Source organism: Haliotis rubra, unplaced genomic scaffold (genome assembly GCF_003918875.1).
Source record: "Haliotis rubra isolate DU_JTF1 unplaced genomic scaffold, ASM391887v1 Scf185, whole genome shotgun sequence".
NCBI lineage: Eukaryota > Metazoa > Mollusca > Gastropoda > Lepetellida > Haliotidae > Haliotis > Haliotis rubra.
The window spans coordinates 460,659-604,837 of NW_025765836.1; the positions used below are offsets into that span (position 1 = coordinate 460,659).

A 144,179-nucleotide genomic window follows, 5' to 3' on the forward strand; every position below is an offset into this window, starting at 1 on the left:
TTTATTGATGTTGAAGATGTGCAGTCACATCCCGCTCTAATCATTTACGCTTTCTTCATGAACCATTAGGACGACGAGCTGACAACGACGCTGGCAAGCGTCAAGAAAGATTTACACGGCGTGTGTGTAACACGTGACCTACATGAACTACCTATTACACACGTCTTACATAGACTCTATGTACCGTACATGGATGACCTTACATCGACTATCTGTGACACTTGTACCTTACATCGACTATCTGTGACACTTGTACCTTACATTGACTATCTGTAACGCCTGTCCCTTGCATTTACTATCTGTGACACTTGTACCTTATATCGACTGCTTGGGATACGTGTGTATTGACTATGTGTGACACGTGTACCTTGCATCGACTATCTGTGACACGCTCACTCACTCCATCGACCGTATAAACGTTCTTGTAGTACTCCATCTTTCATGTTGCTTTAGTAAATTCACTATGTCATAGGAAGTCTTACGTCGCCTGCCTAATCGTCGGAGAAACCAGTTTTGATTCAACTCACCAGAAATGTTGTAACTCTATCAAGACAGAAGCAGGAGAACTATTCCTTCATAACAGGTGAGCTACAGGGTGCCGTTGTACAAAGCGATCGTAGCGCTAAGGTGACCGTAACTACCATACCCATAGGCTTAAGGTAGATTAGCGCTAAGGATGTTTCGTACAACAGCACCCAGAACTACAGCTCTCCATTTTATCATACTGGATAGAAAAACTGATTGTGTAAAAAGGTTTCCGGAATGGCCACAGGTGCTAAAGGTTGACTCGTGTCGAGTTAAACTTCCATCACTTCAAAACTGAAGCATATGTAAGGAAACGCTCTTATGATACAGTTACTTGTAACAGGTATTTGCACTGTCGACATGCGCACACATGGTTCAGGAAATGGATATGCAAACATGAAAGTACGCTGACAGGCGTGTAGGATAAGAGATAGCATGTTGTGCGTTCTGATGGTTGGAATGTATAATGTCAATTTTCTGGCCATGTTTCAGCTAACACACTTAGTTTCACAAACAGTTCTTGACAGGCAATTGTGAAGGAATTTACCCTTGTACATTATACAGAATCATTTTTGTCGATACGCTTTGAAGTATACATAAACAATGAAGCACATGCTGCTTTAATGGCGGTATCATTTGTCGTGGGAGTGCGTGAGTGGGTTGTACACAGCAGTCGGCAATGTTAGCAATTCCTCCTTCCAAGCGCGGCAATCACGTCCGCCTGGGCCCCCTTTCTCAAAGCACTAAGGTAACCTTAGTCCAATGTTAAAGAATGGGCGTTAAGGTAAACCTTAGTACAGGTTGCTTCGTGAAAGGAGCCCCTGGTTCCTGGTCACTCAGTGTCGGAGCGTAAGCGCAGGCGCAACAGACCCAGGGAACCAGACTGGAATGCAATCACGTTCGGAGTAACCGGAAGTAGTGAGTGAGTTTAGTTTAACGCCTCTTTTCAGCAAAACTCCAGCAATATCACGGCGGGGACACCAGAAATAGGCTTCACACATTGTATCCATGTGGGGAATCGAACCCGGGTCTTCAGCATGACGAGCGAACGCTTTAACCACTAGGCTACCCCACCGCCCCTAACCGGAAGTAAATCAAAAGAACCATTAATAATAACAGAATATATAGGACAATACCTGTTTGGTCTTCAGTGGGAGGGTGGATGTTGCAGCACGTATATGATAGATCGAGTCTGGACCAGTGAAGCCAACGCCTGGAAACACTGGACTCAATCCATGCGGTAGGCGACAAGAACCGCCATGTCAGGGTATGAATCAGTTTAGTCGTCTGTTTCAACAATAAAGTGTTGGAGAACTAGCTAGGTAAGCGCCCAGTAATGTTAATGGGTATAACACTGCTTTTTATCGCTGGTTTGTCCGTCCGTGTTGAGCACGTACGGCTGGGTATATATGTGGTCGAGTGTATCGACTATATGTGACAAAGGTGTAGTTATATATACAGACTCAGTAGCAGAAACATACCCTGATAAAGATGGATGATGAAAGAACAAGTGAACGACTGAATCTGTAACCATGTCACAATTGCAAGAACAGTTGCATAGTTACAGTTTGAAATACATGAAAATCAAACTGCAGAATAACTTGCGAAATCTTGATTACGAATCCTAAATGAAAGATATCCGACTCGAATCCACGCAAAATGATTTTGCATTCATAAAATCGTGGGACGTCTGGTCAACATGTACTGGGTCTTTCCTTCAGGTAAAAAACAAACCTGAAGAAGTTAAAATCACAAGACTTCATTTTGGACAGTTACGCAGTATTGCAGATGTCCGCAGTTACTGCAACGACAATGCTCCCGAATATTTAACTTTTTAGTCAGTAGTGAGTAACAAATGCGTAACAGTAAACTCGATTCTAATTACCACGTGGCCTGAATCACCAACCACTCCCATCCATGAAAAACGCTAAAAAAACAAAAACAAGAACCAGTTGCAAAAAAGAGGGGCCAAATTGGGTAGAAAAAAATCGTTTCGTCACAGTGCCTTAGACATATTAGATGGATTTGCAATTTTAGGACCAGTAGGTCCAAAGAGAGAACAATAAGCCCGATACAGTACGAACGTCATTTGTTTTGAAAATACAATGTATGTGCCAATTATGTTGCTGTAAAGAACTTGAACCTGTAACCTTCATACCAATATATCAAGATGGGTCACATGTACTTTCAAGTGTACACATTCTGGGCGTATTAGTCAGCCATGCATCTACATAATGACGGATTGTTTGGAACATCATCGACAACGTTTACATCCACTTCAACATTCTGGGAGACCGTACATTACCGAACCGTGTCAAGTAACGGCAGCGCACTAACTAGAGTACGCTTTGTCTCTGAATATATTTGATTGTAACAAATCAACTTGTTCAAATTGAAATTGAGATTCAGAACCTGGAGAAATCTAGACTTCATTTAGGGCTTTAGCATTGCAAGGAGGGCTAGGCTGTAGGTAGTCTGTCTCACAGTCCCTGAACCGCATTAATTTCCCGACTGCCAATCCCTCTCTGCAGTGCTAAAGCCCTAAATAAAGCAAGTCTAGATTTCCTCTGGTCACCCTGGGCCCCTTTTCAATTTAAATGAGCTTGTTTGTTACTATCAAAATTATATACTCAGAGACTAAGCATTAGTCTAGGTTGTAGGGGAGATGATGTGGTTCAGGGACTGTGAGACGGACGTCCTGTCGAGACAAATGTATTGTGTTCATACCTTGAGAAGAAACGTTGGTCTGGAAGCGGGAGATATATACGTTATCAGCTACTTCTACACCTGACACACAAGGCGGATCGGGGAGATTAGCAAGCAGGGCCATTTTACCCATCGCAACATTGTCAACATAAATGAGCGAGATTCACCATGTGTTTTTTTCGCATTAAGGGTCCTTCCTGTTGAATGTTGTCAATGCTTACGTCGACCTGGGATGTTATCGTGTTTCGAAAAAGATTTGTTTGTAAAGAAGGCGTATTTACACAACACAATGTGTTAAAAAAACTCGCTTGCTCTTTCGTGGCAAGAGATTTCCCCAGAAGCCGCTGGATACGATCGAATGGAAGATAGTGGAAGCTTGCGATATTCTACGAAAGGCGTAGTGATCATCGCTTCCTTTCACTCAAAACCTTGATTTTCGTAAGATCCGATGAAACATTCACTTGGCAGATCGTCTGTCGTCGTGCCCAAGTTCATGCTTTCAATCATTCGTTTTGCTTTGTACATTTCTTTGTTTGTTTGTTGCTAACGCCGCACTCCGCAATATTCCAGATATATGGCAGCGGTCTGTAAATAATCGAGCCTGGACCAGACAATCCAGTTTTCAGTTGTCACGCCGAAGACCATGGTTCGATTCCTCACATGGGTACAATGTGTGAAGCTCATTTCTGATGTCCTCTGTCGTAATATTGCTGGAATATTACTAAAAGCGGCGTAAAACCATACTCACTCAGTCACTCACTCAACGCTTGTCTTGAAATAATGCAACACATACATTTGGATCCAGATCATTTCCAAACTGGCAGAATAAAACCAGAAAGTGTGTCCAAGGGTTCTTTATGACAAGAGATTCAGACTCTACTCTCTGTTTAAATGTTATCTTTGAAAGGTTATTCAAAAGAACATTAATTGGCGTTTATCATGTTTCAAAGTGCCGTCAAATATCAAATTTCGGTCAGAGCTGTAAACCGGTTCCATAAACCATCAGCGAAAACTTTGAAATTGGTTGCAGTTAAAAGTTCTCACACTGCTCGAGGACAGACGCTATTCACAATATTTTCCCTAGAAACAAAACTCTGTAGAGCCATCCATCTCCGAAGCGTCAACATGCGCGAGCTTATCAGCAAAATGCTCGATAAGACTGCTTGCTGAATACTTCAGTGGCCTATGCATGCTTTTATCTGACCGGGTGCGAAACATCTATCAATCTTCGTGTCATCGGTGCGAGGCACATTTTAGGTTTCGTACTTTGGGGATATCTAAAACAACAAACTCCAAACTTGTTTCTTTATGGATGTGCTGTGAAGTTGGTTCCTACTTAATGACTGAACTGATAATTGAACTCAACTTTTAAAGTCTTTGAACGGCATTTAGAAGTGGTAAAAGGTGAGAATTTACGGATGTCAGGTTCTTTATTATGAGTGAGTGAGTTCAGATTTAACATCGCATCATCATATTATTTCAGCCTATAAAGACCATATTATCAGGAACACGACTCTCAAACGTCCTGTTTCTCGTAATAAAGAAGTTGACATCCAGAAATTCTCCCCTTTTAAACTTTTACTTTGATCGTTCAAATTGATGACAAAACAATATATATCTTTTGTGAGAACACGAATTGAAGGCTGTTTTGGCTCGTAACTGGCTCACCAAGATGGCACTTTATCTTATGCTCATACGTGTTCTAAAATTGGTCCAATGTGAAGGGCATACTGTAAAATATGAAAATATAAAATATATTTACATTCAGACTCCAATCCAATACTCCACACACCAAGACTCCACTCCATGTTTTACAGTATGCCAATGTGAAGTGCATACGTGCCATGGCACATGAAAAGCGTGAGGAGCACGTGTGAATGATCTACAACACAATACACGTGCATAACGTGGGGCGACTTGCATAGTGTTCTCCCAGTTGAACACCGACTTCTCGTATATATGTTTCAAGACGCTTGTCAAAACAATGACGTGTAAACATGTTTGGTATTTAGATCATGTAAATTTTGCCAAAGGTTTGAATCGGTTAAAGCACTGGGACTCCTGGTGTCGAAAAGGTTTAAATTCAAGCTCGGTGTACTTTAGAGATTGAGTCAGGAAACAATGCAAGTAAGTCGTCACGGAAAGAACATTTTCAACACAGATTTTGTTGGGTTGAGTTCACGTAAAGTAACGAGTCAATAATGCTTCGTTTGCTTACATGCCGTGTGTGTAAACTGTATGACGTCTGCAATGTGCATTGTGCAGTAGATGTGCTGATTACTATTTTGACACAACACGTCACAATTTAATTCTGGAAACCAAGTCCAGAAACTCTCCGCACTGTGACCAGTTACTGACAAAGGATTTTACAAAATTCAACATGCTTTTATCATAGATATATGCTAAGGATGAAAAACATTTCTGTAGAAAACTCAAAATTTAAACTACCTCCCATGGGCGAGAATATTTACGTTTGCTCAAAATTCATGTTTGGTGGTTGTAAATGAATGAAAGTATGTTTCAAGTGGCCCGAAATTCATCTCAACTTTATTAATTCGTTTAACTTAGCTAATTTAGGGCGTTATTTAAATGTCTCGCCCATGGTCGAAAACGTTTTACTCCCCTAACACCCTCATCATTTGCGAAAAGTCTCAAAATTTTAATCCATCGCAGACTCGCTTAAAACAATTACAAGACATGCTGTTAACCATATACTTTCGTTTACCTAACTGATTCATATATTGTGTAAGCATGCAAGGAAACACATTCCTATACGTATTAGTAAAAAGTTAACATCAAGCACACAATCTTGGTATATTTGAGAGAATCGTTTCATATATAGCGTCGAAAAAGAGATGAATCACAAAGTCTTACTTGTGTAGTAAAAGCCTCGAAGCCTTTAAAGGGCCCCTTTCTCCGACCCTTCGATCAGATAAGATAGAGGCCTTCTTTACTGAGTTCAAGCTAATTCTCTGAACCAATAAACGAGGCTTATGTCTTTCAGCATATCTGTGAGAACTGGCCCTACTTCAGACTAACGTTAAGTCTCTGGAAAGAGGAACCCCTTTGTCTTCCCCAGAGTCCCTGAACCACGTTATTTCTTCTTCCACCCAGCCCTCCCTGCGATGCTAAAGCCCTATATGAAGCAAGTCTAGATTTCTCCCCTCAACTCACTAGGGCTCCTTTTCAATTTAAATGGATTTATTTGTTACTATCAATATTATATATATTCAGGGACTAAGCGTTAGTCTATGGAACCCCTGTGAGATCTGAGTTTGTGTGAAACATAGACTTGCTTTATTTTCGGGCAGCAGTATTAGGGTGGAGGGAGTAATAATATGAAGAAGAAGTCTAGATTTCCTCAAAATGTCCATCTCACTGGGGCTCCATTTCAATTTAAATGGGTTTATTTGTTATTAAAATTATATATATTGAGAGACAAAGCGTTAGTCTAGGAATGAGATAGCGAGATCGGTTCATATTTGGGCTGAAGGGTATGAGAAGGAATTTTACGTTGTCGGCACGGTAGAGCTGTACTACAGATGTACCCCAAGTACCCCAGGTACCCTTGGACGATTCCATTCTGCATTGTGTAGTTTTCTTGATCGGACTGTCATACTGTTGTATTAGATGCATTTGACTGCGTTATATAAGAGCATACACAGAAACGAATAGTAGATCAAGACAGTTCTCAAGTATCTTGTCAGCCTCCTCCATTTCCATAACCATTTTTCGTCCGGAACAGCACAAGCTGGTCCCAAATGGATGCTCAGCTTTAATGTTGCACGTGAAATATAAGTGGCAAAACTCTTTCAACGTCCTTAAGATATACCTCTGCTAAAGGCAGAGTCTGTGGCACGAGTTCCACTATGACATGAACTTGTGTGTTTTAAATCACTTTTTGTTTAAGGCCGCCCTCAGCAATATTCAAGTTATGTAGCGGCGTCCTGAAAATAGTCGAGTCTGGACCAGACAATCCAGTGATCAACATCATAAGCATGGATCCACGCAATTGGTATTTAAATCACAATCAGATAGTGATGATACTAGTGACCAGCTCTCCAGCCAACCTTGTCCTTCAGTCGGGAAATTCTACATTTGAACTTGCCAAACATTTGGGAACATTGTAAGATGATGTACGAAAAATATTGAGCAGAAAGGGAGCACAATTTGTGTCCATGCTTTGCCAATGTGACCCATCTGTGGAAGCTCTTAAACCTGAACCGCCGTCATATAGCTGGAATATTGCTGAGTGCGGCGTAAAACTAAACTCACTCACTCACTCACTTAAACCGGAATGGTAGGCAATACCAAGGGCAATCATATGCAAGGTATTTTGTATGCGTCGCTCAAAACGGTGGCCACATTAGATGTTGATCTACACTCCCAGAATCAGTTTTACTTACCTATCGTCATTACACATTCACTATAATCGCTTCAGCTTTATCAACTTTACTCGTAAGTATATTTCCGATCAATCATAACGATGACACGACAATACTTGGTTTATCATGCACAAATATAGTAAGTATAGATGTAACACCATATAGTGTAAAATTAATATTCGCAATATACTTCATATCAAACCATCTGACCACGGTTGTCTTTAAATCATGGTAATGTTCGTATTCCGTTCTTTATTGTGAAATGCACACATGACACGTCCTTTAATTTTACCTAAATCATTTCGGAAATGTCCTCCCTTGTTTACCCTTTGGACAGTTTGATGTATTTACTCGCAATTACGTCGATACTGTCCATGCTGTTCATTGTTCATTTATCAATGTTTATGTTGGGTTGTGCAGACAAACACGACGTCTACGACTTCGGAAAATTTCTATCAATGTGGTTCATTGATTGTGTGTGTTATATTTGAATATTATTATTTATTTATTTAAATTATTTTTTATTTTTCCCCTGACAAGCGAGTGAACTCGATATCTGATTTGGTACAAAATATAATACTGGGAGTTTTCGGTGGATTTGTCTGTCATACATCTAGCAAATGTGGCAAGTCTAGATTTACACAGCTTGAAGAGTCTCAAGCCTCCTTTTCATTACGTATATATACTCAACCATAAAAGTTTAGCACGCTGCACTAAATTGTCCTTACAGATATAACCAATGTTCTCATTAGTCTGACCCTGATACCTGTAAACTTGTGACACCTGTGGAATTCCTGTGTGACGAGAGAATTGAATGTCACGTGCATTTGTCTGTGATTTTCGTGGAATTCACGTGAAACACATTTTTCATGTCTCAAAAACAATGAAAATCATCCCGTGGCCGATGCATTATTGCATACCCACTGAGACATTCTCCTGAAAGGATAACACATTTTTAAAGTTTGAAAATCAACCATGGGACGCAGAGGAGGCATGCCTGAAAATCAGAGACATGAAGCGATTGGGAGACTGAATGCTGGTCAAACAATTACAGACGTAGCGCGTCATTTCAACGTGCACAGGAGTAAAATTTCTCGTCTCCAGACACATGTACAGCAGACCGGTCATGTCAGAGATCGGCCACTCCGGGCAGACCGATTTTTGGTGACGTCATCACGACGTCACAGGTTTACAAGTGCTCCAAAGATGGCTAGACAGTTGCAACAGGCCACCGGCACGACTGTTCATCCCCAAACGGTAAGGAACCGTTTGCACACAGCCTGACTGTTTGCCCGACGTCCAGTGGTTGGAGTTCCATTGAGTCAACGTCACAGACAGGAACATTTGCAATGGGCACGTGCTCATCGGCGCTGGCGTCGTCAACAATGGAACCAGACATTATTCACTGATGAATCACGTTTCTGTGTGGAATTTGCAGATGGACGACGCAGAGTATGGCGTCGAGTGGGTGAACGTTTTGACGCCAATAACGTCATCGAACGTGACCGCTATGGAGGAGGCAGCATCATGGTTTGGGCTGGGATCCATGCAGGAGGAAAGACAGACTTGATTCTTGTCCCAGGAAACCTGAATGCTCAACGTTACTGCGACGAAATCATCAGACAAACTGTCATCCCATTCACGCAACAAAATCCCGGCTTTACGTTTCAACATGACAACGCTAGACCACACACAGCCATTCGAACAAGAGATCTTCTTCGGCAACACAACATTCAACCTCTACTTTGGCCAGCAAGATCCCCAGACCTCTCTCCCATAGAGCATGTGTGGGACATTCTCGGCAGGAGGGTCAGAGAACATCACCCCCTTATTGATAATTGTTGTGACCTTGAAAATGCCCTCATTCGTGAATGGGGTAACATTAACATTGGTGAGTTGAGAGCAGTTGTTAACAGCATGAGATGGCGATGTACAGCTGTAATTCAGGCCAATGGAGGTCACACACAATATTGACGTTTTTTGGAGCAATACCCCACTCTTGATTTTGGGGTCATAGTGGCGTTATGGAGAACAATGAACACAAGACTGAGTGATTTTAAAATGGAAAAATGAAATGTAAAACCAACATGATTTGGATATACAATATATTTTTGGTACCACATGATTTTTGTCATTTTTTATACCAACGTGCTAAACTGTTTGGGTTGAGTATATATTTTTTTACTATGAACTTTTTTCGGTAAAATATGTTCATTTCAGAGACTAGTTGTTAGTCCAGCTGTGGATCAGCGTTTGGGTTTCACCTAGAAAACATCCAGATAATGAAGACTGAATTGTCCAGAACACAACAAATGGATAACCCTTATTTTTCCTCATGAGGTGAGGTGAAATTGGGTTTAACGTCGTGCTTGAGAATATTTCGCTCATATGACGACGTGCAGGCGTGTGTATGTGTATGTGCGGCTGTTTGTACCAGCCCAGACTTAAGCTGGTTTTATAGTGCTAGCCCACTGAGATACCATGCCGCAGTGAAGCATGAATACCCCACTCAGACACATTATACTGACTCCGAGCCGACCAGTCCTTGTTGTACCCATCGATGCCGAGCGCCAAGCAGGGACCAGCAAGTACCATATCTTGGCGTCTTTTGGTATGACGCTTTTCCTCATGAAGGGACAGGAGTATACAAGACATGAAGGGACAGGAGCATACAAGAATGGGCAGAAACCATGAAGCATGCAATCATCACCACGATGTGAACATCATGCTTGTAATCCTGTGTCGTGACACAATCGTTGCATGTAAGAGGACACGGCAACATGTGCTACTGGTGATTGCAACAACAGTATACACCTTTGTTCCCTCCTTATCAAAGACATCGCGATCGTTGGACGACAGTGTCCGAAATAGCCATTGGCCCCACAGGGGTTCGAATCACTGTTTGGACAATAATTTTATAAAATACAAATCAAGTTTTTTCAACCGTATGTTGTTTTTATATGTTATGAGTAACTTATATTTCAAATTTGAACGAAATCGGTGAAGAAATGGATTTTTTTAGAAACTTTTCCCGCTACACTTATTACATGTTTATTTTATGTAATGAATGTAGCCTGAGAATTTTCTAAAATATGTATTTTATGTAATGAATACAAAACAATAGACGGTTGCAAAACTCTAGATTTTTATTTAAAAAAAAACATTGTCAAAACAGTGATTCGAACCCCTGTGACTGGCCCGCTGGTAAAAATCTAGTAAATGTGGCTAGTGAATTTTCACGGGGTCATTTTGTAAAAATATCACTCTGTCCTACATTTAATTTATTTGGGCATAAACAAAATATTTCAGAAATGTCTTTTCTTATTTGTTTTTTATGATATTTTACCCTTTTTTAATCTTTTCCTTGGTTTCTACATTCAAATTTCGGGCTAATGAAATATTTTGTGGGCTAGTAACTTTCAGGCATAACAACCCCGACAGACTACAAAAGTTGAAAACTATTTCGCACACTGGTTGACGATCGAGGAATTGGGAGCATACAGAGGCATGCTTGAAAGTGGATCAGCATAACGTGACGTTGCAAACGTCTTTACTGTAAGACCAAAGGCAATGAAAAAGACACAGACGCGATACCTGACGTTTGGAACAGCTACCCAGTAACATGCTGGTGGTCGACAGCGTTCCACCACACAACACATGCGTCTCAGACGGGGCAAAATATTGTTCATGATGCAAGTCTTTCGTCACGGTGGGCATACGTTCGCATCCCACTGAATGTATATGTCAGCCAGGTACGTTTGGGTGACACGGGGCGGTGGGGGGTAACCTAGTGGTTAAAGCGTTCGTTCGTCACCCCGAAGACCCGGGTTCGATTCCCCACATGGGTACAATGTGTAAAGCCCATTTGGTGGTGTCCCCGCCGTGATATTGCTGGAATATTGTAAAGCGGCGTAAAACCATGCTCATTCACTCACTCACTATGTTGTACCGGTATTACCTCAGGCTTTGTCTTCTCTTCTCACTCACTCATTCACAATATACATGTAAACATACAATATCGACGATATATCGACTTTGTTGCATGTGTAGGTCATGTTCGTGAAAAGCTTCATAACATTTGTTTTCTTGGGTTGAGATTTTGGGGTAGGGTAGCCTAGTGGTTCGCTCGTCACGCCGATGACCCGGGTTCAGGCCCCGATTTCTCGAAACAAACTTCAGTTTTTACTTTTTACATTTTTTAGTTTTTATTTCAAACTGAGTTTGACAATTTGAAACAGCTGAATTTTTAACTCAACGGCATTTATTAAATATAAAAGCCCAAACAATTTGAAGGTCACATGCAACCAAAAAATCAAACATAATTAAAACACAACTATCACTTATTCATGACATATAATATACATTGCTGGTTATGAAAAAACATATAAACAAAATTGTAAGCGTACAATCGCAAATCAAAAGTGCAATATTGTGTACTTGGGTCTACTTCCCAAGAAACGAAGCAGCCGGGATACCGAACCCAGTCAGAGCGGGTGGGTGTGCACTCAAGTGTAACGGCTGCCCTCCCGGCTCATTGTGTGTATATATAGAGATGTTGGGTTTTGTAAATACATGCTCATTTTTTGTGTATAACATTTTGCAATCAACAGACATCATAACATGTCATGTGTTCAAGTATCACACCTGCCTGTCTGTGTAATTACATAATGTGACAGAGACCGAACTCGGGCCATAAATCAATGCGTTTTGTTTATGGTGGATAGCCTGATTGGTGTTAAGTTCAAATTGAATGTGGTCAGTGATCGCAGTTGTGTATTGAATATTGTCATTAGCAGACAGGCAGGCAGACACAGGTGTCAATAAAACAAGACATTGAGTTTTGTCTGTGACAACGACATATCTATATCACAGTTAGAAATTCTGTCAACGCTAAATAATGACATTGCTTTTAAGTATCGAACTGAGAAAGTGACTCGGTAAGAAGAACGTGTGGTGAAATAGACAAATGAAATTATATAAACAGTTTATTTACTGTCATAACATATAAAAAGCTCGCGTGAGATATCAACAAAACATTAGGAAAATAGCTCTCACCAAAGCCTTCACCGAGTATTCACCGGACAGCCCGCTTCCAAGTTGCGCGAACCTACTTCACTGCGCACGTGCTATGAGCGCAGCCCAGCTGTTGAAACAAGTTTTCCCCCGAAAAGTCTGGGGAAAATTAGTGAATCGTTTGAACTCCGATTTCGCGCGGTTTTTTTCATCGCGTTATTTTTCAACTTTATAAGTTGAATTTGCATTTTTGATGATTTGTTTCGGTATGTCCATACCGAAAGGTATCAGAATCTGCAAAGTTGTGTTTTACGTTGCATGTGACCTTTAAGTAACCTATCCACCAAACTCAAATTGTCTGCTAAGTTTGAGTTTAATATCGATTTCAGTTCATTCTGGGAAATGCATTTTGCAGCGTTTTTTTCAAATTTGAGTAAAAACTATAACTTAAGTCAAAACTCAGACTTAAGTTGGTTTCGAGAAATCGGGGCCTGGTGTCCCCACCGTGTTATATATAAGATATTGCTAAAAGCGCTTAAAACTAAACTAAACTCACTCACTTAGTGTGAGCTAATTTTACACATTGCCTCACGTGTGTATGACGTCATGATGGTGTTTGCCTCAATGAGGTTATGTTTTAACCACGCGTTCTGAGGTATAATAAGGAGGAAGTTCGCTGGTCGGTCCGTATAATAACCTAAACATTTCTAGGGGCAAAAGTGACTAACTGGCTTCAGTCCTGGAATTCCAATAGCTTAACATGACCAAGTCAATGTTCCAGTCTCAATAAACTGCATGGGGGCAGTGGAGTAGCCAAGTGGTTAAAATGTCCGCTCGTCGCTTTCTTTGCTAGCCTTCCCTTTCATGTGAGTAACACCTGGTGTCATAGGTGTTTGTTGTGTAAAGCCACACTCAGCATTATTCCAGCCATATAACTGTAGTCTGTAAATAATTCAGTCTGGACCAGACAGTCCAGTGATTGACACAATGTGCATCAGACTACTCATTTGGAATACAGCGACATGTTGTCACCAAATTTCCAAGTTTGACTCACCCAATGCTGTTATTATTTCTTGCTTAATGGTTGAAGTGTCCGCTCTTCACGCTGAATGCCCGGGTTCGATTCCCACATGGTAACAATGTGTGAAGCCCATTCCTGGTGTTACCTTACGTGATATTGCTAGAATATTGCTAAAAGCGGCATAAAAATCAACTAACTCAAATTATTACGTAATCGCTGATAATGCAGAAGATGTGCAAAGCCCATTCCTGCTTCTGTAACTGTTGTATACTAATAAACATTAGGGACACTTAGATGTTTCATGCTCTGACTCTGGCAACAACTTTTTGATTTGCATACTTATGTTTATGTAACATACGCATCTGAAACCTTCAGTTTGAAATATCGAAAAACATCCGAATGACAACACATCATAGCATTCAATCATATTCAGAAAGTGAGGTAAGGTGAAATGGGCTTTAACGTCGAATATTTCGCAATGACGACGTGCATGCGTGTGTACGAGCATGGCTGCTCGTGGCTGCTTGTACCAGCCCAGACTTAAGCTGGTTTTATCGTGCTAGCCCACTGAGATACCATGCCGCAGTGAAGCATGAATACCCCACTCAGACACATTATACTGACTCCGAGCCGACCAGTCCTTGTTGTATCCATTAATGCCGAGCGCCAGGCAGGGACCAACAAGTACCATATTTTAAGTTCTTTTGGTATAACGCGGCCGGGGATCGAACCCGCGACCTTCCGCTCTCCGGGCAGACGCTCTAACCACTACACCAGGGAGGCGGTCCAGAAAGATAATAGTCTACTCACATATCAGTATGTCCTGATTATCAAGTATCAATAACTTACAGCATTTGTGCCGACTTCTGTTTCATGCTAGACAAGACCAGGGTGGATGATGTTTTAATGAAATCCACAATTGCGAAAGTTTGCAGAGAGAATGTCGTGACCATGTATGTCAGTGAGTGAGTGAGTGAGTTTAGTTTTACTCCGCAATCAGCTATATGGCAGCAGTCTATAAATAATCGAGTTTGGACCAGACAATCCTGTGATCAACAGCATGGGCATCGATCTACACAACTGGGACACGATGACATGTGTCAACCAAGTCAGCAAGCCTGACTACCCGATCCCGTTAGTTGCCTCTTACGACAATACTGAATACTGAATATCAACTCTAATCCGGATCTTCAGGGGTCCCTCGCGTCAATAGAACATGAATTATATGAACAGCTGGAGAAGACATTGTATTGTATAATAATCCCCGTGATAAATATGTGCATGTGGTTTATGCCCGTACTGTCGACAACAAGAAATAATCCGTCCAAATTACTTGTCAACAGTCCGGGAAAAGGGAGGTGATGTTCTGCATGAGTGACTTCACTCACAGTGTTCTCGAAATTAACAAACCAATTAAAACAGAGTGTGATATATATAGTAGACAATATATTTATTCAGTCAATATAACAACATGCATGTATCATGCATGTATCATATGTCACACAATATAACATATTTGTACATGTATATATATTTCATAAACTCACACAATATATTTGTGTGTGTTTTATATAAATAAGTGATTTATGCAGGTGTATAAGTAATAAATATATAAAAGATGAGTCCAGTTATTTCTTCTTGCCAAAAAACTCCTTTATATGTGCACTAAAGTAATCTGAATGTTCAGCCAAGATGAAGCAACTCTGACACATGGTCTGTGTAATTCAAATCAGTAAGTCTGTCGGCAAGAATGGTAATCCTTCCACTCGCATGACGTAAAATAATAGTCTGTTTTTGCAACCTTAATTCTCTTGCAAATTGTTAAAAAGACATTCTCTTTAATCAACTGAATTCATTTACTCATGATACGAGCATAGCTGTAGCCGCCATGGCCACTCGCAAACCACTAAGCAAACATTCTCTTTCATTAATTAACACCGTCACGGTATGTTGACCACGCGATGTCGACACTCCGGTTTTTTTTTGTTTTGTCGACGGTTAGGAACATCCTATTTTTCATTTGTCGACAGATCGGGCTGACCACGTGGTCGGTACATCTATTAGAACCAGAGACAACCATTACGCAATCTCAAACGCCCCTCCCTCCTGTTCCTTCCCTTTAAACCCTTACTGCAATACAGTCCCACAGTGAGAGATTACATAATATGCCCTCATGTTACATCGACGCGCAGTCTCTCTTTGTCTGCGACTGTAATGAACCACTTCCTTAAATTCCACCGCTCTTCAGAAGAAATATTAAGAAAAACACATTCTCAATTTTCAAACTTCAAGCTTTTATCCAAAGACAGCTTAGAACAGAAAACCCAAAGCCGGCGCGAGACATGTTATATGAGACTCCATAAACACCGCTTTGATAGAACGCGCGCGAGACGAACCGCTGCCCGAATGGAATAGGCCGAACGTTGAGGTGAAAGATACGCGAAGCGGCGAGCGCCCATAGTGCTAGCTACTTGTGAAGGTGTTGACATCGGAGAGACATAAAAATTTCCCCCAGGGATATATATTTACTGACTCCTGGACTTTGAAGGCAATATGTGAGTATGTGTTTAGGCATTTGTGGTTAGTTTAGTACAATTATTGTCAAGTCTATGTTCTACTGTGTAGGCGACAAATGTTTGATGAACATTGCATTCTCTACGCTTGATGTTCAACAGACAGTTGTTGTTCCGTTTGATCGATATGTTTTTGCGTGTGTGAACAGGTTTATGATTGGATTACTGACAGATATTAGAAGAAAATGAAGTTTAAAGCGATCTTTTTCAGGAAATGAAAACATATTCCTTTTATGCCCAAAAAATTATATCTGGTAAAAGACAGCTTTCTCATGCAGCCATTGAATCTTGAATGAAGATTAGCTTTATTTAGCTAATATTTAATACAGGACTGGTAGACTGAGGTTAAGGCCAGGTCCAAAACCCATTTTGACCTGATGATATCACCGAATTATGTATATTCATGACAAACTTCAGCAACACCTCTCCCTTGTCCTAATTCTACCAAAGAAAATTTAAACTTCCTTTTATGTTTGTGTTTTGTTTGATATATTTCTGCGCATTATTGTAAAGTTATAATACTGACATCGAATGGGGAAATAAATCATCACTTACTGATCAATCAGTAAATATTTGTATACAAGAAATATACAACTTGTATTGCCGAGATGGTTTACAAGAAATAGAGCTGTGAGTCACAAGCGGTTCTTGTCCATGAAGCCTTTCCAATCCATTCCCACACAGGCTGCCTGCTTGAGAACTAGTCACCTCAATTTGACTGGTAACATTTGATAAGATAAGGTTTAATGGCTATGGCCCATGGAATTCCAAGTTGTGTTTAGTGCTGCTGTTTGAACTCTCAGGGAAGAGTGTAACTGCCTGTTTTAGACCTTGCAGACTGGTAGACATCTTATCTTGTTTACAGAGTCTTAGGTTTTATATGTGGCTTAAAACTTATATATGCATAAATAAAAGTTGGAAGTATGTGTGTAAATGTTTAATCATCCTTAGATATGTACAAAAGAAAGTAAATATATTTTCTCAAGTTCTTGGCATGATGTTTTAAAAAAGTGTCGGTTGCTAGCACTTATAGTAGTTGTACAAAGATGTATAAGTAGGGACTGTTTTTCAGACAATGCTGGGTTTTTAGTGCTAGCCCAGATTGACATTTAGTCCCTGGAAAAAAGTATTGTATTATATAAATATAAAAATTGTCATTAAAACAAATCCTTTTACTTCTGGAGATGAGGCAACTTAGACAAACCAAATTATTCCAGACTTGTAGGAGGCCTATTTAGTTTATATTCTAGGGTGTGGGACACAGACTAGCGCTGGGGCAGGGAACATGGATACCCAATCAGGCAGAGTTCATTTACTCCAAGCTGAGCAGTCCATGATAAACCTACTCCCATAATGCCAAGCAGGTAGGGTACAATAGAACAGAATAATACTTATCACAAGCTAGGAACACATAAATTATATTGGTAAATACACGGTTCACACCCATAACCCCGACACTCTCATTTCACCTACACACCAGTTCACATTCACTTAATCAATGCTTTGCTTTGTATCTACCCTACTCACAAGTGGACTCACCCAATTAACAAACAAACTTGGCTCATTTCTGAAGTAACTTTGGACTTGATATGCTCAATAAGCAGAAGTTTGATTTCACGAAGACACAGGTTTATGGACATGTTTACAACATGAGTGCCTAAATGTTGGTGTTTCCTGAGCGAGATATATACCCTTATTTAAGTACAAGTGTCATAAACGTAGAATGATATGGGCATAAATACAATACTCTGTTTATTACCGAAGTCGTCAAATTGAGGAAAATAAACCCAAATCTACTTTCAAACATAGGCTGGCTATCTGCTTTTGCCGCACGTAGAACGCAATGTCACAGAAGAAACGTAACGTCATAGCATTGTTCATGATGACACATCACCATGACTAAGTGATAATATGCCCTAGGGCATCGTATGAAAAATATGAACCCCGATATTTTTTGTCCTCGTAAGTAATCATTTGACTTATTATATATCTCATTGATGTAGTTTATAGAATATTGTCACTGCTCCTACATGGAAAGTTTGCAAAATACAATATCTTGTATCTTGTATGGCACCTGTACATGTATTGTCATTTTGTTCAATACAGTTAATGAAAATCAGGGTTTTATGTGACACAGAAATATGCATTTTGCACTCTCAGATGTGTAGATTGGACCCTAAAATATGTATCGAGTACGCTGAAATGTACAAAACAGACAGTGGAAGTTTAGATACATTGTGTAATGCATCCTGAGGAGTGCCAATTAGTATTTTCGGTACCAAGGTCTCTACAAGAAATATGCGTGGTGGAATTGGGTTTAACGTCATGCTTGAGAATATTTCGCTCATATGACGACGTGCATGCGTGTGTATGTGTATGTGCGGCTGCTTGTACTAGCCCACACTTAAGCTGGTTCTATAGTGCTAGCCCACTGAGATACCATGCCCGCAGTGAAGCATGAATACCCCACTCAGACACATTATACTGACTCCGAGCCGACATGCCCTTGTTGTACCCATTAATGGCGAACGCCAGGCAGGGACCAACAAGTACCATATTTTAAGGTCTTTTGGTATGACGCGGTCGGGGATCGAACCCGCGACTTTCCGCTCTCCGGGCGGACGCTCTAACCACTAACTAACAAGAAATGTGCAGTTCCTGTGCTAAACACAAGTAATAGATGCTACAGTACAGGATCATGTATATTCTGTAAGGATCCTTGACATTAGTAATTTGGATCATGTCAAACCCTGGTGTTATGGGACAAGGTAGTGAACGAGTTTTGTTTTATGCCGCAATATGACAGCCGGGGACACCAGAAATTGGCTTCATTCATTGTACCCATGTCGGGAATCGAATCTAAGCTTTCCGGGTGATGAACGCACGCTTTAACCACTAGGCTACCCCCACCATCCCTATAGGAGAAGACCGCCTCCGTGGTGTAGTGGTTAGAGCGTCCGCCCGGAGAGCGGAAGGTCGCGGGTTCGATCCCCGACCGCGTCATACCAAAAGACGTTAAAATATGGTACTTGTTGGTCCCTGACTGGCGCTTGGCATTAATGGGTACAACAAGGACTGGTTGGCTTGGAGTCAGTATAATGTGTCTGAGTTGGGTATTCATGCTTCACTGTGGCATGGTATCTCAGTGGGTTAGCACTATAAAACCAGCTTAAGTCTGGGCTAGTACAAGCAGCCGCACATACACACGCATGCACGTCGTCATATGAGCGAAATATTCTCAAGCACGATGTTAAACCCAATTTCACCTCACCTCACCTATAGGACAAGGTAAACCCAAAGTTCTCCAAATTGGCATCCAGACCAAAATCTTTTCCAGTTTTCTTCAAATTATTGTTCATCCCAGCATACTTAATCAACAGGAAACTTTTCTCATCAGCATGCAAGCCACTAACAAATTGCTGTTTTACTGCATTAATAACCTGAGGAGAACATCATTATTCCTGGTTTCGTCTGGAGGAGGTAAAACAAGCATAAATACTCCTCAAGCGTAGGCACAGGGTAGGAACAGTCAGGTTGCCCCCCAAACCATCAAAGTGTTTTATTGAAATGGTCATGACACTTAACTCCAGGATTGGTGAGCCGTGACACAGAGTTCTTGGCTGGAAATAAAAGTAGCTGGGATTTGTAGCACTTCTAGCAGAAGTGTTCTTTTTTAATTACTGTTTGACAGATGTCCTAGTTGCCATGGAAACAGAAAACTAGAACTGTTGGTAGTAATATTTCTTTTTACAGTTTGTAAACATTTGTTAATTTGGCCTTACAAGTATATTTTCATTTTACAGATAAGCTGAATAGAGGTAACATTAACTTAAAGCAAATGTACAAAAGTGGATTTTTGAAAAGACATTTTTCAAATCTTGTCATTTGTACATCAGTAAAACTTTTGATATTTTTTAGAAATCATGTCAAAATCAAGTTAGTGAAGAATTTTATTATTATGTTGGAACTTTCGGGAATTTTGTTATAACATTATGGCTTGTATCGTAAAGGGTAGACTTACACAAGTCTCTAAGGTAAAAATTAATAGTTTAAGTAATAATTTAAAAAAATAATAATAATAAATAACAGACTGGGGTCCTTAGATACTGTCCGCTTATCTAGATTTGCCTGTTCGAATTATAGAATTACTATACATCCATAGACTCAGCGTTCAGTACAGCCTTGGAGCAAGGCTACCTAAAGTGCTGTAAGGATTCTTCAGGGATAGAAATGATGCAGTAGAATGCCATAGGCACAAGACAGGTAAACTTCGGTGTGCCTCTGTGAAAATACTCGTGAGCATACCTTTTGATGATCCAATTAAACCACAAACATTACAACAGTTATGTCAGTTCAATTTGTTGTTTAATGAATCTGTAAACTTGAGGGCTGGATTTCCTGACTACTTAATTATCCTACTCTGTAGCCATTATTAAGACAGACCCACAAAGCAGGTTATCATTCAAAACGAGATTCCTGTTATGCACACTGGCATTCAAAATGGCCATGCCCATGTTAAACTGTGGGGTTGAGAGTGCCACAGATAATCAGTTTGATGGGGTACCAAAAATAGGTATTAAATCATTTGAGTTGGTCAAATTTATCACATTTTCCTCCAAATGAATCATGGAGTATTATGTTTATGATTTTAGCCGTGCCGACAGGGCACATATTTCAGCCTTGCCATTTCAATATTTACTGTGCCATGGCATGTGAATTTAGCATTATTTCATTCCCTGTACTTACAGTTGTACTGTACATGAAACGTAATACAAAAATGTTAAATTTATGAGCATATGCTCCTTTTTGTCCTAATTTAAGTGTTTGTAGTGAAAAAGTTTAGTATTAATAGCAATGGGCGAAATAGTTTCCACATTTTGTTAGCCAGTCAGACTAGCTATGCCTGAAAGTTACTAGCCCACAAAATAATTCACTAGCCCGAAATTTGGATGTAAAAACTAAGGAAAATATTACAAAATTAGATGAGAATAAGATATTGTTGGCATTACACCAGGGTTTCATCATTAAGCTGTTAATATGATGAATATTTTTATGAGGCCATAATCTTGCATGTTTTAAGACTGTATCATAACTTAACAAGTCAGAGAGAGTGATATATTTACAAAATAATAATTCACTAGTAAGTCGGGCCAGAGACTGGAGATTTACTGGCCCAACTGGATTTTTACTAGCCACAGGCTAGAGGGCCATTGGCTATTTTGCACACTGTTAATAGTAGGCTTGAAAACCTTATGGCAGTTAAGCTGAATATTGCTTAAGAACCCTTGTACATACAATTATTATACAGTATTTTACAAGTCCTGTATATCGTGGATATTGAGTAGGTCCATGAAGAGTCCGGTATGAATAGGTCTTCAGTGACTCCTGCTTGTCATAAGAGGTGGCTAACAGGATCAGGTGGCAAGGCTTGCTCAGTTGGTTGATGCATGGCACCAATTCCATGCTTTTGATGCCAGTCACAAGATTGTCTGGTCCAGACTTGATTATTTACTGATCACCATCCTATTGCTGGAATATTTCTAAGTGTGGCATAACAAAACAAGCATACAAAGGTATGACATATCTCTTCCTAGTCTGTCACAGAGGCCCAGATAAGCCGCGTATCCGGGTAAAATATGCATAGAAAATTTCCAATTATGCATTGAAAAGATAATTATTGCGTACCAATTACGCATTTAAAATGTTAGATACGCAAAAAGTTTAAAACAAATGCGTACGGAATATATTTATAAAAATCGCTTGCGTAATGAAAAATACATCGATTGCTATCAAGTTGTACCGTTAGTTTAGGACTAGTGTTGTACTGTCAGTATAGGATGAGTGATTTTTTTATGAAATCATTTCCATTATATTTAAGTTGGTTTTGATTAGGTATGACATAAGGCAATACATACCTGCTTAATAAACTTACTCAATGACATAATACTTAGGTGAGTAATATGACTGAAATAGGCACATATTTGAAAGCAGTGGGTAACGGAAAATGAAATACCCACTCAATTCATAATACCCACTCCAAAAAAACACAGTGGGTACAGTACCCACATGAGCTAAATCTTATCTGGAGTTCTGTGTCATACAGACCCTGAAAAAAATATCCAAGAAAGCCCATACAACTTCATTTATTACAATTCTAGATTTCCAGTTTCTGAAAATGAAGAAATTCACAGGGCTCCTTTCCATTATATTTTATTTTTTTTATTATGAAATTTTATTTCTGTAAAATATGTTCATTTCAGAGAGTAGTTGCTAGTCTAGTCTCTTCCATACATGAATGATATGACCTAAGTATTCTAGAAATTCATGCTTGTCCATTAGCTGAAAACTAATGAAGAACAATACAATCATGGTAGACCTCACTGACTAGTAGAATTTGAAAGATTAAATTCTGGAACAATTGTAAATGCATAAAATTCAAACTAATTAAACTGACAGAAAGAAGAAAAAATATGTCACTGTTCAAGCACACGTTACAAACTTCTAGCGTCATGTTTGCTATAAATTGAAACTACAGTAGAATCTGTCAAATCCGGACAGTTAAAACTGACAGAACATGTAAACGAATAATGTTCACATTAAGTGCAGCAGCTTAACATACATACCGTATTTCCTCTAATAAGCGCCGGGTGTAAAGCAGCAGTTTAAGAAATAAGCCAGGCCTCTAATAAGCACCAGGTACTTTTTTTTATAAATGCATTCTCCCGGCCGCTTTTTAGAGGAAATACGGTACCTTTACCTTCTTCAAAGTAATTGACACACCACATTCCATATCTGAACCAAACACAAAATATTTATGTAATTGTGACGTCATTATAGTAATTACATTTACAAATACAAATAACAATTTTCAAATCTGATTAAATGCAGCTTCATACTTCAACTGAATTGTTGAACAAAATAACGCCCAGAAGATGAGACGAGGAGCTCAGATACAATTACCAGCAACAACGATGTTAACCCTGACATTAACCTGAAATCATCTTGACAGTTGCTGTAGCAGCTAGGTATGCTGGAACTCCCCTAGCTAATGTTCATTCTTTCCCGAGTTTATTAAAGTAATCAATCCCTGCCTCGACATGACTTTCTTCAACGAAGGTCTAATTGGTATATAATGACTTTTCATGTCACAGAAGTGGGCTGCTTCACAAAACCCTTGTTTTCATTACAAATAATTGAGATGCTTGCCGTTTTTTTTTCACAAATCTGGTAATCTTATTAACGTGGAAAAAATCTGGTGTTGTGGTGGTGTATCCATCTCATCCTGTGAACCCAGTTCCTGGAAACAGGAGGCAGGGGAGTGTAAAGGAAACCAATTCCGTCCTTCCAATGAACAACACATAAGCAAGGAGAGCACACTCAGTGCAATTTGTAATTAACTGTTAATTTTCCAACACCTCCATGTGTGACAAAGGCTGTTTGGTTGATAAATGTTCAGTTGTGCACCTGAAAAACGTTCAAGAACAGAGTCATATCCTTGTCAATTTCTAATGCTTGGTTACCTCTACAGATAATTAAATGTTTCTTTACAGATACCCCCACATTAAATGTCAGTTGCATTTTTGTCGAAGGCCAAGGTCACCTTTGAGGTAATTGTGGAAAATGTCAGTATCATACTTTGCAGGGGTGGAAATAACCCATTACCCGACGCCCGAGTCCAGTGTTTTTTTCTGTCGGGCAAGCAGATTTGCATATCACACTATACCGGTGTCCATTTGACTTTCCAATGTTAATTATGTTGTTTATTTAAAAAATCAACAAGAGAATCGGCCAGTATAGTGGAAAAATTATCAGGGCAAGTGATTTTACATGTGACACTGTACTGGAGTACACTAGCAATTTTAAAGTTATTTCCACCCCTGCTTTGTTTTGACTTTATTTCCAAGATTACTGGAAATAGAGAATATCTGACAATGGGCTCATTCCACATGGACCTATCAAATTCTTTTCGCATTGTCCTGAAGGTCAAGGTCATGAGGCAGGAAATTCTCACTGAAAGGTTTGCGGGCACACATCAAAAAGTATATAATGAAGCTATGGTGGCTTATTGATGCAAGTAGTACACTTAAAAATACCTCTAGGTTTGATATTTACTTATTAAAAGGATTTTGATGTTGAGTTGCCATGGTACTGAAGAGAAATATGGATTTTGCAGCTGGTGCCCTCAGTTCCAACTATTTTTCTAAGTACTGAATACCCAATTACACTAAATATTATAAAAGCTTATGTCTTCAATTAAAACTTTGAATGGTGGCCATCATGTTAAAAATTCCTTAAATCTATAATTTTTATCAAAGTGTAATATGAAAAACATTTATAGATATAATTTTGTCTGCATCTGTTGTCCATGACAGCTGTTTCTCAAAACAGAAACTGACGTGCATGGCAACTTACATAAACATTTTTGCAGTAAAATCATGTGTGTGTTTTAGTTTGAATTTGATATCAATGAACCAAACATGCCAAATAAACTGAAATACATGTACTTAACATATTCAAGCCAGAATCACATGCATGTGTCATTAGATAGAACAGTGTTATTTGATTTGAGCTATTTGATTCTCGTGATAATGTTAAATTTGTAAGCTTCATGCATTCACAACATAATTGAATGCAATGAGTTGAAGAAGTTTTTGCTTTAAACTTGTCTCATACCAGCATATGTCATATGTCCTCCCCATAAATCTTTTAAACTTAACATCACTATTCTAAGAAACTGTCTCTAAACATGTTAACAGAATATCTACATTTTTCTGTTAAAAAACAAGGAAAATGTCAAATTTGGTATCAATAGGAAGCAACATCAAACCAACAGCTGTGTCAAGTTCCCACAGGTATCTTCATCTTTCAGAAATAAGCTATCGCCCTATCCACATGTTAGGTGTGTTTGTGCTCACCGAAGAATGTTTGGATGCACCTAAGAATATGGGGAATTTTCCTGTTCAAGAAACATGGATTTTTCCCAAATTAGTTATTAGATTCTCAAAAATATATTGCTTTATTTTGTCTGAACATAATTAATTGATGTGGATATGCATCATTTGTGGTTACCTCCAGTGAGAAATGTTGCATTTTTTTTAAATGTCTAGTCTAAGAATGGATCATTTTAACTTTTTAACATAAACAAAACCTGTTTTGGCTTCAGGGCGGAAATCTTAATTTTGTTTATAGAAGTTGACCATAAATTTTTGCAATTTGTATGTGTGAATTTTTGTAATGTGATTTGTTGTATGAGGAAACGGAATGTGTCAAATTTGTTAATATTAAATGAATATTAATATATGTATATAATATTGTGCATAAAGAGAGATGACGTAGATTTCATCATCTTTAGCTTGTTTTGGTTTGCATAAACATATGACAGTTGTATTAAGGTTGTGTAAATGTTGCTTTAAAGTATTCTTTCCAATATTGTTATGTGTTAATTCCCAAGTTGCAACTAACATAAACATATTTGTTGAAAAAAAGGTTCATGAATTATATTTGTAAAATATTTAAAAAAGGAGCCAGGAGACATTTTTCATTTTCAGAAATTTAGACTTGCCACATATTCTAGACTTGCATGGGCTTTCTCCGATATATTTGTTTGAGGGTCTGTGACTACTGAGTATCAGTCTGTCAAAAGTGAGTGAGTTGCGTTTTATGCCACTTTTAGCAATATTCCAGTAATATCACGGCAGGGGACACCCGAAATGGGCTTCACTCCTTGTACCCATTTGGGGAATCGAACACGGGTGTTTGGTGTGATGGGTGAACACTTTAACACACACACACACACACACACACACACACACACACACACGGTCTGTAGAGGAACTGGGTATGAAGCAACAAACAAGATATGTGATGTAAATAAACATTGTATTCTAAAATTGACGAAGTTCACAAATCAATACAGATCAATACAATGTATTCTATGGCTGTACAATATTGTTTGGCAGTACAAATTCAGAGGTAATGTAATACAAGAGCAGTGGTTATAACAATAAAGACAATGGTGATAATATTCACCTGTTCTAGTAATCCATCTAGGACTAGGCAGGGAATGAGAATCACACACAATGCTGGTCTCCAGGTGACTTGAGATGTAATGGGAGATGAGAGGCAATAACCAGGGCCTAGATTTTCGAAGCTCTCTTAGCGCTAAGGCAGTTGTAAGTGCTATACATTAACATTAACTTACGACTATCTTAGCGCTAAGAGAGCTTCGAAATTCTAGGCCCAGCTACCCTGATATACCTCATGAAAAACTGCTAGAAAATTCAGTAAGGCATATGATTCTGGAATAAGCTCCTTGTAGCCCTTTCCAGATCACTCTGCCTAAATCTAGCATCAGTCTAAACATAGCCCACCACTGGACCTTACTGAATCTACAGGTACAATGTTAGACTAACAACTAGTCTCTGAAATGGACATCTTTTACAGAAAAAGTTCATAGTGAAAAAAATAAAATATAATGAAAAGGAGCCCTGAGACTTTCTTCATCCTGAAACTGGAAATCTAGACTTAACCCGTTTTCTAGACTTGCATGGGCTTTCTTGGATATATTTGCTTCAGGGTCTATATGACAGACTAGTACAGTGTGTAAAAGTGCCTCATAACAATATTCATTCCATATATTCCATATAGGGACAGTGTGTTCTGAATGTATCTGGACATAACACCACAAGGTATTTAATAATATAACACTTAGAAGGTATTAGCACAAAAAGTTTCTCATGTTTGTTGATATTTATATGAGCATTGGTAGACCAAAGACATTATTGTAGGGAAACCATTGTTGCATCTAGTCTGCAGTTTGGGATTTGTGGTTTATGGGAGAAAACAACTCATCTGTGAGACACTCTGAATTTCCACTTGACTGACAGATTGGTGGCCATGTTTGTTCCTGGGTGATATGTATGGTAATATGACTAGTTATCGCACATTCATGTGTCTGTATTTGTGTCGATGGATCAAGTATTGATTTCATATAATGAATGATTATAAACATACAGTACTTGAATCTAAAAAGTATGTTATAGGCCTAAAACAAATTGTTGTGTTTCTGATTACTCTACCGACCCTTGAATTCTAGTGCCGATCATATTTTTTTAGAGGTATGAATGAAACAAGCTTTTAAGTGCCATCATTTTTTCCCCGGCACGGACAGACATTGGCCATTCTGATAGAGGAAGTCAACATCATGGCCACAAGCGTGCAATCTGAAACTTGATTGAATAAACAATTACTCATTGATAAATGTGCTATCAGTTCATACTTCTGGAAACAAAATGCAAATATTTTTTTTTTTTTAAATAGCACCTACCTACCCTAAATTTTAATGAGGTGTAATTGGAACCACAACATTTTAAATTTTGTTGCCATATCTACATCATTGTACCTACTTTCTCTCATCATACTGTGTGGGGGCGGTGGGGTAGCCTAGTGGTTAAAGCGTTGGCTCGTCGTGCCGAAGACCCGGGTTCGAATCCCCACATGGGTACAATGAGTGAAGCCCATTTCTGGTGTCCCTCGCCGTGATATTGCTGGAATATTGCTAAAAGCGGAGTAAAACCAAATTCAGTCAGTCAGTCAGTCAGTCAGTCAGTCATCATACTGTGCTTCTGGAAAGTCAGACATCCTGGTCCCAGTAGTTTTTCAATATTATATATGCAGCTTATCAGTCATTATGTAAGTGATGTTATCCCTCTGAAAACAAACAAATTAAAAACATATAATTTTGAGATGTTTACTGTAATCATGGTAGTTTTTCAAGTTTTAGAAAGAGACAGTTCAACATGTCCTTATTTTGCTTGTATCTTTTATTGACAATCTAGATTTTGTTTTGTCAATAAGAAAGACATGTTTTCTTACATAAGTTACAAAATATATGTAATTTATGTCGAGTGATCCAGGTAAGGCTTGGCTCATGCAAACTCACAAATGACACTTTTTAGGTTGTAATATGATACTGCTATATTATCAGTCATCAAATATTATATAAATAAATACTATCCCAACACTCAAATTTGAAAACAATATCACATTTCTGCTCCCAACATTTGAAAATTATTGACATACATTTATGAGAAAGGGCTGTTCTTTGTTTGCTGTTTCAGTTTGTTTCTAGAAGCAGGATAGGTGTCAGTTTATTGTCAGAAGATGCATAGTCTTTTTTGTTCTTTCTTTTTTGAAAAAGAAACCTACAAGGGAGCAAATATTTTGAGAAGTGGCATCTGTGAAAATGATAGTTACACTCTGTTTCCTTAACGCATCTTGAAATCGGGAAAAAGTGTGAACATGATGAAAATACAGCTTGTGTGGTAGGTTAAAAAACCTAATGAACACAGTAAGAAGATACATCTAAACAAAGACCAAAGCACAATTTAACCCTGCCATGTTTGCCTCAAAGGCCATGACATTTTTTGGTATAATTTCCATTGTTTTTTCAATTTTTCGGGCACATAAATAACACATTGCTGTGAAACTGAAAACCAAAATCTGAGCATAAACCAAATCCACGTTTTCCAGAAAATGACTTGGCCTCCATCATCTGTTCTGACGGATTTATGTTGATTTGGGAGGTGATAACCAGACCGTAGGGGTTCCTCATATTGTTCTACAAGTACAAAACAAACAAACACAGACACTTGTGAAAATCTGACACAACTTCCATATTACTGTAACCTTGCAACTATGACCCAGATCCTTGCCCATCTGCCTTCAATATGGCTTCCATCAGCAGGATGGCGTTTCTGGGCGAAGATGGTGATTTTCACTTATTAGGGTTAGGTGTGTATGTTAGTAATTAAACATCTGGATGAACTTTGGTGATGGGTGCAAGGTCTAATAGTTTAATAAGACAGTGTAAAGTGGTTTATTTATTGAAGTGTTTATACAAATTAACTCCCTCAGGAAACAGGATTCTCATCCTGGAAGGGAAATTAAGGAATATTTGTGTTTTCTGTAGTTTAAACTTACTGCAGAAAGCAAGATACATGTGTTATTTATATAACAAAGTCAAAAGACTAAACATTGCTCGCTTTCATCAAGCGGAGAGATTTATATGATATTAATATCATATGGCTTGCTTGTTGATGCAATTACAAAACTGCATCTCAGGTGCAAATTTGTAAACAATTATGTACCCCAAAAAAGGTTTCATACAAGTATAGACCTGGCAGTACTCAGTCGAAGTTTCATGACCTGGTATGAACCTGCAACGGATGCAAAATATTGCTTTCTGTATGAATATTACTTGAAATGGTCGCAAAAATCTAAACTGTTTGTCACTAGTGAAAACGTCTGTCTTGATTACTTTATGTACATTAGGCAGTGACGTATGTTGGATTGCAATGAGTATGTAGAATGGACATAATGTTTCTGATTTCTCTGTTCAGACAGCCAGATGCAATCACTTGATAACTAAGTTTGGATTTACACAACATGATGAAGGTAATGCTTAACAATAGCAATAAGCTCTTACCTCATACTCCTCACAGTTATATTTGTTGTTGGGACAGTTGTTTCAATGGGAGCCTAATTCTAATGCCTAGAACCCCATAAATATATTACCTAGAAAAAACAAGTAGTCACAGATTGCTCTATCTCATCATTAAGCTTTAAATACCCTTTCACCCTTTTCAATCCTGATGTATAATTTTTATTGACACTATGCATCAAGCTTGGTAATGCATTTATTTCTCTTGTTTATTTGAGTAAAAGTAAAGTGCTGACTTCATATACTGAACATTGACACAATATATTGTTCTACGAGGAACTTAGTGCCATTGGTGCTCAAATAGAAAGAAACTTTTTATCTTGTTTACGTAACATGGGCAGAGATCATTGTGCATCTGTTTTCATTGCCTTAATTACAAATGTACTGCATTTGATGGCAGATTAACCTGTTTCCAGCATCTAATGCAGATGAAACATGCATGTAATGTGATTGCCGCTATGTACATAACAGGAGGATTTGGATGGATAATACTTCTACTTGTTCTACCATCAGCACCAATACCAATTACTGTGCTACTGATGATGTCTGTTCAGTGGAAATATTAATGAAGAATTTCTATACCTCATTAGGCAACATTAACGCACTTCTGAATTTAGGAAGGTAGTTTGTGGCAGTGAGATGTAAGGCGGTGCAGTTATCAAGTTTGTCTGCGTTAAACATCAGAGTAATATGGCTTGTCAGCTTAGGTCCAGCTTTGGACCACTGGCCCACCCATGCACAAAGTACAACTATCACTGTTTATTTACTTGTTTCCTCGTATGAGTCTATGACTATGTAGTGATCCCAAGGATTTGATGTAGTTTGATGCAGTTATTATCAAACTGTCTAAATGTTACTTTATCATAACCACAATGGGAAAAGAGACATCTCTTTGTATTTATTGTTATGAGAGAGAGAGTTTTTATTCAGTAAAGGGGCCACAGGCCCATTATACATCAGGTGTACAGAATATACAATCATTAGAGCACCGTACAACATCATGAGAGCTGCACAATTATACATTTGTGGGTACGAAGACTGAAAGAAATTTATTTTGTCTTTTCATGGCATAAAATAGATATTTTGCAAGACAATTTATAATATAAGTATTCTTTAATGTAAACAACTGAGCTAATTTCACTTCAGATGGATATATGTGATAATATTTAGGGAGGATATCATTTCTTAATTTCCCATAAAAAGGGCATTCCAGGCAAAAGTGATATTCATTTTCTATATTAGGTATGATACAAAGCGGGCACAGGCGATCCTCCCTTTAAGACCTAAATGTCTACCAAACTCTATCATCAAATTGTGGTTTGAGCAGCGAAATCTACTTAAGAAGATTCGAAACTGTTTTACACTATCGATATAGAACTCTAAAGCTACACCTTCTTTGAGCCTGCGATAAAAATCCAATTTCGAAACAAGTATAATACGAGATGACCACAACTGGTTCTCTATATCAATACATCTTTGCTTAAATAATGATATGAAAGTAGAGATATTTCCAACACTTTGACTGGCCCACACATTTCCAAAACCATAACTGTACAAAAGATATTTCACCTTAAAAGCCCAACAATCTATACCTTTTTTCAGCAAGACAATACTGATACTCATATACCTTATTTAAGATTACATTCTCATTTATTTATTACATTTATTGTTATATGTCCAGGGTCAGATTTAGATCAGTTTTATTCACATATTGGACAATGTTTTTTGAAAGAGAGAAATAATTGCCAAATATGACTTTTACAACTTTGTCAGGCTTGTAGATTAGTGCAGAAAATGAACACAAAAGCATTTATAGATGCTATAAAGAAGAAATGACGGTGAAACAATACTTTGAGAAATTCGTAACATTGACCTGGGTCTCTTCTCGCGATGTGGGTACAATGTGTAAAGCCCATTCAGGGGTGAAAATAACCCATTGCCTGACGTCCGAGTCCAGTGTTTGTTTGTATTCACACTGTACCGGTGTCCAGTTGACTTTCCAATGTTAATTATATTGTTTATTTAAAAAATCAGCTAGAAAATGGGTCGGTATAGTGGAAAAATGATCAGGGCAAGTGACTTTACATGTGCCACTGTACCGAAGTACACTATCAATTTTAAAGTTATTTCCACCCCTGCCATTTCTGGTGTCCCCTGCCGTGATATTGCTGGAATATTGCTAAATGTGGCGTAAAACTAAACTAACTCACTTGTTGTCTTGCGATGACATATGTACAAAGGGAAACCAGTCCTATCGTAGTTGTACTAAAGGTCATGGTCACTACTGTAGCCTGGCAACACCATCTGCATGATCCTTTCCAAAATTAGTGTTGGGAATTGGTTGAAATCTCACAATTGATAATTGGTTCATTACCAGTGAACAATCATCGAAAAAAAATTGGTTGGTATCATTTTTCAGATTTACCTATTCAGGTTGTTATTGCAGAAAAGTATAACGTGGTGCTCTGTTGGCTTTTGTTAAAATAGAAACTATGCATTTACAAATTTCACATCCAATGTAAATGATACAGCTTGCTACTTTTAAGGGACAACTAATATATCATGAACATAAACTTCCTGGAGTCTTCAAGAAATATTCAGTCATGACTTTTCAGTAAGTGAAGTGAGTTTTCTAAGAATTAAACATGTTTTCAGGCCCTGACAGTTTCTAAGATATGGTCCATCATCAAGTGTTTCAAACACAAAAACAGTAAATTATGTTGTAAACGTTCCCTCTGGCAATTTTACTAAGTCATAGTTTCTAAGATATGGTCCATCATCAAGTGTTTCAAACACTAAAAATCGAAATTATGTCGTAAACGTTCCCTCTGGCAAGTTTACTAAGTCATAGTTTCTAAGATATGGTCCATCATCAAGTGTTTCAAACACTAAAACAGTAGTTCCAAAATTGTTTCTGTTCGATTATGAGAAAATGTGATCAATTGCTTGGTCATTTGGTCACTGCGACCAATCTTCGATTATTTCAATTAATCGGAACACTGCTATCCAAAATATGGACAACGTATGGTGTGGCTCATGTACTTCAGAATAGACTGGACCACCTCTGTGGTGTAGTGGTGAGAGCGTCCGCCCGGAGAGCGGAAGGTCACGGGTTCGATCCCCGACCACATCATGCCAAAAGACGTTAAAATATGGTACTTGTTGGTCCCTGACTGGCGCTCGGCATTAATGGGTACAGCAAGGACTGGTCGGCTCGGAGTCAGTATAATGTGTCTGAGTAGGGTATTCATGCTTCACTGTGGCATGGTATCTCAGTGGGCTAGCACTATAAAACCAGTATAAGTGTGGGCTAGTACAAGCAGGTGCACATACACATACACATACACATACACATACACATACACACGCGTGCACGTTGTCATGTGAGCGAAATATTCTCAAGTACGACGTTAAACCCAATTTCACCTCACCTCACCTCAGAATAGACTTGGTTCAAGAATATATTTCAGGCTATTGAGTCCATAGTAATGGGGATTGTCACGCAAGTAACAGTATTTCAGCAAAATCTTTGATACCTGCTACGTATGCATGGAAGGACGATGTGAATCATAAAGTTAGACAACAGAAATCGTTTTATTTTCATTGTAAAGTATCTAATTTAATATCTCTTGCAAGGCATGCTGTACAACCCCAATATGTAATATCAAGACAATATGTAAAAACTAACGCAGTATGTAAAAACGTCACGCAAAACGTAAAATATAACGCAATATGTAAAAGATTAAGACCAAATGTAAAAAATGTCTTTAACGCAATATGTAAACACCTAACGCAAAATGTAAAAACAATTTTTAACGCAATTTGTAAAAGACTAACGGAATCTGTAAAATACAATTATTTTTAGAAACTTTATTTATTGTTTTTAAAAAAAACTAAGCTATTGCAATATTTCTGACAAAATTAACCTCATTTCTAACTTAATTGATATCTGATCTTTTGGGTCGTTTAACACCAAAGTAAAGCCGATAATTGTGTAATCTACATGTATAGCGATACTTGATATCATAATTTATATTCGACAGTATCCAAGGAAATCATTTTATTCTTCATAGTATTTTTTCATAAATGGTCATATGAGTTGTATTCATTATGTCCTATTCAAGGAGGTTTTACCTTTTGGCCTTTTTTTTCTCCAACATCGCCACAAAGTTGGGGACATAAACTTACCCTCCGCATTGAATACGGTAACCAAGGTTCAACTTGGAATTCTGCAGACATAAGTTTTTGTATTTTTTCCTTTTTCTTTTCATTGTTTTTGTTGAGAGATCAGTTTTGTTTTCAGATTTGTCCTATTTAGAGGTGAATTAATAGCAAAACATTTTCCTTTATTGAATTGATGTTTTAGTTACTTTTCCTGGTAGTGTGTTTTTACTCTCACCTCAAAATGCACAAATGAAATGCAACAAATCCTGATAAAAAGTTTGAGCCATCCCATAGAAATTACGAGAGACTTGGGAATTTGTTTCAGAAACACTCTTAATGAATTGTAGAGAAAATATCATATTTATGATGATGTATTTACAAATTTTATATTACTCCAAAATGTGAAAAGTACTGTTTAAGTGTAAATGTGTCGCTGGACACAAATATCTTTGATTTAGAAATGGTAAATCCATCTTGAAGCTTCAGGTATAATGGACATGCAAGATGCATCGTAGTGATTCAGGTATTTCCATTCCAGTCATATCTGATTTCCTTCAATCAAGTCACAGGTAATATTGCTGCCAATGAAATCGAATAACACCAGAGACATTTGAGATGGGATCCGGATGTTGATCGCTCAAATGTAATGAAATAAAGTTATTGTATATGATGCAATTTAAGTAATATGGAATATTGATGTACATGGATAACATGACTTGTTGTTCAAGGTTTCTGAAATCTGAATCCATCAAACATGCCAATGCCAAGATCAATAATACTTGCATAGAATTGCAAAATCACAAACAACACCTAAGAAAATATAATAGTAATTCAACATTTAATCACATAGATTGCCATTCGCTGTGTATTCTGTGACATTCCTGTGAATATTTGATGTAGTATCAAATATTAGTACAAATGGAACCAGTTATTCTATTGTTTATCTAAATAGAGACACCTCAGTGTAATTTACGTCTTCAATATCTGAACAATTGCTGAAGGGGTGTTTAACCTTATTAACTCATTCACTCACTCACTCGCGGGACATATGGTGATCACCTGGTGCTCACAGTTGTATCAAGAATCTTATGATAGAGGCCAGAATCTTTGATGTAGATGGAACAGTGACACAAGTTCACCCAAAAGAGATTCTACCCGGACAGAGTCCAGTGATATATCTTGGCTACTTTCCTGAAAATGAAGCAGAAACTACATGACTCTAAACCCACCTGATCAAATTAAGAGTAGAACAGGTAGAATGGGCTACCATCTCGATGCCAAGTACCAATTACAATAAATTCAAACCCCCATACACAATGATTAAAATTGGAAACATTACTACAACATGCATGTTATATCAAACCACTTCAAGAAGGATCAATAAGCGGTTTTCTTTAAATACCCAATTCGGTTGGTAATCATAGATTAATATTAACAACGGAATGAACAGTTTGAAGGAAAGATCAAACCTTCTTGAATAAGACATAATGAATATGACTCAAAATACCATTTATGAAAACAAGTTTGAAGAATAAAATTATTCCTTTAAAACTTTCGAAAATAGACTAATAGATCGATTAAAATATCCCTATATACAAGTAAATTATATGTTTATCGACTATGCTTATATGTGTACTGAACGAGGTAAAATTTTGTGAAAAAAATGTAATCTGATTTTTATTTTGTAAGAAACATTACGATAGCTTAGTTGTTGTAAATTAAGTCAATTTTGGCAAATTTTAAAAAGAAAATGTATTTCGATTGCCACCCCTAATATTCAAACCTAAAACTGGATTTTACATATTGTGTTAATTTTTTACATAATAAGTTAAAAAAATTTTTTACATTTTGCGTAGGTGTTGTACTTTTTGCGTTAAAGACATCTTTTACATATTGCGTTAACATTTTACATATTGCGTTATTTTTTACGTTTTACGTTACGTTTTTACATATTGCGTTAGTTTTTACATATTGTCTTGATTTTACATATTGGGGTTGTACACATGCCACCATCTTGTAAGTTACAACACCAAATCAGAATCCATAATTTTCGTAGGGAGCCTTCAGCGCAGACTGATTATCTGACTGATTGGGTGATTTTTGTGTTTTTTAAATGTACATCCATCCAGTAATTAAAACTGACCATGTTTTTAAATATTTAGTGCTGTTTTTTACATGAAGCTATATACTGACTGTGACCACAGGTATCTTCAAGCAGTTGACATTCTGTGCGGAACTGGGGTTTGTCAGTTTAGCTTCCTGTACTCAGAAAATGAGTCCACAAAGGTGGTCATATGTTATACTTTTATTGCTTCTTTAAGGCCAGATTCTGCCCCCATGTACATGTAATTGCTGTTGATAGCTTACTTAATTTTCAAAATAATATCAAGTTAGTATAGAAGTCAACGGGAACATATTTGGTTTAGTGTAACCTATATGAAGATCATATAAACTTGCAGCAGGTGGGGAAATAACTTAGATTTATGATAATCTTTCAAATAATTATTAATAATTAAGGGCTACTATAGATTCGAAAATATGCTATGACTGTCTACAATTTCCTTACGGTAACTGGACTTTAATTTTAAGGATATTGTTTCGAAAATCTAGGCCCTGAGATATACTTGATACAAAAACAAACTATTCTGTAAAACTTTCCTATACAAATCACTACAAGCCGTCAGTGTCAGTTTCAGTTCATTCATGCCGATTTCAATGGAATTTTCTGTTTTAGACCAATGATCTGTTTCAGCATGTTTCCTTGTGTTTGAGGGGCGTTGGGGCAGCCTAGTGGTTAAAGCGTCCGCTTTTTTCACGCCGAAGACCCGGGTTCGAATCCCTACATGGGCACAATGTGTGATGCCCATTTCTGGTGTCCCCCGCCGTGATATTGCTGGAATATTGCTAAAAGTGGCGTAAAACCATACTCACTCACTCACCTACTCCTTGTGTTTGAAGTGAGTGAGTGAGTTGGTGGGTATTATTCATGTTTTTAGCAATATTCCAGCAATATCACGGCGGAGGGCACACACATGGTACACATAATGTAACAGGCCAAACTTCTTTTCCCATTTTTCCCCTCTCAATAATCTTTTTACTGTTATAATAACATCAATAATTTCAACGAGTTACATGTACTTTGTCATTCTTCATATCCTTGATGGTATCAAACTGGGAAATTCAAGCTCGTGTGCGATTTTGTTGATTATGTTGTTGCAATGCATTATTGATTACAGTTACACGGGCAGCCATATGTCGATTTTTCAATTCATTAACTTGGAGTTGGATGCAGAATGTTTTTTTTCTGCATGTTGGTTTCCATTGTCTACATGCATCTGCTACAAGTTCAATCAATTCTTTATACCGCCTCCGTGGTGTAGTGGTTAGAGCGTCCGCCCGGAGAGCGGTAGGTCGCGGGTTTGATCCCCGACCGCGTCATACCAAAAGACCTTAAAATATGGTACTTGTTGGTCCCTGCCTGGCGCTCGGCATTAATGGGTTCAACAAGGACTGGTCGGCTCGGAATCAGTAAAATGTGTCTGAGTGGGGTATTCATGCTTCACTGCGGCATGGTATCTCAGTGAGCTAGTACTATAAAACCAGCTTAAGTGTGGGCTAGTACAAGCAGCCGCACATACACAAACATGCATGCACGTTGTCATATGAGCGAAATATTCTCAAGTACGACGTTAAACCCAATTTCACCTCACCTAAATCAATTCTTTAAAATGAAGCATTCATAATACCTTGATATGAAGATGGGGTTTTTAACATCAGAAGATTAGATATTTTTGACAGAGGGGAGCAAAATGTCTTCAAAAGCTCCTCAAATTTATATTGGTTCTTTGTTGTTTTTTTCTCTGATTTTTGAAAGACTTGAAATTTAAATCAACAGCATGTTATGATTCAGTATATAAGCTGATAGCCGGTGGTGTGGCCTTGAACTTGGGTTCTATTCTCCACATGTGTACAATGTGTGAAGCCCATTTCTGGTGTCCCCAGTTGTGATATTGCTGGAATATTGCTAAAAGTGGTGTAAAACCAAACTCACTAATAGCCACAAAACCTTTTTATTCAAGCCTGTATCATAAATTTGCAACTTCGATGTTAGAGTATAATTAGTCTTGTTTTCCTTCTGAAACAGATTCCACAAGGTAACGGAAATATAGTGTTTCTGGAACCTGTCTATCGCACAATCTGCATTAGAATATAAGCATTATTCATGGCCTAATGCTGCCAACAGCAGTTTAAGTGGTTCGGTATTCATCCTGTTATTTGGGAAAGAGAGGCAAAATTAGATAAGCCAGTAATTGTCCACGATTATCCAGCATTGTCCTTAATATTGTGTAGAATTGCCCAGTAATATCTAGTACATTGTCCATTAGTAAGGTCAAGCGTTATTCAGGACTGTCCTGCATTGTCTGGATGAATGTAGACTAAGGCTTAGTCCCTGAGTATATATAATGTTGATAGTAACAAACAAGCCCATTTAAATTGAAAAGGAGGCCCAGTGAGTTGGGAGATTCAGAATATGAGGGAATCTAGATTTGCTTCATTTAGAGCTTTAGCACTGCAACCGCCTCCGTGGTGTAGTGGTTAGAGCGTCCGCCCGGTGAGCGGAAGGTCGCAGGTTCGATCCCCGACCGCGTCATACCAAAAGACCTTAAAATATGGTACTTGTTGGTCCCTGACTGGTGCTCGGCATGAATGGGTACATCAAGGACTGGTCGGCTCGGAGTCAGTATAATGTGTCTGAGTGGGGTATTCATGCTTCACTGTGGCATGGTATCTCAGTGGGCTAGCACTATAAAACCAGCTTAAGTCTGGGCTAGTACAAGCAGCCACACATACACATACACACGCATGCACATCGTCATATGAGCGAAATATTCTTAAGCACAACGTTAAACCCAATTTCACCTCCCCTCACCTCTGGAGCAATGCTGTATTGTACAATATCGTATATCACCCTGCATTGTCCAGTATTGTCCCGAATTGTTCAACTGTGTTGTAAACAGGAAGACATGTCGCTGTGGATATCAGAGTATCGCAGTGGATGTCAAAGTATCGTGTTTATTGCTACTGTTGTTTGCCAACAAATACTTCACCAGAGCAGCAGATTTTCGATCCTTTGAATTCAATGCTTGCTCAACATGCTGAATGAATTCATGGTCAGCTGACACTTTGTATCACAAACCTTTTGGAAAGAGGGTTAAAACTCGGATACAAAGTGCAAGTCACTCTCATCTAAGAAGTAGTTGATAATATAGACTTGCGCAGGTAATAAATTAGGTAATAATTAAAATTTTGGAGACAAAATATATATAAAAATATATATAACAGACTGGCATCTGTAGCCATGCTCCAAGGCTGTACTGAATGCTGAGCCCATGGATGTACAGTAATTCTATCCTTTAGAGAGCAATGTCTAGATAAGCGGACAGTACTGACTGCTTGAACTGTGACTGTTGAACATGAAGGGTCAGTTCAAGGTCATCTTCTACTGATGCAGTTTAAGACCTGCTTGATAACAACTTATGTAAGGTGAGGGCTAGATTGTCTTGCATCAATCACTGGCTTGTCTGATCTATGGCCCGATTCTCCAAAGTGATCTTAGCACTACTTTTATCCTAGTCAATAGGGGCGGTGCGATAGCATTGTGGTTAAAGCATGCGTTTGCCATGCCAAAAGAGTGAAAGAGTGAAGCCCAGTTCTGGTGTCCCCTGTCATGATATTGGTGAAATATTGCCAAGAGGTGTAAAACCATACTCACTCACTCACTCACTCACTCACTCACTCACTCACTCACTCACTCACTCACTCACTCACTCACTCACTCACTCACTCACTCACTCACTCGCTCACTCGCTCACTCGCTCGCTCGCTCATAGGTCAATATTAAAGTATTATATCGAAATCGTCAAGATAATTTTCGCTTACCTTCCAGAACTTCTTCTTTCCTATCTCATGTGATGCTGAAGTTTACTTACCGGTACTTCAGCATGTAGAGATCTACACACCAGTATGTATTGTCAGGCCAAAATCTCCCCATCTCATTTGTGTGCCACATGTAAAGACTGTCGGCTATGGTTACATTTCCTTTTCAGCTGGAGCTGATTGGAACAGACTGTACTCAAACACAAAAACTTTCCAACTTCAACCTTTTCATTGCCTTTAAAAGCTCTTCTTCATTGGCTGAACATGCTGAACTGCACGTTGAGCATACATGTGTGGAGTTATGCGCTTTGCAATTTTATCATCATCATCATCATCTCTCATCTTCATCATCATCTGGGGGTGGTGGGGTAGCCTAGTGGTTAAGGTGTTCGCTTATCACACCGAAGACCCGGGTTCGATTCCCCACACTGGTACATTGTGTGAAGCCCATTTTTGGTGTCCCCGGACGTGATATTGCTGGAATATTGCTGCATAAGAATCATTGTTAAAAGCAGCATAAGACTCCACTCACTCACTCACTCACTCACTCACTCACTCACTCACTCACTCACTCATCATGTAGGGATGGTGGGGTAGCCTAGTGGTTAAAGCATTGGCTTGTCACACCGAAGACCCGGGTTTGATTCTCCAAAGGGGTACAATGTGTAAAGCCCATTTCTCGTGTCCCCACACGTGATATTGCTGGAAATTGGAATATTGCTTAGAGTGGCGTAAAACCATACTCACTCACTCATCATCTTACTGATGATGGTGCATCATATCATAGTTTAAGGTCACGTGACCATGGCTTTGGCTTACTTGAAACAGGACCAGTTCAGCAGCCAGGCAGTTTTCTAAGACCAATCATAGGGACCCATGAAAATGTTATTTAAATAGACATCGAGTTTCTAGTTTACCTTCAAGGAGGCAAAAACAGAAAAAACGACAGAAACTTATTGTATATATTTATATTTACATCAAAACTGGTTCGGAAATACTGCTCTAAATGTTAGCCATTACTGAGGACAACCATAAATGTATTTGCACTAGCCCTTAGGACAGATAAGCAACCTTTGCCTAGCAGCCTCAAGTGAATCTCAAAGGCTTGGAAGGGATAACAGCAGAATGGACCCAGGGATAGTCATCTGTCACCGCGCAGGGTTTATAAAAGTAATTACGAGCATATTAATATCAATATCAATCCATTAATCAGTGTGATCCCCTGTGGATGTTGTGGATGTATTTCCACTTACACATCACATTTGTGTGATCACATGTTGAACATGAGCCCACTGATCCATATCGAATTGGTCTAATCCCTTCTCAACATCAGGCAAGAATTGATCCAGGCCATATACCAGTACATTGTGTGAAATTATTCTCAACATCAGGCAAGATTTGATCCAGGCCATATACATTATGTGAAATTAAGGAGGAAAATTTAAAACATTATAGAATTATTATGCTTAGTAGCTTTAAACCAAAAAAAAGATGAAATGTGCAGACTGGATATGAAATTTGAAACGTAAATCTAATTCAGATTTATTTTGAGCAATACAAAATTTGTAAATCTTTCCCAACTTTGTTATATCCACAACCTTATTTTTTGGGTTGTTTCTTCTTCTTTTGTTATTATGGTCATGTGTGAAATTAATTAATGTAATGGATATCACGATATACAACATTCAAGTAGCGGCTGTTTGATGTGTTATTACACTCTTGTTGTATGGCCTTATGTAGTGTATGTGTTTGCCAACCTGGGTCGGTTTAAAGAAAATAACAAACGATAAATCAGATAACATAAAAGAATATTTCTCTTACACTTTAGCACAAAGGCCACACCATATCAGGCATCGAGAGTTATCTGATCGAGTCAATGAATGCATGTATAAATTGTTTGTACTTTTTCTCAGCTTATCAGAGCCTGTATGTTCTGACATGGAATCGGCAGATAGTGGCCATATGGTAGAGAAATACCAGCTCTGATAAAAGGGACATTTGCTGTGCCAGGAAAATAAATATAACTCTCAAAGAAAATAATCATAGCCCATAAAGGCAGGAAAGCTAAATCCTGCTGACAACAGATGGCGATATGTGTACCGTTATGACATATGGACGATTTTCTCTTATCCATTACACATTAAAAATCAATGGTCGTCTGGCATTAGATAACAGACCCAGAAAACGAAGGAAAAACGAGAATGAGCAAATCCCTGGAGAGTTTTTATGGTACAAAGATAGTGGAATGTGTTCCAGCTTGAATCGTAAATCAGATTTCTTTGATAATTTACGCTGGATTGTAGGATAGTTCTGTCTGATTTTTTTTAAGAAGACCTTTTGCGGAATTGTTTGTGTGGTATGTGAGATATGTTTTAATGAGCATTAGAAACGATGTTAGTTAATAGAAGTATGATGAAAGGAGTTGAACGGCAGAGATAATTGAGATCTAATAATGCCGCAGAATTCTGGGAGGGAGTCGCCAGTACAAGCGAGAATGTCAGATGAAATCTCGGCCATGCTCTAAACAGGAAAAACGTTCACTCTCCATGGTGGAAAACACGCAAATGCTATCACAATTCAATCCAGATTTCGGTCAGGTGATTGTGTTTTTAAGATGCCTTTGATGTGTGGACAATACAGGGTTTTCCAGAACCTGCTGTTGGAAACTCTCTCTACAGACTGTTCCATGTACCGTAGATAATATTGCTGCTATATTATGTCATTTAAAAAACCCATTGATTTAATTTTGGTAAAAATGCACCAATTGAAATGAAAGTCTCTGATTTGCAATTTTAGAATGTTTGATGTTATTAATATTGGTCATTTGTGTATGAATAATGAAATTTGAAATTCTAAATTAATATGTTTCAATGTCCTGACATAACATATGGCAGAAATGTTCACAAAAATGGAGGACAACTGGAGTTGCAATATACACAACATTTATGTCTGATACATGTCAATAATCATATAATTTGATATCAGCAATTATTCAGCCAGATAGCAGTTAACAAGTTTCATTAAATGCTGCAATGGACTCCTTTTACTTCACTTTATTACACTTTACAGCAGTGCATACATACATAGTTCAACTATGATAGTTCACAATCAGCTTTGAATATTGGAGAACGTGCTTTGAATTTGTTGACCGGTTCACTATTGAATTAAAATTTTATGGTGTGTATCTCGTAACTGTGTCTGTTTGGGTATTGTGTTAACACCTAAATATATTTGGACAAAATCACTAACTACACTTGGTGAACAGAGTAAAAAGGCTATTATGACATTGTACGAGTATTAAAAGAAAGTTTGAAATAGACCATGTCAAGATTTATTTAAGATATTTGATGCTATTGGTTGTTTCTATAGTGTGTTATGGTGCAGAAGTATAGGGGACCTCATAGTGTATAATTACTGAAGATGTACAGCATAAAATGTGTAAATGTTTTCTCAAAATGTGTAAAGCAACAAATAATGCAATAGTTTGGGGAGAATGTGCCAGAGCTCCTCTCCAACCTGTCAACACCACAAGGGCTATTAAGTATTGGTGTAGGCTACTGTATTTGGATGAACACAGACTGCCAATGCTACCTAATGGACGACTCTGGCTGTACCACACAGACTACTCATATTAAAAATATTCTGTTTAGACATGGCTTTCAATATGTGTGGTTAACACAAGATGTGGGAAATATGAAGATACTTACCGCGTATATTTTATATGCAACACAATACAAGGAACGCGATGCAGTCATATAGTATGTCATTACTTGTTGATTCATGTGTGACGACAATACATGCAGTGTTTACAGTGCTCCGTTACAAAGTAGGCATGCTCCATAGCATTTTTAATGGTTACAAGTAGTGTTGGGAATTTGTTAAAATCTCATAATTGATGATGTGTACAATTTGTGAAGCCCATTTCTGGTGTCCCTCGCTGTGATATTGCTGGAATATTGCTAAAAGCGGTGTAAAACCCAACTCACTCATTCACTCACTCATAATTGATGATTGGTTCATTACAACCGATTAATCATCAGAAATAATTGGTTAGCGTCATTTATCAAATTTTCCTGTTATGTTTGTTAAAGCATGAAAAGATAATGAAAAAACATGTAGTTCTTTGGGGTTGTTTGCAAAATGGCACAAAATACATTTGCAAATTTCACATATAGAAAGGATGACTTGTATGTAAGGAACATAAATCTCCTGGAGTCTTTAAGATAAATTCAATCATGACTTGGAATGAGCTCGTAGTGCTTATGAAATGTAAATTTAATGACACAGACAAAACCAACCTTGTGAAACTATTGTTAATGCAAACAAGTGTTCCAAAATTGTTTGTGTTCAATTATTAGAAAACATGATCAATTGCTTGGTCGCTTCATCACTGCGACCAATCTTAGATTATTTCAGTTAATCGGACCACCACTTGTTACAAGATATTATTTATATCCTTCATTGCTTGACATTAAATTCAGCTTGAATAAGCTTCTAGCTGAAACTTGTTTCATAAATGTTGTTAAATAAATAATTTTACTAACCAAAATGAATATATTTATGGGATTGGTCATTGAGGACTAGCTTTCAGGTAGTGATTCATTTGGTCCAATATTTGGTCCAAATGCTTTGGATAAAAGGATTTATGTTTACAATGAAGACAAACTTGCAAAACACAAACTAGTGCTAATATTCCTGTAGACATTATGGCATCTTCTTCAGAAGCTCTGTTGGGTAGCCTAGTGGTTAAAGCCTTTGCTCATCATGCCGAACCCGGGTTCGATTCCCCACATGGGTACAAAGTGTGAAGCCCATTTCTGGTGTCCCCGTGATGTTGCTGGAATATTGCTAAAAGCGGCATAAAACTGATACTCCTGTTTAGGCGTGATATTTCTCATCTAACATGTTTAGTGGAATTTTGTTGACAAGTTATCCAAACAAACAGAGAGTAGTTTTCCATCAGCTCAGAGACGTTTTTTGTTCCTTTTTGTATATCTTGTTCTGTTATTGATGATGTTTGTTTGTTTTCATTATTCAGTGTCGACTGAGTCCCACCTTCAATCATCATGATAATACAATTTGTTCTATATCTAGTCAGCAATAAAAAACCCAAAACAAGCACAACACATCAAGATGTCAGTTGCTTGGAATGAAATGATGTGTTTGCACTCCAAGATCAGGATTTCTCTTCACCTTTCAAAATTTTCTGCAGAAAAAGCCCTCCAGTTTATAAGCTGCTAGGTGGGTTTGAAATAGAAAAAATTTAATATATGTGAAGTGCTCTTATCCCAAGTCTCTCCATCCTCTTCCTAAGGAGACAGGAACTTCATCCATCTTGTTTTCCTGATCTACTGATATAAAAGTAACCTTCACTGGCACTCAAGTCAAGGCCAACAGTCTGTTTGGGTCAAAATGATACCGATGAATCACAATTTGACTCAAAATCGGTTCATCATCAAACATTCATTTCAATGCAGAATGTAATGAAAACATCAGACATACTCTGGAAAAGAGTTTCATAACGTTTGTCTCCAAAATAAAAATGTTACTTAACAAACTATAATCATTTTGTTTTGATTTTCCGTGTGAAGTTTTACGAGGGTAAAGTAACAGTTAAGGAACAGCCTCAAGGGCGGGAAGCAGGTACAATTGAGACAACACATCAAGCATAGCCAATCGATTTATTGACACGGTACATAAGACAATGAGATTCACCTCTGACATCAAGTCCATTATTTTCAAAGTTTATGTTGTTTTTTAAGGCGAAAGTGAAAGGGGTTGCCTTTTGACCCAAACAGATAGTCAAGGAGTGCCAACACCCACCATGTAAGAGAGGCACGTGCACTTAAACTGGTCTGCAGTCCGCTACTCAATTTTAATTTGAAACATTTTCAAAGCCTTGTTGCTTTCTTATTCCATGTATTCATTTTCATGTGCATTTATTAATTTAGTGAGTCATCAAATACATGTAGCCATATTCTCACTCATATGGGCAGTGGGGTAGCTCTGGTTAAAGCATTCGTTCGTCATGCTGAAGACCCAGGTTCAGTTCCCCACTTGGGTACATTGGGAACCCATTTCTGGTGTACCCTCTGTGATTTTGCTGGAATATTACCAAAAGTGTTCTATTTTTGGATGACTCACCAAATATGTGCATTATTTTTCAAACCCAGGGGTCTACTTTAGCCTAAAAACCTAGGGCTCCACAGAATCCCAAATAACCAATTTCAGGAGTCATTACAGGAAACAGAGACTTGTGTAAAGTAGTGAACAGGGGTAAACCACTGGATCCAGCAACAATGATTGCTGTCTTAATCCGATGACAAGCAGTCACCTTGGTCTCTTAGCCTGAGCCTCTTTGGGATAAGACAGTTTAGACTTAACAACCACTGGATCCAGCAACACTGATTGCTGTCTTGATCCGATGACAAGCAGTCACCTTGGTCTCTTAGCCTGAGCCCCTTTAGGATAAGACAGTTTAGACTTAACAACCACTGGATCCAGCAACACTGATTGCTGTCTTGATCCGATGACAAGCAGTCACCTTGGTCTCCTAGCCTGAGCCCCTTTAGGATAAGACAGTTTAGACTTAACAACCACTGGATCCAGCAACACCGTTCTTGATGCCCAACACAAAGACTATCCTTGCACCTGTTTATTTAACTGAGGACTGAAAGTAGTCTAACACTCAGTGTCTCAGCATATGTGTAAGATTCCATCTTCCATGATGATTTACCTTGGAGATAAGAACTTGGCAGGGATCAAAGGAGGACTAGAGACCAGCTTGCCTGAAGAGAAGTTCTTGAAAGCTTTAAAGTCGCTCCCTGATCCAATTACAAGAGATGCTCTATCTCAAGATACACCAATATAACAGCCTGCAGATTTACAGCTTGTGTCCTCTTTCTTCAGTAGAACTTTCCACAACCATGTCATGCTTTATAGTGGAGAGATGTTTCAACTGAACGTTCTTTCTTTATTTGAGGTCACACACGTATAAAGTGCATCTGTTATAATGATGGTTGATGCACTGCTGAAGGCAAGCTGGTACATGTTTATATGACCCTGTCATGCCTTTTCAATATTAATAAATTATTTATCTGTTAAAGTCACACTTGATGTACTGCTGAAGGCAAGCTGACATAGGTTTATATGACATTGTCATCATGCCTTTTGAGAGATGTGTCAACAGACCACTTAGTATTCATCCATTCAAGTTACACTTATGTGAACTGCAGCAATTGTTGATGCACTGCTGGATTCAAGTTTACATATAATCTATACCCTGTCATGCCCATTGAGAGATGTTCCGAATGAGTGCTCTCTATTCCCTGGTTGAAGTGACACTAACATAGAAGGCAGTTATAGTGATGGTCAGTCTACGGCTTGAAGCAAGCTACACATTTCTACCACCCATCCAACCCTGTTTGATAAAACTAGGATTTTCTCAATTGTTTTCCTAAATTCAGAGGTATTTTATCGATATCCTCTCAGCATGGCATTCAATGCAATACTCTGTAGCTAAGCATGAAAACCTGCCTCTTAAACCGACGCATACTGTATGAGTGAGTGAGTTGAGTTTTACGCCGCACTCAGCAATATTCCAGCTATATGGCGGCTGTCTGTAGATAATCGAGCCTGGACCAGACAATCCAGTGATCAACAGCATGAGCATCGATCTGCAGAATTGGGAACCAATGGCATGTGTCAACTAAGTCAGCGAGCCTGACCACCCGATCCCGTTATTCGCCTCTTAGGACAAGCATGAGTTACATCGGTTCCTAATACTGTATGAATGTTTACTACACAATGCATTTATCACCTCCAAAGATTTTGTGTTTGCTCATATTGTTACCCCGGATAACTCAAGGTGCCTATTAGGCCTTCGAAAGTTATAGTCACATGACTTATCCCACGCTATTAGGCGGTAGAAGGTTATAGTCAAGGGATTAATCCCACCGGGTACCCATTTTCTGCTGGGTGAACAGAGGCAATTTTGAACAACCTCACTTGCCTGAGGGGAGACCACATGTATGACGTGCTTCGTTGTGGGGCAGGACCGAAGTGCTAGAAATTCTCAGGAGTCACGCTCCAAAATGCCTACTTGTATATGTACTAGTATATGTTTTTACTATCAGTGATAAATTAATGTGAGTGGCGCTGTACCATATTCTTAATGTACCAAGTCATATGTCTGTATATATATTTTTTTAAAGATGTACAGCAGTAAGACGTAATTAAATATCTGTCTGGTAAAGAGAAGACTGAAATGGTTTTGTTTTCACAAAGTACATGTTCCACAGTCTATAGGTGCTGGACTACATGTCCCTTGTTACATGATTATAGGCCATGCTACAGAGAACCAGTTTCTACAAAGCCAATACTTTAGAACTATACTCATGGAAACAAATAAGGGAACACATGAAAATACAAGTGTTCCTATACTCTTGTCCAGGCTTCTTCACATGCTTTGTATTGCAGTATCAGTGAAATTCTGGAAATAAATAAAGGAACACTATTTGCACTTTCATGTGTTCCCTCATTCATTTCCATGAGTGTATGAAAGCACAACTTAGGAAGGTAGTTACCGATTTAAGAACTTTTACTGACATTTGCTTCAGGGGCCAGATATGAGCCTCTGGGCAGATGTGTGTTGGTAACATATAAACATGTTCCAGTGAACTACTCTCAAGAAATATAATGAGCAAGTGATATCAGTTTAATGCCACTTTTAATAGTATTGCAATAAGCTGTAGGATCCATGTATAGCATTAAACATTATATACAATCTGACTTCAGTTCCTCGTGTGATTACCTGTGAAGATCCGGGGTAGAATTGATCTTCAGTAACCCATGCTTGTCGTAAGAGAGACTTACGCGATCAGTTGGTCAGAGTTGCTGACTTGGTTGCACATATCATTGTATCCCAATTACGTAGATCGATGCTCCTGCTGTTGATCACTGGATTGTCTGGTTCAGACTTGATTATTTTCAGACTGCCGTTAATAGCTGGAGTATTGCTGAGTGTTCCATTTGTACGACTTCAAGCCATGGGGAAACTAGACCTTATAGATTTCAAGAATTAAAACACAGGTTCATGCATTTTAAATGCAATCAATCCCTTCCATAATAAAATCAGGACCTTCTTTTTCTTTCTGGAATATACTTCTGTCTCTTAATCACAATTTCATTGTCTGCTTTGGATCGGCAAATCGTTAACTGCGGAGGACTCTCAAGGTACTCACAGGTACTTGCTATATCTTCATCACTGCTAGAATTCATCATGACATACATATCCAGTCCCATTTGGGAAGATGGTGGGCTGTCACTGTCAAATACGTGTGCATCCATAATGTACATCTGTTCTGACCAAAGTGGCGATATATATGCGCATGCCTTGAAGTATACAGAAAATAAATAATCACTCCTGTAAAATGGCCCTAGCAAAACCAATAGCAGCCCCAAACAAGAATAATTAATCATTAAGAAGTCGAGGTACAATTGTAGTTCGAAATGCAAAATATGCTGGCCAGTGTCAGATGTCAGTGGCTTTGATGGGAAAGCATTTTCACAACCATGAAAACAAAACAAACCTATGCACAAAAATTAGATATCTATTTTAACTTAAATTTACAGAATAATCAGGGAAGTTAATACCATCTAAAGCTGGCCATGGTTTAAATGGCTAGACCACTCAGAACCCATGTTTAACTGTTGAAATGCTGAGTTAATCTCAGCATTTCAATGGTTGAACACAGGGCCCTAGAGGTAATATATGTAATTGTGTAAATACCTTCATCTTTCACTGTATCACTTATTGTGACATGCTTTGTGCACCCCAAGATTTTAACTGTCTGAATTAGTTAAGCTGACTGCTTCGAATATAAATGTCACTCAACCCCAGTGACTATAGGCAGGCTTTGTGCTTTAGATCGTTGCAACATGCAATTCAGGTGACGAGTCCTTTTCAACATTGTCGCTATGCAAAACATGTTTTCATTTGTATTATCATAGCGACTAATTCAGGGCAGCCATTGCCCAAATAGTTTTTGGCCTTTGGAAATATCTTGCAAAGACAGGTAAGACTTATTTGCAATTATTTATATGATGCTAATGTCCACTCCTCATCTTCTCCGCATTGTACACTGACTTGTCAACCAACCTGTACTACTCTTGTCATATTTTTAGACCCGTGAAGATCCGGGGTAGAATAGGTCTTCAGCAACCCATGTGCTTGCCATAAAAAGGCGACTATCTTGTCGTAAGAGGCGACTAACGGAATCGGGTGGTCAGTTTCGCTGACTTGGTTGACACATGTCATCGGTTCCCAATTGCGCAGATCGATGCTCATGCTGTTGATCACTGGATTGTCTGGTCCAGACTAGATTATTTACAGACTGCCGCCATATAGCTGGAATATTGCTGAGTGTGGCATAAAACTAAACTCACTCACTCACTCACTCATATTTTTAATTACCGTATGTGACATTTTTAACCTTAATTGGTTATCCCCTTGACCGTGGTTGCCATCACATCAATTTGTCCAAGGCAATGGTACTGTTTCTTTATCTGTACAGGGTTGTCTCTGTCTCCCGGTTGTTGTCTATAACTACATATATGTTCACAACTGTATTGTCAGGTAGTCCGGTGTTCAGACTGCATGTGTGGGGATGATCGTGAGCAGGGTAATGTCGCTCGTAGGAAAAAACCCAGAGGTTGAGATGGAGCTCTGCCCCCCTAATTTATGTCTGAGCCAGCAACCCAGCTCATTGCTGTCTTGTGTATTTGTTTGTCATGTATCGTATAACCAACTAAAGAAGTTTGGATGTCAATGTATGCCTTTGTCTTTGTCAACATATAATTCTGACCAAATTCCCCTGTTGACATAAAAGCTTTTACCGTATAAAGGATTTGCAAGGACTGTTGTATAAAGTGTTGTGCGCAGAATGAAACCAGGGACGGATACAGCTTTTTGAGAAAGGTGGGTTGCACAGTTTATTTTCACCTGAGACCAAATAGATCCGCCTATGTTTTAATAAACTTGAGGACAAAAGGGGGTTGCGCACCCCAGCATCCCCCATCTGGATCCGCTTGTGTGTAACTCTGTTATGTCTCGTAGCTTTAGATATATTCATGTGTGGCTTAATCACAAGTAAAGGCCATTAGAATTTATAAATAAAAATTAATAAAACATTTATTTACCACAGAGTAACTGATAACTCCTACTATGACTGGGAAACAGTGTCAGAGGGGGGAAACATTTGGCCCTGAACGCTTTACACTTGACTGTCAGCGTCACTTTGGTGCAATGTGAGAAGTATGCAATCACAAGCCAGCTGATTGGATGTTACAAGTCATGTGATGACAAGAAGTTGCAGGGCAATCATAAGTATGCTTGTTATTTTACGTTTATGGAGAAATAATTGTACCTTTGATACTCAGACCAAGATCAACAGTAAGTAACATAATAATTCCACCATGACTTATGGGTACTGTTATCATATTTTGTAAGCTCATTCAATGAGGTGAGGACATAGTGTTAAAAGCTGATGGTCTTCTGTTTGTTGTAAAAGCCTGTGATGGTGTCATCAGCCTGCCTCTGGCCTCGGAACAGCTTACAGGGAGCAATGAGAGCTTTGAGATTGATAATCCACTCGCACCCAATCCAGCTTTAAACCAAAGCGTTCTTCCTGAATGTTATCAGCAGTACCAGTACCAGGAATTACAAGACTGAATCAGTTAATGTCAGTTGGTAACAAATGCTTAAGTGTCATACCCTTGGATGATGTCAATTTCAGAGTCTGTAGTTTTTGATGAAGTGACCATCATCTATTCGGCATGTCCAGTGTATGGACTAGTCAACAGTATGATGCTTGAGGGTAAGGTCTAGCATTGAGGGTAAGGTCTAGCATTGTATGGACAGTGGGGTAGCCTAGTGATTTATGTGTTCACTCATCATGCTGAAGATCCAGGTTCAATTCCCCACATGAGTACAATGTGTGAAGAGCATTTCTGGTGTCCTCTGCCATGATATTGCTGGAATATTGCTAAAAGTGCTGTAAAACCCAACTCACTCACTCATTCACTAGCATTGCGCAGTCTCGTCAGGAGGACATAGAAACGGTGTGGTCACATGTCAAATGTGGCATGTGATCCTGTGATAGGATGTCTGTTGTGTCATGGATGGCCTGTGATACTGTGATATAAAGTCTGTTGTGTCCTGTATGGCCTGTGATATAAAGTCTGTTGTGTCCTGTATGGACTGTGATATAAAGTCTGTTGTGTCCTGTATGGACTGTGATATAAAGTCTGTTGTGTCATGATATATGACCTGTGATATAAAGTCTGTTGTGTCATGATATATGACCTGTGATATAAAGTATTTTGTGTCATGATATATGACCTGTGATATAAAGCCTGTTGTGTCCTGTATGGACTGTGATATAAAGTCTGTTGTGTCATGATATATGACCTGTGATATAAAGTCTGTTGTGTCATGATATATGACCTGTGATATAAAGTATTTTGTGTCCTTTATGGCCTGTGATATAAAGTCTTTTGTGTCATGATATATGACCTGTGATATAAAGCCTTTTGTGTCCTGTATGGACTGTGATATAAAGTCTTTTGTGTCATGATATATGACCTGTGATATAAAGTCTTTTGTGTCCTGTATGGACTGTGATATAAAGTCTGTTGTGTCATGATATATGACCTGTGATATAAAGCCTGTTGTGTCCTGTATGGACTGTGATATAAAGTCTTTTGTGTCATGATATATGACCTGTGATATAAAGTATAAAGTCTGTTGTGATGTCATGTTGTGTCATGATATATGACCTGTGATATAAAGTCTTTTGTGTCCTGATATATGGATATAAAGTCTTTTGTGTGTATGGACTGTGATATATAAAGTCTGTTGTGTCATGTTATATGACCTGTGATATAAAGTCTGTTGTGTCATGATATATGACCTGTGATATAAAGTCTGTTGTGTCCTGTATGGACTGTGATATGAAGTCTGTATGGTCAGATATAAGGTCTGTTGTGTCATGATATTGACCTGTGATGACCTGTGATATATAAAGCCCTGTGGCCTGTGATATAAAGTCTTTTGTGTCCTGTATGGCCTGTGATATAAAGTCTTTTGTGTCATGATATATGACCTGTGATATAAAGCCTGTTGTGTCCTATATGGACTGTGATATAAAGCCTGTTGTGTCCTATATGGACTGTGATATAAAGTCTGTTGTGTCATGTTATAAGGCCTGTGATCCTCTGGTTCTGTGACATTGAACTTGTCTCATCTAAACCCTATCATCCTGTGTTTTGAAGCTTGTGATCTGAGCTATGACTGTTGCTGTGATATGAACCTTTTATGTCATCTTGCCCTGTTGTCCTTTGTTCAAGTCAGTGGCCGTGTTATGTAATACCTGTATGCAGGGTCCTATTCTATTTTTACTTCCAACCAGCATGACAAGCTTGACAGGTTGAAGACTGATGCCTTCCTGTATTGAGTAGGTAACAAATTAAAGTTTTTCTCAAATTTGTGTCACACTAACCTTTTGCGCTAAAAGAAGGGGGATAGTTGTGTATTCTTCACATATTAGACATTTGAATAGTGCAGTAGATGCCCTTGAGTCAGTAATTTACTTCCTCTTACACAGATTTGTGTTGTACTTGCAACCTCACAGCTACATTTCTGTTTAGTTTTCTCCTGTTGTTCCACTGAGCCATTAGAACTTCTGAAATAACTAATTGTCTTTAAGATATTTCCAATCATGAAGCAATTGTTTGAACCAGGACCCATATTAGCTGTAACATGCTAAATTATTATTTGACCGCCTCCGTGGTGTAGTGGTTAGAGCGTCCGCCTGGAGAGTGGAAGGTCGCGGGTTCCATCCCCGGTCGCGTCATACCAAAAGACGTTAAAATATGGTACTTGTTGGTCTCTGTCTGGCGTTCGGCATTAATGGGTAGAACAAGGACTGGTCGGCTCGGAGTCAGTATAATGTGTCTGAGTGGGGTATGCATGCTTCACTGCGGCATGGTATTTCAGTAAGCTAGCACTATAAAACCAGCTAAGGTTTGGGCTAGTACAAGCAGCCGCACATACACATGCACACGCATGCATGTCGTCATATGTGCGAAATATTCTCAAGTACGACGTAAAACCCAATTTCACCTCACCTCACCTAAATTATTATTTAAATAAACCAAAACTGCCATATCAGAAATTTTGAAGAGAAAACTATGATTGGTCCACTTCTCAAGAGAAACCAATAAGATTCAAGCTTTATGAGTTCAAAACATGACGGCTGATAACTTTTTTAACACTTTGTTAACAGTCATTTTTAAGACGACTTGGAGGACATTCTATCGTCACTTAGTTCTAGCCATACAGTGTATCTGCAATGACTGTCAAAATAGATAAAAATTGCTGAAAGTTTTTAGGGCTCCGTCCATAAATGTCAGGAGACCTATTGGAAATATTTGATTTACTATTATTTATTATTATTCCAGTGGGGTTTGTTGGATTTTTTGTTCCAAACAAAATGAAAGAATCCATGGTCAGAAACTTCTATAAAAAAAAGTCATCAAAACCCAACTCACTCACTCATTCACTAAGTCATCAAGGTGCTCCTGGTCCTGAAGGGTGTCAAGAAAAAACTCAAGACTCTAGACTTAAGGACTAAGGACAGATAATTGAATGCACATCAAATGAAACACCGAAAACAACAAGGGTTGTTCTAAGTTAACGCTCATCACACACCGCACGTGCATTTGTTTCACTGTTCCAACTACTGCGCTTACCCCATTGTAATTCAAACCAGTAATAGCGATTTGAATCTATGATCGTTTGTTAAATAACTTTTATCCTAAGTTGAATCAAATTCTCAGATTTAAATGTTCAATTGGCAAGGTAAAATTATGAGGATTTGCAATCTTAATTTCACTTTATTTGATTTACTCTTTTGTTTAAAGTGAAATTCATCGGCACGTTTTCACTGCAAACAGACTATAGATACATTTGATTGCATTATATAAGAAGTGAACATATGCAGTAACAAATATTTCACATGCACAATACCAATTGCAATCAGTTGAACAGGAGTAACTGCATATGGTTCAGTTTTGGGTTGCAGAATATGGACCTGTTTGCTATTACATTTCTATGCCCAACATGGGTAGTAGGTCTGTGTATTGGCAAATAAATTGTATTGCAATATATTGCAATTCAGCTACCCGTCTTGTGATATATTGGGAGCTTCAATGTTGACAGTAAGTGACAGTAATTGTATATGTCGATCCTATTTTCTGCATTATAAGTCTCTAAAAATATATGTTATGGTTCTGAAAACAGTTATCTCAAAATTAGGTTGCATAGTCAAGGATTCTAGTTTCTTTTTTTATGCAATGAATAATATTACCGTATGCCATTTTGTCATTGAATAACAAAGGAAAGCAACTGTTGTGAATGAAAGCCTGTGAATACTTTAATTTAAACCATAAAGATAATCACATAACCTTCATAGATGGTCTTTACCCAATATATCGGTTCTCAGATAAAATATTGCAATACATATCACTTGAAAAGTATTGCGGTATACCAGTATGCTGGTAATACCATGCAGTCCTGATGGGTAGTACCTGTGTCGACAAACGACCCCATCATCGTTAATGAAGCTTGATGACAAGGTGCCATCTTGGAAATGGCGCTCAGCACACTGCCTGTTTACACAATTGCTTGTCACTGGTACCGCTTGTCCCAGAGCCTGATAATCACACACATGACTTGCACTTCTCAATGTCACGCACATGTGGATGTTGTAATGACCATATGAAGACTCCAATTAGACGGAACCTTTTGCCCTAGAACACTGATGCAGCAAGAGACATATGTTAGTTGTATTACATTCCCTCTGAACTAGTTATAGGCTGACAATTAAGTGTTGACTTTTTGCTACAGTACGCTACTCTGTTCCTATCATGTCATAGAAATATTACCTCTGTGGCGTGATTTGATGCTATGTTCTGGTACAACATGCAAAATGGCACCTTTTGAATGCATTACAAACAGATTTATCGCTTCTCTAGTGTATTATTGTAGGTATGGATGTGTATTTTGTGTTTGCATCATTTGCAAATTCTGTACCTGAGACAGACAAAATGGCAAAGCAATCACATTTAAGTTAAGCATCTTCCATAGATTTGTTTGGGGAAATGGAATAAAAAGTTGTGTTTGTGTGTATGAAGATACAGCTGTAGAAGATGGATGATCTCATTGCTTCCATTTGAGACTTAGAAAAAATAGATGGGAAAAATCATCTTGTTGTTTCTTAATCATTTCCCAATATAATCATGACAATAGCATCAGCTTGAATCTGGGTATGTATTTAGAATTCTTTCTACAAATGTAATATTTTTTCCATTTCTTGACGTAAAAGATCTTTTAGAGATTAGAACATCATGACAAATACAGGTTTGTTTTCATTAGTTCCGAGGCTGACAGATGGCTGTTCCAGTAATGTTGTTTAGTGTATCCTCCATGTATCTCTGTTGTACAAGCAAACAGCCAGGGCAGAGGTTGGTGTTGGGGTAGTCGGAAACAAGTACAGGTTGGGCGCAGGTGCATGGAACACGTTCCTGTAATGTAAGGTGTAGCACCGGAGACAGAAGATCGGGGACTGAAAAGGTTACAACAATTCCATTTATCACACGGAGTGTTTGTGGAGCAAGGAACTCGCAGTGAGGCCAACTATGATGTATTGTTGCCATATGGAACCATTGTCTGATGTGTTGGGAATATCACTGTATACCACCATAGGCTAGGGAATAATGATGTGGCGGAGTATTGTTTGGTCTGTTGGGAATATGACTGTGTATTGTGTGTATTCTGTATTGGCCGACTCCATCTTGAATAGAAGATCAGAGTATTATCTGTTCGGCAAGTTATATGACCTTTTATCTTACCTTTATGTGAAATACTTTAATTTCATTGGTCAATGAAAATTTAATTTGATTTAATCAAAATTTAATTTCATTGGTCAATGAAAACTTGCCTACCGGCTCTGGTAACACTGCTACAAGGAGGCGTACATCAGACTGTATTAAACTCAGAGAGAAGCATACAACTTATAATATATGACTGTGCTTGACCCTTGTTTTGTAAATGCAAGCTTATGATGATGATGTGTCTGAGAATTGTTGGTCTGTTGGGAATATCACTGTGTAACACCATAGACTATATAATAATGATGTGTGTTGCACATTGGCCAATGCTGTCTTACTTATTACTTTTCGTAAAAGGCGACTGTCGGGATCAGGTGGTTAGACTTGCTGACTTGGTTGAAACATGTCATCTTATCCCAATTGTGTAGATCGATGCTCATGCTGTTGAACACTGGATTGCCTGGTCCAGACTCGATTATTTACAGACATCCACCATATAGCTGGAGTGAGTGAGTGAGTTTAGTTTTACGCCGCACTCAGCAATATTCCAGCTATATGGCGGCGGTCTGTAAATAATCAAGTCTGGACCAGACAATCCAGTGATCAACAGCATGAGCATCGATCTGCGCAATTGGGAACCGATGACATGTGTCCATATAGCTGGAATGAGGAGTTAAACAACAAACCAACAAGTCTGGCAACAAACTCTGAGACTAGCAGGGGTGGAAATAACCCATTGCCCGACGCCCGAGTCCAGTGTTTTTTTCTGTTGGGCAAGCAAATTTGTATATCACACTGTACCGGTGTCCAGTTGACTTTCCAATATTAATTATGTTGTTTATTTAAAAAATCAACAAGAAAATGGCCGGTATAGTGGAAAAATTATCAGGGCAAGTGATTTTACATGTGCCACTGTACCGGAGTACACTAGCAATTTTAAAGTTATTTTCACCCCTGACTAGTGAAACTTCTATGGTTCAGTTATAGTGAAAGAAATGTCATATTAAATTTTGAAGGTTACAATACATTTTTCTTAAAAACACATTGATGGGAACATATCACAGTCTCCAGCTGTGAAGCATTCTAGCCTCGGACTTTATCCATGCACAGACAGACTCATTGTCTTGTGTTATACATTATCTATTCACAAAAGATGAAAGGGATTGTGTACAAGTTCTCCAACTCCTTCTCCCAGATATTTACACAATTGAATACAATTTGTATTATGTATAAACACATAAATCTCTTTGTGTTACACATGTGGATCTATTTATATATTTTTTAATTGTTATATCATCTTGCCACACTATTGTTCAATGTCCTGTTCCAGTATTGTGTTACGTTTGGGGATTGTGGGAACTCAACCGTCACAAGTTAACTGAGACTGTTTGAAAGAAATAAGAGATTCATTCTGTGTTAGTTGGCCTTATTGTAGATACTATTTCCCCAAAAACTAATAACATTGATATTTTGTTTCAGACTTGCCTCCTAAATGTTAATGGAAAAATGAACAAGAGGAACATGTCCAGTAAATGGGAGAATTTTTTTATAAGGTAGGTTTCTGCTATTTATGTTTTAGACATGATCAGTATATTTTGGATGAGCATACCTTAAAGTTTATGGAAAGAAGTTTTGGGGAAGTATAACTTAAGTGGTTGTAAGTCACTGTGTGTTGTCCGTCATTTACTCACATCTCATCCAAAACTCAAAGGCCTATTGAGCTGAAACTTTGTATGAGTGATCCAAGGAATTATGTACAGGTATAAATAGCAAATGCTTGCATAATCCTTATCCATTTCTGTTGCCATTCTTCATGGTACTGGAAAGCTTCAGAACTTTAAGGCTGTTTTTAATTTTATTTTGTTGAAGATATTGTTGTAAGGGGTTTAGTTCAATGAAAAAGGTCAAAATCTATTGGGCAAAATGTTGTTTGTCTATATTGGGCAGGATATGATAAACAGGGATGATATGGGAAATGGATTTCTTTTAAAAATCAATTAATTTGAGTTTAGGTTTCCTAGGCATGTACAACTTTTGGAAAAAGGAAAATTGTTATGAAGTAATACAAGAATATTTTTCTGAAGTATGAACAATTCTTTCAAAAATACATACATATTCTCAGAGACATTAATCTACATCTGGCTTCTGAAATGGCATATATTCCACTGAGGTCCAGGATGATATGATGTGTAAATACGACCTGTGGTTTGCAAGACTGTTCCTTAAACACCTGTGGATGAAAAACCCATGTGAGATATCTGGTATCCACCATGTTTGAGATTAAATTCCATGCCTGTGATTGGTTACACTATGGTGATGACCTAAAGTTACATTAGGTCGGGCTATTTTCCTGAATGTAATTTAATATAAGTAAGTCATACTTCAGACGAACTCACTTACGTTTGTGTTGAAAGTTTATGGATTTAGAGTGATAATATGTGTTGTGTAGCTTTCACTGTCATTTTTTGCCTGGACAATCAAGTTGCATTGACAACCTTGGCCATATTCGCCAATGTCTTACATTTGAATCTGCCAAGACTCTTGTATTGTCACTTGTAATGAGTAAGCTTGATTATTGTAACTGTTTACTGGCCGGTGCATCAAAGACCCAGATAGCCAAGCTACAGAGAGTGCAGAACGTCGCCGCCCGATGACTCGCTCTGGAAAATATGAACACATTACTCCTATACTGTACACTCTCCACTGGCTTCCAGTCGAGTTCCGGATCAAGTTTAACTCTTATGCCTTGTTTTCCGCTGTCTCACTAGAACTGCGCCTTCCTATCTATCCAACCTTCTAACCGTGTACACGCCTTCCCGATCTCTTTGTTCACAGGATAACAACTTGCTTGTTGTACCCAAAGTAAAGACAGTGCAGTATGGAAACAGGTCCTTGAACAGTCTGCCACAGAGTCTCAGAGACTGTTCTGACTTTCATACCTTTAAATCCAATCTAAAATGCTAAACTAGTGAGATTTTAAGGGTGTGAGAAAAACATTACTGCACTCGTTTTTATTTGTTCGATACAGTTTGATACAACTCATTCTCAGGTAACAGACGTTTGTGCAGTAATCTCTGATCCAGATTAGAATTGGTCTTTAGCAGCCATGCTTGTCATGAAACATGACTAACGGGAGTGAGTAGTCAGGTTCACTGATTGGCTGATTTATGTCTTTGTATCTCAACTGCGTAGATTGATTGGTCCATACTCCATTATTTACAGACCACCGTCATGTAGTAGGGGTGGGTATTGCTGAGAATTTTCATATTGCGATATATTACGATGCGAAAGCATATATTGCGATATGTATTGCAATATATTGCAAGAAGTTTTTTAACAATAAACTACTTATAATCAAGTTAACGCTTTATTTGTAAAGCAAAAACACAACAAAATCACTATGCTTGATTAAGCTTTAATAAAAACTTTTAATCATGACAAAATAATAATATACATAATATTTAAATGTAATTTGCACCACGATCATTCCCACCACCATTACCACAATTGCCACAATCATCAAGATTTCCGAGTGTTACGAAGTTTTCCGAATGCATGTCAAAATACTGGTTTTCGATCAGCATATCGCAATACGTATCGTTTTCATGTCTGAACCGGTTAATACCGGTAAACCGGTTATATTACGCAGCCCTATCATGTAGTGGGAAACTTTCTGTGTGCGGCATTAGACAACAAGTAAATAAAAGTAATCTCTATGTATACAACAATGAGACAGGGTATACTAATGTGCTTGAGTATTATCTTGGGGAGCACTGTAACAGTCATAATTAATTCTCAGTGTAAATCTTCAACAAACTGCTGAATTTGTGCTACACAGCATCCCGGTGAATCCCCAGAAGAGAAGCAGACAGAGACACCTGTGATCCCAAATCCACAATTTCAGATTAAAATTCCATCAGCCTCTCTGATACAGACAGACTCCTCATCAAGTGCCAAAACACCTGGACAGGCCATGCTTTCTCGTTCCAGATCAGTAACAAACAGTACTCATTTTCTCTTCTCTGGCAACAAACTGGTTCCAGTTCAGTGCTAACCAGTTCCAGATCACTTGAAGTTGATCCTGTTTTCACTATCTGGGATATATCCAGCAGTGTAGTGGGAGATGGGATACTCTGGTATTTGGCCAAATCTTCTGTTACTTAATCCATAGAGGCAATCTATGGGAACAACGGCTACACAGAGTAGAGCTACTGGCGAGAGAACCCAGCACCCCAGTTCACTAACCCATCGCAGTGTTGCAACAGGCTAAGGTAACTTAAAAGCATATGCATTCTGACAGTTATACCACTGTGTAGACTAACATTTAGTCTCTGAAATGAACATATTTTACAGAAAAAAAACTCTTCATAAAAAGTAATCATAAAATTTAATGAAAAGGCGCCCAGAGACTTTCTTCATTTTGCCTGAAACTGTGGAAATCAACACTTGCCACATATTCTAGACCTGCATGGGCTGTCTTGGATATAATTGTTTCAGGGTCTGTATGACAGACTAACTAGTGTGATGCCTCTGTGAAACAGACCCCGATTTTGGTAAATTCTTAGGAAGACTTTTCTTTCTGAAAACTATTTTTACAAATTTCCAGGAACCAACATCCCTGTCTGTCAAAAAATATTCAGTATTTTCCAACCCAAAACATTTGCCAATTAGATCATGTTTGATACTTGTACCATAGAGCTTAAAACTTAGCCTGCTGTTCACATGGTTAATTTAAAGTTTTGAACAAAGTAGGAATGGTAAACTTGTTGTGAAGAGCCAAATTTGTTTGCCATGTTCTGATAAGTCCTAAATGTATTGTCCAGAATGTGGTGATGCTGTTATTTCGCTAGAGGTGGTATAACGTGTACATGTTCTGAGAATATCAGTATCGCTGATGGGGTCGTTGTCAGCACAGGTACTACAGATATGTACTACAAGTCTGTAGAACCTCTTAGCATTCCTATCAGAAGATTGGGTGGTATGGAGGGTCCACTTGTGTAAGGTGTTGCCATTGGCTGTTTGGAGTTTGGTCTCTTAGACACGCCAGGAACTGGTGGTTATAGGGTTCAAGTCCCAGGTTTACTCTGATAGTGTCTATCATTACCAGGCCTCTGTTCATGGATTTCATCGACCGCCTCCGTGGTGTAGTGGTTTGAGTGTCCGCCCGGAGAGCGGAAGGTCACGGGTTCGATCCCCGACCGCGTCATACCAAAAGACCTTGAAATATGGTACTTGTTGGTCCCTGCCTGGCTCTCGGCATTAATGGGTACAACAAGGACTGGTCGGCTCGGAGTCAGTATAATGTGTCTGAGTGGGGTATTCATGCTTCACTGCGGCATGGTATCTCAGTGGGCTAGCACTGTAAAACCAGCTTCAGTCTGGGCTAGCACAAGCAGCCACACATACACATACACACGCATGCACGTCGTCATATGAGCGAAATATTCTCAAGCACGATGTAAAAACCAATTTCACCTCACCTCACCTGCATCATGTTAGGCTTTGCTCATCCTGCTTGCTTGGTGCAATATGGTTGAAGAATTTTTCAAATCAGCTCTAAACCAAGTTTCTTTAATCACTTACTTTTGTGGAAGTGATCGTCATCAGCATGGGTACTACAGATGTATACCCCAGGTATGGTCTGTTTGCAGTGAAAAGTACCGATGAATTTCACTTTAAACAAATAAAGTGAAATTAAGACTGCGAATCCTCATGATTTTACCTTGCCAATTGAACATTTAAATCTTAGAATTTTATTCAGCTTAGAATAAAAGTTGTTTAACAAACGATCATAGATTCACATCACTATTTTTGGTTTGTATTACAAGGGTGTATGCATATCAAATGAAACACCGAGAACGACAAGGGTTGTTCTAAGTTAACGCTCTTCACGTACCGCACGTGCCTTTTTTTTACTGTTCCAACTACTACGCTTACCCCATTGTTATTCAAACCAGTAATATCGATTTGAATCTATGATTGTTTGTTAAACAACTTTTATCCTAAGTTGAATAAAATTCTCAGATTTAAATGTTCAGTTGGCAAGGTAAAATTATGAGGATGCGCAATCTTAATTTCACTTTATTTGATTTACTTTTTTGTTTAAAGTGAAATTCGTCAGTACGTTTTCACTGCAGACAGACTATATGTGTAAGTGAAAATTCAGAACTGTACCCAGTACCCTGAACGACAGATGATTCCATATTCCGCATCCCAAAACTGAAACCCGCATATCGTTCTTTCAGACGTACCTGGGGGGGCGGTGGGGTAGCCTAGTGGTTAAATCGTTGACTCGTCAAGTCGAAGACCCGGGTTCGAATCCCCACATGGGTACAATGTGTGAAGCCCATTTCTGGTGTCCCCCACTGTGATGTTGCTGGAATATTGCTAAAAGCGGCGTAAAACCAAACTCAGTCAGTCAGACAGACGTACCTGGGGTACATTTCTGTAGTAACCATGCCGACAACGACCCCTTCAGCCTTACTTTTTTTTCTTCTGTTGTCCCGTGATATTGCTGGAATATTGCTAAAAGCGGTATAAATAGAGTATTTCACCCTCGTGTCTACTGATATCAATTATATCAACACGAGTTGACAAAGTTACAAATATCGGAGGCTTGCCAAGGATATTTTTACCTTTATCAACGAGTGTTGATATAATTGATATCAGTAGACACGAGGGTGAGATTCTATTTATCATCAAAAATTATTCTTCATTAGTTTTTCAATGAAAAATGTACATCACTCAACACTGTACTATCATTAGACTTTCAGAGCATCGATGTCATAGCATTGTGAGGTCATCAAGTTGATTACGTCATAGCATTGTCAGGGCACTTTACAAAATCTACTGTCAAAACGATATATCCTAAGAGATATCATATGATCTTACACAAGCGATATCTCCTGTTTAACAGAGTTTTGGATGATAAATCCCAACTCACTCAATCAATTACTTTTGTTCTATTGAGGTGAACATGGTGCACTGAAGTGCATTGAACTACTTTCTTGTAGAAGCATTGCAATGACAGCAGACATTTTTATCTAGTGTTTTACAGACTATATCAGCATTAGTCAGGTTTGTGTGATAGAATCAGGTGTTCAAGAGTGGCAGTGGCACTTTTATTGTTTAATCAGGAAAACATCTCAGCATCCGAAACAGTTGATAGATGCAGAGATTCCCTGGTGTAAGAGCTGACTCATGAGGTCATCTCAAGGGCCACATCGGCATGCCTCGCTGCCAGGACAAAAACAAACATCGACAGGAATAGAAAATCATCATTTACTACAAAAACATTTTCCACAGGTCAGGATATCAAGTAGTTGTGTATGTCTTCACAGACAGCAAGATAGCAAGGAATTGGATTCTGTTGTGTGGAGAGCACAGATGTCCATGGAGGGTCTTGTATTTCTGGCCGAGAGTAATGTGGCTGTGTTGTACTGCAGGGGGAATACAACATGGTGGTATTGTACTGCAGAGGAGTACAACATGATGGTTTTGTACTGCAGGGGGAATACAACATGACAGTGGTGTACTGTGATGGTGTTGTACTGCAGAGATACAACATACAACATGATGGTATTGTATTGTACTGCAGAGGAATACAACATGATGGTATTGTACTGCAGGAGGAATACAACATGATGGTGTTGTACTGCAGGGGGAATACAACATGATGGTGTTGTACTGCAGGGGAATACAACATGATGGTGTTGTACTGCAGGGGGAATACAACATGATGGTGTGCGTGCACTGCAGATACAATACAACATGATGGTGTGGTGGTGTACTGCAGAGGAATACAACATGATGGTGTTGTACTGCAGGGGAATACAACATGATGGTGTTGTACTGCAGGGGAATACAACATGATGGTGTTGTACTGCAGGGGAATACAACATGATGGTGTTGTACTGCAGGGGGAATACAACATGATGGTGTTGTACTGCAGGAGGGAATACAACATGATGGTGTTGTACTGCAGGGGAATGCAACATGATGGTGTTGTACTGCAGAGGGAATACAACAAGATGGTGTTGTACTGCAGGGGGAATACAACATGATGGTGTTATACTGCAGGAGTAGACTAATGCATTGTCTGTGAATACATGTGTATATGTTAATACTGATACAAATTAATAACTCCTTTTAAATTGATAATAGTTGGCTCAGAGATTTGGAACCAGAGGAAGTCTACACTTGATACATCTGAGGATTTAGTATTGCAGAGAGGGTTGGGTGTAAGGGAAAATCATGTGGTTCAGGGCCTGTGAGACAGACTACTGCAGGAGCACTACAACATGGTGTACTTCAGGCTGAGTGCGCGATGGCTGTTTGCACTGTAGGGGGAATACAGGACCGATACATTATATTCAGTACATGGGGTGGTGGGGTAGCCTAATGGTTAAAGCGTTCGCTTGTCATTCAGAAGACCAGGGTTCGATTACCCACATGGGTACAATGTGTGAAGCCCATTTCTGGTGTCCCCTGCCATGATGTTGTTGGATATTGCTAAAAGCGACTTAATTTCACTCACTCACTCACTCAGTACACTGTTCCAAATACCTTGTATTATACTGTCCACAGCATTGTTAAAAACATAGACAGCATGGTTAAATAAGTTATATGTTTGAAATTGTCTTCATTTTTGAACAAGAATACATTTTGAAGATTTTGGGGTTGTTTCTGCACTGCCCATTTGAAGACATTTTTGAAGCTATAAAACTACTCGTAAATGCCCCTGCACACAAATAGATTGTATCCCATGTGGTATGTATCCTTGGAAAGATGATACAAGACATGGAAAAAATGATCCACATTTACAAGCTTGGAAATGAGATTTCCAATTTGGAAATATATCCATAGGGGAGATTGGTGGGTGATGGTAAATTATTGTTCATGGGACATTTCCATGGGGGCGTTATGGCGACTGGCGGTAGCTTTGATGTTTGGTGTTGTTTTAGTAATGATTCAAGGATTATCGACTTTTGGGTGGTGAAACATTTTAAAATGTTCATTTTTGTGAAAAGTGAATTTTGTCGTTTAGTTTAAGTATGTGTCATCGTAAAAGCATATATCTAGTGAGTGAGAGTTAATTTAGGTACAAGGGCCACCGACCGTTTATACAATTATAAAGATGACAATACAATCCAGCCATATATAATATTAAGCTGTATGCTAACATGTACAATGTCTCATTTAATCTTATACTCTATATTCAAAAAACTTCAGCTCTTTTTGTCAATGCAAGAAATATAAAATTAGCAAGATTGTTAACAGTTGTAGAATTGCAAGACAATAATAAGTTGATAAATTTAGTTTCACATGGATTATTTATGTGTAGTATTGTGGGAGCAGGCTGTTTCTCAGATCACAGTAAAATGAACATTCAATAAAGAATTGGTACTCTGATTCAATGGTAAGTACAATACACAGAGGGCAGAATCGCTCATGTTGTTTTATATTTACTTTTAAGCCCATATTCCAACATTAAAGGATGGTCTGAACAACGAAACTTACTCAAAGCAAAGCGAATCGATTGCGTTGCCATCAATCGTTGTGTTGCCCTCCTAGGGGGTCGAGTGATGGTGTCACCATGCACTAATTTCCACCGGACCCGTAGTTAAGTGCTAAATGGGTTATGTTTGTGAGTCGCGAAGCTGGCGTTGTGGAAGCTTGGAGCGATATCTTAAATGTGTTCAGATAAACTTCGCTGAAGTTAAAGAATCAAAACTACTTACTAGTTGTAGTACAATAAATATATGATTGATGACCAAAAAGATTTTCCATGACACAACTTGAAGCATAACGATTTCTTTCTCGGAAGCGAGGTTGTGGTGGAAGTGACAATAATATTGTAAGTAGTGTTATATTGACACCCACCTCGCTTCCACGAGAGAATTTGTTATGTTATAAGATATGTCATGCAAACCCTATTGGCCATCAATCAAATACATATTTTACTACCAGTAGAAAGTAGTTTTGATTTTGTAACTCGGTGAAAACAAACCTAAATAGCATTTATTCTCAGACTGGCGGATGTTCGCGACAGGGCGCTGCCATTTTTAATAATCGTAACATCACGGGCTAAAGTCTGTTAAAGAATTAATGAGATTATGGTTTGTTTTCATCAAGTTAGAAAATCAAAACTACTTTCTACTCGTAGTTAAATATTGGTCTAGAAGCCAGACCCCCCAAATGGTGAAAATGTGGTGCAGTTCTGGCGACCAAACGGGATGTGATTTTTCACAATCAGGAATGATTTAGCTTTGATTTAAAGCCGGTTGTCATCAGCTACCGTGCGTGACTACCGTACAGAGGCCCTTTTAAGGTGCAACATGTCATGTCAGTTATGGCAATATTTTAACCGATAACTGGGTGGTTTAATTTAATAACTTTGTTTTGGAGTGACCGATTTTCATCAAAATAGTAGTTTTGGAATGCTCAGATCATGATTGAAAATTGTGGACAATAATATTACATATATGTTCATCGCAAAAATATTTTGGTAAGGTCAAAGGTCAATTTTAATAGAAAGGGCATTTGATGAGAAAATATGAGTTGAAATTTACAAATCAAAGGTAATTGTTTCCAAAATTATGTTTTTCTAATTCAGCTATATCATTTGAAGATCATATATACCTTTGGTTTGCACTGTATGCATGAAAAAAACCATTACAAGGAAACAAAAGTTGGTACTTTGTATCTAGATCAGCAAAATATTATATAATGTCAGTTCAACAGTAACAGCTCCATGCTTTACATAGTCAACGATACCAAATATGTCGATGATACTGTCGGACTATCTCTAAAATCACACAACATAACAGAAAGCTCTTAAATGTAAAATTCTATTATTCCAGATGTCTTTCTTTGCTCATCAAAGAATGATGAGTCAGCCATGTCATCATAACTCAAGCAATATTTCCTTCATATCAATTCGTGTCTATTGTTCCTAATAGTCATAGTGTATTCCTAGTTGACATGGTAGCCAATGTCAACAATGTCAAGATCACGGGAACATGTTTCAAGTCCACATCCACATGCCGAAGTACACAACAGGTTCAACCTCTTTGACACCTTCCTGTACATTGACTTTTACATGCACAGTTATGAAGTTGAAGAAGGTCCACGGAAACCATTTAGTCTTAACTTATTTGCAACTTTATCAATTTTACAAATTTAAGGTAATTTTACCAAAATTATGTTTTTATAATTCAGCTATATCATTTGAAGATCATACATATCTTTGGTTGGCACTGCATGCATGAAACACAACAATTCAACTGATGTCAGAAGGAGATATGTTTTGATAAGTGTCAATATTGTTTATATATGTGTCACTTCATGCTCCAGCTGCAATGACATGCCGTGAAACCCTTACAGTTGATGGATAATAGTATGACATCCTAATGAAAGGTTTACAAGTGACATTATGGTGTTCCATTTTTTCTGTTTACAATGTGAAATATTACGACTTTGGTTTTCTTTATTTATTTTACACCAGCAAAAGATATGACACACTCATCAGAAAGGCGTTATGGTATCTTACCACCAAATATACACACCCGTCATATACCTCTGAAATACACAGTACTCCCAATACATTCCTTTTGATTGTAATATAGGTGATGTAATTTCCGACTCTTTTCTAAGTTTACTTGGGTTCGAAATATGAATATTTCCTTAGGTGGGAAAACATTTGTAAATTTGCAAGTTTTCAAATGTTTTCATGGCTTAAAACCTTGTGCATCATTCGGATATCAAGGGTATATATTTGAACACATTATATATGCTCATGTTACCAGTACTAAAACAAAATGGTCACAGAAAATCTGGGTTCACATTGTGTTATTCACATTGAGGTTTGATAGTTGTTTAGGCTATGCAATATGTTATTACTCTCTCCTGGTTTATTGGGAGTTCACTGACAACAACATTACAGTTTGCAACATGTTTCTCGCATCCATGCATTATACAGCTGTTCTTGATTCATGATTCATGCATTCAATCAAAAACAAAACATCTGTAAAAATACTTGTGATCGAAACCTGCTTAAAGCTGCATTACTCACAGGTACTTTCACACAGTGTTGGTTTACTTTTCAAAGTTCTTTTAGGTAAGCTTTTTTCAAATGTATTGATTTAGTATCTCAAGCAACGCTGCAGGTTATCTGGATGTCTGGACGTATCAACGCATTAACGCCTTGAACATATACCTCCCATCTTTCCTCTATCTCCACTACCCCATGGATAATGAAGAAAATAATCATCCTGATTAAGAGATCGCACAAGCAATTGTACATACAATGTACTTGGATTAACCTTTCCATATTCCATACAATATCAAGCAAATATTCATTATCATAAATACACAACGTTTCTAGGCTACTAAGAAGCAGCCTAGAAACGTTGTGTTGTAAATAATAAAGAAGTTGTAAATCCATACCATACGTTGTTATGTTATCTTCCAACTTCTAAATGCCCATCAAGCATCCACATATTGATCAGTTTACAGTGCAGACATTATGAAAATTTACCCATGAATAAACAAGTGATTACGATGTAGTTGTGTGGCATTTCACCAATCAGGGGACACACACACACACACACACACACACACACACACACACACACACACACACACACACACACACACACACACACACACACACACACTGACGTAACCAGAAGAAACTGGGAGCTTATGGTACAAACAAAAAGTAGGTGTCTTCATTCGCTACTCACTGTGTTAGTGAGAAAATAATCAATTAATCCTGCTTAGGTGGATTTCATCTTGAATAGCCCCAGCCCATACAAATGCAACAGAGAAATTAATAAACAAACGCACGCACAAAACCCATACCATAAAATGGCTACACAGTGTGCAAGTTTAATGTTGGATCTAAAAACAGTTTGTTTAATGTGGGAGAAATTCAGAAACATAGATATGGTCTTGAAAAAACAATAAGCATACCCGGAGCATGTTTGGGTCCATAATTACAGGATCCTGGCACGTTATACCAAGCGGAAGACTCTGAAAATAGGAAATTTTGATAGCGATATATAACTCCGTATATACTGAATTAGCCCCAGTAAGTTCGGAGACTCAGAACTAGACTGGCTTCATTTTGGACTATTGCATTACAGAAGGGGTAGGGCCGAAAGTTTGGAGTATGAGACAGACTACTGGCTTGTGTAAGGTCCCAGCGATACAGAGCGAATGTGGTTCTTACAAGGACTGACTGACTGACTGAGTTTGGTTTTACGCCGCTTTTAGCAATATTCCAGCAACATCACGGCGGGGGACACCAGAAATGGGCTTCACACATTGTACCCATGTTGGGATTCACAGTATACTCGCTTAATGTTTTGTATTTAAAGCAGTACGTTTCTTTCGTAATAGATCTTCATCAAATATTCCTCTGTTCCTCTGTGATAAGGTTGCAAATAAGTTAAGACTAAATCGTTTCCGTGGACCTTCTTCAACATATCTGTGCATATAAACGCCAATGTACAGGAAGGAGTAGCTGCAAGAGGTTGAACCTGTTGTGTCCTTCGGCATGTGGATGTGGACATGAAACATGTTCCCGTGATCTTGACAATGTTGATATTGACTAACATGTCAACTAGGAATACACTATGACTATTAAGAACAATAAATACGAATTGATATGAAGGTAATGTTGCTTGTGTTATGATGACATGACTGTGTGTATATTTGGTGGTAAGATACCATAACGCCTTTCTGATGAGTGTGTCATATCTTTTACAATGTATCAATGATTGCCAGTGTAAAATAAAGAAAGAAAACCAAAGTCATAATATTTCACATTGTAAACAGAAAAAATGGAACACCATAATGTCAATTGTAAACCTTCCATTAGGATGTCATATTATTATCCATCAGCTTTAAGGGTTTCACGGCATGTCAGTGCAATACTGACACTTATCAAAACATATCCCCTTCTGACATCAGCTGAATTGTTGTTTCTGCTAGAATGTCAATAAACGCAAATTTGTATGATAGTTCAACAGTATCTTCGACATATTTAGTATTGTTGATACTTTGTAAAGCATGGAGCTGAAATTATCTTATGTTTTGTTGATCTAAATACTAAGTACCAACCTTTATTTCCTTGTAATGGTTTTTCATGAATACAATGCCAACCAAAGGTTTATATGATCTTCAAATGATATAGCTGAATCAGAAACACATGATTTTGGAAAAATACCAACCTTTATTTCCTTGTAATGGTTTTTCATGAATACAATGCCAACCAAAGGTTTATATGATCTTCAAATGATATAGCTGAATCAGAAACACATGATTTTGGAAAAACAACCTTTAATTTGTAAAGTTCAACTCACATTTTCTCATCAAATGCCCTTTCTATTAAAACTGACCTTTGACCTTACCAAAATATTTTTGCGATGAGCATATATGTAATATTATTGTCAACAATTTTTAATCATGGTCTGATCATTCAAAAACTATTTTTGTTATGAAAATCGTTCAAACCAAACCAGAGTTATTAAATTAAACCATCCAGTTATCGGTTTAAATATTGCCATAACTGACATGACATGTTGCACCTTAAAAGGGCCTCTGTACGGTAGTCACGCACGGTAGCTGATGACAACCGGCTTTAAATCAAAGCCAAATCATTCCTGATTGTGAAAAATCACATTCCATTCGGTCGCCAGAACTGCACCACATTTTCACCATTTGGGGGGTCTGGTTCTAGACCATATGTATTTGAATCATGGCCAACAGGATTTGGCATGACACAACTTGTAACATAACGATTTCTTCCTCGGAAGCGAGGTGGGGGTCGAAGTGACAATACTGCGCAATAAATTTCTTGCTACATTCACGTGGTTAACGTCCACTCACCAGGATGTAGATACTAGTCAACGTGCGTCTTTATATTTGGTCTTATAATCCTAATTAGTTTATTATCATACTTGTATGCATTTTGAAACTAAATAAAAATCAGGCGATCTGCCTATACATATAACTTGAATATCTAGACATTTTATAGTTTGCCAATGTAAATCATAATTACAGCACACACGCCTAGTGTATGTTGTCTGTCTCATTACTTCAATGCGAAAACAATGATTCTGTTGAATGCCACGACAAATGAGTAAAAACAAAATGCAATTATTAAAATTAAAACAGATAAGAGTTATAAGAACAATGTCAGGCTATTACTTTGTTCGAGGAATGTATCCATCAATATCCACAAAAACGAGTGATATGCCATTCACCTGCAGCTGTTCCAAATGATACATGTAATACATGTTTACGAAAAGTGATATATCGTTTCAGGTATTTCACATTGGTATATAGTCTCATTGGTCACCCAAGATAGCATACCTGGGAACTAATCGCATAATGTCCACCATTCTTTACAAAAAAGTAATTTAGTTAGCCAATAATGAACAATCAATCAATGTCTTGGCGGTTAATCCTTTGAAAGAAGGAAGTTGTTTTACGCAGACACCGACACGACAGAGTGTATTCAGTATGGATTAGTACATCTACATACATGAACACTACCTTTTGACAAATCTTCTGTGTAAGATAAAAGTAATTAATCAATCAGCGTGTTATCAGTTAATCCTTTGATCGATGTTTATAATGTTGAGTATTTACTCCAGACACAAGAAATGCCAAATGGGAACCTTTGTCGGGTTATCCAAGTGGTGTTACCACTAATTATAAGTGAATGATGACAAATAACGTGTAGGTTTATACCACCTAACACGGGTTACAACAAGGGAGTATTAATTGCTGTGTTGCATGCAATTTTAATTGCATGTGAAAACCTATGGGCCGAGACTATTTTGAGAATACGGACAGAACTTCATTGTTGCATAAGAAATACACATAAGCATTTGCTGTGTGCTAAAACTGTATGTACCTATTCACCTAAGTAAATTTTCAGAGTCTTCTAGCAATGGCAAAGTGGGGTTGTTTAGTTTACGGATTCAAATAGATCAAATGTCATTTTTTAATATTATACGTCATATTTTTAAATGACGTGAATAAATATCGAGGTAAAAAACCCACAGAAATGGGATCAATTATGATCAGTCATTATACCATCCAGGCATTAGAAAACCAGCAAAAGCCCACACTGCTTTGATACTTTAATACAATCAGACAAGAACTACCGAGGAAATTAACGACAGCTGATGGGCATCCACCCTTCCTAATGTCGCACTGTTTAGGTTGAAGTAATTAACCGTAACCGAGATGAGCGAGGCTGATCATAGATTTCACTATCACTAGCGGCTGGCTCGAACAAATAAGGCCCAGCGACACCAGGCAATTACGACAGAATCGTCTATGAAAACAAGTTGTAACTCGGAAGGGGAGCAGGACAAAAGCCACCCGGACAAATGCCACCCAGTTATTTTACCATTACAGAGAGGACAATTACCACCCATATTGATTTTAATGTTGATTTTGTTGTAAAATTATGTAGACTTTGATGAATAATTCGGGTTATTAAAAAAATATATTCACTTTGATAAAAAATTTGATTTTCATGTCAAATTTTGATTTCATAGTAATGTTGACTTTTTAAAAATGTTATTGTGTTGGTGGTTTTTATTTTTATTTGGGTGGCATTTGTCCTAGGTGGCATTTGTCCGGGTGGCATTTGTCCTAGGCCCACTCAGAGGCTAGGCAAAGCAGGTGACAAAATTAAATGACAGCAGATTGTGAGAACATATAGCTTTCATTTTTCAAAACAATTGTCACGATTTCTGTTCCTGCTGAGCTGTAGCCTCGTTCGATATCTCATGATGTCATTATCGCGATAATGCACCTAGGAGATCATCAAAGGAGTGGATTGCTTAAAGGTCACATAAACCCTAGGGGGTAAAAGTACATAAATCACTAACTGGCATCGTTATAAATGAAACCCCGTCATTAAAACTACTCATTTCGACCTTTAATTGACTTAAATCGACCTTTTTGACAACAGTGCACAATTCTCACCCGCGAACGAAATTTCAACCAATCAGAGCGGCGCGCATCTGTGACGTCATATGAGGAATAGCTTTGAGGGCCGATGCAGAATTCATCTACATTTTAGGGGTTAAATTATCTTGTTTACAGGCTTGTATAAACCTGAAATCGTGACAATTGTTGAGGAAAATGAAAGCTATATGTTCTCACAATCTACTGTCATTTAGTTTTGTCTCCTGCTTTGCCTAGTTTCGAGTTACAACTTGTTTTCATAGACGATTCTGTCAAAATCGATTGGTGTCGTTAGGCCCTATTTGTATAATGACTGATTCAAATTGATCCCATTTCTGTGTTTTTTTACCTCGATATTTAATCATGTCATGTAAAAATCAGTTTGTATTCTCAAAACAGTGTCGGCCCATAAGTTTTCACATGCAATACAGCAAAAAATACTCCCTTGTTGTAACCCGTGTTAGGTGGTATATACCTACATATGTTATTTGTCATCATTCACTTGATGGTCAGTTAATGAATTTATAACAGGTATAATTAGTGGTAACACACTTAGATTACCCGACAAAGGTTCCCATTTGGCATTTCTTGTGTCTGGAGTAAATATTCAACATTATAAACATCGATCAAAGGATTAACCGATAACACGCTGATTGATTAATTACTTTTATCTTACACAGCGGAATTGTCAAAGGTAGTGTTTATGTATGTAGATTTACTAATCTATACTGAATACACTCTGTCGTGGTGTCGTGTCTGCGTAAAACAACGTCCTTCTTTCAAAGGATTAACCGGCAATACATTGATTGATTGCCCATTATTGGCTAACTAAATTACTGTTTTTAAAGAAAGGCGGACATTATGCAATTAGTTGCCAGGTGTGCTATCTTGGGTGACCAATGAGACTATACACCAATACCTGAAAAGATTTATCACTTTTTCGTATATATTAAACTGTTAAAAGACACATCATTTGGAACAGTTTTGTGGATATTGATGGATACATTCCTCGAACAAGGTAATGGCCTGATATTGTTCCTATAACTTTAATCTGTTTTAATTTTAATATTTGCATTTTGTTTTATTCATTTGTCGTAGCATATCAACAGAATCATTGTTTTCGCCGTGAAGTGTAATGAGACAGACAACATGCACTAGGGGGTGTGTGCGAATTATGATTCACATTGGCAAACTATATAATGTCTAGATATTAAAGTTCTGTTATAAATTCACTATAAGTATTCAGCAGATCGTCTGCTTTTTATTTAGTTTCAAAATGCATACAAGTATTTAATTAGGATTATAAGACCAAATATAAAGACGCACATTGACTAGTATCTACATACTGGTGAGTGGACATTAACCATGGGAATGTAGCCAGAAAGTTATCGCGCAGTATTGTGACTTCGACCCCCACCTCGCTTCCGTGGAAGAAATCGTTATGTTATAAGTTGTGTCATGCAAAATCCGTTTGGTTATGATTCCAATACATATTTAACTTCGAGTAGAAAGTAGTCTTGATTTTCTAACTTGATGAAAACAAACTATAATCTCATTAATTCTAACAGATTTTTTTATTTTTAAAAATGGCGGCGCCCTGTCGGGAACATCCGCCAGTCTGAGGATAAATGGTATTTAGGTTTGTTTTCACCGAGTTACAAAATCAAAACTACTTTCTACTGGTAGTAAAATATGTATTTTATTGATGGCCAATATGATTTTGCATGACATAGCGTATAACATAACAATTTCTCTCCTGGAAGCGAGGTGGGTGTCAATATAATACTACTTACAATATTATTGTTACTTCGACCACAACCTCGCTTCCGAGGAAGAAATCGTTATGTTACAAGTTGTGTCATGGAAAATCTTTATGGTCATCAATCATATGCATATTTTATTACAACTAGTAAGTAGTTTTGATTCTTTAACTTCCGTGAAGCGATCTGAACACAAGTAAGATATCGTTTCAGGCTTCCACAACGCTTTCGCGCTCACAAACATAACCCATTTAGCACGAACTGCGGGTCCTGTGGAAATCTGTGCATGGGGACACCATCGCCCGACCCTAGGAGCAATTGACGACAAAGCAACGATTCGGCATGTCTTCGTTGATGTCGAGAAATCATCAAAATGATGAGCGTGCTACACATTTTCTATACAACTAACTGAAAATCGTTCCTCATATGACGTCACTGCAGTGCTCTGGCGACAGAGTTACGTAACCTGTCTGTGGTTTCGTTGGCGGGCGAGAGGGAAGCAGGCGACTTTTTGGCCACTTTTAATCGCTCGGTATTAATTAACCACAAGTTTTTAAAGAATAAATTTGGTGTTCCGCATAAGACTAACCACAAATCTTTCATATGTAATGGTTAAAAGAGTAACAAAAAACAAAGTTTAGTGGTTCTTTAAGGGTCACATGCAACCAAAAAATCAAACATAATTAAAACACAGTTATCACTTATTTATGGCATATAGTATACATTGCTGATTATGAAAAAACATATAAACAAAATTAAAAGCCTACAATCGCAAATCAAAAGTGCAATATTTTGTACTTGAGTTTACTTCCCTAGAAACGAAGCAGCCGGGGTACCGAACCCAGTCAGAGCGGGTGGGTGTGCACTCAAGTGTAACGGCTGGTTCATTTGCAGATGCCCTCACGGCTCATTGTGTGTGTGTATATATAGAGATGTTAGGTTTTGTAAATACGGTGTCCTACCGGGAAGGCTAAAATGTATTTTTCAGATGTCCCGGGAAGGCTAAATGTATATTTCGGATTTCCCGGGAGAGCTAATTAGGGGAGTACCACCAAAGCTAAATATACGGTGACGGGAAGCATAATCCATGCCGGGAATAGATACATTTCTTTTCAAAACATTGTTATAATAGAGTATTTATCAGAACAGAATAGAACATAGACTTTATTAAGACTTGAACCAGTCTTCTATTGATTAAGATTTAAAGATAAACAATGGACACATATTATTTCTTCCCTAGGTACATTATGGTATCTTCCAACTTCAATATGTAGCAGGCATCTTTATCTTCTTCGCTTGTTTAGACCTGTATTTAAGTGGCGTTTTTATTTCAGATGTATTTAATTCGAAAAACATTGCTATAATATTTAAGTTGCAAACTGACACCGAACTATCGTACACATATTCGTGATGGCAGGTGCGCAGGTTAGAGTGAACTTAATCCTGAAGGGCCTTGTGAACAACATCATCGGGGACATCGCCTACACAGACCACGTGTCTGAACTTCTCAAATTGTCTTAAGCTTGACGTAGATTGACAGAAATGTGATTTACTATGGATAATGACCAAAAAAATCATGTCTACACTGTACAGCAAATAATGCTGTGAATCGTGATTTCGTAATGTGTATAGCACATGCGCATGAAAAATCACGTCTCGCAAAGGCCGGTATTGGGACGCCTATTACATCACGTATATTTCATAGTCAGCTGCGACAAATGCATCAATGAATTCCCCATACATTTCAATATCAAATCACAGTTGGTCTTTGTTACCAATACCAACTGGATATTGGGTGTGAAAAACAAACGCTGTGCTCGGAAGACTGCGCTACTGTAGTTTGACATGTAAACAAAGAAAAGATTTGATTTATACTGCGTAGCAGCCGGCTATTCATTGCTTGCAATGGCTCAATACCTTTAGAATATGTATGGAAAGAGTATCATAGCAAGAAAGAGGAAATTAAAAATAGGTACAATGCAATGATTTGATTTGATACTTCATAAGAAATTGTCAAAGTTTCCGTGCAGCGTGACGCCATAACAGACGCAAAATCACGCAGAACGACAACGGTAATTGTAGATTCTACCTACATTTAGCCTTGTTCAATATCATATACGTGGATACAGGGTATACGTTTTTATTCTTTGAAAGTTTTTGATTGTTTGAATAAAAGTTACAAAAGAAATTGACACATTTAGAGTATCACACCACATTTTAAACCTTTACACAAGTGTTAGTAGATCAAGCGTAGCCATAACTGCAACATTGACTTTAGGTCCTATAGTGTGCAATATTCAATACATTGGGACTAATATTGCTGTTTCATATGAACAAGTTAATGGACAGCGATTTAATTCAAACCTTATAAGTAAAACTGATAATATTAATGGAAATGATTTATACATTTTATCTTGTAATTTTCAATGAAATTTAGTGAGAGAATCCAAAATAATTCATTTATTGATATTTTTTTACCATAAGATAACCTGTACATTGAATTAAAAACATAACATTTGCATTGTTATTCAAATTGTGTTTTTCTATTTTGAAATACTTTGGGAATAACAAGATAAGCAGGTGCCCGTTCGGTCTCGCTTTATGCGTTGCTATGCAACAAAGTACCTCTTATACAATGTACGACATGGATTTAGGACCGCGTCGTATGCGACATGGATATGACGTCTTTGTGAAACGGTCGTAAAGGAGGTCGGAAGAGGGTCGTAAACAAGGTCGTAGGGTCTACAACCTCCTAAATTTAGGAGGCTTTTGTGAAACTGCTCTGCAGCCAGATATTTTAGACATTATGTCGAAAATTCAATGTTGAGACTGTTGCTCTGCAGTCTTTTTTTCAGTAAAATATGTTCTGACTGCATCTCCATGAGATCCATTCTCTCCTTCTCTCTTGTTCAGAATGAACATATACCGGTAACCATTTACACATAGATATCTTCAACCACGAAAAGTAGGAAGAAACTTCTAGTCTAACTAGTCTAACTGTGCATTTACCATAACTGAATTTGTGGAAATAATGGTGAAAACTGTCATTTCCAAAATTCTTATAGCAAGTTTCTGCAAGAAAATGAATAACTCGCAACTTATGAATTGAGTGAACTAATTTATAAATCAAAGTGACTGTGTGAACTCACTAACATGGATTCAATCTCATACTGGTAGTCTGGTATACATGTCTTATTTCTTTCCTTGAGTGAACATGTTTTTTCATCTTGTAGAATCCCTTAAAACAACACCGTTGTCAAAACATCAAACATCAAAACATTTTTACCTTGACCCAAATGTCTAACCTACCCTTTAGCTCGATAATGATACAAGAATGAATATGGGAACCCTTCTCTATGCATCGACAAGAATACCTATCAAACAAGCATGGAGTTGCTATTGGCATGGCGTCGTGTTCTCATTGCAGGTTTTAACATTTTCAAACGTATATAATTGTCACCACAGCGACAAACCTATTTTACAGTTTAGTAGAAAACTTAACAGAAGCATCCAGCCTGACCTTACAATGAGCGGTGTGATAATTCAAGACATAGATAATCACAAGCATCTAGACTTGACCCTTCAAAATAACTGTAACTGGGATATTAACATAAAGTCTATTGGCTGGCTTATTATGAAATTAATGTCTTGTCTAAACTGGAATCTTTCAAATGTATATTTGTCTCTGGAATCATCTGTGAGCTTGTGGGCTGATTTCTCTTGATCTATAATGAATGTTTTATTAAAACATTCTGTAACGCATACTTCTTGTAAATGATCAAATTAATCTAGATACACTTATGATTCAGTAAAAGGGAATTCATTTGAGTATTTGCTTCAATCCGCACATGTTTGGACAACACAACCAATTTTCTATTGTCAAGTTCATGAGATTTTTGTGAATACGCAAATTGCACAAACTCAAATGGCCTCTCCCTTGTGACAGGTGTTAATTGGAGAATGTATTCTACTATGGTTAGTTCCCATGAAGCAGAATTGTAAAAACATAGGGTGATTACCTCGAAGACCTGGTGATCTCGAACAAAGGCCAGTTAATGTTTTAACAGGCACAAGGTTGATACGAAAAGTTGAAGGGGTAAAGAAGTGAAATAAGCCTAAACTGATATTTGACATTTTCATGACATAATATATTTGGTGTTGCCACAATTAATCATCACAAGATGAAACATATCATGTGAAATACTAGTAGATCTCAACTATCATTTGGAGGGCCTTTTCAACTATCTTCTTAAATCTGCCATGCCAACACGCCAAGTAATAATAAGATACATAATTTGCAAATCATGTATGACCTATTTCAACTTATTACTGACCCTACGAAGGTCACCCAAAACTCTAGCACTTTGTTAGATATTAGTAGATTAATCAATAACTTTGGCGAGACGTAGAACGTATCATCCCCGTAGACGTTGAGTGAACACATGAATCAGTATCATTATAATCTCAGTGAGCTAAACTCAGTAAATTAACTCAGTAAATTCGATCATATTTCAAAACAAGTTCAGAATTTTATAGCACCCAGTGTCTTAATCCCGTTATAACAACAACACCGGCGCAACATGAACAAGATTATACTGTAATAACAAAATCCTACTTCACGGAATACCCCATTACGCCATGGCACGGGTTCACTTTTATGGCATTTAATACACTCAGTCAGTCAGTATATCTGTACACTGTTATATAGTCCATATAAGCGTAGGTGTATGGAATTTGTATTCATACAAACATTGAGAGGGGGGAAAATTAAACATATTTGCGCTTTTGTGGATAACAACTAAAACATTCACTTGAAACTGACTTTTGAAAATGCTCGCCATACTAGCTGTAAATAGAACAGTCAATATCAATTTTTGACACATAGAACAAGAAGAATGCAGATGAGTGAAGTTAAACTAATATATAGAATTGGTTCCTAGTTGGTCGCATAGGACGGCGAATAGTAAACACTTAATCTAAACATAATCCCAACTTTAAAAAATGTATCACTTCAAGCGTGAGACGCAGTTGCATTGATATCAAGCACAAAGGGATAATATGAAAATATGGCTTATTCCTGCAGTTTTCATGAATAAACATGTCACATGCAAGATACATTATGTATATCAACAATAAGAACTCTAACAGATCAAAAGATTCGTGAAATAGTTCAGTCTATACACTCATGGGCCGGGGATCCTTGGGAAAAAGGAGAAATTGAAAGAAGTAGTGGTAAAATCCTTCCTAAATTTCCAAAAGTTTCCAAGCCTTGGAAACACCATCTTTCCAATTTTGGAATTTTTTGGAAATATGATATTTCCAAATTGGAAATTTTTGGAAATCACCATATTTTTTCTTGTGATAAAGCTTGAATTTTATACTAAGAAAGCCTAAGGCTGCCACGTTTGTAAAATGAAAAAAACATTTTTATGCTTCTATCGGTGCTTGAGAGTAGTTTCTTGTTATTTCAGTTAATTTCTCGTTGTTTCGAGTATTTTCACAATCAATTATTCATCAGGGCTCGATTTAGTGCTTTGTTACTTACACTGGCTCAACCCTATATTACAAAGTGCTACCTAGTTATTAGTCTTACTTGCACCAGGGGCAAGTTAATTTTTGAGATATAAATTAACAATAATTCTAACATTATAGGCATAATTATGTCAGCTCATTTTTCTTCTCGTCTTTGAATCATTCAATAGCATATTTCTTTCTTCACATATTGCCAAAAAGCAGTGCAAATGGAATTTGGCTGGTGCAACTAGGGTTTTTTCTCAGGTTGCACCTGGTGCAAGTAGGTTAATATCTCTTAAATCGAGCCCTGGTTTTATTAACATTGTAGTTGCCAGAAGTGAAAAGTAAACACTCACTTTGTACAGCATACAATGATCTTGATGAAATCAGCCAACCTCGACTCAATTATCAGCTGTTACACAAATGTTGAAAAATCAAGTGAATATTCTGCCAACTTCAACTTAATCATAAAAAACAGGAAACGACTGTAAACTTCCACACTACTTGACCACAATACAAGGGGCTATCAAAATGTTTGAGCCTAAAATACTTCTGATATGTTATAAATAACTGTATGATATTCAGGAATGGTTTATATCATTCTCATAAACGTAATACTGACATGTCATTAGTTTCCGTTCACGTGACATCTAATCACATGTACCCCTATTGAAATTGAAGTGCGGGGTGTTCGTGTGTGTGTGTGTGTTAGCCTAATGGTCAAAGCGTTGGCTCGTCACACCGAAGACCCGGGTTCGATTCCCCACATGGGTACAATGTGTGAACGCAGCCATGATATTGCTGGAATATTGCTAAAAGCGGCGTAAAACCATACTCACTCACTGCTATTGAAACGGCAGAAATGGATGAGCTTGAGTACAGGGCAGTCATAAAGTTTTTAGTGTTCGAGGGCCACCCAATGAAGCACATTGAAATGTTATTGACAGCAGTACGAGTATTGAGTCTCATGGGGTACTACTTTACTGATAATCAATTCTAAACTGGATGTTCAGGGGGTGGTTGAAAATGTGGTTCATAGTGAAAAAATGGTTATGGGTTGGAAAATTTGTGTAGGATTGAAGGGATGGTCATAGGGTTGAGAAAGAGATTTGGTGAGAAGGAATGGTGTGTTTGAAGAGTATGTGAATGGTTGGTCAGGTCAAAGGAGGTTCTGAGGGATGGACTGCTCGTGATGTTGGTAGATCGTTGATGATTGGGTCATTGTGTTGCAGGGGTGGAAATAACTTTAAAATTGCTAGTGTACTCCAGTACAGTGGCACATGTAAAATCACTTGCCCTGATAATTTTTCCACTATACCGGCCGTTTTCTTGTTGATTTTTTAAATAAACAACATAATTAACATTGGAAAGTCAACTGGACCCCGGTACAGTGTGATGTACAAATTTGCTTGCCCGACAGAAAAAACCACTGGACTCGGGCGTCGGGCAATGGGTTATTTCCACCCGTGCTGTACGGCACGGACCAATTTGAACCTATTCATAAGTAAGGATTTGACTTTTTAGGACCTAAGATCCTCCAAGGCTTGGATCAGTGAAGCATTAAGTCACTCATTAGTGGACTTGTCCTCAAGCATCAGACTAGGCATAGATCTGTCTGAGACAATCAACAAACAGCAGGATGCAGCTTGTGTTTAGGTACAACTAGCAGGCAGTTATATGTTTATCTCTGCTTTTACTGCTCATTCTGTCAACAAGTCATTGAGAAAACATGCTGGCACAGTGGTTCTTAATGGCAGGTGTAGGAATCTGGGTGTCATAAACTCCCCTGTAACAGCAAAGGAACCCTTGTTGGCAGTTGTGATTACTTTCAGTCTGTAGAGGGCGCTGGTGAAATATGAAAACCTTTATACCTTCTGTCAACAAGGAAAATTATCACTGACAGGTTGAAATATCTCTCCAAAGTGCTAGTTCTAAGAGACCGCTTATTCTCTGATTCCGTCTCTAGTTTCACAGGCTTGTCGTTGTAGGACCTATCTCGAAGTGCTTCATTAAGATTGTACCTGGGGATGAGGCACAGAAGTCAACTTCAATTGTCGATTAAGGTTATTAAAAAAAAATTTAACTGTACTAAATCTCAGAGGATTATCTCATCAAATTGAGTAGACTGTTAACTGTCCATAGTATTACAAGAACCCACGATTCTTCTCATATATTGTAGAAATGATGTAATATAGGTTTTCTACGGATAACAGTTTATCATTGTTAATAACTTGACGAGTACGGCATATATGTTTCAGTTAAAATATGACTTTGAAGTTTTGTTTGAAAATGTAAAACCACAATTACGGAAAAGTAGTGACTTCGACGTTAAGGTGATAATTCAGTGATAGATGTATATGAAGCCGCTTGACATACACTACACTGTAAAACTGGGGTCTTTCAAAACAAATGTGAACACCAAGTAGGTCTTACAATTCATTTTCAAAACCTGCAAACATTTCTTACAACATAAATTCATAACTTCCAAGCAGGTCTTAATATTCAAATATAAAATCTATCTTTCATCTTGTACATATTCATATGTCAGACACTCCTTTAATTCCCTTACCTCTAAAAAGGATTATTTTGAAAGCCTAGCCATCCCAGAAAGATTTAGTTTGTTTTATAACGTCCATTATCTTGTATGCACTTAGTGAGTGAGTTTAGTTTTACGCCGATTTTAGCAGTATTCCAGCAATATCACGGTGGGGGATACCAGAAATGGGCTTCACATATTGTACCCATGTAGGGAATTGAACCCGGGTGTTCGGCGTGACGAGCGAACGCTTTAACCACTAGGCTACCTCACCGCCCCTGTATGCACTTAGAGCATGCCTGTGCGGCATACAGTTCAGCGCTATATAAGTGGCCTTATCATTATCATTATTATTATTATTTCAGCAGATATTCAGTGGAGGCCCAGTTATTACCAGGTTCACAAATGCTTGAAAAAGCCTGAAATTGGACATTTTACCCTGAAAAGGCCCTAAAATCATTTTAGTTTTGAAAAGGCCCAGTGATTTGCCCTGAAAGCCCTTATATCGAACAAAAGCTGTCAAGTAATGATTTTACAGGAAAATAATACATAATAAAAATTCCTTGCATTGACAGTGGGTGTTAATTAATCTCCAACGTGAAGCAAAACATTCCCAGTGCAGCAATATAGCTTTGCAGTAGGGGTGACTATTGAAGGGGAAGGAACTATTGCAATAGCAACAGTCTATTGCAATTGGGGTTTTTTTTGTCCTTGAATTCTCTCATTTGAAGTCATTTCCCAAATGAATGTATAGTTTATATGAAATAAAAACAGTAGTTTCAGTCTCGTTTAATGAGTGACAAGAAACTTGAAACCCAGATCAAGTAAACAGTTAAAACATAAACTCAATGTAGCTGCAACTCTGCACCAAACTTCCTGTACTTTGCGCTGGGCATTTAACGGAAGTCAATTACTAAACTATCCATAGTCGCACATACTATGATAGTTTTTCGTTTCTGCAATCGATTAATTGCTATCGGAGACTCAACAATTGCAATCCGTCGATAGTTTAATGCATTGTTACAGCCCTACTATGCCGTATCTCACTGGTGTCTCCACATGAAGCTGACCTTTAGGTTTGAAACTATGCACATTAGCAGACCTTGTTTTTCCTTTGATGTTCACCGATCTGGTCTTGCAACTGATTGGTGTTTGTTTTAGTGGCTTAATGATGAGATTTCTTGGTTGACTAATTAACTTAGTGAATACTGATCAATCAGGTATCACAACTACACTGACCTGTGTTCAAAATGTCCCGTATCACCTACATTGAACGGTGTTCAAAATGTCCCGTATCACCTACATTGAACGGTGTTCAAAATGTCCCGTATCACCTACATTGAACGGTGTTCAAAATGACACATGTCTCTTAATCATAATCCAACCATCGGGACACGGACCAACAACAACTTGTATGTCCGATTGGATGAGACCCTTTTAGCTCAGAAACGACGTCTACAGCAGGACGAAATTGTACAGAGATGTAAATATGTAAATAAATGTATAAATGTCCGATTGGATGAGACCCTTTTAGCTCTGAAACGACGTCTACAGCAGGACGAAATTGTACAGAGATGTATATATGTAAATAAATGTATAAAAACATATATCTGATTATATTTTGCATGTACCAGTCTTTAAGCAAGGTAGACCGATAGACCTAACGATCTGATCACTCAGACATATAATCTAGATTATCTGGATTAGCTGAGAAGAAACAACATAATTAAAACTGGCTTAAGACTACTGGTCAAATGCACATGAAGCAGACCTGATTTTTCCCTCGCAAAGCTGGAAGGTCTACTTTATGTGCATAAACCAACTCACTATGGTCAGTCCCACGTTTGACCAACCTTGTGTGTATTCAAATACTTCTGGGTTATAAGTATTTCTACAGTTTCTTAAAATTGTTGATTTCATTAAAAAGCCTGTAAAAGACCTCAACTTTGATGGTTGATAATCTGTACAAACCCTGTATTCCAAAGTCATATATATGAATGAAGTAGTTTGTATTTCATCGCCAGTCTCACAGTGATGCTTGAATACTTACAGTAGGAGGATCGTGCAAAAGTATAATGAGTGTTTAGATGCAAAACCTTTTGAGTCAAATGTTAATGTAAAAAACATGTTGGCTGTAGCTCCTTGTAAACAACATTACCTTTGATGGGTGTGTCCCTCAACACTGATGGTGAAGGAACAGAGAAGGTTGTCCATGTCACTGAGTTGAGTGATGACCTGTCAAACCGTCAATCAAACTGTTAACTAGCCAATCAGTCATTCTGATGTCTTATACAGGAAAGTCTAAATAGACTTATTCTTCTTAGAAGTGAAATACAGTTTTGTTTAAAATGCGGAATAACTTATCTTCAATATGTCTCCATTTCAAAGCATGAGATTTGGTTTGTAGGCTGATTTACAAATTATGGTATTGAAGTCATGGGTGGAAGGGTTCTTTCAGAGTAATCCCTATTTTAGTGCTCCCCAGTTGGAGGGGGTGCTGAGTTATACGGTGGCACTTACCAGTGAGGAGTAGAAGGGAGAATGGGATTCAACGACATATTTGATATGACTGACCTTATAAATGATTACTTTCAATGTGTGTAGGTGTGATATTACTGACCTTGTAAGTGATGAGCTTCAATGTGTGTAGGTGTGATATTACTGACCTTATAAGTGATGAGCTTCAATGTGTGTAGGTGTGATATAACTGGCCTTAAGTGATGAGCTTCAATGTGTGTAGGTGTGATATTACTGACCTTATAAGTGATGAGCTTCAATGTGTGTAGGTGTGATATTACTGACCTTATAAGTGATGAGCTTCAATGTGTGTAGGTGTGATATTACTGACCTTATAAGTGATGAGCTTCAATGTGTGTAGGTGTGATATTACTGATCTTATGAGTGATGAGCTTCAATGTGTGTAGGTGTGATATTACTGACCTGATAAGTGATGAGCTTCAATGTGTGTAGGTGTGATATTACTGATCTTATAAGTGATGAGCTTCAATGTGTGTAGGTGTGATATTACCGACCTTATAAGTTGTGCGCTTCAATGTGTGTGTAGGTGTGATATTACTGACCTCATAAGTGATGAGCTTCAATGTGTGTAGGTGTGATATTACTGACCTTATAAGTTGTGCGCTTCAATGTGTGTAGGTGTGATATTACTGACCTCATAAGTGATGAGCTTCAATGTGTGTAGGTGTGATATTACTGACCTTATAAGTGATGAGCTTCAATGTGTGTAGGTGTGATATTACTGACCTTATAAGTGATGAGCTTCAATGTGTGTAGGTGTGATATTACTGACCTTATAAGTGATGAGCTTCAATGTGTGTAGGTGTGATATTACTGACCTTATAAGTGATGAGCTTCAATGCGTGTAGGTGTGATATTACTGACCTTATAAGTGATGAGCTTCAATGTGTGTAGGTGTGATATTACTGACCTTATAAGTGATGAGCTTCAATGTGTGTAGGTGTGATATTACTGATCTTATAAGTGATGAGCTTCAATGTGTGTAGGTGTGATATTACTGACCTTATAAGTGATGAGCTTCAATGTGTGTAGGTGTGATATTACCGACCTTATAAGTGATGAGCTTCAATGTGTGTAGGTGTGATATTACCGACCTTATAAGTGATGAGCTTCAATGTGTGTAGGTGTGATATTACTGGCCTCCTAAGTGATGAGCTTCAATATATGACTGGTCGGTTGTGAAATATAGATAAGATATTTATTGCATAGCATTCCATGAAAAACAGTGGCAATATTCTATAAACTTCAAATATAAACACAGTGGATACAAACACATAGAGATACACAGATGCATTCCTCGTATTATGATGCACTTTGTAACATTTTCCCTTTGAACCACATTGTAGGGTAATGACATGGAAACACTATGAAGAGTGAGGAGACTATGGTAATACACAGAATTTATTTAGAATTGTAAATATGATGACATTGTATATATATAAGTGAATTAGTTACATGTTTTTAATTTTAATTTGATGTTAATTTTAATTTAAATTAATTATGCTTTGATTTATTTTTTTAAAATTTAAAATTGATGCTAGTTTAATTTTAATATCCCTTACAAAAACAATTTCTCCAGTTTTTGTTAGATATGATGTTAAACCCCATTTCACCTCTCGTCACCTTCAGCATCAAAGGTTTTCTCATTCCCAGACTTATGTTATATATCATTTTCACATACCGTATTTGACCCAATAAGAGCCCAAATCAAGTCACGGTTCTCCATTTTACCAAACTGCAAACCAATGTTTAAACAGTTTTTAAATGAACCATTGCTAAGGCCTCAAATGTAAATGACACTCAGTACTCTCTTGTGTGTATTTAAAAGATATTTTCAGAACCTGAAGCTGTTATTCATACAGTCTGTCTGTATTGTACTTTCCAACTTCTGAAATGCTAACCCGTTCCGGGTTAGAATTGATCTTCAGTAACAATAATTGTCGTGAGGCGACTAATGGGATCAGTTGGTCAGGCTCGCTGACTTGGTTGACACATGTCATCATATTCCAATTGCACAGATCGATGCTTATGATATCAATCACTGGATTGTCTGGTCCAGACTTGATTATTTACAGACCGCCGCGATGTAAAACTAAACTCACTCACTCACTCACACTAAAATGCCACTCAAGGAAGAATCTAGAGGCTGAATAATTGCTAGGGAACAACATAAAAAAACACTCAATCTCTGAAAACAGATTTGAACCGTTTAAGGTTTCAATACACTCCCCTATATGTCTATTTTCTAAATGCCCAGAGCACTTATTACATTAAATACGATTATTGTCCTGATTCATCAGGGTTCGAAATACCCCATATTTTAGTGTGCCATGGCATAGTAAATATAAAATGGCACGACTGAAAAATGTTCTCTGTGCCCTTTTGACACTCCTAATTTTCTAGAGACATAACTCACATTTAGTCATTTAATCCCCCAAACAATTATATTTTTCCAAATTAAATAATACCATACATATTTGAATGCTCATAAACCCATTTCTTTATTTAACAATAAATTTCAAATGATCATCATCATTGTCATTTATTCTAAAAACATGTGGGCATACTCGATTTCTAAAAGGCACACCTAAAATATTTGTCTGGTGCCCTAAGGCACACTTAGAAAGAAAAGTATTTCTATCCCTGTTCATGATCATGCAGGTATGATCTGTTTTTCTAGGTCACCAGAACTGAGGGTCAAGTGAGCTTACGTCCCTATGGTATATATCAGTCTGTCCATAGCGTTAAAGGGATCAGTCTGATATGACCTCAGATATGTTTCATGGCGTCATCATGCAAAAAAGTATTTTTAGAAAAAGTTATTAAAAATGAATTTGTGTAAAATCTTGCAAAATCTTATGCTTGATGGGCATTTAGAAGTTGGAAGATAACATAACAACTTGTGGTACGGATATACAACTTCTTTATTATTTACAGTGTTTTTGTCAGAAACTGCAAGGTTTATGAATCTGAAATGTCTGTATGTGTCACAACACAGTGGGATTATGATCTCTGTGGAGGAAATATTGACATGGCTTTATGTAAATTTAGTTATGTTTCTTGTAGTTTGAAAACATAGTGGTACAGAGTGATTTAGACTGTTTCTAAACTCACATTGACTTTAACAAAGGGAAATTAAGTAACATCAAAACTAAAATTTTAAAGAAATGTACTGTTTTAGGGTCATGTTTACAAGTAATATTAAGTTCAAAGAGCAAACAATATATCACTGATATACCTTGTATCATATTTTCAAATTATCATTTGCTATGAAGATGTGTCAGACATTAAATCACTTGCATGAAATACAGTGTACCCTGGTTATAATGCCACTGTCTGTCCAGGAGAAAATATGTCATTATATCCAGGGTGGCATTATAACCAGGTAGGACAGTTAGAGGCCCTCTTGCTTCAAAGAAAACAGGTCATTACTTTGTTGAGCATTCTTTATTTCATAGTTACATAACACAGAGTCACCTAGCACATGTACCTCGCATGGGTACAATGTGTGAAGCCTATTTCTGGTGTCCCCAGCCGTGATATTGCTGGAATATTGCTAAAAGCGCCGTAAAACCGAACTCACTCACTCACATAGCACATGTACACTTACACATAAGTACAAAATAAATTTAGATCTACAATGGAAATCTTTAACTGATGTCTGATCAGTAGGACAATGACTTTGCAGGGCTTGTACAATTTCAGAACATTTGTGGAGAGTTTGTTCATATTCTGTCTGTTGGGGTTCCCAGTACTGGTACCTACGCACTTCAACCATGTAATGCTTATAGCTTTTTCAAGGGAAGGTTCACTTCATTAATGTCTTGTATGTTGATTGATCCATCAAAAAGTATTGTTTAATTAATTTTGTTAAATCTTGTACAAGAAACACCATTAAGTACACTTTATTGAAATGGTAACTAAATGTGACATTCGATGAAGTTTAACCTTGCTCTGTGAGATTTAGGGAATGTAATCTTTACTGGGGTAGATCTAGAACTATGAATTGATTGCAATGTTTTTGTGTACATGGAGGCATTACAGGGCTCCATTTAAGAGATGTTAACCTAACCTACTTGCATCAGGTGCCATCTAAGATAAAAATCTAGTTGCACCAGCCAAATTCCAGTTGCACTGCTTTTATTGCAATATTTAATGTAAGAAATATGCTTAATATATTTAATGTAAGAAATATAAAATTATTTAGATGTTTTATTCAGTTTTTGCTCACTCAAAAATCGAGTTGCACCTGGTGCAAGTTAGACAAATATCTAGGTTGCACTTTGTAATATTGGGTTGCACCAGTGCACGTAACAAAGCACTAAATCGAGCCCTGCATTAACATAAAATGATGTGCACACTATATATCTTAGATTAATTCTTTGTTTCTGAAAAATATATAATTTTAATAGGACGAAATAATTCCATTTAAATTATAAAGGTGCCCCAATGAATAAAAACTATATCTGAATAATGCTTAGTCCATGAAAACAAATAATTTTGAACTCTATTTATATTGAAAACAACTCAGTTTAAAGCTGGGAAGTCCAGAACCTCAGGAAAATTGAGATTTGTTGTATTTAGAGTTTTGCACAGCAGAATGGACTGGGCGGAATGGAAGGCTATGTGGTTCACAGACAAAAAAAACAGACTAACTATGAATATGAGTAACAGTTTTGGACTAGGTGTGCACATTGATAATACTTAAAAATAGCCATTTAATGTCATGTTGACCTATTCAACAACAAAACGCAGCCACCCATGAACTCAGTTCTCAAAAGAATAAGCAAGTGTGAAATACCGGTAATACTCGTGTTTCCCCCAGGCATTTTAAGCAGGGCAAGGTGACCTGCCCTTTTTGTCTGGCACCCTGTCCTTTTTAATACGATAATTGATATTAGAACTTGGTGGTTTTTAGTTTCTATTTCAGGCTAGTAAAGTAACTGTGCCCCTTGAGACTGTAAGAATCATATGCATGAATAACTTTACATAAGACTTGAAAATTGGTAGTGCCCTTTTTGAAATTATGTCACTCTGCCCTTTTTAGGTCCTGGGGAAACACTATACACTGCTTTGACTACAATTCCTGTTCAGTAATATGACATGTTGTCAGACCTTATGTCTGTCTGTCAAAGTCTTTGAACGGCATTTAGTAGTGATACATATAAGTGCAAGAATTTATGACACAGACAGAATTAGTTTATTATAGTGTCACATGTTAATCATATATTTATGATGCAACAGTATCAGCAATTAAAATAATGTTTAACATCCGGCCATATCCTGGCTTATGAAACACTAGCATTTAAAACATATTTATAACACATAGATAAAAAATACAGTGTGATATAAAATGGGTAAAATAATACCTGAGAAAGGGATATAGGGGGTGTGGCGGGTGTTAACTTCTTTATTTTGAGGAACGTGACATCCATAAATTCTCCTCTCTTGTGTCTCTCCTTTCACACTCATTGTACTTCCCATACTTTAACATAGACTTGCAGCAGTTGTACCTCCATTATCACTGTAAAGTGGACGAGGCCCTGAACACACTGACGCTTTTCCCCAAATACTTTCCATTCATTTCAGTACATTAAATACACCATCAAATTCTTTAAGCCACATGTACTGAAATAAATCTGTCAATATGTTCAGCTCAAGGCTGATGAAAAGTTAACCTGCCTTTCTGAAGTGTTAGCTATTATACTGGACAGGTTGTTCTACTGCTTTCACAGCCATACATACCCCTGTGTTTGTCAAGACAGTGTGATAGATGTGGCTGGGTTATTAACAACAGAATGTGTGTGTGTGTGTAGTGTGTTGTCAGACAGTGGTTTGAGTTACAGCAGTAACTACAAAGTGATTGTATACAGGTTGAGGCGTGAGGTTGTCAGGTTTCTTGCTTTGATGGCGTCTGTGCGAGACAAAGAATGCCCCCCTTTGATTATCCCCCTCAACGCGTTTTGTGGGGGTGGGTTTGTTAAAATGGACTCCGTCCGTCCATCCGTGCACATTTGTCTTTTCCGGAGGAGAACTCTAAAACCGTTCAATATTTCTTCACCAAACTTGGCACATAGATAGATCTGGTGGTGTACTGGTGCCTCTTGGTAGGTTTGGAATTTGAATAAAACATTTTTGGCGTTTACATGGCAACAAGTTTGACTTAGTATTAGCCTGAAATTGGTGGTAGTGCTCTTTTCCGGAGCTGAACTCTAAAACCGTTCAATGTTTCTTCACGAAACTTGGCACATACATAGATCTGGTGGTGTACTGGTGCCTTTTGGTAGTTTTGGATTTCTGAATAAAATATTTTTGGCAAGTTTGACATAGACTGAAATTGGAGATAGTGCTCCTTTCTGGAGCAGAACTTTAAAAACCTTTCAGGGCTCGATTTAAGAGATTTTAACCTACTTGCACCAGGTGCAACCTAAGATGAGAAGCTAGTTGCACTAGTCAAATTCCAGTTGCACTGTTTTTATTGCAATATGTAATATCAGAAATATGCTATTGAATTATTTAGATGTTTTATTCAGAAGTTCATCCACTCAAAAATTGACTTGCGCCTGGTGCAAGTTAGACTAATAACTAGGTTGCACTTTGTAATGTTGGGTTGCACCGTTGCAAGTAGCAAAGCATTAAATCGAGCCCTGCCTTTCTATACTCTCCTTCCACTTTTCTATATACACACCTAAATATTTGACGTAATCATAACTTGTAGACATAATCATGAAGCGTATTTTGCCATTGAGGGGGATATTGATGACTTTGTCTTCTTGTTTGATGGCCTTGGGTTTTTTGTTTGAATGAAAGCAGTTTTCTCATGCCTGAATATTCAGATTGTTAATTGTCTCAGTGGTAGAGTGAGGTGATGTGCTTAGTTAAGGGTTGATAAATGAAGGCGAGGTGAGTTAATGAATATGGTTTAATGCCGCTTTTAGCAATATTCCAGCAATATCATGACAGGGGACATCAGAAATGGGCTTCACACATTGTACCCATGTGGGGAATCGAACTCAGTTCTTCAGCATGTTTTGTGGACGCTTCAACCATTAGGCTACCCTACTGTCTTAAAAGCGAGGTGAAGCCAACTTTAACGTTGATATCAAGATTATCGCATTCATTACTTACAGAGAAATATGTGTACGTATTGCAGCTTGGACTAGACAGGCCTAATACCAGTGCTAGCCCACTATTATACCATGTAGTCTGTCTCACAGTCCCTGAACCACATTATTTCCCCCAGTATTGCCTAGCCCTCCCTGCAATGCTAAAGCTCTAAATGAAGCAAATCTAGATTCCCTCATATTCTGAATCTCCCAGCTCACTGGGCCTCCTTTTCAATTTAAATGGGTTTATTTGTTACTAACAACATTATATATATTCAGGGACAAAGCATTAGTCTAAGATTCCATGATGCAGTTGACAGATACACCACATTATGCTGACTCCAAACAGACAAGGGGCATCAGGGTAGCCTAGTGGTTAAAGCGGTCGCTTGTCACACCGAAAACCCAGGTTCGATTCCCCACATGGGTACAATGTGTGAAACCCATTTCTGGTGTCCCGCGCTGTGATATTGCTGGAATATTGCTAAAGGCGGCATAAAACCCAACCCGCTCACTCACTCGCTCACTCACCCAAACAGACAAGTCCTTGATGTTCCCTCAATGCTAAGCACCAGACAGGGTAATAACAAGTACCATATGATGATTCCCCACATGGGTACAATGTGTGAAACCCATTTCTGGTGTCCCGCGCTGTGATATTGCTGGAATATTGCTAAAGGCGGCATAAAACCCAACCTGCTCACTCACTCGCTCACTCACCCAAACAGACAAGTTCTTGATGTTCCCTCAATGCTAAGCACCAGACAGGGTAATAACAAGTACCATATGATGTTGCTGTTGATCAAATCACTGATCCTCTCATTATATGTATTACAAAATTTGACATGTTTCTATGCACTGTCACATGGGTATGGGTAAAGCGTTGGACATATTAAATGATTGACTATAGTCATTATATGCCCATTACAATACTAATGTTTGACCTGTTTCTCTATGACTCAGTGTCCTGTTTCTCTATGACGTTGTCCTTTTTCCATGTGCCGAGCTGTTGCTATTGAACAGCATGTGTCCTTCTGCCATGAATAGTTAATTAAGGCTCATCACCGTTATCTCCTTATCGTAATATTCAATCAGAGTATTTTGTATGTTCATAAGTAAAAATGCAACAGCCTGAAAGTATAAAATTTTTAAATGAACGTACAAAATTCAAACATGAATCAATGCATTGTTTATGGTGTCAGATGAAACATGTGATACATTGATGAATTAATGTATTGTGATATTCTAAGCTGGATTGTGACACTCCTGCTCTTACCCGTGAAGGTCCGGGTTAGAATATTGATCTTCAGTAACCCATGCTTGTCGTAAGAGGTGACTAACGGGATCGGGTGGTCCGGCTCGCTGACTTGGTTGACATATGTCATCGGTTCCCGATTGCGCAGACTGATGCTCATGCTGTTGATCACTGGATTGTCTGGTCCAGACTCGATTATTTACAGACCACCGCCGTACAGCTGGAATATTGCTGAGTGCAGTGTAAAACTCAACTCACTCACTCCCCTCCTGCTCTAAGGTGGATTGTGACTCTCCTCTAAGCTGGATTGTGACTCTCCTCTAAGCTGGATTGTGACTCTCCTCTAAGCTGGATGGATTGTGACTGGATTGCTCTCCTCTAAGCTTCCTCTAAGCTTGAATGTGACACTCCTCTAAGCTGGATTGTGACTCTCCTCTAAGCTGGGACATGCCTCCTTGGTGCAGTGGGTAGAGTATCTTCCCTGGAAGCACAAGGTCGATGTTCAACAGTGCTGCAGTTTAAATATCGACAATTAAAGAAGGTAATGGTTTTTACTCTTCTGCTGCTTGGCAATAAGGGGATTTATCTAATACAAAGTAGCTCCCAGTATTCTGTGGCTTAGTGGGGATCTATGTTGAACAGCTGCATGACATCATTCACTCTGTACATTTCCACATCTACCTTCAACATAGTGTTAGAAATTTAAGTCATAAAAATATTGACAAAAATCAAACCCGATAAATTATTTTGCGTCAAAGTGCATATTAACTCAAAAACTCAACAACAAAAATTAAAGAGATATACATTTCTAGGTTATTGTGCGAATTTTGGTATCCTCTAAACTTTAATTCTGCATAAGTCGGAGTGAAGTATTTTTAATGTTTGTTTGAACTATGTGCCATTATACCATGGGCTCAGCAAATCTCAAACCCAAGTTAACTCCCTTTGTTTATAGGCGACGACTGATAACAGAGCAGGTCAAATTATGCACTTTCAGTCAGGACCTGGGCCAGTGGGAGATATATGCCAGGCTGTGTAAAGAAAAGTTACAGTCGTAACAGACAATTGCTGTCACCTAGGAAGAGAGTGTGACTCTGGGCAGTTCACTTGGATTGTGTTGGAAAATATAACAGAGTATTCAGGTTTCAGGGAGTGTATCTGGGACATGGGTGTGGTATCAGAGAAAATCATGTGGATATAAGTACGGCAGTATTATGACTAGCCCTCGGGTGTGGATCGTCAGGTAAGCCATTGTTTTAGGTTTAGTTATGTCTATATTTGTTAGCTGTTGAATGGTAGGATTCGTTACAAGGTTTTGTAGTTTTGTTGTACCAGATAAATATATTTTGATCAGACATGTCCCATGTTGATGGTTTTGACCAGAAAATGTCCTCTATAAAGAGTTTTGAGCAGTACCTCTCATATTGAGATTTTTAACAAGCAGTTGTCCCATGAGTCATGTGAGTTGAGCATGTTTGAGCCCTTCAGACTTGATCTGTATTAGTTTTTCAACATTCTCATATATAAGATTCTTTTTTTATTCAAGGGTTGTGGGGTAGCCATGTGGTTAAAGCGTTCGCTTGTCACGCCAAAAACCTGGGTTCAATTCCCTACATGGGTATAATGTGTGAAGCTCATTTCTTATGTCCCCCTCTGTGATATTACTTAAATATTGCTGCAAGTGGTGTAAAACGTTACTCGCTTCAACTGAGACACCATGGCAGTTCACCATAAATTCTGATAAATGCAGTTACAATCCAGTAGTACCTTCTCTGTGCACATTTCCAGTGCTGAAGAAAGTAAATTGTGTTATATCTGAAGTAAAGACTTTCCATACCACTTCAGGGTATTTTGTACAATAAAATATCTTATCAGTATACTCCTTCGGGTAAAATGTAGGTTTATTTATAGTCCATGCCTATAAACTATGAAAACATTCCAATGAATTTCGTTGTTAGTGTTGGTTGTAAACTAGCCTTGCTCCAAGGCTGTACTGAATGTTGACCCCATGGATGTACAGTAATTCTATCCTTCGAAGAAGAAAGTCTAGATAGGCAGACAGTACAAAGGACCTCAGTCTGTTATTAATTATTTTTTAGAAATTATCATTTAAACTATTTATTTTTGCCTTAGAGGTCTGTGCAAGTCTAGTTGTTAACCTGAAACCGTGTTCATTGTGTCTATTGTAAAAGTATTTGTAACGTGATAACAAGGTCCGCTATCAGGACAACCACAGCCTCGGCACAGAGTACAGTTTGTGATGTTTGAGAGGCATGCCTTCACTGCACAAATCAAACTGATGCTTGCTTGTTATATATACTTTAGCAAAATATATTACATTAAACTATTGAAATATAGTGTTACAGCCAGACAGAGATTTATACTAAGTAATCAATCTGTCAAAAGTCAGATGTTTTATGTCAAACTATAAATGTTATTTCTTATTTAAAGGTGTTGTCAGTAAACTGGAAAGTAGTAAAAATATAAGTACTATGAATCCTATTTTAATGTAGAAATATGGACACAGTGTATGTTGATTTTGCCAAGAGGGAAAAAACACTTTTCCAAGTCACTAGTGATTGGCTTGTGTTGAAAAAATAGTTCAATTGGAAAAAGTACTGTACATCAAATGCATCATAAGTTTGGACTGTCAAAAGTGTGTGGTTGTTGTAGCATTGCATAAGCTGCAAATGTTATCAAACCTGTTACCAACACATCACTTTGCAGTGTCTCACTGAGCAACTGGTAAAATAATTGTATCATGTAGAATGTTCATTTGAGGCATTCAAGGTAGGGTCACTCAAAAATATGACAAACTTGGGGAGGGTCATAAATAAGTTGCATCTTGTCTTTTCTGGTGAAGGGAAGAGTGGGGAAAATCTTCAGTGAGTTTAGTTTTACGCTGCTTTTAGCAATATTCCAGCAATATCACAGGCGGGGACACCATAAATGGGCTTCGCACAATTAACCCATGTGGGGAGTCCAGGTCTTCAGCATGATGAGCGAATGCTTTAACCACTAGGCAACCCCACCGCCCCGGAAAATATTCAGTCCTGGGCACGGTCGTGCAAAAGGTATGACAAGCGTTGGGGCGGGAGCATTATCTTCAGTACAGATTTGAAAACATGTTAACTAACCATCATATATTGGACCAACGCTTAGTCTCTTAGATTACATAAATTTTATATAAGCAAAAAGCTCCTTTATATTTGAAAAGGAGCATCAATGAGGTGGTAGATTCAGATCCTGAAGAACATCTCATCTACACTTGCTTTACTTAAAGCTGCGACCTTACAGAAAGGGTAATGAAGAACTGTTACGATACCGACAAATCCTACTTCAGGTTTTGGGGGTGAGGTTGGGCTGATGATTAATTAGGTTTGTGTGAGATATGGAAGGATTTTGTGTATTTAGTATACTCAATGTGAAGAAGCAAATTGACTTTTAATAGCTCTTAATATGCTGTGAAACATATATTCTAGATGGATAAATATACACAATAAAAGCAGCCTCCTTTATTGTTGTAGTGAAAACATATTATGTTTGTTCAACAGACCGGCCAGGACCTGAGGAGGGTAGTAATAGAGAAAACTACTGATGCATAAATCTGTGTAACGGTTAAGTTATTTATTTACCGTTACAAGGTACAATGATTTGTATCTTAAGCGGTAAGTGAGTAAATATAAAGGCATTATACTGTATGGATGCCTGTATTGTAGCGAGATATAAAACATGATGTTGTGATATAGTGTAGAGTAAGTGAGTTTGGTTTACGCCGTTTTTTGCAATATTCCAGCAATATCACGGCAGGGGACACCAGTGCTTTGATTAGAGCTTGGGTGGTAGTTGGGTATCCTTGGACCATGTGGGTCCGTGGAGCTGACGGGATTATTTGTTGAATTTTATGTAAATAATACTTTTATCAATTTAGGGGTTTTGGGGTCATTTTTGCTAGTCTGTTTAGTCAATATTGACACTAACAATTTGAATAAATATTATCCTCTGTGAATCAGAGAATCAGTATGAAGTGTAATGATGAAGTTGATAGCAGCGTGGCATGTCTAATCATCTTGTGAATTGAACATCGGATGCTTGGAGACATTTTTCTTTTGCCCTGTCGGCAATTTTTCAGATAATGGATTCACTGTGTTCCAGTTGCTATCAGGATGAGTCATTATCTCTGTAGGCAACCTCTGCCACATGTCCATCTCCTAATGTTTCTTTCCATCCATTCACCCATCCACCGGTCTTTTCTATGTCATTATCTTAAACAGAATTTATTTATAATACAAATGAATCATATGAAAATGGGGAAACTAAGATGTCTTCAAAATGCACAAATTTTATTACAATTACATGAACAATATATTGGAATTACTTATACACAATAGAGTGTCATGTTTGGAATTGTTTGAAAACTATATTGAACAATGTCTGTATCCATTAGGGGAAATTTTAGGAGTAAAATGTAGGAGAGAATACCTAATAAATACCTAAAAGATATGAGAAATAGGTTCACTGAACAAGCTGATATATTTGTTCCCTGTCAAGAAATATTACAATGTGAGGTATGTATGCACATTTACAGTGAAACAAAAGTCCATTAGAATATATTGACTGCATTGTTTATACGCCCAATAAGTTCAACAAAGAAGACGGGCCCCAAGCAATTCTAGGTAAATAGGAGCCCTGAGCAAGTCTGGCTGATTGGGATCACTGTGCGTCCAGCCTATTGTTCTCTGGACAACATTACTGAAATAACTGGAGGGGAGGTGGCTGTGTTTAGGGGTCTCCTTGACCTGTGTTACACCTGTCCCGGGGAGCCACACAAACAGGTGGGACAAGATCCTGGGAGTAGCAGATAAAATTATGTGAAGACAATAATTCTTTCTGATATGAACGGATGTCAGTTGTCATGGAAACAGTAGTGTTCTGAATATGACAGGTTATCAAAACCTATTGTTTTCATAATGTTGAACCCAAAGTAAATGCTTGGGTGGATTTTGATCAGCATCAATAATTGAGGATATTTCATGTGGGAAATGTTTTGTGACTTCTATTGTGAGTCAATAGATGCCCAGGAAACAGCAGTTGGAATCTATTTGAACAGGATCAGGAGAGGGTATGTATTTCATTGCGAATATTACTATTATTACTATGTGAAGCTGATGAGTCAGGCCTTAGATATAAGGTATGTTAGGGGGAAATATGCATATTGGTCAACCTAACCAATCTCCCGTTGATGTGTAATATCAGGACGCTGTGAAACGGAGCTGTTATTGACGATACCTCAGCTCCGCCATTATTGATTACCGGGATATGTTCTTTTGCAGGCACACAGTGTGGTATTGTGTGGATAAAGCTCCCTGATGGCTAATGAACTAACTAGCTAGCAGTTATTGTGTGTACGGCTGTATTCTGTACAACACAATAGAGGTGTATTGTATACAGCAACCTTCATGGACGATTTATAAGCATAGTGCTTGTAATATATGAAATATTTGTGTGTGTTTATATGTGTGTTATATTTTCTGATAATGTCCTCCAAAAATAGACAGGACTATGTACAAGCATATTACTTGTAATATATTAATAATATTTGTGTGTGTGTGTGTTTATTTGTGTTATATTTATTATTATGTCCACCAAAGATAGACAAGACTACGTACAAGCATAGTACCTATAATATGAAATATTTGTGTGTACAATATTTGCCAAGTTTTCATCCCAATCAGGGGTGGAAATAACCCATTGCCCGACGCCCGAGCCCAGTGGTTTTTTCTGTCGGGCAAGCAAATTTGGATATATCACACTGCACCGGTGTCCAGTTGACTTTCCAAAATTAATTATGTTGTTTATTTAAAAAAATCAACAAGAAAACGGCCAGTATAGTGGAAAAATTATCAGGGCAAGTGATTTTACATGTGCCACTGTACCGGAGTACACTAGCAATTTTAGAGTTATTTCAACCCCTGCCAATCCTGCCAAATCTACAACAAAACTTTCCACCTCACACTCCCTTGTAGATATTGGCTATGGCTGACATTTATTACCTCTTATTCAACATTAGACATGTGACTTGTAGCGGGGACAAGAAGTGTCAACGCTGCCTCCTGCTGTGCTCATGGAAGGAAATGTAGTACAAATGGCGTTGCTTTGTTGTCATTTGAAATACGTAAACAAAATCTGAACATGGGCTTGTAGTATTAAAGTGTTTGAACTGAAATTTGAATACAGATTGGCAGTGTTTAAGATCTATGGTGAAAAAGTTATGCATTGAAAATGTCTTCAATAGATAGTGAAATTAGTAGTGAGTTTAGTTTAATGCTGCTTTGAGCAATATTCCAGCACGGCGCGGGACACCTGAAATGGGTTTCTCAGACTGTACCCATGTGGGGAATTCACAGACTGTACCCATGTGGGGAATCGAACACGGGTTTTTGGCATGAGGAGCGAAGGCTTAAAAAACAAACCAAAAAAACCCACCCCCCACCCCCCAGTGAAATTAGTATTAGAGATTTTTATTGAGTGCTCATAGAAAAATAATGGGCATGGTGTAGCCTAGTGGTTAAAGCGTTCGCTCCTCATACTGAAAACCCGAGTTCGATTCCCCACATGGGTACAATGTGTGAAGCCTATTACTTTTGTACAAAGTGGAAAAAATAGATAAATGTATTTAAATAGGTTAATTCCCCAAAACAACAAGGTATTATGTAGAGGAACAAATTTTTATGGATAGAGAACTTCTTTATTTTAATAGATGCGACATTTTAGTGTAGATGCTAACACTGTTATCACCTAGTAGAAGTGAGGTATTTACATAGCTAACAGAATCAGATGTGACAGTGATGCCTCAACCATTGTTAGGATCAGGGTGTTGCCTTGACCTTCAAAACCAAGGATCCACAAGGATCATGCATCAAATTGCTGAAATGCATGTGCAAATATCGTGCATGTGAACATCTGCGTTTTGGTGTAAAGTTTTGTTAAGAATTTGCCAATTTTCACTGAGTTTCATCATGTATTGAATTCATGACAATAATCTTTTCAACATTATGAATTTGTTTTACGATACATCAGTTCATGTGTAAACAGCACCTTTAAACAGTATGGCATATTTTGCAAAATCTAGTTCAGAACAGTTGACTGAAGTAAGTGGCTACACTTTTGATGGGTAGTATTTTTCCTGGTGCATCGCCATCAAAGCCAAGCCCTTGGGTTTCACCGATGGCTAAAAACACTGAGGACTGCATCACATGGAAGTTCTTCCTACATCAAACTGACATACCATTATGTATCATATTCAGAATATCTGCTATCTATACATTATACTGAGCAGGAAGTATTTGAGTGTTCCCTGAAGCAGCTGTGACGCATTTATTATCTCGGGTTTCAAAATTTAATGACATTATTACAAGAGTAATAATTTAAGAGGTGGTATTATTTGTTAAAGGGCCATATTTTAGCACAATAAGTAAATGTGAGATCCGGGCAACAACTGGTCTTCAGAAAACCATTCTTGTCGTAAGAGGCGACTAACAAGATTGGGTGGTCAGGATCACTCACTTAATTGACATACATGTGTGTATGTCATTGTATCTCAATTGCGTAGATCAATGCTCGTGATATCAGTCACTGGATTGTCTGGTCCAGAATTGAATGTTTACAGATTGCTGTCATATAGCTGGAAGATTGCTGATTGCTGCGTTAAACAACAAACTGTAAATGAGATATCTACATGTGATGCATGTTGAAGTTTCCTTATTTTTCTTCCTGCTGAGTTGTTACGTGGTTTTCTCTTCATTTGTCACACACAGCAACCCATTCTTGTAGTTGGGCGACTAACAGAATTGGGTGGATTGTTTCGCTGACTTGGTTGATACATATCATTGAATACCCAATCATAGACTACCAGGGCAATCATCAGGAGTACATACTTTTTAAATATAGTACTGCTTTTAGAGTACTGAATTGATTTAATGGAATCGACTTGTGTTTCGTTTCACATATGCATTGTACTGGTAAACAGGTATTTTTTTCAGATTATTTAAAGACTGTTTCTAAATTATTTCCACCACAATCGTGCATATTTTTTTATCCGTACATGATGATGTCAATCACTAGATTGTCTGGTCCATTTGATTATTTAAAGACCGCCATCACTAAAGCTGAAATGTTGCTGACTCCAACATTAAACAACAAACAACAAAAGCAAAATAGAGTTTGTATTTCATGTTTTCCATTGACTAAACTCCAGAACATATGTAAGAAAATGAGAAGATATTTACCACCAAATATATTTTCATTTCAACCTAATCAAGTAATTTTTAACAACAAATCTCGAAAACCGTAAAGCAGATGTAAATATGGCTCTGTGAGTATGAGAACACTGTTGGTGATGACAGTGATGATGGCTTCGAGATTTTACATATTTTCAAACATTTTGCATAAAGGTCCACCAGACCAGGCCATTTAGTTAGGTAGGTTTAGAGAAATGGAGAGAGGGATTTGACTGAAAGAAGAAGCTAATTAAGATGAAGGGAGAATTTCGGTTGCATATTTATATGATTTTCATCTCTGGACCAAGGTTTATGTATCCAAGTTCACCTGACATAACAACAGTGATTAATGAGTGACCTCGTTACAGAGCTAGTTCAAGATGGCTGACTGTCGATTTACAACCCTATAATTATTAACATTGTGACTCGCATCTTGTAAATAATAGCAAATGAGTGATTGTAGACACACAAGTGATGGTTGCAGGGCTGGAATTAGATGGAGGAAAGACAAATTCCATGTTAGAATAATTCTCTCTTTTTACATACAGTTTATAACTTATTGTTTCTGATCTGAGCTTAAAATTCATCAGTGAACATTGGTATTAGACATGGCAAAATATAGTCTGAAAAGAATTCTACTGGAGTGTATTTATATATCCTGAAATGAGCTCCATCCTCAACCATAATCCCAGCATGGACTCCTTCCAAGCTTGGCGTGGTCATACAGAATAGTTAGGGTACTAGTAGTTGTGTGTAATATTTGGTTATTAGCCTAATTTGATGATGAGAATAATCCAACAGGCTGCCCTTAAATGTTTCTTTACGCTTTGGTCAAACATGTTTCATATTAGTTATGTCAATATCTGTTAATTTGTCTCTTTTTTCAGAAGAGAAGCAAAATATTAGTTGATCTAAAGTGTATTTATGAATATCAATTTTTCAGATTTCATGGTAAACCTGATTTATTGTAAATATATTGGTCCAACCAACCTTGTAAGTATGAGGCTTATAATAATGATAATGCACAAACATTTTATAGCACTCTATTTGCTATAGCAACTAAAACACTGTAAGACGCTTATGTCCCTCTTGACATAAAGGCAGCGATAAATCCCTTTGGGAAACATTGAGGCAAGGTAGGAATTAAATGTGACTGTTTTGTTTATAGCACCCTGGTGTATCCCAAACTACGAAGCCTTTCTCCATGGCTGTCCTGAATAATTTGTCCATAGATGTTCAGAAATTCTATCCTTGCAATAGGCAGGTCTGGATAAGGGACAGTAAGGATATGTCTTTACTAGGGAGAACATTTTTATATCATTTATATTGTATAGAACTTCTGATTTAATTGACCCGTGAAGGTCCGGGTTAGAATGAATCTTCAGTAACCCAGCGGGATCAGGTGGTCTGGCTTGCTGGCTTGGTTGACACATGTCATTGGTTCCCAATTGCTCAGATCGATGATCATGCTGTTGATCACTGGATTGTCTGGTCCAGACTCGATTATTTACAGACCGCCACCATATAGCTGGAATATTACTGAGTGTGGCGTTAAACTAAACTCACTCACTCACTCTGGTTTAATTAATAGTTTTGGACTTAAAACTTGTGCAGTCTAGTCCTACCCTCACGTCCTTCCAAGTCAAGATGTTTGAGAACATAATATGGAATAATGTTTATTCATTAGCTTCAAAACAGATGTTTTTTTAGGTTTAGCTACATCAGAGAAAAAATGTTTGTTTGGTAAGGTAGGACTATCTTCACGGGTTGTACTGAATGTGGAGCCCATGGATGTATAGTAATCCTATCATTCCAAGAGACAAGTTCAGAAAAGCGGACAGTAAGGACCCAAATCTGTTATTTATTATTTTTTAGAAATTAGCATTTAAACTATTGATTTTTATTTAGAGACTTGTGCAAGTCTAGAATGTCTGGTATTGTGCAGGATGTGTTTGATTAACATCAGTATACATCAAGCACATGTTTAATTTACTTCATTAATTTGTTTTGAAATAATCAGGATTTCCTGTTCATTCAGTGCATTGTGTAAGTATGGGACAGTGCTTGAAAATCTTGTTTTCAGGTTGAGATTTCTGTACTGCATAAATTAGCTGGAGTCATAAATGTCCAACCCAGTGTGTGAGAAACAAACAAAAGTGTTAACTTAACGACAGTGTTATCTTAACTTAATGACAGTCTAACTTACAGGTCAACGTGACCTAGCCCTTCCCGGTCAGTTGTTTGTACGAACTGGTTAATATCTACTTCCTGCATACATGGAGAGTAGTCTCTAGCTGTAGAGGATTATATTTAGAGTTTAGTCGCAGGGTTAGGTCATTTGTTACTTGAAACTGTAGAAAAAACAATTCCTAAGTTATATTCATAAAATATGATAGAAAAGGAGCTCAAAACCTTTTTCCATTTTCAGAAACTGTGGTAATCTATCAGCCATATATTCTAGAGGGTGTATTGGGTACATATGTTTCAGGGTCATTTGTTACTTGAAACCGTAGCGGGTAAATCAAGATGGAGGTGTTTTATCTTTGTCTGAGTTTGAGACCCTAGAGAATACAATAAAAAATGATTCAAACACTAGAATGACGTTTTGACCTGATATTAGCATTGTTCTGGGATAAATGTTGTCTAACATCTAGGCTCCGACATGAACACATTTTTCAGAAAAAACAATTCCTAAGTTATATTCATAAAATATGATAAAAAAAGAGCTCAAAACTTTCTTCATTTTCAGAAACTGGTAATCTAGACTTGCCACTTATTCTGGAGGGTACATTGGATATGTTTGTTTCAGAGTCTGTACGACACAGACTAGGATTCATTTGGATTTTTGTTTTGTATTTCATAGATATATATGTTGAAACAAAGCAGCTATATTTCTGGAACTAAATATTACCTAGGTGTAGCTCACCTCATTTGTTGCTCTAGACAAAATCCCCTGCCGTGATATTGCTGGAATATTGCTAAAAAGGGTGTAAAACCTCACTCACTCACTCACTCACTCACTCACCTTCCTCACTCACTCACTCTTCGTTGGCAGGGTTTCATATATTATATGTATGCAGTATCAATTAGTTTTAGTCACGATATGGCTGAAATATTGCCGATGTGATTTTAAATTTTAACTCACTCACTCTCTGTCACTCTTTCTCACTCTCTCTCTCTCTCTCTCTCTCTCTCTCTCTCTCTCTCACACACACACACACACACACACACACACACACACACACACACACACTAACCCACTAGACAATAAAACAGGCTGCACCTGCTGCTCAATATCATATTATGTGTAATGCTTGCGTTTGAGAATATCATTACATTACCTGGGACAGATATCATCTTACAATATCAAATTGATTTATGAACAGTATTTCATTTTGTTTTAGTTTTATTCCCTATGAACTTTTTTTCTGTAAAATATGTTCATTTCCGAGACTAGTTGTTAGTGTACACCAAGCCAGGTCCTCATCATTCTGTTTTCCAGCTGAAGTCTGTGTTATTTGAACAGCTAAATGTTAACATGCACGGGGTGCAAGTTGGTGTAAATATGACGTTGAATTTGTAGTTTCAGGTTGCCCCTGTTCAAATTGACCCGTGAAGATGCGGGTTAGAACTGATCTTCAGTAACCCATGCTTGTTGTAAGAGGCGACTAACAGGATTGGGTGGTCAGGTTCGCTGACTTGGTTGACACATGTCATTGATTCCCAATTGCGTAGATTGATGCTCATGCTGTTGTCTAGTCCAGACTCGATTATTTACAGACCACCGCCATATAGCTGGAATATTGCTGAGTGCAGCATGAAACTAAACCTCACTCACTCCCTGTTCAAATTTGAAATGCTTAAATCAAGCCCAGATTACAGGCAGTGTTGGGTTGAAGGTAGTCTGTCTCACAGTCTCTGCACCATATTATTTCCCCTACGGCCTAGCCGTCCCTGCAGTGCAAAAGCCTAGTCTGTCTCACAGTCTCTGAACCATATTATTTCCCCTACGGCCTAGCCGTCCCTGCAGTGCTAAAGCCCTAAATGAAGCCCTCTCTGGTCTCCCTGGGACTCCTTTTCAATTTAAATGGGTTTATTTGTTACAATCTAAATAATATATATTCAGAGACTAAGCATTAGTCTAGATTGAAGGGAATATTATGGTTCAGGGTGTCAGAAACAGAATGAAGCCAACTGTATTTCGTCTTTTAGAATCCTTGACATAGGAATATTGATCTTGTGTCTGTTGGAGACTTGGTGTGTCGTAGAGACCCAGCCTCTATTTCGACACTATAGATACAGAAGGGAGTACTCATTATGGAGTTCTGAATGGGAACCGTGTAGTTTCAGTATTACTGCACTCTGTGTGTTGTATGTTGAAGAAAGGCGGAAACTCTTGTAACATGCACAAATTAAATTTGGTGTTCCAGAACAAGTGATGAAGAAAACGTAGATCTTATAGAACCAGATCTACTTCACTGATCTGTTTTCTGTAAAATGAATCTGTAATTTCACAGGTTCATGCAGACAAGCATGCAAATTGTCAGGTTAGGCAGTCTGTAAAAAGTTTAATTACATGTTTGTCTAGGAGGTAACCAGAGATGTTTTATGGACTTCACTAATATGGTGAATACATTATTTAAGGAAGTTTATTTTTCTAAAATCTTGCAAAACTGTTGCAAACAGGACATAGAGTTTGTTGCAGCTTTGTGACAAGGAAGTTACCACTAAAACTACTTAGTACAGTTTCTCACTGAGACGCTTTCACACAAAGCCTGTTTTAATGTGACAGTTCTTTTTGTTTTACTATTTCGTAAATATAGATCGTAAGTTTCCTGAAACATAGAAATGGGTTGTCAGTGCATTGGGCTGTAGGAAGGGAAACACTTTTTTTAAAGTATCGTATAGCAATTTTTAAATATTTATGATTCTCACAAGCCCTGTAAGCTCTGCACATTGGGTCTAGATATCACAAACTTCATTGAAATCTAGTCTATGTTAAGCAACTGTGGACAGTGGTCTTAGTATCCATCCCAGATGGAAATCCTGTAAATATGTCAACAAGCTGAGAAATAACTTGGGTCATCTGGGCAGACTGTGCTGCCAGTGTTCCAGCATAGACAGCGCTGTTGGCACAGGTTGGTGACCTGGTTTCATGCAATCGTCAGTTGGAGGAAGATTGAGAGGAAGTTGTGTGACTTTGGGGAGGAAGCTGTGTTAGTTAGGGAGGAAGCCTGATACTGTAAATCTAGTTACATCAAGATCCACAAGTGAATGAAAGCTTGGTCAGTTTCACATTGAAGATGAGCAGAAAATAGTGGTGTGGAACATAGCTTGTCTGGAATGGACCAGAAGGCAGGCATGCAGTTAGTAATTGGAGAACTGGGCCACTGATCCTCTGCAGGGGTGTTACAGACTCGTGGTTGTGAGTCACTGGATGGAATTTTGAGAGAGACATGTTTGTGTTAACAGGACAGAGTATACTGCTATTGTGATGCTACACATGATCGGTAGTGCTGGTGGCATTCTGAGTCAGCATTCTTGGAATATCGGCAGCTGGAATGTTGTGTGGCAGCACAGCTCATGCTTGGAATTATTAATGACTTTTTGTGTGCTAATGTTGGAATTGCGGAATATCTGATTATTGGATGGATCTAGATTCAAGAATGGATCTGTGCATCGTTTAGAAGATGGATCTTGGTGTTTTTGGTCTCCATAAGGGTCATGTTACCCCATGAATCAACAAGGGACACAACTCATGATGACATAACCCAGAACAGCTTTTGCTGTTACCCACTAGCATATGAAAACATAATATATGGAAACAGAACGTTTGTGCTGATGTTTTGAAAATATATCTGTATGTCACCATTTTCTTCTATAATTAGTGGCAGACAGCCATGATGGATGAGGATATTGCAGCTTATCTGTGACCCTGACACCATTTTCCGTTATTAGACGTTGAGCGAATGTGTCAAATGTGTCAATCACATGACAGAGTATCAAATGCAGTGCATAAGTGGTTGTGAATCTCAGTTACAGAGCCTTGCCAGCGTGTCGGTGCCAGTATTTGTACAGGGATCAATTTGAACAGCCTTTTCTACGTTTACATTCTGAATTTCATTTCGGTCTCTCAGACTGAACACTGAGTGTGGTTTGTTTAGCTCAGTCTAAACAACAAGAGAATGTGATCTATGCCCTGGACTGGTTGTATTTGCTTGTGCTGTTGAAAATAGCAACATGTTACGCTGCCCTGCCTAAAGCTAACAGGCCTAACCAAGCAATGGTTGTGTACAAACATTACACCATGCTTCCTGGGTGTGAGAACTCAAGGGATGATTTATATGTCGTAAAACTTGCATATCACTGAAATACTGACTTAAAACCTCACAATCTGCTGCAACAGGTAATATTTCATACATTGAGATGTGAAACAAATCAAGGAGGATATTTTAAAAATATAATTCATGAACTTGACTGTCATCTGTGTTGAACTGTCGTATAAAACAACTGCCATACTTTTATGGGCTCATGACAGGAAGTGTGAATGAATAGACGCACTATATATAAATAAAGATGATCACGATTGCTATGATGGACACACTGAAGCACACAGACACCAAGGGGTAAGTCTGATAAAAGAATTATTTTTCTAGGTGAACTAATTCTATTTTCGTTAACTCATATTGAGTCATACTGATTCCATTCAAAGTTCAGCCCTGCCTCCTAACTTGTTCTTCATGGGACAAATATACTTGCACAAATCCCTAAAGAAATAATTATTAGTTTTAATATAAATCACAAATTATATTGATCTTAAAAACACAGTTGTTGCTATTAGTGGTGGGAATTGGTTAAAATCTCACAATTGATGATTGGTTCATTACAACTGATCAATCATTAAAAATAATTGCTTAGCGTCATTTATCAAATTCTCCTGGTTATGTTTGTTAATGCACAAAAAAAATATAGAAAAAACATGTTCTTTCGGGTATTTTTTGGCAAATTCCACAAAATGCATGTACAAATGTCACATCTTTAAATGATGACTAGTATGTTAGGAACATAAATTTCCTGGAGTCTTCAAGATAAATTCAATGGAAACCAGCTTGTAGTGCTTATGCTGTGTAACATACAAAAGCAACCTTGTGAAAAATGTTAATGCAAACAAGTGTTCCAAAATTGTTTATGTTCGATTATGAGAATACATGATCGATTGCTTGGTCGTTTAGTCATTGTGACCAATCTTCGATTATTTCAATTAACTGGACCACTAGTTGCTATCAAGACATCAATAGACTGCATTGTCCTGTTTTCTATACTTGCATATTACAAGGATAGAATTACTACACAGCCATGGGTTTGTCATTCAGTACAGCCTTGGAGCCAGTCTAGGGACAATGTATACACTCATTGTTGGTACCCCACAGTGAAGTTGATGGCACTCTACTTATAGACACAGTGAGGTCTTCCCTCAAGTACCTGATATACGCATGGGTAAGATGGAGGGGGGCTTTCTTATTGACATCATACAAGCAAATTACCTCTTTCATAAAAAGCTCAAGATAACCCACTCATTCACCAATGAATAGATTCAGGGTCCAGTGCTATAAGACAAATGTTTGACAGTTTTTCATACATGTTCTTGCAAGCAATCTGTTTATATATTCAGAGCTATACAGTGAGGATGTTGCTATTCATATACCGGTATACAGGGATTTACAGGATGCAAATTCCTGCGTCCTATGCACATAAAAATTGACAATGGATGCAATGAAATTTATTAGCACTTCCACGGGGACGCAGAAAAAGGCAAAATACTTTTTGTGAAAGTTCCAATCAAGTAACAATAAGTTATCACTGAGTTTGCTACTAGCTGGGTGATGGTATCATTTGCAATTTAATTACTGTAACAATTAATGTGATGATCATGATACACAATACAATAACATTATTAATAATAGTATCTAAGTGTCTGGGACCCCCATTTGTAGTCCAGAACCCCTGAAAATTAAGAGTATGAGGCAAAGGGACCCTCAAACACAGGATTCTAGGTAAATCCCTGGGTGTACCATGCTGTGAGAATGAATGACATATGCTGTTTATTCAATGCACAATATTTATTGAGCAGTCACAGGTCACTGATATCAGTCAAATATCACAGAAAAGGTCGCTCGAACAAAATACAGGTTATTGTGCGAGTCACATTTGTTTTCCAATGGTATATTGTTTTCTTATAGTTTTGTTATATATTTTAAATTTGCGTTGTTTTAAGGTCACATGCAACGTAAAACACAACTTTGCAGATTCTGATACCTTTCGGTATAGACTTACCGAAACAAATCGTCAAAAATGCAAATTCAACTTATAAAGTTGAAAAATAACGCGATGAAACAAAAAGGAAAAAAAGCGAAATCGGAGTTCAAACGTTTCACTGACTTTCCCCCGACTTTTCGGGGGAAAACTGGTTTCAACAGCTGGGCTGCGCTCATAGCACTTGCGCAGTAAAATAGGTTTGCGCAGCTTGGAAGCGGGTTGTCCGGTGAATACTCGGTGAAGGCTTTGGTGTGAGCTATTTTTCTAATGTTTTGTTGATATCTCACAGGCGCGAGCTTTTTATATGTTATGACAGTAAATTAACTGTTTATATAATTTCATTTGTCTATTTCACCACACGTTCTTCTTACCGAGTCACTTTCTCAGTTTGATACTTAAAAGCAATGTCATTATTTAGCGTTGACAGAATTTCTAACTGTGATATAGATATGTCGTTGTCACAGACAAAACTCAATGTCTTGTTTTATTGACACCTGTGTGTCTGCTTGCCTGTCTGCTAATGACAATATTCAATACACAGCTGCTATCACTGACCACATGCAATTTGAACTTAACACCTATCAGGCTATACACCATAAACAAAACACATTGATTTATGGCCCGAGTTCGGTCTCTGTCACATTATGTAATTACACAGACAGGCAGGTGTGATACTTGAACACATGACATGTTATGATGTCTGTTGATTGCAAAATGTTATACACAAAAAATGAGCATGTATTTACAAAACCCAACATCTCTATATATATACACACACAATGAGCTGTGAGGGCATCTGCAAATGAACCCGCCGTTACAACCCGAGTGCACACCTACCCGCTCTGACTGGGTTCGGTATCCCATCTGCTTCGTTTCTTGGGAAGTAAACCCAAGTACACAATATTGCACTTTTGATTTGCGATTGTACGCTTATAATTTTGTTTATATGTTTTTTTCATAACCAGCAATGTATATTATATGTCATGAATAAGTGATAATTGTGTTTTAATTATGTTTGATTTTTTGGTTGCATGTGACCTTTAACAAATATTTGGTTGTATTAGCTTTGCTATACAGTCTTTTGGGATTGATTAAAATGGGAGTACAGATTAATTGCTTTTGCGGAAATAATCTGTAAAATTAATTTACAAGCATGCTTAATGCACAGTTAGATAATAATGCATGGAAATAAATCTCAGGATACTGAAATGGAATGTAACAAGGCTCGATGAAATCCAAGAAGTCAAACTTTGTACATTACAAGATGGCCCCTGTGGTCTGTTGAATGGAGGGTCTGCCCAGAGAGCACAAGATCCATGGTTGTAACTCCAGCCATGTCAAACCAAAACAAAACAAAATCTGGTCGGCTCAGTGTCAGGTGTGAGTAGGTTGTCCGTGTAAAACTGTGGGATGGTATCTCAGTGTGCAGACAGCTATAAAACCAACATAGTAAAAATAGCCATACACACAGACACATAAATACTCACACACAGCAACACTCACTCATAGCCTCGTAGTCAGTCTCAACCATACACATCGTCTGTCTCACAAGCCCTGAACCACATAATATTCCCTACTGCCTTGCCCTCCCTGCAATGCTAAAGCCCTAAATGAAGCAAGTGTAGATTTCCCCTGAATCTCAAAACTCGCTGGGGCTCCTTTTCAATTTAAATGGGTTTATTTGTTACTATCAAAATTATATATATTCAGGGACTTTTACCACACATACACTAACATCTGCTCTCACACAGCAAAAACAAACAAACACACACACACACACACACACAGACACGCACACACACTCACTCACTCACTGCACCAGCCATTCACATTCACAACCAGCCACTCACTCACTCACTCACTGCACCAGCCACTCACATTCACAACCAGCCACGGCCACATTCACACATATTCACACATATATTCACATTCACACTCTCACACACACACATTCACACTGGCACACACACACATATTGCATCCATGCACATTGCTACAAAACACAGCATTAAACCCCATATGCACCTGGAGTAAATGGTACCCTGTGGTCCCCCAGTCTCCCAGCTGCTATTGTTATGCCAACTTTTGTCTCATTGAACATTTTATTCAAAAGGCTAATTACCACATTGCCCTGAACATGCATGACAAGTTATCACTCAATTCCTATTAATTGGCTGTTCCCCAGAAGAGCATGCTAATTGTTAATCCTCTCGTTATTGTATTGTGTCTACGCTTCTCAACCCTACCTAAATTTTGTAACTGTCATTCTTAATTAAAGCTGTTGTGCTTAGTTTACCCTCATCGTATCACCATGGTAACATGATAAATAGTAATATGCTCATGTAAACGAATAAGGGAACACATAAAAGTACAAGTGTTCCTTTATTCTTTTCCAGGTTTCTTCACAAGGTATGTATTGTACTGTGGGTGACAATCTGGAAATCAATAAAGGAACACTTGTACTTTTATGTGTTCCCTTAATCATTTCCATGAGTATATGTGCTTCTGTCAGGTAAAATTGTGTTTAGTGCACACTGCTTAGTTCTTTCACTGAACACTAATCCTTGGCATTTTATATCCACAAACAATCATCAGAGTCACAAGTAAGTGTAAAACATGCTCCATAACTTGTTTTGGTGACATTAGTGCAAAATGGCTTAACAATTGAAGTGTGAGTATGGTTTTATGCAATATTCCAGCAATATCACGGTCGGGGACACCAGAAATGGCCTTCACACATTGTACCCAAGTAATCATCATTTTTGCATGAAACTACATTCATGGCATTGGACTCATCAGCTGCTTTTTCAGATGTCCGGTTTTTATATATTTTAATTTAGAATGTCCCGGATGAAACGTGTGTCCTACCATTGAATCATGCTGTGATACTCATTTTGGTCTGTTAATTGAGATTCAGGTCAGGACTTCAACTTGAAAACTCAAATCTTTCATGACCAGATGACTGCCTCACATGGTTGTCATGGCAACAGTGTTGCCATAAAGTGTCACACACATCCGTGTGGCACATTTATTGTATAGCCCTGGCCAAGGGCATGTTGAGACATTTTGGAAAAAATGGTTTGTGAGCATGTTATATTTGTTGTGCGACACATCAACAATTCATTATTCATGTGTAGCACAGTTAGCTGATGTGGGCATGTCAAATACGTGATTTATTTGACAAGCAGTCAAGGGTGAAGTCACCAAGTCTTTAAATGGCAGGTGAATGAAGGAGTAAGGATATACTCTGAAACATTGTGTCCCTCATAATAAAGAAAATGACATCCATAAAAACTCTCTTCCCCATTTCTGGTGTCCCCCGACCGTGATATTGCTGGAATATTGCTAAAAGCTGCGTAAAACCAAACCCACTCACTCACTCACTCACTCACTCACTCACTCACTCACTCACTCAAATCATTAACATTTTAGGGCTACTAACACCCATTCCCCATTCCATCTATTTAACAAGTTTAGTAGCTCAGGGATGTGGTCTGAAAATGGTCTTCTATTTTCATCAATTGGCATCTGTAGCACCCAGTAATATGATGCAGCCATTGAAAGAGCCATGACACCCTTCACAGCCATCATGGATACCGATGAAGTCTGAGATATTGTTGTGCAGTTTTGTCATTCCCTCTTTACCCCCCTCTTTGATGCGCTGTCGCTGAATGCCAGGTGGGAGAATTACCAGGGGAATTACTGGGATCTGCCTTGGTAAAACAAGGCCCGATTTATGTCCGGAATTGCCAGTTGAAGAGATGGGAACAGTGGCATAATATTGATAAAAGGTCATGTTTCTTGAAGAATGCATGTATTATTTACTATCCAAACAGGAGCCTGTTTGACAGTTCCATGACCACAGTCCCTCTATGAAGTGCCTAGCAGGAATAGTTCCTGGAGTTTTCCAACAACAGCACGTGGATCAACCATTCATGGGTTTATAAATGTGTTTGAGGCAGTTCCTCTTTGTTGGTTTACCTTTTACACTTTTGCCTAAGGCATGGGAAAACATTCCCAGTGGATGCTTAGATTTTTGTGTGGATTTGAGTGTGATTTGAATATGAATGGCATTAAGATGTTATTTTCTCTAATTTAAGAGTGGATTATGCAGTTATGTTGAAGTTGACGTGGGAATATGTAGTAGGGCATAGAGTCATCCCATAGATGTCATCCTTACCTTTTGGTCTTGTTGATGGTTAAACTCTTTTATCATGTGGACAAGTCATATGATTATTTCGGACAAGAAAGTCTGTGGTTTGAATCCTGTATCAGAGCTCCAGATAAGCCTTTGTCACAGGTAATTCCCAATCACAAAATGGAGTAGACGGGTATGATTCGTCCAATCTGGACAGTGAATCGGTGATCAAGTCAACACCTGGCAGGGCTACAGATAAGGGGCGTACAGGCGTTATGTACGCCTCAAAATCAATGAAGTAACATAGGGTGGAAATAAATACCTTTGTACGTCAAACATTTAATTTCCGTGACGCCGTGTCCATGGAAATCTATTTCTAAATACGGGTCAAGTTTCTTTTGTGAAACACGATTTGACACATGAGTATACCCCGACAGTAGGAATCACTTACCGTTGCCATCCAGTATGACTTTTTCCAATGTTAAAAACTACTACCACGTTCCTATTTTATATCCAGTCGGACCTGACATTTCAAGATCACACGGTCGCCAGTTATTTCTCACGTGGTTCAAATACAAATACCTGGTTGGAAATAGTGATCAGAATCGTCCCAGACAAAACCACATCACCAACTCGCTCACACAAAAACATGTCAGTACCAAAATTCTGTACACCGCTATACACTAGCACCCCCCAAAAGTTAAAGTTATTTCCACCCTCACACGGATAACATCTGCCAGTCTCCTCCTCATACTGCCAATCAAGCGTCGAATTCTCAGCATTGGAATCCTTTGTCATTCCTCATAGAATGAATGTTTCATGGGGTTGATATCGGGGCTCCTTGCAGGACATGGTAATGTTTCAATGGCGGTGATGTTTCAGATATGTTCAAAGACACATCCAAATCCGATTTACTGTCCAGATTGAACGAATCATACCCTGTCTACTCCATTTTGTGATTGGGAATTACCTGTGACAATGAGTGAATTTTCCGTTACATCAATTTCGTAATCACAAAGTTTCTGTGACATAAGACCAATGCATGGAAATCGAAAGTCATTATGCCGAACTTTCTGTTGTCACCTCGGTATTTTAAATTAACATTATAACTCTATTCAAGCAGTTTTTAACCAAACATGTCAACCAAACAAAACATTTGGTTTGTGGATAATTAAAATTCAATTTTGGTGTCCTGGGGATTAGTGATATTTTTCAACTGAATTTTTAATTGTTTATTTTCATCTATAAAGTAGTCGGGAGAGAGTTATCTCCCTTTCATTTTGTTTTCATGCATCATCGTCTGCTTGATTTGTCATGAATCTCACTGTTTTCCCGTCCTGTGTTTAATGAATAGATCACAAAACTCGTTTCGCTCGTGAATAAGTCAAAATGTTTAAAAATATTGAGTTGGAATATTTTCCATAGTCAACATCCACAAGTTTTGTAATCTCTGTGTATATACATGTTCAGTTTCATAAAGTCACTATCTTCATGCCAGTAGGCAGCTTTCCAACTTAGTACTTCAACTGTCAAATAATAGTTTTCTTTAAATCAAAATCTATTTTATGTGGGTGATATATTTTATGAGAGCTTCAGTCGTTTTTCCTGTGCATTTTTTCATATGTTTGAGTGTAGGGGTGAATATGGTTTTTTCACCACTTTTAACAATATTCCAGTGATATCACAACACCTTAAATGTTCTTCACACACTGTACTCATATAGGAAATTGAATGGGATTATTTTCATACCAAAAGGATGATGGTGTTTTCCTATAAAATGACAGTGTGCTTGCTATGTGTGATACAAGATGATATATTTTATGAGAGCTTCGATCTTTTAGCAAAGCATTTTACATTATATATATTTTATAAATATGTTATTGAATCTTATTGATTATATGTTGTGTTTATTGAATCTGATAATATGGCATGATCATTGGCCCCAGGCAGGACTAAGCCCCTGTGCCTTATTTTGATGATTAGGTGTTCCATTAATTGTCCTGTATTGTATCAATCACTTTAACTATGAAAGGGCGTGTGGTAGACTAGTGATTAAAGCGTTCGCTTGTCACGCCAATGACCCGTGTAACAGGCCAAACTTTCCCCTGGTTTCCCTTTCAGGACAAAAATCAACTTTAAAGGCTACTTGTTTCAAACCCTTGTTCTTATATCAAAAGGGAGAAGTAGGTTAGCTAGGCCAGAATCTCCCCTTTTGATATAAAGCAAGGTGGGGAAAAATAGCTAGGCTATTTCCCCCCCAACCTATAAGAACAAGGGTGGAAGAAGTCAGAAGCTAAAAGCAAGACATAGCTATTCACGTCGAACACATTGATAATATCCTTTTAATGTTCCAAACTTTCCCGGGGTAAGAATATCTTAACCGCAAAACTTTCCCAGGGATAAGAATGGCTTAGGACAAAACCTCTCCAGGGAAAGTTTAGACCGGGGAAGAAATGGCCTGCTACACCGGGTTCAATTCCCCACATGGGTACAATGTGTGAAACTTATTTCTGGTGTCCCCCACCGTGATATTGCTGGAATATTGCTAAAAGTAACGTAAAACCAAACTTACTCACTCACTACTATGAATGTCAAACTTTCAGATTCTGTAATGATTCATTTCTTTCTACAGGGCCCTAAGCTGGTCCCACATGGTGAAGATGTCTCGCTTTGGACAGTTGTTGGCGGCCATATTTTTCCTGTGTCTCTTGGTGAACGGCCTCATCTTTGTGCTCCGGCTCAACGGATACAACCCAGTGGTGATCGTAGCTGACAACGCAAGCTCCGTACCAAGGATACAGTCAAAGATCCAAAGCTCTCGAACGTTACAACAGAGTTCCACCGACAATGATTCCCAGAACAAAACATCCACAGCTTCAGTGTTAGAGAGTGAGACAAAGGGCAAGAAAAACATCACAGTCAAAATTGATACTTCCACAAAATCAACAATCCAAATTGTGAATCCTCACAACTTTCCATACCTGGTTAATGAAGCTGACATGTGTAAAGAAGCCCCTGAACTAATCATTGTTGTGTGCACGGGCGTGAAGAACGTCAAAGAAAGACAAGCAATTCGAGAAACATGGGGAACATATGTTAAAGACCCTGTACATAAAACGAAAGTTGTGTTTTTGTTAGGTGCAACAGATTCCATGGATATGCAGAAGAATCTTCTAAATGAGAGCAAAACATATCGAGATATTGTGCAAGAAAACTTCCATGATAGCTACAGGAACTTAAGTTTAAAATCTGTTGCTATGCTGAAATGGGTGAAAACATATTGCATTTCAGCAAAGTACTTACTAAAAGCTGATGATGATATGTATATAAATGTTCCAAACTTATTAACATCTTTAAGGAAAAGAAAGGAAGAAAAATTTATTCTTGGATTTATATTTGTTGGTGCCAGACCTGTTCAAGACAAGAGATCTAAATGGTATACACCACTGAATGAATTCGATGAGAAGACCTATCCTCGTTATACGTCAGGAACTTCGTATTCCATGTCTGTGAAGGCAGTTCCAGACTTGTATGCAGCCTCGCAGCAAATAAAGCTGTTTTGGCTTGAAGACATCTATATTACCGGATTGTGTGCACGTAAAGCAGGCGTTCATCAGTATCATGACGGTGGCTTTACGTTTATGCGCAGGAAACCAACTGGATGTGACTTTAAGTCAGCAGTTACTGGCCACAACTACAAACCAGAAGATCTGTATAAAATACATAAGGAGTTATACAGCAGTCCTCCACCCAAGTGTTGATCAAAGTTAATTTGATATCTCTACAAGCCAGGCAACAAACATTATCGTGTCCGTAGGGAAGGGTTCTCATCTCTTTCCATTCTTCCAAAGAGTTTTCCATATTTTTTAAATATACGAAGAATACCGAGTTACTGGTGACATGAGTATGTTGTAGGTCATATGGTTTGACATGAAATCTTCCCAAAATTTATGAGAATTTCATAAACAATACATTTGCAGTTAAATACAGGTTTAACGCCTGATTACATCTCTGTCTTTCCAATGCTTTATAGAGATTTAATATAGTCTCATTACTAGCTAGTCATTTCTGTGCAGACATGTGCGAAGGATGAAATGGACCATTCTGATTTATTTCTGAGGTACAAAATGTATCAATCAAAATGATTCCAGAATCAAATTAGAAACATTATCCAAATGTGATAAGGCTGAAAGTTGTTGCTGAAGCCAAAACTATTTAACACCAATATCGAATACATCACCATCAAACAACCATCAAAAAGATGAATGGTTTTTTTGGTCTGGTTGTGTAAGTATTTAAAACTTAAATATGGAACTTATTTCCTTAGCCAAAACGATGAAAGGTGCTCTCTCTTCTTTCAGAATGTTAGTTTTGTGTGCCCACATACCTAGGGCGCAATGTGGAGTGTGTCACAGTAAATGGCAGATCAACCTCAGCTTCCCAGAAACAGTTACCTTTTCTTCTTCAGCCGGGGCGGTGGGGTAGCCTAATGGTTAAAGCGGTGGCTCGTCACGCCGAAGACCCAGGTTCGAATCCCCACATGGGCACAATGTGTGAAGCCCATTTCTGGTGTCCCCCGCCGTGATGTTGCTGGAATATTGCTAAAAGTGGCGTAAAACCAAACTCAGTCAGTCTTCTTCAGCCTTATTCTGATCTATTTGATCTATGCACTTTTTATGGCAGTCTTGGTGATATTTAATATGAAATTGACAAGAACAAATGGTATCATACTGAATTTGTTTTATGTGTGTGAGACAGAAAGCTGGGTTTTCTGTATTCTACTGTTGGTATTAATCAGGACTTGAAAGGTTTGTAAAATGGCAAGTATAACAACTTGATTGGATGTTTTTCCTTTTTTTTCAATTCAGACTTTAATATCTGAATTTATGGATGGTTATATAATAACCAGGGGACCAATGATTTCAGATATCTCATTACCATAAATGTACATTGTCAGGCATTGTCGGAATGTTCATTCAAGCTCTGTCAACTGCAGCAAGTGACCTTGAATATGATTTGTCCATTTTGAGTTTGGTGGGTTTAGATGCTTGTATTGTTGAAACTGAGGTTTTTTTTGCAAGAAATGTATTTTATGCTTCAAGATGGAATTATTTTTGAATAGGAGAAACTTTCATCCTTAGGCCAGACCAATTTTATTTCTTGTTTTACGGATTTTTGTCCTCAGAAAACCTAAAGGCAGGAGGAGAAAAATAAAAATCACCAGACAATGTAATATTCCTTTTAATTAATAGAAGTATTTTATTTTTTGCAATTTATGAAGTGTATATGGGGCAAAAACAGTCAAAACAATTTTGGGGGTCAATAAAAACATGACGATTTTATTTTTTGAGCGGGGAAAATTAATTTTTATTGCTTTTCTTATTCTTGAAAAAATATGACCTGAGGATCAGTAAAACAAAAATATAATTGGTCTAGTCTTACATTTATTAAACTGAATTTGTTGCCAGCATGACTATATGCTTTATTTCTAGTTAGTAGACATACCACCTGTACTTGTCTCAATCCAGATTACATACATCAGTTTAATTTAGAACTGAGCACGTAAACATGAAAAATGCTAAATCAACGCTTTCTCTCTAAAACTCAGAATGCCCACTGTAGTTTGATTTCTATTGTTGTTTCTGCACACTTATTCTCAAACTACTTTTGTTTTGTAATTTATATTTGTACATATAATTATGAAGAAATGAGACAAGGACAGAAAAGAAGTACTTTCCTATAAAGGTTAACTTCTGTAGTGATACAGCTGTGAAATAAGCTATCTCAACCAAAGGTGAATATCATTATTTGATACCTGTGAATCAAACAGAATAACACAATTGCCAAACTCATAAAGAATTACCAGTCTGGTAATATCTTCCAATACTTGCAGCTTCCAGTATATTGTTCCCAGAAGTATTATTCAGATATGCCCAAGTATTTACTGCAGGATTTGCTGCGGATCCTTTCACAAGTACATGTGGTTAAGACAGCATGCCTTTTCTTGGTATATTTTCTAGATGCCTCATGTGAAGTGCCTGATTAGGCCTTCTTACCCCAAATTTTGACATCTGGAAAATACACCTCCAAAATCATGCGATAATTATTGCATAAACTTTCAGAGAAGGATTCAGTAGTTATGTTTCCATATAAGATGCCCAAACTTCTTCTTATGTTAATATTTTGGAAACTACATGTTAATATAACCTTGGCAATATGACAGTGGGATTCTTTTAGGTGTCTTCATCATTGTGAGGGATGATTTGTCATAGTTCAGTGTCAACTGTGTCAAACAACGTAACATGTTATTTTTGGGATTACACTTTCTTAGTAAAGTACAAATTCTAGTACTTTTTTTTAGTTGAGCTCCAAATAACTCAATTTTTCCGTGTCTGCTAACTTGATTAAACTAAAATAATTAATCAGATCTGAGCGATATCTAAGATCTAAGGACATCCCTTTACAGGTCCTGCCTGAACGACCTTTTCAAACTTGCAACAACCTTATAATGACTGACAAGAAGTTGACGTTAGCCAATCAAAATGCAGCTTTCTTGAGCTAACAGGACTAGTTTCAAAGTGGTGACTTCCATTCCAGACTACGCTTTGAAAAGTGCTGATTCAGAATTTGAAAACTGAAATGTCTACTGGATGGCCAGATTGTGTAGCAGTACTTTCCATGGGCTATGAAAGTCTATTCAATTTTCCTCCATTGAGGCAATCAGTTGTACAGATGAAAACTGTTGTTGAGAATATATCTGATTGAGGCTGCATGTTCAGAAAACACATTCCAACTGTCATTTTCCTGTTGAGGTAAGTGATTGCTGACAGGTCAGATGAAAGGTCACTTTGACAATATCTGTAATGGGATGTCCTCATATTCTTCCTCTTGATGAGGAATTGCATAAAATTCACTTGAGAAGCAGTGGCCAAATCTAATATCATGCTGACTTTCACAAGACAGAAAATATAGCACAGCTAGTTTACAGCACAATTAATTTGAGTACAACAGCTGACTTGGTAATATGCTATTCCCAATGAAGTGAATATGTGTAATCACAGTATCGCGAAAAAGCATTATTGCGAGGGATGACTGTATTTCATATTGGCAGACACAGTGAGAATGTAAATGTAAATACAAGCACAGTCAAAGACCATTGTTTTAAGTTAAATGGACCAATGAAGATATTGCCCGCTATAGAGATTCAGCACAACTATGACAGTGAATAAAGAACTATGCAGGGCCAAAGCTTTTACTTCAAGACAACCATAACTTTGGTTAGCTGTCCATTTTTCAGTTTTCCTATCCAGGTTGTTGTTGCATCAAATGTTTGACACATATATCATGAACTATGACTGTAATATGATTTCAGTAAGAACATTATAAAATGTTTTCATATTAATGTTCCATGAATATCTAAAACAGTAGTTCCATTGTTCGATTATGATTGATTGATTGTCGCTTGGTCACTGCATACAATCTTCATGTAAAATAGGTGTAAAAACATTAAGAAGTATAGTTAATGTCCATTCAAGCTCATTAAGATTGATAAAGGGTTTCAAGCATGTTTGATAAACGGGGCATGTTTGGTATTTACAATCAGTTTGGTAGTTTTGGGATGTGTATTAACACAGGCTATATTGTGACATATTCTGAGGTTCTTGGTCCCTTTCAACAGACTTTGTCTGATATTGGGACTGCCAAACATTTCCCAACAACCCTCTACTTTGAAGGACTTCAAGATGCGTGACTAGCTGTGATATGCACATGGGAAGACATACAGAAATTTCACTCTCACTTGATGTTTCCCATTCAGTGTTATGTATGAAGTATGAATGGTGTCTGTGTTACCGTTGTGTGAAGCACATGTGATATTTGTATATAGACTGGTGTAAGCATACACAATCATGTATTTAAGTTTATTTTTGTATATATTGATGACACTCCATGGAATAAACTGAATATTAAAGAATGACATGGGTTTTTTTTGTTTATATTTGGAGGCAGTTGCCATTCACTGAGTGATCATTAGTGTGTGAGATGATGGTGATCCAACCATCCTACATAACTACATGTATTCAACCAATCATCCTACACATCTATATCCTTTCAACCATCCATCTTATACATCTATACCCTTTCAACCAACCATCCTACACATCTATATCCTTTCAACCATCCATCTTATACATCTATACCCTTTTAACCAACCATCCTACACATCTATAGCCATTCAACCAACCATCCTACACATCTATACCAATTCAACCAACCATTGTACACATCTATAGACATAAACCAACCATCCAACACATCTATACACTTTTAACCAACCATCCTACACATCTATACCCTTTCAACCAACCATCCTACACATCTATACCCTTTCAACCAACCATTCTACACATCTATACCCTTTCAACCAACCATCCTACACATCTATACCCTTTCAACCAACCATCCTACACATCTATACCCTTTCAACCAACCATCCTACACATCTATACCCTTTCAACCAACCATCCTACACATCTATACCCTTTCAACCAACCATCCTACACATCTATATCCTTTCAACCAACCATCCTACACATCTATACCCTTTCAACCAACCATTCTACACATCTATACCCATTCAACCAACCATCCTACACATCTATACCCTTTCAACCAACCATTCTACACATCTATACCCTTTCAACCAACCATCCTACACATCTATAGCCATAACCAACCATCCTAACTATACCCTTTTTAACCATCCCCTACACATATAGCCATTCAACCAACCATCCTGCACATCTATACCCTTTTAACCAACCATCCTACACATCTATACCCTTACAACCAACCATCCTACACATCTATACCCTTTTAACCAACCATCCTACACATCATAGCCATACAAACTTTCAACCATCCTGCATCTATACCCTATCCTACACATCTATACCATCCAACCAACCATCCTGCACATCTATAGCCATTCAACCAACCATCCTACACATCTATAGCCTTTCAACCAACCATCCTACACATCTATACCCTTTTAACCAACCATCCTACACATCTATAGCCATTTAACCAACCATCCTACACATCTATAGCCATAAAATAGCCATCCAACATCTAACCTCTTTTTAACCAACCATCTACACATCTATAGCCATAAACCTAACCATCCTACACATCTATACCCTTTTCAACCAATCATCCTACACATCTATAGCCATACAACCAACCATCCTGCACATCTATACCTCTTTAACCAACCATCCTGTACACATCTATACCTCCTTTTAACCAACCATCCTACACATCTATAGCCATACAACCAACCATCCTACACATCTATAGCCATACAACCAACCATTCTTACACATCTCTATACCCATTCAACCAAGCATCCTACACATCTATAGCCATACAACCAACCATCCTACACATCTATACCCTTTCAACCAACCATCCTACACATCTATAGCCATAAACCAACCATCCTACACATCTATACCCTTTCAACCAACCATCCTACACATCTATACCCTTTCAACCAACCATCCTACACATCTATACCCTTTTAACCAACCATTCTACACATCTATAGCCATAAACCTACCATCCTACACATCTATACCCTTTCAACCAACCATCCTACACATCTATACCCTTTCAACCTACCATCCTGCACATCTATACCCTTTCAACCTACCATCCTACACATCTATACCCTTTCAACCAACCATCCTGCACATCTATACCCTTTCAACCAACCATCCTCCACATCTATACCCTTTCAACCTACCATCCTACACATCTATACCCTTTCAACCAACCATCCTACACATCTATACCCTTTCAACCAACCATCCTACACATCTATACCCTTTTCAACCAACCATCCTGCACATCTATACCCTTTTCAACCTACCATCCTCCACATCTATACCCATTTCAACCTACCATCCTGCACATCTATACCCTTTCAACCTACCATCCTACACATCTATACCCTTTCAACCTACCATCCTGCACATCTATACCCTTTCAACCAACCATCCTACACATCTATACCCTTTCAACCAACCATCCTGCACATCTATACCCTTTCAACCAACCATCCTACACATCTATACCCTTTCAACCAACCATCCTACACATCTATACCCTTTCAACCAACCATTCTACACATCTATAGCCATTCAACCAACCATCCAACACATCTATACCCTTTCAACCAACCATCCTGCACATCTATACCCTTTCAACCAACCATCCTACACATCTATAGCCATACAATCAACCATCCTGCACATCTATACCCTTTCAACCAACCATCCTGCACATCTATACCCTTTCAACCAACCATCCTGCACATCTATACCTTTTAACCAACCAACCATCCTACACATCTATATAGCCATACAACCAACCATCCTGCACATCTATACCCTTTCAACCAACCATCCTGCACATCTATACCCTTTCAACCAACCATCCTACACATCTATACCCTTTCAACCAACCATCCTACTCATCTATACCTATCAACAACCTACCATCCTACATCTCTACACCTTTTCAACCAACCATCCTACTCATCTATACCCTTTCAACCAACCATCCTACACATCTATACCCTTTCAACCAACCATCCTGCACATCTATAGCCATACAACCAACCATTCTACACATCTATACCCTTTTCAAACAACCATCCTACACATCTATAGCCATACAACCAACCATCCTACACATCTATAGCCATACAACCAACCATCCTACACATCTATACCCTTTCAACCAACCATTCTACACATCTATAGCCATACAACCAACCATCCTGCACATCTATACCCTTTCAACCAACCATCCTGCACATCTATACCCTTTCAACCAACCATTCTACACATCTATACCCTTTCAAACAACCATCCTACACATCTATAGCCATACAATCAACCATCCTACACATCTATACCCTTCCAACCAACCATCCTACACATCTATAGCCATACAATCAACCATCCTGCACATCTATACCCTTTCAACCAACCATCCTGCACATCTATAGCCATACAACCAACCATTCTACACATCTATACCCTTTCAAACAACCAACCTACACATCTATAGCCATATAACCAACCATCCTACATATCTATAGCCATACAACCAACCATCCTACACATCTATACCCTTTCAACCAACCATTCTACACATCTATACCCTTTCAACCAACCATTCTACACATCTATACCCTTTCAACCAACCATCCTACACATCTATAGCCATACAACCAACCATCCTGCACACCTATACCCTTTCAACCAACCATTCTACACATCTATAGCCATACAATCAACCATCCTACACATCTATACCCTTTTAACCAAACATCCTACACATCTATACCCGTTAAACCAACCATCCTGCACATCTATAGCCATACAACCAACCATCCTAAACATCTATACCCTTTTAACCAACCATTCTACACATCTATAGCCATACAACCAACCATCCTACACATCTATACCCTTTTAACCAACCATTCTACACATCTATAGCCATACAACCAACCACCCTGCACATCTATACCCTTTCAACCAACCATCCTGCACATCTATACCCTTTCAACCAACCATTCTACACATCTATACCCTTTCAAACAACCATCCTACACATCTATAGCCATACAACCAACCATCCTGCACATCTATACCCTTTCAACCAACCATTCTACACATCTATAGCCATACAATCAACCATCCTACTCATCTATACCCTTTTAACCAACCATCCTGCACATCTATACCCATGGAAACAACCATCCTGCATATATATCCCTCCATGCAATCATCCTACAATTCTATATCCATCCATTCAGCCATCCTACAATTCTATATCAATCCATTCAACCATCCTGCATATATATCCCTTCATGCAATCATCCTACAATTCTATATCCATCCATCCTACAATTCTATATCCACCCATTCAACCATCCTGCATATATATCCCTCCATGCAATCATCCTACAATTCTATATCCATCCATTCAACCATCCTGCATATATATCCCTTTCATGCAATCATCCTACAATTCTATATTCATCCATTCAACCATCCTGCATATATATCCCTCCATGCAATCATCCTACAATTCTATATCCATCCATTCAACCATCCTACAATTCTATATCCATCCATTCAACCATCCTGCATATATATACCTTTTCATGCAATCATCCTACAATTCTATATCCATCCATTCAGCCATCCTACAATTCTATATCCATCATTCAACCATCCTGCATATATATCCCTCCATGCAATCATCCTACAATTCTATATCCATCCATTCAACCATCCTACAATTCTATATCCACCCATTCAACCACCCTGCACATATATCCCTCCATGCTATCATCCTACAATTCTATGTCCATCCATTCAACCATCCTGCATATATATCCCTTTCATGCAATCATCCTACAATTCTATATCCATACATTCAACCATCCTGCATATATATCCCTTTCGTGCAATCATCCTACAATTCTATATCCATCCATTCAACCATACTGCATATATATCCCTTTCATGCAATCATCCTACAATTCTATATCCATCCATTCAACCATCCTGCATATATATCCCTTTCGTGCAATCATCCTACAATTCTATATCCATCCATTCAACCATCCTACAATTCTTTATCCATCCTTTCAACCATCCTTACAAAGCTATGTCCATCTGCATTCCTATAACTGTCACATATCTCTGTGTCGATCTATCCAGCCATATCAATATTTATCTATGTGTCCCGCAGGTCCTGCACCCACCCACCACCCTCTAGATCCGCCTATGCATTAAACCATTCCCATGAACCGACATCAATACACTGCATGAAAAGAAATGCAAAAGTGGTTTTCAGATTATACGTTATGTATGATATAAATCAACAAAAAATTGTTCAAATTTGTCACAAGTCACTGTCCGAGATTCAAGGCAAACATGAAACAATTGAATGTCAAGGTGAAGATCATCTGTCCGATATAACCTGTATGGACCGGATAGTTAAGAACTGCCTGGCATCGTGGACCCATGGAACGTTGATCAAGAGCATCGTATAATGTTCGATAGGGTTCAGACCTGGAGACCTTGAGGCCACGATAGTACTTGGATGTTGTCCGGTGGGGAAAAAGGTGTTTGCTTGTTGCTTGAAATGGGAGGAACACATTCTTCTGTACATTTGTGACTTTATGTCAGATTTCACGTGTGGCACAGCAGTCTAAGGCGCCGCAATTGGCTAGAAACCTATGACTGCATGTTCGAATCCCGTTTAGGTTTGTCAGCACCATACCCGACCTATGGCTTCACCAAAGAGGTTAACGTTTAAGCCTCGTATCACACCAGTCTTTACCCCTAATAACTGGGATATGGGAGACCGGGGCAATTGTAACAAGGGCGATTACTCTAACAGTTTTCGCTCAAGCATAGTGTAGGTGAGTAGAGTTATTTCCCTTTGCTCTCCTGCGGTACACATACAGGCGTTTTTCAGCTGCTCGCTCATGGAGAGATACAGTTGACGAAAAATCGTTTTTCACATAGGAAAGTATTTTTTTCACAAAAGGTAATAAAACGTTCTTGATGCTGTAAATGTTGCTTGGAATGAAATTAACTGTTGAAGCGTAAAATTGAGGTATTACGACATATTTTGAAGTAGAAATATTTGAGAAGCCCAAAGTTGTTAACATGTGATGTGGCATGAAACATGGCTACTATCATCGGGGGCAATTGTAACTCTGTGTGACAACTGCCCCCATTTAATTTTCCCTTGTGTTATGATGATGAAGCAAATTATGATGTTGGTTTTATTTTAGATCTTTACTAGTTTCATCATAGTAGGACATTTTCAGTCTTATGTTGATAGTATCAGCCCTTGGGTGAAAGTTTTTGGTGTTAGTCTTTCTATCATATTTTGGGCATACAAAATCAAGAATTTTAAACCAAAAACATGTAAAATGTCGGTGGTTACAAAGGTTTAATGTTAATTCATTTTCACCTCAATTAATCAAGATAACATCTTTCCACATTTTATTTTGATTTTATTTGGAAAATAAGCAGATTGTTACATTTGAACCTTCTTTGTTACAATTGCCCCATACACCGGTTACAATTGCCCCGTGCTAGGGGTCAATTGTAACACTTGCAGTAATTGCATTTGATACGTAATAACTTTGTAACGAAATTAAGAATTCTAAATGACACTGAGGTTTAAAGCCAAGATGCCAATGTACTAGATAGTACCGCTTAACTTTGTGAGCGGTCGACTAGTATCAAATTACAAGAAGTTAAGTAAAAAGTGTTACAATTGACCCCGGTCTCCCCTACTGTTCAAAGCATAGTTAAACTCCCTTATTCTCATGATGTGGTATTGCAGTGTATGAAATAAGGCCCGTCCGACCGGCCGAGTGAGTTAATATTTATCGTCACATCGGCAATATTTCAGCCATATCGTGACGAGAACAATTGATGATTATATCATATATCAATAAAATTTGAAATTATAACCTGTTGACGAAGAACAGTCAAACTACTAGTGTATCACAGATATCCATTTAAAACCAGTAATGAAATCTAACACATATTAACTAGAAATGACAACACAATGGCAAAACAGTCTATAGCCTGCCAACAACTGAAGGTAGATCACCATACTAGGGACCATGGGGACTTACAAGCAGTACATTTGCTTCCTGCATGTACCCGACCGCCCAAGACGGGCTAGATTTCTGACGGGCGATCTAAATTTACAGCTAGCCAGCCCGATGGTCTGGTAATTGTTTTAGATATTCCATACATCTGAGTAAATTCACCATATCTTGGTGTGTGGGCTGGTTAAATCCATTTTGGGCTGGTAACATTTTGAAGTTACCAGCCCTGATGTCTAGCTGGGTTTTAGGCTTATTTCATACACTGGGTATTGATATGTAAATGCAATCTGAAAAGCAAAAATATTGTTTACTTCATTCCAGCAAATCCTTGGTGCAGTAAGTGGACTCCATGATTAACTGTACCCATTTTGGATCGTGTTTGGGTGGACAGCTTGTGGTGCAACTGTGTGACGACGGGCAGATCACTGACAACATGAACAGTCAGTGCCGAGAACAATACACGTGGAATATTCAAACCGACTGTGATACACTGCTGGGTCAAGTGGGGTAGCCCAGTGGTTAAAGCGTTTGCTCGTTACGCCGAAGAACCGGTTTCGATTCCCCACATGTGTGCAACGTTTGAACCCCATTTCTGTTGTCACCCGCCGTAATATTGCTTAAATATTGCTAAAAGCAGCGTAAAACCAAACTCATTCACTCATTCAGCCATATCTGGTGCTGTCTTCTCACACTCTCCTACCCAGAGTTCCATGCGGCAAGCCAGCATAGTACCTCTGTTATGCTAAGTCATCACTGCGCCGGAGTGTGGTCTTCTCCTGGCACAACCCTTTCTCGCAAGAAGTTCCTAATTCTGTTGCCTATATTTCTAAAATGATGTTTATAATTGAAGTGTAGGGAAGAAATACGGGTGTTGTATTGATCAACGCTTTTATGAATTATTTTTGCTGTATAGCTACTGACGAAAAGAATGACCTAAGCTATCATGTTTTAGTGTCTAAAGACTGCTGTTTTGAAAAAGAGAATTGGCAGTTTCATCTGAATAAATTATTTTGTTTCCTTGCATTGTTGGAAACAGCATATTGTTGAGTGACGAGCGGTTTGAAAATGATTTTCTTCGACAACAAACATTGTCACAAACGATATTCAGACTGTTCAAAATCGTGACAACGTTTTTAAAAATGACTATTGAAGTTCAGGGCTTAATTCAAAATTTAGCTGCTTTTGATAAAATGCCCAGTGCTAAATTAAATCCATCCCGTAAGGGGACAACAGATGTCAGGTGATGAAGCCTTCATTGCCCATTTATTGTCCCTATGCGGTTATAAAATTCACATAATTTACCAGCTTTAATACTTGAATATAAATGATAGGGTATTGTCCTATTAATACAAGACGGTCGATGATAAAAGTGTTAAGGTACTTTGTTCACACTTTACGCAAGCACAATGCGGAGTTGCCTCCTTTAGCGTGCAAAGAAACCGAGAACGTTCAGTGAATGTATTAAAACCAACATGCTCAATTTAAACTCGAAATGATGCTGTGTTCGATAGGGGCTGACATCGGTTGCCCAGTTGTCTGAGGTGTGTAGGTCTGCGTGCCGAAGATGCACCACACACCGATGTTAGATGTTATGAATATCAGGTTTGCTGTGGTAATGTTTCTTAGTTTGTCACCAAAATGGTTAGTGTCTGACACCTGCATCACTTCAGTCATCCCTTCAACACCGAGCTGACACGCTGTGAAATACTGCATGAAATTAAACCTCACTCGCTCTTGGGGGATGACCAGGGGCTCCTTTCACGAAGGATGCTTTGTGAAAGGATGCCCAGACAGGTTCGGTCAACCGTGCTTCTATCGGAAACAAACTGTTCGGAATATGTTTGTAAACATATTTATCTGTAAATATCAGGAGAGTATCTAATGATGAAGATCTGTGATGACTGATCAGAACACGGCCAGCTGGTCAGGCTCGCCTACTTAGTTGATGCCTGTCATAGTATCCCAACTGCGTAGACAGATGCTCATGAGGTCAATCACTGGATGTAGTGTCTGGATTGATTGTTTAGACATATGTGTTTCCGTCATATAGCTGGAATATTTCTAGTGAGGCGTTAAACAAGAAACATACCAAGGAGTGTTCTAGCGACACAGGACCGCCTCCGTGGTGTAGTGGTTAGAGCGTCCGCCCGGAAAGCGGAAGGTCGCGGGTGCGATCCCCCGACCGCGTCATACCAAAAGACGTTAAAATATGGTACTTGTTGGTCCCTGCCTGGCGCTCGGCATTAATGGGTACAACAGGGACTGGTCGGCTCGGAGTCAGTATAATGTGTCTGAGTGGGGTATTCATGCTTCACTGCGGCATGGTATCTCAATGGGCTAGCACTATAAAACCAGCTTAAGTCTGGGCTAGTACAAGCAGCCGCACATACACATACACACGCATGCACGTCGTCATATGAGCGAAATATTCTCAAGCACGACGTAAAACCCAATTTCACCTCACCTCACCCCTAGCGACACAGTAAAGGCGACTAAATTTGAGTAGCTGCTCTGATTTGGATATGTTCTCCAGTATGGGTTAAAACAAAGTAGAGGGTCCCCTTCACGCGAGGCCGTCATACTATCATGCAAGGGGCGATGGGGAAGCCTGGTGGTTAATCTTTCTCTCTTCGATACCCCATCACATTAGTACGATTGAAGCCGATTTCTTGTGACCCCGTCACCCTGCTGGACTATTGCTAAAAGCGACGTACAACGATACTCACCCAATCCTAGCAAGTTATCAAGTAAATTCCAAAATCTGTGTGGAGTCATATCATGCAATGAGAGGTATGAAAGAAGGTCGTTGGAAAAGATATATCAAAGAAATAATACTGTTACTATTTGTCAGATAATAATTAGTACCATTCTTTGTCGCCAGCCAATCGGTTTGCGACGTATGTATACACCTTTGTCAGAAAGTGCCTTTGCCAAGTATGCTTGTTAAAACAGGGCAAACCCATGCATAGCCGCAGAGGGAGCTGCAAGTTCTGTGAAATCTTCTCATTGGTAGCGAGAGTGAGTGAGGTTTTATGAGTATCACTAAGCTAACACACACTCACCCCACACACACACCACGTTCTCACACTTTCTAAGGGGAGTAGTGATATACAGAACAATATCACTATGAACGAAGAGTTAGGAAACGGTTACCACGGCAACCTTCCCGATTAATGAAATCGTCCTAAACCCACTCTCAAAATGTATTTGACAACAATAAATTCTCTTTACAAACACACTGAAAAGCTTTAGGGTACAAAATATTTTTTTATTCAATTGCTATGAACTATTTTTTTTTTTATGATATAACTATATAAAGTCGTTCAGTCGAGCCCTGAAGAATTGAGTTTCCACCCAAACTGTGCATCGTGACGTTCGGCTTCCAGTCTTTCAAACATGCATGGTAGACACGTCAAGTTCGCCCTTACATTTGTACACAGTGTGCATACACATCAGCTGTAATGTTGACCGAATAGAGTAACCTTCATTGAGTTTAATGTTTACAGTTCCTGAGTTGTCTCCCCTGATGAAATTGCCCAATGGTTTCGTGAAACACCAGTTTATAAAAACAGGCCACGCCTGCCTAACAACCTGCGACCTTCCGGGTAACCAAGGCTTCGAAATATCATGCTGAAGAGACGGGAGTTTAATTCACTAGGAACCCTCTTGTCGCCGAAACCCCTTTTGTCGCCGAAACCTCTTTTGTCTCCAAAACCCCTTTTGTCGCCGAATCCTCGCTTGTCTCCAAATCCCCTTTTATCTCCGAATCCGCGTTTGTCTCCAAAACCTCGTTTATCGCCAAAGCCACGTTTGTCGCCGAAGCCTCGTTTGTCAAACTCCTCATCAGGGTCATAATCTTCCTCGTTGTATGTATGGAGATTGTCGGAGAACTCATTGTCTTCGGCAAGTACCCAGCCCAGACAGACGAGTCCGACGCCGCAGAGAAACAGCCAATTTGGCAGCATGGCGACCGCTGAAATATATACATAGGATATTAATCACAATGCCTTCATACACGTTCCGTTTCTTTCTCAGATATTCTCAGCAAAACTCCTATATTGCGCTCGTAAGTGGTGTTTTACGCCGCAGTCAACTGTTACGAAATTATTCATATTTCGTTTATCATTTCATGTTTTTGTGTTAACGCTCGTAAACGGGAGTTATCCCGCTTGTCTAATAAAAATGGCTGAAACAGAACATCAGTCACTAAAGCTCTTCCCAATCAGAATCGACCTCCAGTATTTACCTATGATTGTCGTAAGTCGTGATAAACATTGTATCGGTGTAGTTCACCTAGTAAACCGCGTGTTATCGTTCCCCGACGGCGTGAAATGTTGCTCGTAATGTTAACCACTAGATTGTCTAGCATTAAACAAAGCAAACATAGAGGATACTAAACTCGCTTCCGTGTAATACCATTTTTATTAAACGAGTTAATGATTTCGCTCGTTTGATACCAAATCATTAACTCGTTTAATACAAATTGTATTTCACGGAAGCGAGTTTAGTATTCTGTTTATTACTCTCCAATATAAATTGATAGAAACTGCCTACAGTGTGATGACACTTTCCGCGAGTCAAGCAAGGTCTAATACCATTGTGACAGAGGTATTAGCATTGTGACGTCATAACTAAAAACCATTACGACGTCATACGTCCGGCATCACGCGATGTTATTACACATTCTAAGATGCTTCGGTGAAAGATCAAAGACGCCGACAGTACTGTATCAGACGATAATGTGCACTTTTTGCATTACGTCACAATGTATTGGAGTCACTGCGCCATTCTAGTCTGCCCCCTCGTAATCGAACATTTTTGCATTACGTCACAATGTAACCGACGTCACGATGCGTGTCAGCCTCCTACAGGAAACTACATCTACTCCGTTGCACTCCGTTTCTTGGTTTGCAGTTGCTTCACGCAGCTAACATCACTGGTGGCAACATTACGTTTATGATTTCCGACGGATAAAATGTCTCAAGTCGACTCACAACTTTTCAGCGACACGGTAACGTTCGCAATGTTTACATGCCCACAATGCAATTGTGGAATGTCGCATGACTAGTCAGCTTCATCTGGATGTACTGATCTTAACTTACGTTGGTAGTAGAAATGCGACGTTCATATTGCCCCCATATGGTTTACGTTAATCACAGATGTAATTAAAATAATTTAGAGAAGATATTTAATCCGAACGTAAACCGTCATCAAACTGTTTATCATTTGGGTTTTTTTTCTGGTGACGTTCGTCTCAACGTAGGGGGACAGACACGACAATAGAACAGCGCGTCAGTTAGCCCTGTGCGAGGATTCTTAATTTAGGTTTTCTGCCTTAGACTAATCGTAATTATCCTTAGAAAGTATTAAATGTGCATCTTAGAAAAGAAATACAGTTCGCTCTACCACCATGTATAGTGTAATAAAGCACACTTTCGCCATGAACTATTATAGTTAAAGCACGAGGCACAGTGCTTCAGTTCATAGTTCAGGGCGAAAGTGTGCTTTATTACACTATACATGGTGGTAGAACGAACTGTATTTCTTAGATGTGTAATGATATTGTAGATTTATTAAACAGTGATATCTTCAACGGGTGAGTAATAAATGTAAGTATCTGGCCAGTTCCTTGCTCAAAAACGATTTAATTATATCATTGTATCTATACTTCACGCATTGCGACATATGGCATAGGTCATACCTTCATGTTTTCAAGACTTGAAGGGCAGTGAGGTAGCCTAGTGGTTAAAGCGTTCGCTCGTCACGCCGAAGACTCGGGTTCGATTCCCCACATGGGTACAACGTGTGAAGCCCATATCTTATGTCCCCCGCCGTGATATAACTAGAATATTGCTAAAAGCGGCGAAACAAAAAATTCACTCACTCACTTGAAAATGGATACTCCGCAGCGGATCAAATTACATATTCAAAATCACTACCACGACACTATTCGCACCAACAGCAGTTGATAAAGTTCAGATTGAAGCAGTAACAAATGTGACAACACGTAGCAACATATCAAGTTGTACCAGAAGATGCTTAAAAAATGTATGATTTACGTTTTTCAAAAAGAAGCTCCCTGCCACACACAAAAAATCGTATTATTGCCAAATTTGTTCTAAATGAAATAATTTAGGACCACATTTTTATGAAACAAAATTGGTTTTTGTAGGTATACCTGGAACAAATATCGCAGACTACCAGCCTCTCCTTTCCTCAATACTATCACATCCCTTAAATTATTGTTAGGCCTATCATATAGTTTACTTAGATCAAAGTCAAAATTAACACTATGATAATTCATGCCATGGCTGTGTAATTTCTATACACTGCGTTAATAATGGGGGGCCTGGACAACCATGTTTAAAAAACAGATCAGAATGAAATTTCTCAGAGGCACCCTGGTTGTGACCAGTCCGTTCCAAGACTGTTCCATCTTCATTAAACTAAGATGGCTTGTGAACGCAAAGATCACTCATGGATTGGCTTTTTCAATTTATTTGATGGGTAGCCATATTGTATACATCAATGATGGGTCTATACAAAAGTGGTACAGGCACTCTAAGAAGGAATCAGATTAGGGATGTATATAAACGTTGGAATGGTTATGACTAAAACGGAATATGATTGTTAAGTACCATATATTACAAAGACCTTGCAGTTTAAAATTATGTAATGTAAATGAAACGACGGATGGACGAAGAACAACGTCAAATGAGATCACTTGACTTCAACTCCAGTCATCATTCATCCACGCTACAGGTTCGGGTGGTCAGGCTCGTTGACCTGGTTTTTGCATGTCATCTTAACCCACTTGCGTAGATCGATGCTCATGGTGTCGGTCACTGGATTGTCAAGACAAGACCCGATTATTTATAGACCGTCGTCGTAAGGCTGGAACATTGCTGAGTGCAGCGTTAAACAACAAACAAAGAAACAGGATACCGGAAGATCATGCGGTCAATTACCTCCACTCTCCAAGACATAGCTATTTTGGGTCCGAAAGAGCAGGACGCAAGTTGATATTGCGTATTCCAGTTACGTATTTGTTGATAGAATGATTACGGCACGGCCCTACGTGTGTTATAGACCTGTACAGTTACTGTAATGTCGAAGGACCAACCACTAGGGGAATTGAATGGTGACGTCAATCAGAAGGGTGACGTCAGTTAGTGGGTTACATTTTATTGACTGGTTTTTCGTAATGAGCGCTGCGCACCAGCTTGTCATGAACAGGATACGCCATTGCCACTAGATATGCTAAGACATGCTGACTATCACGCAAGGTGTAAAAGGTAGAAAATTATAAAACTGAAAATAAGAAAGTTGATTTGCCACGGGGATGGAAAAGTCTCTTATACCCCTATCACTACTTAATGAAAATGCCGATAATACGACCGGCCATTTCCGCTGATGTAATCTTGGCTGGAGATCGGCCATCTTCGCCCTTTTCCGTAACCGCAAAAAAGAAAAGAAGACTCGGCTTAGACTTACATATAGTGTATGAAATGAACATAATTTCAAAAAGAAAAATGTGGATATCTTGACTTGTCATGTTCTACACTTGCATGGGCTGCATTGGGTATACGTGTTTCAGGGTATGTACGACGGACTAGACTCGGCTGTGAAAGTAGAATCAGGCAACGTGTCCTTAAACAGTTAACAGGCTTCTGCCTAAACACCCTGCAGATTAATATATATGCATATATATATATATGTGTGTGTGTCTGTGTGTGTGTGTCTGTGTGTGCGTGCGTGTGTGTGTGCATGCTTAACATTCGATAGTTTTCTGCGTTCGTTTAAAAGTGGCGGATCCAAGACTCTGGGGGTCACCACACCTTTTTTTTACACCTGATGACATCGGTATGCCTATTGCCTACTATGATAGTTGATTTGGTTGTTGAAGTAAAATCAGTGATTGTTTACACACCGTGTTTGTCATTTTAAAGTTGACCGTGGATCTCCTACCTTTTCACAAAATCTGTGATACGAAAACTTACTTATTTTAGATCCGTGTTAGAACTGGTCAACAGCAACCCATGCTTGTCGTAGGAGGCGACTAACGGGATCGGGTGGTTGTACACATGTCATCGTATCCCAATTGCGTAGATCGATGCTCATGATTTTGACCAATGGATTGTCTGGTCCAGACTCGATTACTTACAGACCGCCGCCATATAGCTGGAATATTGCTGAGTGCGGCGCAAAACTAAACTCACTAACTCACTATTTACTTATTTAGAGGTTTTATCATAAATATCCATACAAAATACTTGCATATATTTTTGGGACACTGGAAACAAAAGCACAAGGGCATGTACCTGCTCGAGAGTGCTCACTGGCAAGCACGGAACTATACACGGTCTTTGAACTTTATAAAAAACATTGAATGAATTTTGACAGTGTGAGAGACGGCTTGACATGGTGTTTATGGTTGTCACCCACAAGCTGGGATATTCAACATATTTTCTTCACGTGAAGGTCATCTGCGATCGAGGTCGAAGGGTCAAAATTAGTCCCGGCTTGAAATGGCTACATATCATCTCAGAGCCTAATTTCAGTGGAAATGAGTCCTTGGTTGACCGATTGAACAGACCAGCAAGGATTAGGTTGCTAAACACGATTTATCTGGCCGGACGGTGGCGATCATTTATCATGCTATCAACCAATGGTGATTTACCACCGTCAATGCTCAAACGGTTGGTGTTATATAGTTGCATTACCCGTATAGCGATCTATCGGTCAGGCAGCAGTAGGTTCAGCATAACGTTCATGGACAGGCATGGAGTTAGTATATTTCCTGGATCAGCTTCATTTCATTACCCAGGGCGGTGGGGTAGCCTAGTGGTTAAAGCGTCCGCTCTCACGATGACAACCCGGGTTCTATTCCGCACATGGGTACAATGTCATTTCTGGTGTCCCCCGCCGTGATAATACTGGAATATTGCTAAAATCGGCGTAAAACCAAATTCACTCACTCACTAGTGGTGATACCAGGTGTTCAGGAAACGGTACCGTATAATGCCCCACCTGTGATACCACTTGTAAACACATGCATAGGCTAGTTAAACCCACGGTTCAAGTCAAAATAGGGATTTGCATTGGACATTTCGATGCGTCCAATCACCAACCCATTTTTATTCAGCTGAGGATTTGAACGCCCGATATCAACTTGACGTTCATAAAAACATATTGTTGCGGGAATTTAAGAACCTGTTCAATCCGCGGATTACGCACTTGGGTTCATTTATTGTAAGAATTCAGAGCACTTGATTACATGATTATAGTTCTGTCTATACCATGTCTTGGTATAAATTGGATAACTCACCGATTGATATAAAAGTAACTCATTAAATATACAAACCAGTGAAATATTTACAACCATATCTAATAGCATTGAATTAGAAGCTGAAGCTGATCTGAAATAATAATAACTTGCTCCAGGGAGAGTATTCTGCATGGACAAATGTTGTGAACGATAGCTTAGGTGTACCAAGTGGTGCTAATTTTAGCCTGCTTGCGTCCATACCGACTTATTGGAAATACAAAACAAGAAATGACAGAGGAGTATAGCTGCGGATTTTCAGAATTAGGTAAGGAACAGTTGGTGATCAAATGCCACGTCTTTAGAAAGAAAACCTCTTGGTAACATGTGACCAGTTCGGCAAATGAACAATGCATTTAGAACTAAAATTGTAGTTAATACAGTTATCATCAGGTAGTCACGCTTAAACACTTACCCTGCTCACCCTGAGCAATTCGGGAGGGGGGGGGGACACACCCCAGAAATCTATACTGGTCTGACGCTTAAGGTGACTAATTGAGGCTTGTGACTGTTGCTCTCGGGTATTCCTACCCTGATGGCGGGGATCATTGCTCGCTATATCGATCACTGGATTCTTTAACCAAGACTGATGGTGGAATATTGCTGAGTCGGGCAGTTAACAACGCACACTCACCCGCCACTGATATAAAGTAGGACAGCTAGGATAAGCTTTTTAAAGAGGGGTGTCCACTTAAAACATAAATTTTGATTGGCATTCTAGAAGTTGATGAGATGAAGAATGAGGACAATTATTATGGATATGAGTTGTATATCCATAAAAAAAATTCCTCATTCTTTAAACAGTTTGCGTTTGTTAGCCAACTGTTAAGGGTACTTATCAGTTGTTTCTCGTGGTAACAAAATTAAGAAATTTAAGAAACGTCCTCAAACCATATTTCATTTTTTTAAATTTTAAAAAAAAAAGATTGCTTCTTTCGTATAAATCATGATTCGCAATAATTATAACATCAGTATCATATAGGAATTTTGAAAACATTCAAAGCAATAACTATATGATATTCAAGACTAAAATTAAGCCTGCACGTCATAAGTACATGGATTAGCTATCAACGAGTAGATTTCAATCAAAACATGAAACTATTGAGCACTTGAAACGAACTGACATACAAGAAATAAGAAAGGTGTGATACTTTCTGGATACTTTCTTATAATTCCTCAACTTCTAAAAATGCCAATCAAACAGATCATACAAGGAAATAATGAAAAGGGTGAAAACGTCTTACCTTGTTTTTGTGTGTAAGGGCTTGCACTTCTCGGAAGGCTCACAGCTGTATAGACTTCTGCCGGTGAGAGATTTAAATCTAAGAGATAGAATTGTCTCTGCCGAGTCATTTATACGTTGACAGGCAATTATCTGCTGGGATTAATAGCAGAGGCCGGGGAATGGCTGATCTCGACTGAACGCCAAAATTGGGCGAGAATTTGCATTGATTATGCGCAAGGTATTGTGACATGCTTAGTCTGTGCGTGGGGAGGTTTGCCTCAGATCAGCCCAGGATTTGCTGCTAATATAGTTGGACTCTTGGACGATCTGCTTCTGCCAATCTTTTTGCTGACCATTCCAGGATTCCCTCTTCTCAAAGATTATCTCCCTTTGAAATCTTTTGTTTATGGGGGTGTTGACGTTGCTGGTCCAGCCCACATGTTTTGGTCCCATTTAAAAGTGCTTTCGGACTGAGGCGAAAGTAAAATCATATTTTAATTAGTTTATTTGAAAACTATCCTCAGTCAGTTATGATACTTAGATGTATGCTAGGGGTGCAGGTGGGGAAAATCCTTTTGCAATATTTATATACAGTTTTAAAGGTGATCACGAATAACAATTCTATACCTAACTGGTTGGTTGATTGGTCGGTTATTTAACGCCGTACTCAGCAATATTCCAGCTATATGGCGGCGGTCTGTAAATAATCGAGCCATACAGCTGGAATATTGCTGAGTGCTAGGTAAAATTAAACTCACTCACTCAAAATATATTGTTCTCATAGACTTATACTAAAATGGTCGTCACTGGGCTTTGTTTGTTTGTTGTTTCACAGTATACCAACTATATGACGACACTCGGAGTTAATTATGGAGACTTGTGCAGACAAACTAGTGATTACTAATAGTGATTTTTACAAAAGTACCATCGTCTATCGTCTTACGAATTAAACAGTTTGTTTGGTAATATTCAGCAATATTCCAGCTACATGACGGCAGTCCGTAAATAATCAAGTCTTGATCAGACAATCAAGTGATTGACGTCATGAGCATCACTGATTGGTCAGCAAGCCTGACTACCCCATCTTAATATTATGACAAGAACGGATTGCTGAAAACCCAGTCTGAACCTTAAAATAAGTGAACATTTAAGTACATAATGAAAATCATTTTCAAACGCATTTTCTTTAAGCTACATTCAGATCTGACCGCCTCCTTGGTGTAGTGGTTAGAGTGTCCGCCCGGAGAGCGGAAGGTCGCGGGTTCGATCCCCGACCGCGTCATACCAAAAGACGTTAAAATATGGCACTTGTTGGTCCCTGCCTGGCGCTCGGCATTAATGGGTACAACAAGGACTGGTCGGCTCGGAGTCAGTATAATGTGTCTGAGTGGGGTATTCATGCTTCACTGCGGCATGGTATCTCAGTGGGCTATAAAACCAGCTTCAGTCTGGGCTAGTACAAGCAGCCGCACATACACATACACACGCATGCACGTCGTCATATGAGCGAAATATTCTCAAGTACGACGTTAAACCCAATTTCACCTCACCTCACATTCAGATCTGCGAGCTCTTGTTTGTTTCTTTGCTAGTTTGTTGTTAAACGCCGAACTAAGCAAAATTCCAGCTATGACAAGCATGAGTTGCTGATACTAACTTCATAACCGAATCTCACCGGAAAGCGAAGGACGAAGTCAGTACGTAGTTTAGGAGAGAATCACACCACCTTAAACCCATGTTTTTCTCATTTTATTTTTGATAAACAAAGGAGGAGAAGGAAAAGGCAAATCTTTTACCCCATTATAATCTGGCTGTTGATATAAAAGCGAAAAATATAATTAATATAAACTTGTATGTATATACTCATGGAAACGAATAAGGGAACACATGAAAGTACAAGTGTTCCTATACTCTTTCTTCGTATGCTTTATATGGCACTGTGGGTGACAATCTGGAAATAAATAAAGGAACACCTGTACTTTCATGTGTTCCCGTATTCATTTCTATGACTATATATGTTGTTGAAAACATCGCATTGTGTAACAACTACTAATTATGTCAATATCTGGTGTGGCCACCATTTCCTTTGATACAATGCTCTGAAGACACAAGTGATGTCCTTCTACTACCTTCTTCTGATCCTGTCGTCGGCATCGTTCCGTCCCTTTCCTGACATGTTCTACTGAGAAACGATCTGGGAAAACAGCCGACTATGACAGTACAACAATGTTATGTTGCTTTAAGAAATTTGTTACAAGTGATACATCTGTAACATGGAGTTACGTTCATGAGTGAGTGAGTATGGTTTTACGCCGCTTTTAGCAATATTCCAGCAATATCACGGCATGGGACACCAGAAATGTGCTACACAGATTTTACCCATGTGGGGAATCGAACCTATGCTTCATAAAATATGTTTAGGATACTACATGTAATTGAACATAGGACTATCCATATACAGGCACTAAGAGTAGGACAAGGACCGCCAGGAGAGAGGATGTCCACTTCATATTGTTTTGGCACATATATATGTCTTGGGTTGGCTCTATTGAAGTCACGTTAATTGCTTAGGGTGAGTGAGTGAGTTTGGTTTTACGCCACTTTTAGCAATATTCCAGCAATATCACGGCGGGGGACACCAGAAATTTGCTTCACACATTGTACCCATGTGGGGAATCGACCCCGGGTCTTCAGCGTGAAGAGCGAACGCTTTAACCACTGGGCTACCCCACCGCCCCATTAATTGCTTAGGCTACCCCACCGCCCCATTAATAGCTTAGGCTACCCCACCGCCCCATTTATTGCTTAGGGCTTTATTTCCTTATATGGTAATACTTTCCAGTCACTACGATACACTTCATTGTCTCTCATTAACATCGTTTTGTGATTCCTGGAAAGAAAAGACACTCGCGTATTCTATGTTTGTAATCTGTAGTAATCGGATTTGTCTGTCATACCAATCTTAATTACCTCCGGTTTCCATAGTGCCGTAAGGAAGTGGGTCGTTCCTTCTGTCGCTGACAGCTTTGGTTGGCTGTATACAAGCTTTAGACTACTGGGAGACTTCCAAACTTTGATGATCAAGTTTGAATAAAACTGACTACTGCGTTAAACTATATTCTACCACGACGGTGAAGAATATTTGATTTTGATTTGACCAAATAACATAAAAATGTGGTATCATATTTCATTAGATACATCAACACCAGCCTTACTTCACACACGAAAACGCAGGTATACTTCGCTTGCAGGACAGCGTGATGGAGAGACAGTGATTCTGAATAGATTTTACTGCTACTGGCTCATATTTTCCAACTGGAACATAAGTACAACTAAACCAAAACTAAATGTCAAAATGAATATAATTTAGTTAAGACATATATTAGTTCAGTGTTCAATTTATCATCCGTACAAAGAATCACCTCATGTATTCAAAGAAAAAAAAAATTCAAAGAAAGGCTTCGCTGAACCCAAACAGAACAAGTATGCAAACTTTGAATGAAATATATATCTATGGAAATTTATTTCATCACTCTTTTGATTTCGGTCTTTGTTTATGTATACCCATTACCTTTACTAGTCAAGACTATAATCAATCTTGAATTTGAATGAAAAGTATATAACTATCTAAGAAAAGCTAACATTTTCCATTACCTATGATCCCTTTTCTGGTCGCATTTGATGACCATATGTAA

The 144,179-nt window shown here is 38.3% G+C and overlaps 2 protein-coding genes across 5 annotated transcripts; one reads left to right on the plus strand and one right to left on the minus strand.

Annotated features, from left to right (window-relative positions):
- Positions 1-16,022: 16,022 nt before the first annotated feature.
- LOC124273845 (beta-1,3-galactosyltransferase 1-like) lies at positions 16,023-119,349 on the plus strand. Of its 4 annotated transcripts, XM_046709157.1 has the most exons (3): positions 16,023-16,205; positions 58,255-58,328; positions 117,845-119,349. In XM_046709157.1, exons 2-3 carry the CDS (start codon positions 58,282-58,284, stop codon positions 118,971-118,973), a joined length of 1,176 nt encoding a protein of 391 aa, XP_046565113.1. In that variant the 5' UTR covers positions 16,023-16,205; positions 58,255-58,281; the 3' UTR covers positions 118,974-119,349. The 4 variants fall into 4 exon arrangements, with proteins under 4 accessions (XP_046565113.1, XP_046565114.1, XP_046565111.1 ...); XM_046709158.1 differs by lacking the exons at positions 16,023-16,205; positions 58,255-58,328 and adding an exon at positions 95,464-95,722; XM_046709155.1 differs by lacking the exons at positions 16,023-16,205; positions 58,255-58,328 and adding an exon at positions 99,230-99,601.
- A 13,832-nt stretch (positions 119,350-133,181) lies between these two features.
- LOC124273847 lies at positions 133,182-140,574 on the minus strand. Its single transcript, XM_046709159.1, has 2 exons — positions 140,504-140,574; positions 133,182-133,907 (listed from the first exon to the last, which is right to left on the minus strand). The coding sequence occupies exon 2, from the start codon at positions 133,897-133,899 to the stop codon at positions 133,495-133,497; it is 405 nt and encodes a 134-aa protein (XP_046565115.1). The 5' UTR covers positions 133,900-133,907; positions 140,504-140,574; the 3' UTR covers positions 133,182-133,494.
- Positions 140,575-144,179: the final 3,605 nt, after the last annotated feature.

Bases quoted from the DNA above. Each gene is read 5' to 3' on its own strand.
- LOC124273847 (XM_046709159.1), bottom strand. From the start codon at position 133,899: ATGCTGCCAAATTGGCTGTTTCTCTGCGGCGTCGGACTCGTCTGTCTG.
- LOC124273845 (XM_046709155.1), top strand. From the start codon at position 99,513: ATGTGGGAAATGTTTTGTGACTTCTATTGTGAGTCAATAGATGCCCAG. The intron at 99,602-117,844 runs GTATGTATTTCA...TTCTTTCTACAG, and splicing joins TTGAACAGGATCAGGAGAGG to GGCCCTAAGCTGGTCCCACA.